The sequence below is a fragment of the Periplaneta americana genome, chromosome 15 (genome assembly GCF_040183065.1).
Source record: "Periplaneta americana isolate PAMFEO1 chromosome 15, P.americana_PAMFEO1_priV1, whole genome shotgun sequence".
NCBI classification, from domain to species: domain Eukaryota; kingdom Metazoa; phylum Arthropoda; class Insecta; order Blattodea; family Blattidae; genus Periplaneta; species Periplaneta americana.
In genome coordinates, this window is record NC_091131.1 from 66,934,329 (window position 1) to 67,078,507 (window position 144,179).

Sequence of the window (144,179 nt, forward strand, 5' to 3'; positions counted from 1 at the left end):
GGGTTTTCAGCTCTACGTGCTGATGCTTTATCCACTAAGCCACACCAGATACCACCCCGGCATCGGACAGAATCGTCTCAGATTAAGTTCAAACTCTTGGGTTCCCTCTAGTGCAGCCTGAGGCTTATTGTGCTTATCACTCCTATTCTGTGAATGATTGAGTAGTGGAATGGCCACACTCTTATACAAGTAGAGCACGCTGCACCATGAACGGAATCTGGACCAGGGTTGCCAGATGTCCCGATTTGATGGGACATATCCCGATTTTCACATAAAAATCCCGCTTCCCGCTTCAAATTGAGGCGGGACCCAAAAAGTCCTGGGTTTAGGAAATTAACATCACCTGTATAATTTTCTCAATATTTAGCAATTATTTTCGTCAAAATAATTAGATTACATTTAAATTAATTTACGCAACAATGCAGAAAGATAAGTTTTTAAAGTGTAATGCAAGTAAAGAAGCAGACGATATAATTAAGGTGGAACTAAACTTTCTAAATTACTGTGTCAAGCATTCTCATAATTTTCAGCTGATTGTATAGGATAATTATTTCAAGATTCTAAAATAGTAAATACAGTTGAGAGAACAAAGATGACAATAACAGTTAAAAATGTCTTACGAACATTTTCAGTAGTAATGGCAACATGCTTCAAGATGTCAAAAAAAAAAAAAAATTGTTTGGCATTCAAACAGATGTATCAAAAATGAAACATTAAAACGTTCCCATTACTGTTGAGATACTTCGCTATTAAGCAAGGAGTAGAAATTATTGTTTTTATAATTTAAATTCTGTAACTATAAATAACTGTCCATTATAAGTAATAAAAGATAACTTACAAGTACCGATAATGCTTCAGTGAATTTTGGAAAGAACAAAAACCCCCTCCACTGCTTTGAAGGAACATAATAAAAATATAGTTGCTATTCATTGCCCATAACATTTGATCAATAATTATTGTGTCAGACATGGTTGTAATGATTTTAAATACAAAATAAAGTGTTTTGTAATTAAACCATAATATAATGAGTTTAGGAGATCAAGTAACAAGAAAAATTGCTATTTGAAAAAATTTTTTGAGTGGCATGATATGGAATGGACTGAAATTATCCGCCATGTGCCTACAAGGTTGCTATTTTTGGTTTCATAAATTGGAAGACTGCTAAGAAATTTTGAAGCTGTAAAGTCTTATTTTCTGTCACAAGAGAATCCATCTAAAATACTGTAGACATTTTTTTAAGATAAACTTGCTTTATGCTACCTAGGGTTTCTTGTAAATGTTGGAAGTATTGCTTAAGCAAGGAAATTTAAAACTGTAGTCAGAAAACTGCCTAATTATAAGAGCTATTTTCTTTATTACGAGGAAGGATCGAAAAGTAATGCACAATTTTTTGTGAGAATGTATCTAATAAGTAAGCAAAACGAAATAATGCAGAAAAAAGCTACAGGTTTTACCTATTTTTCAACATAGGAACCAAGTCTCTTGACACATTTCCCCCATCATGACACCAGATTCAGTAGGCCTAAACCTCGTTCATAAAACTCCGTTTTCTGGGCGTATAACCACCTGTGCACGACTGATTTCACTTCTTCATCCGAACCAAAGCGTTGGCCTCCTAGGAATTTTTTCATTGGTCCGAAGAAGTGAAACTCAGATGGTGCGAGGTCTGGACTATAGGATGGATGACTGCTGCCTCAATGCCTCTGACATTGGATGGTGTTGCAGCAGTCACTGGTCGACTTAAACATGCTTCTTCGGTAAGAGTTACTCGGCTCTCTTTGAAGAATCTGCACCATCTGGAAATATTGCTATGGTCCAAACATTCAGCACCATACACCTCTAACATTTTGCTGTGGATTTCATTCGGACTTTTTTGTTTTGCTCAGAAAAAACGGATTACACCCCGCTGCTCTTCACAAGTAGACGATGCTAGCACACATTCTATCTTTACTCAGTAGTTATCGTTTGTTCCGCCACGGTGACATCTAATTGAGACATTGCTATCTGTAGCGCAAGATTCAACTTTGAACATCCTAACCAAAATAGTATACCATAAAGAAATTGTTGTGCATTACTTTCGGATCCTCCATAGTACGTATATGATTTGAGAAACAGCTTTATGCATCTTAGGAATGAGCAGTTTTATGGGTCTACTATTGCTGCCTGAATTATTCCAGATCTTGTAATCATCTGCTGCCAACAGTTCAAGGTGGAAGCAAATTCTAGAATGTTTTTATTAAAATGGCAATTTTGATAACCATATTAGTTTTTGAACTTCATATAACGGAATATTTTCTCTCTCTTTTTTTTTCAATCATAACGAGGTCCAACACCGAAAGTTACCCAGCAATTCTGCTTCAATTGGTTGAGACAAAACCCCGAATTTAACCCCAACCAGGTGCTTTCTTTGTAAAAAAAAAAGTGTCAGATTTTCAAGTCCCAAAATCGGAACACCTTGCAAAGTGGAGTTACTAAATGAATGGTGAACATTTATATAAGTGTACGTGAGAAATATAAATATGCTTAATGACGTATCAACAGTCCCAGTCTGTAGTTTGATTCAGTTCATCAAGCATATCAAACTACTGAACTGATAGGATATTATGACGTGAAGCACTCGGAAACCAGTGAAGAGCAGCAATAAGTTTTAAAAGTAATTTCCATTCTTTCTCAACATTTCTCTCACTTTGAACCCCCCCCCCCAAATTGCCACTTACCGGTACCAACTGTTGAAGATGTAAATGTCTATTTCGAAAAGATCTTTTCGAAGTTAGTATTTTTTTCTCACTTTAAAAGAAATATTGATTTCGAAATTTTTTTCTTTTTTCCTGTCATTGACCTATCAATCAAAAAAACCACAACACATACCATAGGAGCTACATGTTCGTAACCTCTAGACATACTAATCTGCCATATTGCCAGCAGTGCATAATGAGACTTGGGCATAGCTAATATAATTTAACGAAATTATTTTTTTTACAGGAACATTCTTTATGTAATGTCGTAATTAAAATTTATGCAGTTTCCTGAGAGAGGGAGGGGGGGGGGGGGAGAGAGAGAGAAATCAGTTGCTTTTATTTTTAGTGTTTTCTATGGTGATGTTTATGAAATATCGATATACTGTATTCAATTATGCCCCTGTTAAAAATTAATATGAAATATGATGCCTGTATAGTTATTTATTGTACTCTCACCTATAATATAAACTTTTGTTGGAATGTCTATCACAGGTCGTTTCAAGTTTATGCCCTTTGATACTGGCGATTTTTACTGAAATACGGTAAATTTAATGCATTAAAACAAGAAAACTAATGTACTTAAACGAGAACAGACTTCACAGAGTAAATCTCCTATCCATCTATACATATATTTTAGGAATTACACATTTCCAAAGTTTTCCAATGTCCAATTTCACATGGAATGTCCCATATATCGCTGTGCTCGTGCAGCAATAGGTCAAGTTGTGTTACACATATTCTAGACTTTTATCACCTCCTGACCACCACTAACTGCGGAAAATAATAAAAGATAAGACAGTCCTGTGACCATAATAGTAAATTATAGTATAAGTGTAAAATTAGATTTTTATCTGCAAGTGAAAAATTTCCACAGGCGCATAAAATCTGTTTATTCTCGTGTGCTATACAATATTTTTGGACGACCATGCCTTTTTTTCCCCTCTCCTTACAATTGTTATTTGCTATTTCTCAGTATCCCTAATATCGATTATGTACAATACTGCATGTGGAATATACAGGTTAGAAGTGAAATAACCCTGCTTTTAAAAGGGGCGATAGGCTACACTTAAAGGAATAGAAAACCTGTATCACATTTTGTAATTAAATCCATGGTTAGTTACAAAATTAAGTTGGAAGTTTCAGCAGTTCGGCAACATCGCTGTTAACACAGTAATCTTTGTTCTAGTAATTAAGATGTAAGAGGTCAACAAACTCAGCTTGTCTCTGTACAAGAGTCTTCCTGTCTCACTACGATGTTGAAATCTGTTCGCAACATTCAGTGGCTTGAAATGGGTGGTTTTTAAATTAAATTTACATGCTATTGAAATACGCAAGAGGAATAAATTATTCTTTATTAGATTTTCTATCGATATGGACAAAAGTCATGATCCTACTTGCAACAATTACAGAATAAGAGGGTGTTAATCATTTGAGAAAAAAACATTTTTTTTCTGAGAAAACTGTGAAGTTTTCACCAATACGATATTGCACTTTTTTATTACATACAACATTTGCTTTGAAAATCTACAGGATTATTTCACTTCCACCCTGTATAAAACCTTTTTCTCTTCTTTCAATGGTTGAATTTTGTTAATACTAACCTACTCTTGAATCAATTTGTCTCGATTATATGCAGATAAAATTTAGCACATGACAACATGGTGCAGCACCATAACTATGTTTATGTACTATGAAGATAAGTGTATTAAAGTATCCAATCAATAATTGTAGACCTATATCAAGCACTTTTTAATAAGAGAAATTAAATTTCCTTGAATTGTTACTCCATTTGTGTACTCAGAAAATGTCAGTTTCATGAATAATGAAGTGCATCTGGTGTTCTGTATAGCCTGCAAAACATAAGAGTTAACCAGTTGAAAATCGAATATTCAGTCGGATGTTCTCTAATCGGTCGAATCTAAACCAGTTGTAAGTGCTATTTTGCAGCTCTAGTAGTGACATTATCCATTGAGAAACTAGACTCAAGCTTTTAGGCCTTTACAGTTTAATAAAAGTTGAGAATTCTTTATTATGATAGTCCCCTATTCGTTTTTCGAGCACTCCAAGACACATGGAAGAAACAAAATGAATTCTGAAACATCATCCGAAATATCATTGGATTACATTCCAACTTTAATTATTGTTTTTCTTTGCTTTAATAATTAATAAAAATATACCTTATATGTAATTATTATTGTAACACAATATATCACAAATTTGGTGCCACGACAGTCTAGAGACTAGAACACTGGACTTAAAATTCTGTGGACCTCGGTTCAATCCCTGGCGTAATCCTGATTTACAGTATAACTTCTGTTAGCATGCCCATGGTCCAGGTAACATAGGGATTTTCTCCGGGAACTCTTGTTCCACTGTGGTATGCCAATATATCTCCATTATCATCTCATCTCATCACGGTTGTAGCACAGATCAGCCTCCTATGGTGCACCCTGGGCAATGACTCCATTGGTAAATTGGTCTACACAACTGGCTTCATATGGGTGAATGACGAACAATCCAGCAAATTATGCAAATAAAGGATGAGTCATCAACTAAACTTAACAAAACAGTAACAATAAGAAATCAAATGCTTTCAACTTTTATTTTACGAATTACCATCACATGAGCAAAATACCAGAAAATAAGATTCACTAAAATATAATCAGATATTTTAAAATTTAAATAATGAAGTACCATAACTAAATATTTGAGTGGGAAATAATTAGCAGATGTCTATTAAACATGTTAAACAATATTAAATGTTCAATATTGTTATTTCTTTTTTTTATTATTTACAAAAGTCCCCGTGAAACAATAAAAGTATACTAGGACATAAAAATTTACTGGTATTTCAAATTATCGCCAATTTACTCTTCTCATCAGGACTAGTTTTGTTGACATTTCATTTAATATCACTAAACTGAAGTACAACACTATTAACACAATTGAACTTACATTCATTGTGCACACCAATCTTTGAATGTAAGTTAAAGGATTTTATTGACATTCCTCCTATGTTTCCTGTATTATTCAGCCAACAAATTCATCATAAAATACTCTTCTATGCAATTTCTAAAATTACAACTTTGAGACTTATTTAAGCACCTCATTTTCTAAATTCATATTCTGTATGTTAAGAATAAGTAACTGAAGGCAAGGAACTATTTTCAGTTTGAAATGGACCCATACAAAATAAATACCCTAAAACTGTCATTGCCTATGATGCATTACAAAAAAAAAAATTTCAACTTCCAACATGAATCTGAAATCATTCTAATAAATTGTTTGCACTGGACTTTGGTTGAAAATACTTTAAGAGACACTGAGCCACCAACAATAAATGAAACTGAAAACTTGTATTAAGGAAGGAAGAGAAATAAATAGGAAGGAAGGTGGGTTATCACCAATATATTTTATTATCATTGTTATTAATAATTTTATAAAATTTTAAATTCTTTAATCAACCATTAATAAAGATTTCACAGATTGAGTTTGGCCTTATGCACTCACGACAACATGGAAAACTGCAAGAGCCACATTGAATACAGGTTTCCACAGCATTAATAAAATATGGTCCTTCACAAGTATTGTGTATAAATTAAGGAATAGAGGGCACAAAATCCCAGCATTGAAGAATTAGCCGCACATAACCATGCGCACGAACTCCTCATAGTTGATGTTACCCTGCGAGTCTTCCTGCCCCATCAGCAGTTGTTCTACCTCCTCATCTGTTAGCTTTTCTCCTGCACAAACAGATACACTGCATATCAAACTGCTGAATTTTAAATACTTTTTGTAAATTGTACCTGTTCAAGAGAGAGAGAGTAATCTTAAATCCATTATTGATATTCCAGGAGGAATTGTAGAAGAAATTATAAAAAAAGTGGGAGGGGGGAGTGTCTGAAAGTAAAACTTTCAATATCACTGATTCACAAGATATTCAATGGTTAGGCCTTAATGAAAGAATGGGCTCCCACTTCACACAGACAACTTCAGGAAAACCAAGGATCATAGGCGCCAACCTTTGATTGTAAGAATAAAAGTGTGCTATTGTGCTGGACAACTCCAGCAATCATTCACGTCTAAAATGAGAAAATTCCTATCATGCACTCTAACTAAGCATCGTTTCATTTATGAGAAATAATAAACTAAAAGTCTCAAATTCTCTTCCCTATAGCAGTGCTTATTCAAACTATAAAAGATGCATTAGTTAATAAATTGATATTTCACTTATTAAGTACAATTTATAATTAATAATAATTATATATAATAAACAGTAGGTCTACAATAATTATTATTAATATTTGAGGAGAAAAATTCGCTCCGGTGCCGGGGATCGAACCCGGGTCCTTGATTCTACATACCAAGCGCTCTGACCACTGAGCTATGCCGAATTCAATCCACAGCACCGGATCGAATTCTCCTCCTTCAGTGTTTCCCTTTGTGGCCTGACTCCAAGTTAGGCATATATGTTGACGTATATGTCTATTGTCAACTGTCATTATACTAGGAGCACACTCAGTTGAGTGACTCATTTGGCCGGGATACCGCAGTTATGATGCACTGCTAGCTATGAGAATATTATGGATTTATTAAAAAAAATATGCCTAACTTGGAGTCAGGCCACAAAGGGAAACACTGAAGGAGGAGAATTCGATCTGGTGCTGTAGATTGAATTCGGCATAGCTCAGTGGTCAGAGCGCTTGGTATGTAGAACCAAGGACCGGGGTTCGATCCCCGGCGCCGGAGCGAATTTTTCTCCTCAAATATTAATTGTCAACATTACAGAGATTATTCTGTAGGACAAATTAATAAATCCATAATAATTATTATGTTAAGCTATTAAGAGGGTCACTACTGAAGACTTGACAACAACACTTTTTCTATTACCAATTGAGTAACAATGAGATGGGGAATAATAAAGAGAGTAGAAATTTTTTGACTTGCTGATGTTAACCTATTCAATAGGTTGATAATATCCAGTGCAACGTCACGTCCACAGCCTCATAGCCAGTTATAGTACAATATACAGCAGTAAGTGAAACACATCTCAATAATGAATATCATGTCACATTGTTGCGTTTTCGGTTGTAATGGTCATAGTTAAAGACCAGGACACAAAAAAGAGAGACAGAGAGATGACTGAGAGAGAAAGAATAGTACATGAAACTGAGAGAGACAAAGATATCAAAGAGAGTGAAAGACCAAGATGAAGAAAAGGAGAGAAAGAACACAATAGAAAGACCAAACATGACACATAAAGAAAGAATATGACATGAAATTGAGAGAGACAAATACCAGAACACGTCAAAGAGAAAGACACACTTACAATACTAACTCGTATTCTATAGGGAGAAGTGTGCGGTAGAGGTGCTGGGTGTCATCAGCAGTACAGTAGCCAATAGTCTACAGTAACTTATAATTCAATTCCTAGAAGTCGCAGAAAGGTGCTTTTTTTTTATTGCTCATAGCAGACAGGAAACTATAATCTAACATGATAATACCGCCACGTGATTTTTGATTGGAGAGGGCCTTTAAGGCTCTCACCTTTAGTAGAAAATTGGCATTAAAGAATAACTGGGTAGGTACCGCACAACCCCAGTAACGTGAAAATTGTCACTTTCAACAATTACTCCATAAACTGAAACAAACAGCGTGAATGTGGACAAGCTCTCTTCAAGTAGAACTCTACCCTTAAATTTCTGGAGTTATGATTCCATACAAGATATAGTCAGAGTACAAAATTCTAATGCGAGTTATTTTTAGTAGGTTATTTTACGACGCTGTATCAACATCTTAGGTTATTTAGTATCTGAATGAGATGGTGATAATACCAGTGAAATGAGTCCAGGGTTCAGCACCATAGTTACCCAGCATTTGCTCATATTGGGTGAGGGAAAACCCTAGAAAAAAACCTCAACCAAGTAACTTGCCCCAACTGGAATTCGAACCCGGGCCACCTGGTTTCGCGGCCAGACGTGCTAACCATTACTCCACAGGTGTGGACAATGCAAGTTAAGATTAGGGTTGCCAGATGTCCCAATATGGCGGGACATTCTCGATTTTCAGGAAATTTTCCTGTGTCCCACTCATAACCGTCGCAGAAAGCAGAATGTCCTGCTTTTTATGATATTACCCATGTCTAACTAAGTGGAATTGAAATTCGCGCATGATGCGAAACATATCCCCTCTGCACCATGTTCAGGCTTTGAGTATATAAATTTAAGAGAATACTCTCCTACCAAGGGATAGTGATGTACATTCCATAACCTCTCCTACCCAACTCCCATCCTCACTGTGGTGTAACCTGTTTTTCCAAACAAGGCTCTGGGAACCATTTTTCATGGCGGTATAACCATTCTATTTAATACTGAGGAAATGCAGTATTTAAGCAGGTCCAGATGCTTTGAGGTAGCATCACTGGACTTTTGTCACTCTATACTCTCATGGCATGGATAAACGTTCCTTGAAGTGGCATTCGGAAAATGTCGATGGATCTACATATGTAGTCCTCCCGGCTAGGTCCGATGGACCCGCTGACCAAAGGCAGGTGCAGTCCTTCATGCATAATGAGGGTTGAGAGTGGATGATTTAACTGCCAATTTTCATAAAAATCAGGTGCACACGTAAAAAACAGTTATCTTATAGCCAAAATGATTATGAGAAAGTGCTCTAAAGTATATAAATATCCCGGAGATTACGATATGAGTGAAGAAATCTGAAAACCTGCAGCACACTGTCTGGAGAGTAAGACCTAATTCAAAAGTACTGGAGAGCAAGAGCGCTAATGGCTTCATTGCCAGTTGCCAGGCATTGAACAACAACAACTTTAAGTTAATATTTTGATATTTATATGTTAACCTAATGTTACTTAAAATGTTTTTTTTTATTTTTTATATTAAACTCTCACATTAAATTACAAAGTATTATAAACTGTAAAAAATATAATGTTTAATATTCATTAAAATGTTGAAAAAATAATTCTCTAATTATACACATAGAATATACTATTAACACATTAAGTCGCCTGTATATCAGCTGCAGTAAAATGTCCCAATTTGATATTTTTAAAATCTGACAACAACAGAACAACCCTAGTTAAAATCAATGAGGTATAAAATACTTGACAGTTACTCACCCAACGTGCTAAGCAGATGGCGCAACTCTGCAGACGAGATGAATCCATTGCCGTCCTTGTCAAAGTGGCGAAGACCCTCGATGAAATCGTCAGCTGTATCTGAACTTCTACTCTTCGAAATAGCCTGATAGATGGGCAAAAACACTTCAAAGCTAATCCGTTCATCTGCAACAAAAACATCGCTCATTACAAAACTTAAATCAACTTACTTGCACATACCTTGTACTGTGAATATTAACAAACCTGGTTTATGTTGGTGGGTGAATTTTTTTACGTCCGATTCTGTAGGATTCTGCCCTAGAGCACGGAGAGCATCACCAATTTGTGTCACATGAATCTTTCCATCACCACGAGAATCAAAAAGTTGGAATGCTTCTTGAAATTCTGTAAACACACACAAGGCATAGTAAGTTTGGGAATTTATATATTAATTGATACAAAATCGTAACACCACTTTAATATACCTTCCACTGACGTCATAATTTTGTTTGCCACTTCGTAACCATACATGACTGCGCCAAACTGTGCTTCCTTCGACTTAAAAGACGTAACAAACACCAGACGCTCAGCGACTTGATTAGACTTAAATCACAAATACATCTGTCTATGCCTCGGTAAATGTTACACAAAATAAAAAAAACTCGTTCTTTAACTTTCAATCTATCTCCAAATAAGGCAAAGAATGGTTCTGGGCGTGTCATTAGTGACTCATACCGTATAAGTTGACCTCCTTTCAAACCAACTTTACTTACCGGCCAGCTGGTCTTCAGAGTATGAAGCCTGAAATTAATAAAGAAGAAATGTTAACAAAGGCATATGGCTGGAATTTTTTAGATATAAAAGTTACAAACTCATTAATTTTCCACGAACATTTACCATGTTATAACTCCCTTTCCACACAGAGGAACACGAATAAGTCCACTACCATTGATCAACTCAATGCTATAACACCTACGTCCCCTTCTCTTCGCTCATACCAAGCTTCACAATTAATTTCATAAATCTATCCATAGATGGCGAAAAGTGCAGTTCGTATAAAGAAAGTTTATACAATTATAACACAAGAAATGATGTTTAAAGTTTATAGGAGCCTTGCTATAAAAAAACTTTTCTTGTTACGATGCTTCAGTGAAGTTGTAATTTATTTAAATAACTTAATAGTTTTTCAGTAATTGACAAGTCTTTGCAATTGAGTTCGTGAATTAATTTTTATAAACTCCGCCAAAGCGAGCATTTTTTAATACGAGTTATTTCTCCTGTACCAACGATATATACTGTTTTGGAGAAGTTTAGCTATATTATTTCATTACATCAATTCTACAAATGAAAGTCAAACAAAAAGTATTTGAAGAAGTCAATTAATTATTATGTGTATATAATCAAACTATAAAACGTCTTTGATATGATCTATGGAATAAGACAGAGAGCATAATGATTAACTTCATATCATCGAGAGCTCAACCTACACGAGCGATTCCACGTGTAATCGGACGGAAAATGTACCTATTTTTAGTTTTCATTATATTTTTATGCAATATAATTAGAAAATAAATATATGAATGTTTTTGCGAAATATGCCATTCCTAGGTTGTTTTCTTACAAAAATTCGCTAAATTTCCCGTATAAGAAAGAAAATTACGCTTTTTATGCAACCATAGCTGTCTAAAGCTTTAAAATGAAATTTCAACAATACAATACATACAATAAAGCTCCTATCTTCCCGAACATACTGATTTGTGTGTGTGTCACACGTCGCTAGTTTTGCAGCGCGCAGTACTTGCATGATTCGGGTTTCGCTTACTGAGGATAGATGACAGGACTGTAACCCATTTTTTTCAAGTTGCACACCACTTCGGTGGACCACGTTATGCATGATGTGTATCTGTGAAGAGTTATGTCGTATTCTACTGGGTGTTCATTTCAAAGTGTGTCATGACTTTACCAACTTATATTGCATCATTAACAGCACTTGATTCAGATCATTGTCCAGTGTTGATTACTTTCCAATTGTCTCCTAATGTAACACCTAAAGTGCAACGCCTTATTAATGGTTTTGTTGATTGGGATAAATTTCAGTTGACTCTAGACTCAATGTTAGTCACAGAATATCATCCACTAACAGCAACAGATATTGACAATGATGTTCAACATTTTACGGACACAATATGCTCATGTGTAAATTATTCTACAATGTGCTCCAAGCGGCCATCAACGCGCTACTACTTACCATCTTCCATACTCCAATTAATTAAGGAAAAACATCGTATTCGTAGACAATGGCAGCGGAAGAAGCTGAATTATCTCATATGATTAGTCAAGACAAATCTTGAACATCGCCTGCAGTCATATCAGTCTTACTTATCATCTCTATCTGAAGCTGATAATACTCTTTGGTACGCTACAAAGCGTATTCTACGCGAGCCAACAGTCATCCCGACACTTTGATTAGACTCTCAAATAGCCACAGACACAGAGTCGAAATGTAACTTGCTTGCATCTCATTATCATGTATTCACCCCAAACGAGAATAAAAATGAACAGACTACCTCTGAATTAGAAAAAGAACTTATAGAAAATATTAATAAACCGACTGTGCCAGAGAAAATTTCCTATACTACTCCACAAGAATTGTCTCACTTCATTCAAAGGCTTCCAAATAAAAAATCTCCAGGCCATGATCTTATACCCAACATTGTACTAAAGAAGCTCACCAACAAAGCTCTTACTTACTTGACGATAATTTTCAATGCTGCCCTTTTAATTGGGTACTTTCCTCGAGCCTGGAAGCTTGCTGAAATCATTGTTTTTCATAAGTCTAACAAACCTAAGCACTTGCCATCAAGTTATCGACCTATTAACTTACTGCCCACGCTATCGAAATTGTTTGAGAAGGTTATTCATCATCGCATTTGTAAATTTACGTTCCAAAACAAGATAATACCAGATTTTCAGTTTGGCTTTCGTCCAAAACATTCTACAACACACCAACTGCAAAGAGTCACTGAATCCATTATAAAAGGCTTTGAAGAAAAACAATATACTGCCACTGTGTTTCTGGATATTGCCCAAGCATTTGATACTGTTTGGCATGATGGTTTAATGCTAAAATTATATAGAAATGGTTTTCCTGACCATCTCACACGCATCGTGAAAAGTTTTTTATCTGAGCGTCAGTTCTCAGTACCTATAGATGGCATTAAATCAACGCTTCGTCCAGTTTTAGCCGGAGTACCACAAGGATCTATACTGTCACCACTTCTCTTCAATATCTTCACATATGACATTCCATGTTTACAACCGTCACACATAGCTATGTATGCTGACGATACAGTTCTCTTTTATTCTCATAGTAACCTAAATACTACAATCAGCACTCTCCAGACATCCTTACAGGAGCTGTCTAAATGGTTCTCTGACTGGAGATTACTACTCAACATTACCAAGACAGAAGCTAAAATCTTCTCTTTAAGGCCTATTCATAATCCACCTGCTTTGGTTCCTCTAAATGAACAAGTTACATGGCTCTCTAGTCAAGAAGCTGTCAAATATTTGGGAATATTATTAGACACGACACTTACATGGAATGCCCATATAACTCGCATTGTTACACTAACTTCTTCTAGAATTCGAAAATTATACCCTTTGGTTAATAGACGTTCACAAATTGGATTGGACTGTTCAATGCTACTCTACACCTCGCTTGTACGACCTCTTTTAACTTATGTAGTGCCAGTGTGGGGGACTGCAAATAAGACACACGTGCATTGCCTACAAGTTCTCCAGAACAAGTTCCTGCGTACTGCAACAAATGCCCCCTGGTTTGTAAGAAATCAACAACTGCATCAAGAATTGGGAATTCTTCCACTAGAACAGTACATCCATTCAATGTCAAAATCTTTCTTCAACAAACTTCCTAGTGTTCCTGGAGCTGTGACATATAACATTGGAGCAAGATCTTGTCAGCCATCTCGACTTAAAAGGAAACTCCCTCAAGACATCCTTCTTAGTGATACTGACGACTATTCATAAATTTAACACAGAAAATCATCATATTTTTGTTCACATAATTCACAAAAATGTTTAATTAATTAATTAAAATTAATTAGAGGAGCCTTTAGAGCCAACCTCAGCATGATATTCTGCATGTGATATTCCATAATTTAACAGTGGTCTGTATAGCAAGTTTGCTGGTCGACCAATATTAAACATAAAAAAAAAAGTGTCATGACGTCACTGTTGAGTCAGCGATTTGAAACGAGCTTCAGCTTTTATGTCAGAGAAGTTGCCTATTAATCAAGGCGTTCAATCTGAACTTGAAAACGTGTACGGTATGACTTGAACGTCGTAGCAACAGATGGCGGTCTGTACGGTCTGTGTGCTTCCATAACCTCTTTCGAACTGTGTTTTGCTCGGGCAAGTCATACGCAGGGTATTTATCATCGGTTGCATACGGCAACATTCCACAACACAAATCAAATGCTCCGTGACAGTCGAAGTATGTCAACAAATACTGTACGTAAGTAATCGTCTTAATCCTCTCCCCATATCCCGACAGTAAGAAAAAAACTCATCTCAGTACGTGTTTCCAAACAGTTCACATTCCTGCCACTACTGGCGTTACCGTACGTATCGGTAAGTACTCTTTAGAATGAACGGCGTACTTGCTAGGCAACTTCTCTGGCACATAGGTAATACACCTCTGTGGAAATGTAGGAAGATTGAATTGTCTAGGCTCATCGGCTAGCCACATGGCGGCATACAGCGAGCCATGACACACTTTGAACTGAACACGCAGTAGTTGCATACCACTTCGGTGGGTCAAGCTGTACATGATGTGTATCTGTGGAATGTTATGTCTTGTTCGAGAGTGAGTGTATGTGTAAGTGTAGTGTAGGCAATGAGTGAGGATGATAATGAAGGTGAGAAAGAGAGAAGGGGAAACCTGATGCTGGCACGTAGCACTAAGCGGGGCGTAAAACATACTCATTGTTGTATAAAATTAGGACACAGTGGATTTAATTAGTATGTATAGGTATTTGAATTATTTTCCCATAAATAAAATGGAAACTAAAAAGACAATATTGCAAAGTTTAAGGACTAATTAATGCAGGTTTCAGATTTTTTATTATTCAAGACATACAAGTATAGAAATAAAATATTTCATATCCGGAAATTAAGTTCCTTATATGTCTTAAACGCCAACAGCACACAAGTCAAGGATTATACAAGCTTGCAGCACAAGTCTCGGCTTGTTTCAGAGTGACGTTGGTGAGGTGATTGTGAATGTTCCGTGGACCAGATGTTAGTGATGACTTTCCTGATTAGGAGGAATGACTTTTATCAGTTATTTGTAACTTTACTTAAGTATTCGTACTTTTTAATTTTCAATAGTTTGTTTTATTTTAAACTATAAGCATTTGATTAAGTCTTCACTCTTAACTCTCTGTAACTCGGAAACCAGTAAAGATTTTGAGCAGCAATAACTTTTAGAAGTAATTTCCATTCTTTCTCAACATTTCTCTCTCTTTGAACCCCCCCCCCCCCTCCAAATTGCCACTTACCAACTTTTGAAGATGTAAATGTCTATTTTAAAAAGATCTTTTCGAAGTTAGTATTTTTTTCTCGCTTTAAAAGAAATACTGATTTCGAAATTTTTTTCTTTTTTCCTTACTCATTGACCTATCAATCAAAAAAACTACACCACATACCATAGGAGCTACATGCTCGTAACCCCTAGACATACTAATCTGCCTTATTGCCAGTGGGTGTACAGAAGCAAAGTGTGTATTCACCATCACCTGACCACAATATAAGTGACTTGAGACTTGGGCATAGCTAATATAATTTAACGAAATTATTTTTTTTTACAGGAACATTCTTTATGTAACGTCGTAATTAAAATTTATGCAGTTTCCTGAGAGAGGGAGGGGGGGGGAGAGAGAAATCAGTTGATGCTTTTATTTTTAGTGTGTTCTGTGGTAATGTTCATGAAATATCGATATACTGTATTCAGTTATGCCCCTGTTAAAAATGAATATGAAATATGGTGCCTGTATAGTTATTTATTGTACTCTCACCTATAATATAAACTTTTGTTGGAATGTCTATCATAGGTCGTTTCAAGTTTATGCTCTTTGATACTGGCGAATTTTACTGAAATACGATAAATTTAACGCATTAAAACAAGAAAACTAATGTACTTAAACGAGAACAGACTTCACAGAGTAAATCTCCTATCCATATATTTTAGGAATTACGTATTTCCAAGGTTTCTGAATGTCCAATTTCACATGGAATGCCCCATATATCGCTGCGCTCGTGCAGCAATAGGTCAAGTTGTGTTACACATATTCTAGACTTTTACCACCTCCTGACCACCACTAACTTCGGAAAATAATAAAAGATTGACAGTCCTGTGAACATAATAGTAATTTATAGTATGACAGAATGTAAAATTAGACTTTATCTGCAAGTGGAAAATTTCCACAGGTGCATAAAATCTGTTTACTCTCGTGTGCTATACAATTTTTTTCGGATGATCATGCCTTTTTTCCCCTCTGCTTACCATTGTTATTTGCATGCTTCGTAAGTTGACAATACTGCACATTCTCCGTTTGATAATTTAATTTACAAAACTTACAACCAAAGTGGCCCGCTAAAATGACAAAGTATACCTAACAAAATGTAATAATAATAATAATAATAATAATAATAATAATAATAATAATAATAATAAGTTAAATAATAGAAGAACGTAAACATGAATTTAGAGTACACATAATACAAGTATAAATCAGTGAAAAAGAAATCACAGTGCTGTTATGAGCAGAAACAAATGGAGCCTTCATTAAAAAAATTAAATGTGATGATAGGCCTATAATTCGTAAAATTATTAAAATATGTTACTGAAGTAGTATAATTCTGCATGCTTCTTCAATCTCTTCATCCACTAAATCCTCAACTAATATTGTTTGCCACAATCATTAAATGATTACAAAACTTCTAACTGAATTGTTTATTTTGAAAAGAGGATAAAAAAATAGAGCTAACCAACTTTATAAGATATACATCCTTGAATGCACCATTTAGTATGAAAGTGACACAAGTATCACATATTCTATCATTTTACTGCTTAGTTCAATTTCGTCTTTATTTTGATACAGATTTAAGACACTCACCTTTTCAAAATAAAGATAATATCACTTCCCTCTGGCAACAGCATTGGCGGCTCATGGTCAATTTTCTTGGGGGTTCAAATAATTCGGAAAATTGATATATTTTCATCATTAAACATACCTTAAATACAATCCACAACTGCAGTTTTGGAATGCATATCTATATGCCATAGGTAGGGCTGTGATTTCTGGGAATTAACGAAATACGCGAAATGTTTTTAACACTTTAATTGTATTTGGAAAAACAAATCTAACAAAGGTAATCTAGAAAATGAATGATATTTAATTGCGAAATCTTACAATTCCAACGAAAACTTGTCATGAAATTAGTAGTAGGCCTACTTGAAACTTTTTTTCTCACGAAATACTCGCGAAAACAAGCAGATAATCCTTTCAAATAAAATAAAAAATTGAACTTTGCTGTCTTCTGAAGCTTTGCATCAGCTGTAAATAATGATTCTACGTCTTTGCAGAGATTGAAGAATTTGCACATCAAATTTTCATTTTAACATGTCTTCGAGTGTTGTGGTTTTGTCTCAAAGATTGGTAGTGAGAGAGAATTTCCTACATACAAAGACATTTTATCTGATCGACGAGTTCGTTTCTCATGATCAAAATGTTGCAACTATTCTCAGTCCCACCCTGTTGAAAATGAGTTAAGAACAACAATGAGTTGCCAATACTTTTCGTATCATATTTACCACCAAATATGACGTTATTAATCCAACCTATGGGTTAAGGCACCATTGTATGGAAAGACATTACAGAAGAAAACTGTTACGTCTCCTATTTGTGGAAGATGTTCCAATACTTCAATTTTTGGAAGAAAATGAACAAAAAAAGAGGCTATCTTCTTAATACACAATGCATGGAACATGATTAAATGCGAGAGTATTCCACGATCATGGAGGAAGCTGTATTCCGACATTGAGGAACTTGCAGATGAATTTCAAGGGTTTGAAGTGAATGACAACAATGGAAGACTGACCAATTCTTTGATGTGAAGAAATATTAATCGGTGGCTGAATAGACTTGATGCTTTCCGGGCATGAAATAAAAGTGATGACAGCATTACTACTGGACCCTGTGTGAGTGACAATGACAATAGTGGAGGGGAAGAAGAACTAATGCCTGTTCTCCTACAAACTGCACTTGAATCAGTGGAGACCCCCATAAAGTTTTTGGAGCAAGAAGATGACACTTCATTCCCGGACACCGTTTTACTTTGGAGAATTAGAATGGAGATCAGAAAAAAAATTTCTGGTAGCAGTAACAGACGTCTTTAAAAGAATATAAAAATAAATGTTATCATATAGAACAGTTTAGCCAGGTTATACTGGATTAATAAAACCCAAGTTACAATACAATATGTATAGAGTGTTAAATGGCACAAATTAGCATGTACTTTATTTTACTGCACAAGCGAATCAGTAAAGATGCTAAGTGACATCCATTCACCAATTTCTCAGTGTTTCCTGCAAGTAACCAATTTCAGAATGCAACTTCACTCTGTAAATTTTAATGACATCAGACTTCTAATGTATCTCCTTTATGAGCTACTTAAAGATGCTGTATCAACAGCAAAGTTATGTAGCATCAGTGGAATTTTTGATAGCAAGATGGTATTTTAGTGAGATGAGACCGAAGATTAGCCATTAAGATAACCTGCCATTTCCCTTAGAACTGAGGAAAACTTCGGAAAAAATCCCAACCAGATAATAAGTCCAAGAGGGATTAGCACCCAAGTCTGACCATGCCCCGAATCATGAGCCAAGCTTGTTATTCAATGAAATAGTTTTAATGTGCAACTGTACAGATATAAGAATGGAAACGCCAACTAAAATATCTTACACCTGATTTGAGATGTCCAGCTAAAACTGAGTTCTAAGCAAAAGAATCATGAATCTGACGAGAAGTATGACCAACTAATGACAAGGCTTTCCCAAAACATGTCAGTTTTTCCTGCCATTTATATCCCACCATTGTTCCATTACTGCCACATCATAATTCCCGAATACTCTGTCTCATTTAAAATGGATGGATGGCTTTAAATTTTCTCAATCAATTAATTTTAACTTGTGACAGGAAAGCACTGGTAGGCCTATTTATAGGAATTACTGATTTTAATTATTTATTTTTTTAAGTACTAGCACTTTTGCATAAGAAACAAAGAAGTAATTCTCGGTAGTTCAGTGGTTATCATGCTTGCTGCTCACACTGCGAGTCAAACAATAAATCTCCTACAAGAGCTCTTTCTGGAGCACATCATCTCATATCACGGCGACATTCATTGGTCCGCACGTTCACCAGATCTCGCACCTTGCGACTTCTTTCTATGGGGCCATTTAAAGCAGAAGTTTATAAACATCGACCACATATACTGGATGAACTGAATATGACGATTCATGAAGAAATCGCGTCAATCCCTCCATCTATGACTGCGAGAGTGATGGCGAACTTCAGAAAATGCCTCAATGCCTATATCGAAAGCCAAGATTGTATGGATGATGTTGTATTCCATAAATAAACTGCATGTGCTGGTGAGTCTGTTGTTAACAATAAATTTTTGATTTGATGAATCCTTACAATTTTCTTGCCCTGTGAAATCCATTCATTCTTTTTGATGCACCCTGTATAATAACGTGATACCGGTATTACAATACAATTTATGCACCTGCACACTTTCCTTTTACTCTTGCTGTGACCATGACAATGTGACAACAAAACAATATCCGACTTCCACAAGATGTTCAAGAACAAACTTCAGAAAAGTTTTAAAGTGTTTTAAAAACAAATTTCACTGTAAAAAAGAGAGAAAATGCCCCCCCCCCCCCCTGGAAATTGGCGCCCTAAGTAGCTGCCTAGGTTGCCTAGGCCTAAATCCAGTACTGATCACATTAGGAAGCAAACATTTTCTTGTTGTTCTAATGCTAAAATAGGCTTCTTTGAATTGTCTGCTGCAGACACGTGATGCTTTGCTTTGCGAAAATGGCTAAACACTACTTCTTCCTTAGTCTACCATCTTGTGGAAAATAATGAAACAACAAATCACATTCTTTACTGTTGTTCGATTTACAAAGTGGCCTTTTCTAATCACATATATTACAGACTAACTTCCTAATTTAATTTAATTCTAATTTATAATTAAAGAAAAAAATCGCGCAATTGTACTTCTCATGTATCGTGACTGCAATTTCCTATCAATTAGTAAAAATCATAACACTTCAACGTCAATATCTTTTCTTTTTTTTAATGAGAGGGAAAAGTTATGCCTACTTAAAAATGCTTAAAATTATAAATTCAGGGAAATTGAAGATAATACAGTACCTTAATTGACTGGAACATCTTATAATAATAATAATAATAATAATAATAATAATAATAATAATAATAATAATAATAATAATAATAAATAGGTGAAAAGGGTAGGCTACAGTTCTCATGTAAAATGTATTAAGTTTCATTATTTCCGAAGAAATGTGGTGTATGAATTGAACAAGAGGAAGGTAGTAGTTTAGTTTATAATATGTAATATATTTCAATATAAAAAACGACAACCATTTATTTTAATATAATTGTGACACAGAAGTTCGGAAATGGTATCTATTATCCATAAAATACTGTACAACGCATTTAATAAGCAATGGTGAGTCCTTTAAATGCCCCAAATGTCAATGTAATTTAAGTGTTCTGCTATAAAACTCTAGAACTGAACAGTGCTCCTAGCAGCAAAATTGATGTTATGCTGGAACAATTTGAGAGTTGTATTTCAAGCGCTATGTGCCAACTTGTATATATTACAGCTAGGAAACTATTGCATCTTAAGCCCTATAAAACACCACAAGTTGAGCAACTTAGACAAGGTGACCCTGATCAACGGCATGTGTTTCAGAGGATGAACTGCATCATGATAATGCGAACTTCCTGCGAAGTGGCCAAGAATGCATGTGACATGGAGGAGGGCAGTTCATTTACATTTACTTATTTAGTAATAATGTTATTTTCGTTGTGCAATCTCTGTATTTCGTGTTTACGAATGAAGTCAAAGCTTATATGCTGACGGTGAGTCACTTTTCTCATTTCCAATAAGCAGAACTGTGCAGGGACATAGACTGCCTGAGCAAGGACCCTGCAGTCATTCTATTATGAAACATAAAGGAACTTTTCCTTTCAAGTACACCTACCTCAGATATTGAATTAAAAATTGCCAGACTAGTAAGGCCCAAGAAGATCTAAAGTAACTGTCTCTATTGACATTGGAAACAAACCAACATTCTGTAATATGTGTGTGTATTAATCTTGCAAACTCAAAAACAGAGCCTGCTGAACAGTTTCGATGATGAAGCTTATTACAGATAGAAAAGTAGCACGTTGTCAAAACCTGAGATCCTGACACATGTATTCCCACTAGAGATCTATTTTATATTTTATACAACTTGACTCATCTCTTTCATCACAAAGCATTGCAGCCATCAACCACTCGAAAGTGAAGTTCATTTATTGACGAGATTCTCCCAACAAGATCAAAATATCAACACATTTCATGCAAGAGACTACAGCAGACTTAGTGGTTCTACTTGCGCACTTTATTACAACTCCCTCTACAGGACATCTACACAGAGTTTGTGAAAGACAAAGAGTTGAATGCATGACGAAACGCACAGTTCACACACGCAGCCCTTCGATAAAAAAACTTGTGATGGAAATATAAACACTAAAAAAACTAGAGAAACAAGGCGCACATTAACTAGAAACAGTTCATGGAATTTGTGTTGATTCACTGGGGTCCAGAATGGCGCTCTCTTCCTCAGGTTCCTTAATAACTTCCTGCTGAGGGGAGGATTGCCTGTCATCTCCCTCTGGTATGGAAACTGTCTTCTCGGGTGTAGAAAGTGTATTCTCAGGTGTGGAAACTGTCTTCTCAGGTGTGGAAACAGTCTTCTCGGATGTGGAAATTGTCTCTTCAGGTGTGGGAATTGTCTCCTCAGGTGTGGGAATTGTCTCCTTGGGTGTGGGAATTGTCTCCTCAGGTGTGGGAATTGTCTCCTCAGGTGTGGGAATTGTCTCCTCAGGTGTGGAAATTGCATTCCCGGGTATGGAAACAATCTTTTCAGTTGATGAAATGGCCTTCTCAGGTGTGGAAACTGTTGATGAAATGGCCTTCTCAGGTGAGGAAACTGTCTTCTCAGGTGTGGAAGCTGCCTTCTCAGGTGTGGAAGCTGCCTCCTCAGGTGTGGGAACTGCCTCCTCAGATGTGGAAACTCCCTCCTCAGATGTGGGAACTGCCTCCTCAGATGTGAAAACTGCCTCCTCAGCCTCCTCAGGTGTGGAAACTGCCTTCTCAGGTGTGGAAACTGTCTCCTCAGGAGTGGAAACTCTCTCCTCAGGTGTGGAAACTGCCTTGTCTGGCGTGGAAACAGTCTCCTCCTCCTCCTCCTCCTGCACAGGGGTCACTCTGTTGTTCTCCATGACAGGAGGAAGAGGCGCGGTTTTGCTGTTGCCCTGTTCTTGAGTGTCCTGGGGCATCACTTCTTCATCTAGCTCCATGCTCTCAGCTCTCGTGGACTGATGCTGTGGCTCATCTTCACCTGGAATGGTGCAAACTGATCTATCATGTTAGGCAGTTATAGTGGGGAAAAATTAACAAATCAGATGATAGACAACATTAAGATATATGGATCACATGCAGAGACTAAGAGGAAGGCAGAAAACAGGAAAGATTGGAAAATGCTGGGTTTGCAGTGAAAGACCTGTCCTTGGGCAGAACACTATGTATGTATGTATGTAACCGGAGGTTATTATACTTGGAACAGAGCGCGTATGATAAGCTACCGGTGAATACCGCGCAAGCCGCTGAGTGGAGTCCCGCAGTACAATAATCTCCCTGTATGTATGTACATGTGTGTGAAAAGAACATCTCAAAAGTTAAATCTATCTTCAAAGCTGACTGACAAAGTCCATAGGAAGAGCTATTCAATCAGCATTAGTAGGCACCTGTACAATCTTCCAAACTTAAACATCATATTAGGACAGCTGGATAAAAACAATTTCAATGAGTAGGTTCCTTTCTCCATATTTCAGGAAAATTAGATCCAAGTTTCGAAAATCGTGTTTTTCACATATAGTTCACATGTAAACTGCTCCATAGCATAACAATAGACTGATATTCTATCCAAAATTATCATCTTTACTCACGTGCGGTTTCAGATGCAGGGTCTTCTTTCTTCTCTTCTTTGGAAGGATCCTGTTCAGTCTTGCTGTCAGGCAGGCCCTCACTATCAGAGAGGGCTCGATCAAGGCTTGACTCATCTGTTGAAGGCTTGCGTACCAAGCCCAGAATATTGAGCATGCTCGGAGGGTCTCTGCCTTCTGGAACAGTAGCAGCTTGCTTCTTGTCGGGAGCATCACGGCTGCCCTCGCCTGGTTCCTCTTTGCGGCTGGGAACAAATGCTTTGAGCCAACGGTCGCTGGGATCCTCTTCCGCATTTTCTGCATCGTCCAGAGTCACAAGGGGTGGAAATGATGCTGACTGAATAGTGGCTGCTTTTGCAGCAGAGGGTGATGGGTAAGCACTCTTACGCTCACACTTGGCCAGATGATTTGCTGTAAGAAAATCACTTTAGTCCACTATTTATTCCATACATAACATAACTTTCTCTTGCACATAAGCACGCAACATTCACAAACACTCAATACGGATCGAATTTCATACCTAAACGTGACACCCAGTTTCTCACTTGTAATACAAAGTATATTCTCCAACTGTGTGACATTCACTTACTTCACTGTCCACTTCTCCTATTACTCATTTGATTTTTTAATTCACATGGACAGTTTTTGAAGCTCTGATGTTGCTTTTACTGCTAGTACAGTCATGCACTGAAAAGTGATAGTATCATACTGAGTACAATTGCAACTATATTGTGTAGGTTCTTCTCACATATAGAGTATTTAATGGAGAATCAGTTGTGTTACACATGAGTCATTCCATGCCAAGTGAAACACTGATTTAATCGCAATCTTCAGATTCTATGGAAATATTTTTTTTTTTTTTTTTGGAGATTCTATGAGGAAATTCATTAGACCCGCATTTTTTATTTACGAAACTGCGACTATATTTTCTAAGTTATGGACTTTTGTAGTTCCATGTGAAAAGCCTAGATTGGAGCACACCATAAAATTTAAATGACCGTAACTTTGGTTCTATTGCAGAAAAACAAATGATAGCTCATTTCGAAGGAAATTAAACAATATTTTTTTCTGCTGCTATCACATTTTCATAGCAATATTTGTTTTTGTAATATTATCGTTTTTCAGAAAAAAGTTAAAGCACGATTTTCGTTATGTTTACAAGATTATTTTTTAAAGATGCCATAATAATATCCTCATAAGGAACTTCGTTTATGGCAAAACTTGAAGATGGAGAAGCAATGGAATATACGAGGGTTACTCCAAAAGTAATGCACAATATTTTTTTAAATTTATTTTTTATTCTACACCTTTGCAATTTATGGAGGTCATAGATAGGCCTACATCCTTCCCGCTTATATTCAAATTTAATTTAAGTCGTTCCCGTGAGTGGCGCCATGATAGAACTCTTTCAAAAGGGCTGCTGTATCTTGACATTCGTCAGAAGCAACGTGCTGTTATCAAGTTCCTGTGCTGTGAGAATGAGACAGTGGGAAACATTCACAAGAGGTTGAAAAAGGTGTATGGAGATGCAGCTGTCGATCACAGTACGGTTAGCTGGTGGGCAAGCAGATTATCTTATGAAGGAGGGCATGCCAATATTCGGGTTACTTCTTGCAGCAGCAGACCCTGCACTGGACGAAGTCCTGACAATGTGCAGCATGTTAACAACATGGCTGACAAACGCGTAACAGTGAAAGAATTGTCACTTCAAGTTGGAATAGAAGCAAGTGTATGCAGAATATTGAAAGAGTTGGGGTTAAAAAAGGTTTGTGTCAGGTGGGTTCCGAGGATGTTGACAGAAGCCCACAAAGAAACCTGAAAAAGTGTGAAGCAAACTTTTGGACCAATATGAGAATGGTGGAGATGACTTTCTTGCAAGAATTGTGATAGGGAATGAAACATGGCTCCAACATTTTTAACCGGAGACAAAGAGGTACACAATGGAGTGGCATCATGCAAATTCACCAAAGAAAAAGAAATTCAAAACTGTGCCTTTGGCAGGAAAAGGTATGGCTATTGTGTTTTCGATTCAGAAGGACTCCTGATTGTAGACATCATGCACACGGAACCACTATTAATTCTGATGCATATGTGGCAACTCTCAAGAAACTTCAAGCTCGACCACATCGGGAGAAGCAGGATGTTCTGCTATTGCATGACAATGCAAGGCCACATGTCAGTCACAAGACTACAGACCAGATCAGGAGACTTGGATGGACAACACTGAAGCATCCACCTTACAGTCCTGATCTGGAACCATGTGATTACCATCTCTTCGGTAAACTAAAGGAATCTCTTCGCGGAATGAGGTTTGAAGATGACAACTCCCTCGTGTACGCTGCTAAAAAGTGGCTCAGATGTGTTGGTCCAGACTTTTACTGTGCAGGTATACAGGCCCTCATTCCAAGGTGGCGTAAGACAGTTGAAAAGGATGGGGATTATGTGGAAAAGTGACATTTTGTTCCTAAAGGATGTACCTACATTCTGTGAAAATAGCAAAGCTGTAGGATAAAAATGTAATTTTTAAATAAATGTTGTGCATTACTTTTGGAGTGACCCTCATATATGAATTAACAATTATTACATTTAGTACTCACTGAAATATGGCTGGAAATGTGGAAGGTGTGCATCCTTAATAGACAGGTTACCACGTAACAAACGTCACTAAATTGTTTATAATACACTAGGATTATGTCTTAGTTCATAGGTATAAATACTTTTACACACGAGTAATCTTACACAATTATTGAGTATCTGAATTAGAGTACTCTTTCACTAATATATTTTGTTTTGAGACCAATAAGAATGCATGATACAACTGTGTGCCCTTCAAAACCAAGCTCTCAGACTCATTACTGGTGGAATCAAAACAACTCCAATAGATTCTATGAGATTCCTCACTAATATTAACAGCATCAAAATGACAATAGAAGAAAAAGCACTGATTCAATATCAAAAACTTATCAGATTACCAGGAAACAATTGGCATTCATACAGTCCTCTCTGTAGATTGAAAACTCAAAAGAAGTTTCATATCCATTGTTCAAGAATTAAAACAGAAAATCAATATCCCGAATTTAAAAGAAAACTTACAAATTAAACCAAACCCTTTAACTCTATTAAATATATAATATAATCTAAATTTAACAGAAGAAATACTCAAATCAGAAGTAAACACTGAAATACTGAAACAATTGTCTTTAGAGACAATTAATATTAGGTACCCTCCACAAAATTGGCTTCATTTATACACCGACGGATCCTTGATCTCCAGAGAACAAGATGCCGGTGCAGGTGTTACGTGCTGTCTCTTCTCACTTTATAGATCTCTTGGATATGGAACAACAAGTTTTGATGGTGAAATCATTGCAATAAGGGAAAGTCTCAGGAATCTTCTATGCCACATCAATAAATTTAGGAATGCAGTTATATTGTCAGACTCCAAAGCAGCTATTCTATCAATAGTCTCTAAACACACACCTTCATCTCAAACAGCAGAAATAACTAAAATGCTCTCTCAATTAATATCACTCAATAAAAGAATTGTATTCCAATGGATACCATCCCATTGTGGAATCCTGGGAAATGAGAATGCAGATGCTTTAGCAAAGAAGGGCAGCACTGCTACTTACAGACCTGTTACTACATCTACGTATTACTCTGTGAAAAGATTTATTAAATCTACATACTTAGACTTCAACAAACAAAATTTAAAACACAATCCCAAGGGAAAAAATGGAACTCTCTGCATCAAAATCCACAGTTAATTCTCGATTTACCACGAAAATCGTCTGTAGCTGCATTTAGATTGGCAACAGGCCATGATTGTTTGGCCAAACACCTGCATAGAATTGGAATATATCAGTCCCCTAACTGTCCATTGTGCAACTCAAACCAAGAAATGGATTCGGAACATCTCAAATTCTGTGCTTCAGTGGCTGGTCATGATAATATCTTTGAAAAATATTGGAGTGCAAGAGGTCAAATGACTTCATTTCAAATGCCTGGCATTAGAAAACAACAACAACAATTGTGTGCCTGGTATTGTTTTTGCACTAGATATTTTTTTTTAAATTCGTAAGTGACAAGAATCACGTAAGCTATTTTCAGATGTGGGGTCAGTTGAATAGGCCTGTCTGGTATGTTCAACTTTTCAAGCATACCTGGAAGCACTGGTCTTAAATTTTTCGCACATTTCTTTTCATGCTATCCTAAATTAATGGGGTTAAAACAGACATGCACTGAGGTTGCTTGGCACTCACTGTTCAGTTTTGAAGTTAGAACAGAATGATCTCATACAAACTAGCTCTATTCACGCACAAATCTCGCACTAAATCATACTATCTTTTTGAACTCCAAAATATCAGTCCTTCACTAGCAAGTGTGTAATTTTAACTTATCTTCATTTCATTTTGCATGCAAACAAATGCACGTGTGTGAATCCCATCCTATTGCCTGCAGGACAAAAACCTCTTTATGGAATGTAGAACGTAAATTAATTAGTTCCCAGTCTGAAAATACAATTTGTTACACATTTTCGAAGATTTATGAGAAAACGTGTTGTTTTCCTAAACACGAAAAGAAATACGGCATATGAACAGCTGAAAAAATTAGTAATTACTAAGTCTGTGAAGAAAGAATGCAATTTGTAGGTGAGATAAGGACGGAGCATTGTCAGATATGAAGTGTGATAAGATGACATGCAGCTGCATCACCATCACAACATAATCAGTGTTCGAAATGGACAAGATCCATGTTCTGGTTCGTGAATTTCAGGACCTCATTCTAGTGCCGAGGTCATGGAAAGCATGGGGCTCTACCCCCATGCCCCCCAAGTGCCTCCATGGCATGTGACGGGGATACCTTTACTTTTTTTTACCACAATATATTTTACGCTCTAGATATTAATGTAATAACTACTGTAAGGCAATTGTATTCAATTAGAATTTGAGTCTGGATGGGCAAAAGAGAAGGCTTACTGGCCTTAGCTCTGCCAGAATAAATAAATGAATCGGGAATTGCAGAAACAGCACGTCACTATGTGTGGTGTATTGACATGTGCTGTTTCTGCGATCCCCGATTCAAATAAATAAATTATTATTATTATTATTATTATTATTATTATTATTATACTGTGTTCCGTCTCACAAGAAATGGCTATTTGTCCATTTTGGATCATCTTAATTTCGTATTAATTATGATATTACGACGCATTTTTCAATTAAGTGTGAATTAAATTGTTTAAAATACTGACAGCAACACTGTCAGCATTGCTTTATTGTATTCGTATAAATTAATTTATAATACTTTTGGGGTGCTCCCATGATGGTCTAGTGGCTACACACTGAACTTATAATCCTGTGGATCTGGGTTAGATTATGGCATATCCCCAATAACACAGGAGTTTTCTCCTGGAGATCTGGCTCCATCACCTTCTCATCTCATTGCGGGTGTATCGTAGACTAGCCTCCTATGGCACACCCTGGGAAATGACTCTGTTGGTAAATTGATTTACACAACTGGCTTCATATGGGTGAATGATGAACAGTAAGTACCCGCCATTAGTAAAAAAAATTATAATTATAATATTCTTGTGGCATACCTTTTGATATGTTTGATTCTGCATTAAGTATTGTTGAGGTTCTGAATAATAATGAAATTGAAGGGACCAGGACTTAGCATACTTTATTACTTCATATCGAGCTAACGTCATAGGCCACTGCTAGACAAGGTCTAATCTTATTATTTAAACTGCGACATGAGTATCCTTTTCAAAGACTTGACGAAACAAAGTTTCCAGCCATAAACAATTTTCTTTCGCTAGTAATAATATACGCGTCAAAGTAAATAATTACTAAACATTTGTGCATTTTATTGAAAACATATATTTTTTTTTCAGCTGAATGAAGTGACTACAGGTGGTTTCCATCTGTATGAAAGGACGAACATTCTGAAGAAATGTCTGAAATTTTTATATTAATTGATGTGTGTATAGGCTATATTTCATGGTAATACTCAGCGCCATTAATTTCGTCGTCATCAACAGCACAGTGTCCACGAAAATAACAAGGTGTTGCGGTTCGTGAAAATGTCCATTTCGAACCCTGAACATAACCCAACGCAAGAGATGGGAATATAGGCACCAGTAAGTGGTCGGGGCAAGGAAGGTTTTGTGTTATTTTTTTATATGCAGAGTCATCTTGTATGGAATGAAATAGTGGTGTATAGTCACGTCACATTTAAGTAAGCGGCTCCTGTATCCATGCAACATCTGGACAGTAGTTAGACTACTACAGGCAGTTTCTTACCCAAAAGCGGTTCATGACACGCTACTGGAATGAAGATTAAATATTCAATGAAGGAGTATTTCTGAATTACCACATACAAACTAGCTCCATTCTCGCACTAAATTATTGGTAGAAACAGTTTTATCAAATACCACCCTCTGTCCTTCAGGGGTACTTGCTGATACTACACAACGAAATCAGATAAGCATGTGCAGGAACAGATAGAAATAGCCTACAGCCATATGCTAAGATGAAAGATAATTTAATTGGCTTACATTTGAGCCAAGATTCAATTTCCAGTGCTAAAACTTCTAGAATTATTTCAAAATAACTGAAAATATGCGTCCCAAATAGCCTCATTTTTATCAATACTTAAAAAATCGTGACGACTTTAAACATGACTCAATTAACAAAAGAAAAATTGTTTGCCTCATATTTTTCCCTGTAGAATGAACTAAAAAAATTACGAGAATAAAAATAGTGCATTCAATTTTCCCTAAAGTGTTCCATTTGACGTGGAATGCCTCACATAATATATTTCAAACTCAATATATCGATTAAATTGAAGTGTGTGTTAATAATACAAACATAGTCAAGCCAAAGGCGAACAAATTGATAATGCTAGCAAAACGAGTCTAGGGTCCAGCGCAGAAAGTTACTCAGCAATTACTCTTAATGGGCTGAAGAAAAATTTCAGAAAAACCTCAAGCAGGTAACTTGTTTCAACCAGGATCTGAATCTGGGCCCACTCTTTTCACGGTCAGACATGCTAAATGTTACTCCACAATGACACTTCATGTGAACAGGGATCTCAATCTATGATCAGTAGACTTTAACCCCAGAGAAGCTACTCAGTACTCATTTCATTCAGAAGATGACCGGATAATAATTGAATACCTGCCTGGAAGAATGTTTATGTGAAAAATTGTGTGATAGTAAATGAAGAGAAATTGTTGCCTTTCTGTTTGTAAAGTAAAATTTGTTCTCAAATATTGCTATTTCAGGCTTAAATTCTGTAACCAGTGACTATGTCTGGCAATAAAAGTAACATATTTGTCAAGTGTGAAATGTTTTATTTGTTACCTCAAAAGTTGGTACACTGCTATCTAAAACATTCTTCCAGGCAGAAGTCAAACTAGCAATCATTTGAGATTGTAAAACTCTTATAGTCCTAATTTTAAAGAAGGGAAGACTGATTTATAGTTAAATCCAACAGTCTGCTGAGAAACAATTTTCGTTTGTCCACACTAAACAATCGCAATCATAACACTGGCTTACCTGTTAATATTAATAACACACAACATGACATGTGCAAACATCTAACCCTGGCCCACAAAGCTGTGTTTGTTCACTTACAACAGCCACAGACTGGATACCTGTGTTGGACTTTTCAAAGTGATGAGATGTATGTTATGAGAGAATTAGGGAAGTGAGCACTGATTTATAAAATCAGTTTAATATTGTAAAATGCGTGTTCATTTAGAGTCGAAGGGAAATTACATCTGGTTCATAAAATAATAATTTGAAAACTCCAAAAGGAGGAAAACTTCCAGCATGGTACTCCATTATAAAGCGAAGCAATGTGCAATAATTAATGGAAGTTTTCACTAAGGTATGTGCTTCTTCTCTGTCTTCTTCACTTTCTACCTGTACAAACGGCAGATGTCAACAACACATGCTAACATTTCAGAAGAGAAGTGAAATGAGAAATCAAATGAGTAATATATTCACTTGCTATCCTGCTCTCTTATGCGACATGCATCCATCTAATGCCACCTGGATGGCATGATATACTCACCCAATCTATTTCCACTGGATGTCTTGTAGCCACATACACAGAACATGTCTGTTGGTAACTGCACCACACGTCCCAATGTGAACTCAGCGGTGTTTTTACCAGACTCATGGAACACTACAATATGTTCTGTCATGGCTTTGCTGCAGCAAGTTGCGAATCGGCACTTCGAGCACGTTAGGTAGCCTCTGTGAACACAACACAATTTTGCATTGCTCTTACACTTGTCTGTTGGTCTCTTAACAACTACATGCCTTCTGCCGCTCAGCAATGTGAAGAATTTCAATTCTAACATGCGGACAATTGCACAGTGAAATTCTTTACATCCAATATTAAGATACAAGCAAATTCTTCAGTGTATTATCACATCAATCAGGAAAAGTTTTTTTTTTTTTCTAAAATCTTACAATACGTGGCACTTGGTTTCAGTTTTACTTTCCTTTCAAAATAACCATGAAAAGAATACATGTTGCCTTTTGCTAGACCTTAACTCGTGAACGTGAACATCAGAAATAACAGCAATAATAGTAATCATTAAGTCCTAAGAATAATTACTTTTAACAATGTCATGTTTTCTGAATTGTGCCTAACATAATGATGAAATAATACTGATAGAATGATGCTTCTCTATGTCAGCTTTGTGAGATTAAGGACAATCTCACAGACTAAATCCTGGACTGTTTTCTGAATTGTGCATGTAATGATGGCAGTAACACTCATTAGAATGATACTTTTCCAGGTCAGCTCGATGAGATTAAGGACTAACTTACTTACTTATTTATGGCTTTTAAGGAATCCGGAGGTTCATTGCCGCCCACACATAAGCCCGCCATTGGTCCCTATCCTGAGCAATATTAATCCAGTCTCTATCATCATATTCCACCTCCCTCAAATCCATTTTAATATTATCCTCCCATCTTTTATTGTGTGGTTTCGTAACAAGCTGTTTTTTACGGTGATGGGTTGTTAGCCCTTTCCCAACTCCCAAGCTGGAGGACCACCTCTCATCGGCTGTCCGCAACTGCATATTCAATATATTCGCAGCTACCATCCATATCTGGAGGCCATCTCCTCTATTCACAACCTGAGGGACACGCCATGAAGGACTAACTCACAGACTAGATCCTGGACTGTTTTCTGAACTGTGGATGTGAGAATAGAAGTAATACTGATGGAATGATACTTTTCCAGGTCAACTTCATGAGATTAAGGATAATCTATAGTCTAAATCCTGAACTGTTTTCTGAATTGTGCATATAATGATGGAAGAATACTCAGTAGAATGATATTTTTCCAGGTCAGCGTGATGAGATTAAGGACTATCTCATAGACTAAATCCTGAACTGTTTTCTGAATTGTGCATGTGATGATGGAGTAATACTAATAGTGATACTTTTTCAGGACAGCTTGGTGAGATGAAAGACAATCACAGACTAACTCTTGAACAGTTTTCTGAATTGTGCATGTGATGATGGAAGTAATACTGATAGAATGAAACTTTTTCAGGTCAGCTTGATGAGATTATGGTCTATCTCACACACTAAAACCTAAACTATTTTCTGAATTGTGCATGTGACGATGCAAATAACATTGATGGAATGATACTTTTTCAGGACAATTTGGTGAGATTAAGGACAATCATACAAACTAAATTCTGGACTGTTTTCTTAATTGTGCATGTGATGATGGGAGTAATACTGATAGAATGATACTTTTTCAGGACAGCTTGAGGAGATTAAGGACTATCTCACAGACTAAATCCTGGACTGTTTTCTGAATTGTGCATGTGATGATGGAAGTAATACTCATTAGAATGACACTTTTCCAGGTCAGCTTGGTGTGACTGACAGACTAAATCCTGGACTGACATAATTAGTATGCTGCAATGCTAGCAAATTTTGTAACCTACCATGTCCATTCACAAGTCACATATAAAGTGTATTCTGCTTATACTTTCTCGTTGTGAATATACTCTCCCTATTTTAGACTATGAGACTTGAAACCCTACCATTATTTTCATGTACGTATTATGATCATCAGAACAATGGGTACATTATATTAACAGTGTGATTCACTTATCTGTATCATTTCATACATATAATGAATGCAGAAAATAAATGAACCGTGGTAGAGAAATGGAGTAATATAAGAAAAATCCCTACACAGTCTTTTTAAAAAATTCTACTGGACTTGTCAGGAAACAACAATAATGGAACAAACTGTAATAATGAAAATGAACCCAGACTGAAACATACGGGAAGTGGTCCTCTCCCAGAAATTCGCCCTCACACTCGCAGCAAGTGGCACCATTCAGAACACCATAGATGGCCAGTGGTGGTTCAAACACCTTGCTGGCATAATTGCTGCTGGCTTTCAACCTGTTGGGCTGCTTCTTTAGGGACAATGGGCCTCGAATAAGAGATGTAGGAGGTGGGGGCATCATCACGTCCACTCCTGTCGGATTTACATATGGTTTCACCCCTGTGGAAAAAAAAAATCAACCACAGTTAATATTCATTTCATAGTTTTCTGCCCACTGCAAACCCAGCATTCTCCAATATTCCCTCTTTTCTGCCTTCTTAGTCTCTGCATGCAATCCATACATCTTAATGTTATCTATCAACTGATATCTTCTTCTGTCCCAAACATAGTTAATAAGTATTTCTAAAGACTTGGTGGCCAGATGACAGGACCATCAGACTCACCTGGAATGCCCTTGAAGCTGCTATGGTCTTTGATCTGGTGTTCCTTCAGAATACCTTTGTGAACGAACCACATGGCGCACTTATTGCATTTGCGAGCAATTGACTTACGCTGGTGTTTCTGCAACAGAATAAATAAGACTTTTATTGTTATGTTATTTTTTATTGATTATTTTACGATGTTTTATCAACAGCTATGGTTATCTAGCATCTGAATAAGATGAAGGTTGTAATGCCAGTAAAACGAGCCCAGGGTCCAGTGCCGAAAGTTACCCAACATTTGTTCTTAATGGGTTGAGGGAAAACTCCGGGAAAAACCTTAACCAGACAACTTGTCCCAACCAGGATTTGAACCCAGGCCCGCTCATTTCATGGTCAGGCATGATAACGTTACTCCACAACATTCGACTGGTTTGTTCTTCCTTCTCCTACCATGTATCATGCCTTTGTGGACTGTTACAGTCTCCCTACTTCTTCTATTAGAACTTTCTAATTAGACCAAGAATTAAAAGAAAAAATAATACACCGATTGTAATTCAGAATATTATTTGGTATTCCAGAACTGTTCATCCAAAGCACATGCATTTTTTCCAGTCCATTCTTAGTTAGTTACTTTTTTTTTTAATTACTGAAGAATTTCTATATATCTTTATCCATCTAACCCAACACTCTTTATCATTTCCTTTAAAAATTACTCGCTTTCAAAAATATTTTCTAGCTCAATTTCTCGACTTTTTTTCTAACTAAGGGACATTCAATCCACCATATCTTTCTTTACATAACGAAACTTTTGAACTAATGAAACATCATGATGAGAACAGACAGCACCTCATTCTAAAATCCAACATTTATGACTAATCCAATAAGCAATATATAGTAATACTTACAGTGGTGATGAAATAAGTAACATACTGAATGTTGAATAACTAAGATTCATTGGACTTGATCTGTTCATAATATATTCAAGAAAAATCTCATTTACTGTCAGGTCTCATAAAGCAATAATAATAGCCGGTATAGAGTACTTCAACACGATCTGAGTATGTAGCATTCCACATACAGTATGGAATGGTCAGTACGTAATTTAGAGATTATATACAAAGAAAAATGTACAACAAATGTATGCGATTAAGATCCAGATACGCTAATATGTTTTCGCGGGATATCAGCCGAGTTAAGATTTTGGAATGCTCCAAGCTTTCGACTGCTATCTCTGCAGCCATCTTCAGGGAAGTGATGTCCGAACAGAAAGTCGAAAGGTTATATAGATGTGGCTGTCTCAGGTGAAACGGGATTGGTTGGCGGATCGGTCAATCCGGGGCCGGGAATTGTCATCGCTCGTAAGCTCCGCCCCTCCCGGGATTACTGCGTGAAGTTTGGCGGGCGGCGAGCCCTGTTCCGCCGGTTGGAATCGGTTGCCGTCCTCGGTCCGTGATCTTCATGACCATGATTGTAAGAGGGCCTGAGTTGGTCTAAGGCCGGTGTCCATGCCTGACTGAGCTGGAGTCCACTGTCTCTGTTAAAGTTGTTTTTCTCCAGCTTGATCTCTATGGCCTCCTTGATTGTACGATCCCAGTAGTGGCTTGATTTGTTAATGACCTTGGTGTGGTCAAACAGTATTTTATGCTCCTTTTCTATGCTGTGTTGCGCCACTGCAGATTTTTCGGGGTAATACAGCCTCAGGTTCCTCTTATGTTCTTTGATTCTGTCTTCTATTGTGCGGCCAGTCTGCCCTATGTATACTTCGCCACACTCGCATGGAATCTTGTAAATCCCTGGAGTCCTTAAGCCCTGACTGTCTTTAACCTGACGTAGATGACTCCGGATTTTGCTCTGTGGTTTATGGATGGTTTTGATATTAACCTTCTGGAGGATTCTGCTTATTTTGTGTGACACGCTCCCGCAGAATGGAATGAAAGCTTTCTTTGTCGGTTCTTGCTTGCTGTCTAAGTCTATTGTGTTACATCTCGTGGTAACTTGTTTGAGGGCTTTGCTGATGTCTCTCCGGCTGTAGTTGTTTTGTTGTAGTGTTCTACGAAGATGGTCCATTTCTGCAGGCAAGTTGTTGATATCGGAAATGACTATGGCGCGATGTAGTAGACTAGTCAGGACGGACTTCTTCTGCGAAGGGTGGTGGAGGCTGAGTGCATTCAGGTACAGATCTGTGTGCGTCGGCTTTCTATACACGCCATGTCCGAGAGTACCATCTGCTTTCCTGTGTATGTGGATATCCAGGAACGGCAGTGAGCCCTCTGACTTCACCTCCATGGTGAACTGGATATTCGCGTGGATGCTGTTGAGATGTTGTAGGAACTCTTGTAGCTTGTCTTGTCCGTGCGGCCAGACCACGAAGGTGTCGTCTACGTAGCTTGGAGCATTCCAAAATCTTAACTCGGCTGATATCCCGCGAAAACATATTAGCGAACCAACGCCGAGAAAGCCTCAAATCATACATACATCACCTCTACGGGGAGGAAGTATACCATGTCCTTCAGAGATTGGAACAAGGACACAAGAAGAGGGCAAGTCTACTATGTACACTTGCCTTCCTACGTAGATGTCGAGACAAGAAAGTCGTCCCTAAATTTGCTGTCGTTAAACATGAAATTCGAACAGTGAAGGCCCAGAGAATATGCAGACGAGCCAGCTTGGCCCTCATAAGGGAGAGAATTCATCACACATACCTGGAACTCAACAACATCTCACGGGAGCTACTACAGCTACGCTTACAATGCTATGGGAGGCTACAACCATCTGATCAAGAATGGATCGACAGGTCACTAACCGCCCAGGTGCAGATGCATATGAAGAAAGTCAGAGGGAGGCAAATGGAGAAATTCCACAGATTGGCCCCCTCACAGCCAGGCATCCAACCGCTGGACAAGAACAAACTTGTCATTAATGTATCAAGTAAAACATTGGACAAAGACACCATATCGATACTAGCCAAGGGCCTAAATTTCGTTCCAGCTCCAAGAAAATATCCAGTCAAGGACATTATCAGTGGAGTGGAGCAAGCTATCTCCTCTCTTCCTCCTGGAATATCTGAAGAAGTGAGAAGAGATGTCTGCCGAATAATCAACACAGCCAGACCACCCAAACCCAATATCACGAGGAATGAACGACTAGCGCTCCGGGAGCTACGTGAAGATGAGAGTATAGTCGTTCTCCAGGCCGACAAAGGAAACGCTACGGTGGTGTTGGACTCTTCAACGTACCACCAGAAAATTGTTGAACTACTAGCAGACACGACCTACAAGAAACTGACACGTGATCCCACTAACAGGATCATAAGAAGAACCACCACGCTGCTGAAATCTTCCTCGCTGCCTGCCGAGGTTATAAAAGTTCTACTACCACACTCGGCCACACCACCTCGGATTTACGGGCTCCCCAAGATCCACAAACAAGGGCTACCATTACGACCCATTGTTAGCACCATCGGGTCGCCCACATACCACCTGGCCAAGCATCTAACCAACATGCTCCAACCCCTGATTGGAACGTGTGAACATCATGTGAAAAACTCTACAGAATTTGTTAGAATTCTGGAGAACATCACAGTGGTCCCATCAGATCTACTAGTGAGCTTCGATGTAATTTCACTCTTCACAAAGGTTCCGATAAAAGAGGCTCTTGAACTGGTAGCGGAACAATTCCCGGATAATATTCTACAACTCTTCCGACTGGCCTTGACTACTACTTACTTCACGTACAACAGTGAGTTCTACGAACAAACCGACGGCGTGGCAATGGGCTCCCCGCTGTCACCTGCTATTGCTAACTTTTACATGCAGCACTTCGAACACCAGGCCCTAGACTCAGCCACACACAAGCCGAGCCACTTCTTCTGCTACGTAGACGACACCTTCGTGGTCTGGCCGCACGGACAAGACAAGCTACAAGAGTTCCTACAACATCTCAACAGCATCCACGCGAATATCCAGTTCACCATGGAGGTGGAGTCAGAGGGCTCACTGCCGTTCCTGGATATCCACATACACAGGAAAGCAGATGGTACTCTCGGACATGGCGTGTATAGAAAGCCGACGCACACAGATCTGTACCTGAATGCACTCAGCCTCCACCACCCTTCGCAGAAGAAGTCCGTCCTGACTAGTCTACTACATCGCGCCATAGTCATTTCCGATATCAACAACTTGCCTGCAGAAATGGACCATCTTCGTAGAACACTACAACAAAACAACTACAGCCGGAGAGACATCAGCAAAGCCCTCAAACAAGTTACCACGAGATGTAACACAATAGACTTAGACAGCAAGCAAGAACCGACAAAGAAAGCTTTCATTCCATTCTGCGGGAGCGTGTCACACAAAATAAGCAGAATCCTCCAGAAGGTTAATATCAAAACCATCCATAAACCACAGAGCAAAATCCGGAGTCATCTACGTCAGGTTAAAGACAGTCAGGGCTTAAGGACTCCAGGGATTTACAAGATTCCATGCGAGTGTGGCGAAGTATACATAGGGCAGACTGGCCGCACAATAGAAGACAGAATCAAAGAACATAAGAGGAACCTGAGGCTGTATTACCCGGAAAAATCTGCAGTGGCGCAACACAGCATAGAAAAGGAGCATAAAATACTGTTTGACCACACCAAGGTCATTAACAAATCAAGCCACTACTGGGATCGTACAATCAAGGAGGCCATAGAGATCAAGCTGGAGAAAAACAACTTTAACAGAGACAGTGGACTCCAGCTCAGTCAGGCATGGACACCGGCCTTAGACCAACTCAGGCCCTCTTACAATCAAGGTCATGAAGATCACGGACCGAGGACGGCAACCGATTCCAACCGGCGGAACAGGGCTTGCCGCCCGCCAAACTTCACGCAGTAATCCCGGGAGGGGCGGAGCTTACGAGCGATGACAATTCCCGGCCCCGGATTGACCGATCCGCCAACCAATCCCGTTTCACCTGAGACAGCCACATCTATATAACCTTTCGACTTTCTGTTCGGACATCACTTCCCTGAAGATGGTTGCAGAGATAGCAGTCGAAAGCTTGGAGCATTCCAAAATCTTAACTCGGCTGATATCCCGCGAAAACATATTAGCGAACCAACGCCGAGAAAGCCTCAAATCATACAAGATCCAGATATTTTTATTATGAGATACATTCTAAAAAAATTAAGAACATTGTAGCCTTAAAAAATAAACAAGATCTACTGAACAATTTTTCCCTTGAAATTATTCAAATCTGCTTTACAGGGAACTTTACCTGAAAGACTAGATTTGCAAGATCTACTGAAATATTGTTTGAGCATATCCTGTTAGTCTAGATTAGGGCAACAGTTTATATGATTTCTGGATTCATTCAGTCCCTTATAAAATCGAGCATTAAATCTTTTCCTAAGGTTAAAAGTCAGACAAAGCATGGCACTAATCAATCACATCTCCTCCTTCTAAAGAATATCTGGTAACTCTATGTCCCTTTATATACAAGGACACTTTATCTTTTCATCATACAGCATAATATCTATGTTTCTTATTTGAAAATTAATTCTGCTTACCTGGATGTGGTTGAGGAAAAAGTTGACATTGGCAGACATCCTCTTGCCATGGTTGGCAAAAGCCACAGTCTTAAGACAAAATGGACACTGCAGCTTCTCGCCACCACCATGCACTTCATAGAAGTGATCAATGAGGTCGCGATGCATGGAGGAGCGGAACTTGCAGATGCCGCATTCGTAGGGAAGCTCGACTGTCACATGCGTTCGGTGCATGTGCGCAATGAGCAGGGGACGATCACGAAATTTCTCCTCACAAATTCGGCACACAAGGCTTGTCGCTGTCTTCAAATGAATCTCTTCTAAATGTGTCTGCATCGAGAATGGCGTGGGGAATGACTTGAGGCAGTATTTGCATTGCGTCACATCACTCAGCTCCATTGAGAACTGGTTCTCTGACTGTGCGTGCGCAATCAGGTGCTTCATCAGTGTAATGTTGTTTGTGAACTTGCGGTGACAAACACAACACTGAATATTGGATAAAAAAAAATGTATTATGGCAATGCTACATTCTAGTGTAGTTCCAAAACAATAAACAATGTACAAGTACAATAAAACAAAAATTATACATGAACTTAAACAGCCTTCAGGCTAATGCAAATGTTCACAATTTCAACATGTAAATGTTTCCCTTGGATTCAACTGTACTTATACAGAATGAGGGAGGGGGGGAGGAACACACCCACACACAAAAAAAAAAGCTCTTCTTCCCTCCCCTTCTAGTTTCAGGCAATTATTATACTGTGAGAGATATATGGTTGTGATTGACACTGCGTGAGTGAACTCACATGTGTGGAGGCTTGGAGACTAATCTTGCCCAATAACATTTCATGACCCACTTATGTCATCACAAGTCATGAATTGTTGCTGGGCAAGATAATGCTGAGCCTCCTCACATGTGAGTTCGCCCATGCAGTGACAATCACAACCTTATTTATCTCCAGTACACTGAGCAGAAACAGATATGCAGTTTATAATATGATAATGAAGATAACACTTTTTAGTCACTACAAGGAAGACACCAATTTAATTCACCATCTTACAAATGAACTGGTAATGAGCACTTGTCGAAACTTCCCCTCAAACTGTTATATCTTCATAGCAGACAGACAAATACAAAAACATCAGTTACCTATACTGAATGTGAAGTTACGAAATTAAAGTCTGAATAAAATAATATCGAAAAATTGAGTACCCTCAGCTTTGAGTCAGGTAGTGCTCATTCAGATAATGTAATTGCAGAGTTCGTGAAATGGCCTAAAAGAACTAAGTACTCATATGCTGTTACTTTCGTTTTCTAGACTCCACATAAATGGCATTCTTTATCTTTAAAATTTCTACCTCAGGACTAGGAGAGATGATGGTGCACAACTTCTAATCACTAAATTGTACACCAATATGTCTGGGTTAAATCCCAAATCTCTCCGCAGTGCGTATGTCACTGTTGATAGTGATTAGTCTGTCGGATGGGGACGTTAAACCTGGCAGCCCCTTTGGTGTTATTTGACAGGAGTAGGCTATGTGCTGACATCGGGTTTTCCCTTCATCATCATACCTACCCATTCCCTACACTACACTTAGACATACACTCACTCTAGTACACGACAAAACTCTCCACCGAAACACATCATGCACAGCATGATCTGCTGAAGTGGTGTGCAACCTGAAAATGGGTAGGTCCTGCCAACTATCCGCAATATGCGGAAGCCAAATCACGCAAGTGAAGTGGGTAGGCATTAGATACACACATACTCATTCCAAAAAGTAAGATATTTTACTCTGATTATGTAAATAATATTGTCATTCAGAGAGACCTTTTGTTAACAGTAATTGTAATTACTCTGGAATATGAAACCGTACGGTCATTTTTTGAAGTACGAATTTTCAAATTACACTCTACATACCTTAAAGAGCATTGTCTAAACAGTATAAAACTGAAGTTTTAAGCAGATATTTTAATGCATAAACCTACAGCGTAAAATCAAAGCAGCACAAAAGTTTAGTACTAAGAAACCTTAAAACTGAGGTAATTAATAAGTCAGCAATAAATAATTCATAAACAACTAAATTTATGTTTCTTTAATTGAATTATGAACCTTATAATCTCTCTCAAACAGATTTAATACTGCATATCTCAAAAGTAAATATACTTGCAACTTCAAAATAACTTGATAAGCATGTACGGCAAGGCCCCGTGTGTCACATTTAACACACATTGTTTTATATTGTGACAAGTAAATGCAATATTTCTTTACTGATATTTACATTCAGGGGAAAAAAACTGTTCAAACTGGAAATGGAGCGGTGGAAAGAATGTGCAGATATGGTTGAAATGATATGGAAAGACCTTCAATAATCCCACCCTGTTACCATAACTTCAAAGAAAATGTGTTACAGTTCTTAGATTAACAATAGGACACAAATGCTTGGCAGCCTTCCTGTATAAAGCACGCTACATCAAACAATGGAGGCCAGACATGTGACACAAGCAACAGAAATCGGAACTATTTACGAAATAAATATGTCCTTCAAATATTTACGAAGTGCTGAGGCTTAAGACCAATGAGAAGGCTAAAATGGAGATCGAATGATCACATTACAGTATAAGGGCAGTAACTTGTGAAGGTGTGAACTAGATCGACTTTCTATAGAATTAGTTTCACTGACACAGGTAAATTATAATTTTTTCATACCAATCAGAAGAACATTTTTTTAAATCAAACAATTATGTCTCAGTGGCAATGAAATGAAACATGAGTTTTTTTACCTGCCACAATTAAGTAAAGACTTAGTTCGTGGTTATGGCCAGCAGAGGTAATTTTGACAAGAAATGAAAATGGAAATTCAGTAATTCTTATATTCCAGAAGAATTTTTATTTCAATTCCTCTTCTGAAGAAGTCATATTAAATATTTCAATCACTAACAAAAATCACAGCCCTTTGTTGGATTTTAAGCCATAAGCCATACAAATCTCATAATCTTTCACTGCAGTTAAAGTCATTGTTGTCACAGTCATCATCATCTAAATCAGGTGTACGCAGGGTTGTCTCAAGGGGTACGCATACCATTGATTACGTATGCAACAATGCTGACATATTTCCTTCATTATATTTGTTGATAATTATTGCATTATATTGTAGTTTCTTTTGCAATATTAACTCTTGCTTTTCCTTGTTTGAATAACATTTTACACAAATCATTACTATTATTATTGCAAAAGGTACTGTATAATAATAATAATAATAATTTAATTTTAGTACAACATCAATCATAGGCTTTTGTTAATTCTTATATAATTGCAATGCAGTTATGGTAGCAAAAAAGATTGAATACTAGTATTAGTATTTATTTATTTAACCTGGTAGAGATAAGGCCGTCAGGCCTTCTCTGCCCCTCTACCAGGGGATTACAACTATAATATGAACAATAAAATTACAATTAACATTAAATTTACTATTACAATTACAATAAAAATTAAAGTACGGCAAGATTACCTGATTAATGAAAGCTAGACATTTTATCATAGAAGTTAAGAACAAAGAATATTTTTGTATTTACTGAATTACAAATTAGCCTACAATAACAAAAATCTATAGTAATGAAATTACCGGATATTGAAATATTTTGTGATAGATTAAGAGAACTATTTACAAAAAACCATGTCTGAACGAGTCTCAATTACTGACCAAGTGCCTAGTAAGTTTGCGTTTGAATTCAATTTTATTTCGACAGTCCCTGATGCTAGCAGGTAACGAATTCCAGAGTCTTGGCAGGGCTATTGTAAAAGAGGATGAGTATGAGGAGGTGCGATCGGATGGTATTGTTAGTATTGTTTCATGGCGAGAGCGTGTGTACTGATCTAAATGACACGTGGAATCAACTGGTTGTTTCTCATCTATCAAAATATATTAATGTACCTTAATGGCCAGTGAGTTCTTGAACTCCTCCTTGATAAGCTCAGGATCGCCCTCTAATGTGCCATAGTAGTATGAGTCCAGGGGGATCTGCTCCTCAGGTGGCAGAGGTGGCACAGACTGCGGTGCCAGGGCAGCCCTTTTGGGTTCTGGAGTGTCTGTTTGTGGTACAAGTCGCTTGCGTCCCCGCTTGCCAGAAGGAGGAGGTGTGTCCACTGTGCGAATGCTCTGAGGCAGCATATCAATTGAGCTGACAGGTCCTGGTAGTGGTGGAGGGAGAGGCGCAGGAGGAGGCTGCAATGAGGAATCAATCATCAGCCACCGTTTCCCATTTTGACAAACTCACTACACCTGCACAAGCATACATACCACAGCAGTGCCATTTGCCATGATAGGTGTTTTGGGCGTGGGTGCTGTCTTCCATGCAGAGTACTGCCACAATTTGAATGGATTTGCTGCCACCCGGGATAGACGCGTTAATAAACTGTCCCCTGCAAGCACACAGATATATAGTATGATTTAATTACATTGTAAAACATTTTGAAGATTTAAATTTCAATTTTATATTCATACTATGGAGTCAGCTTGATGACCATTACCATGGGTCACCAATTGTTGCTGTCATTCCTGTCATCAACAATCAATTACCAAATATTACCACTGTTCCTACGAACTTAAATTGATTTATTATGAGATCATTTAAGTCACTTCAAACTGTATAGCTTTATAAAGTAATGTCAGTACCAAATATGCTATATGGAAGTGAGATATGGGTAATGACAGAAAGAGATAAGCAAATACTCCAAGCAAATGAAATGAAATGTTTAAGAGCAATATCAGGACATAGCAAAATAGAACAAAAAAATGAAGATATATATGTAACGAGTTGCAAATATTTAGTCTAAATGGCAATTAAAGGAATATAGAAGTGGATATCCACGTCCAGAGGATGGATCTTAACAGATTACAGTATAAAATGAAACCTACTTACCTATAAGGAGACGAAAAATCGTTGGACAGACCAAGATATGTAAATTGCTACAGGCAATAAACTGCCAAAGGTAAGAAGGATGATGATAATGAACTGTAAAACGTTATAAATATTATATTTGAGGTATGGGGGGGGGGGGAATCTAAGAGTCTCTGTCAAGATGTGAGAAAATTTAGAACACATAACAATTTAAGAGAAGGCTTATGTTCCATTCGTAATTACGGTACGAGAATTTAATGAGGTTTGAGAAAACTGGTTTTCGTTGCTGATAAGAAGAAATTTGGAAGATCAAAGGTAATCAATGATGCCATTGCTGAGGTGCTTCATACAAGTAATGAAGTAAATATAAATAATTATTATGGAATTAGTAAGGCATCTTCAATCTTCAAATGAGATATAGCAAGTCTGGAGAATTTTAAGAAAACATCTTAGTCTGAAAGAAAGTAACACTCATATGATTTTGCTTTATTTGTGCTTGCAAAGATTCAATTTAATAGGTAATCATTTGGTGGACAAAGTTTTCTGGACAGACAAAGCACACTTCCTTTTTAATGGTGGATTTAACACAAGTAATAGCAGAATTTGGTCTGAAAATGATCCCCAGGTTTCAATAAGACAATAATGGAATAATAGAGACTGTCACAGTAAACAGGGAGCAACCTTATACAACAGAACTTCGTTATCCTTAAACTGAGGAATCACGACCTGGGAAAAACAATTTTCATGCAAGATGAAGCACAGCCCCACATTTACACGGATTTTTGGCGACTGTGATATCAGTAGGCTCTTTCCAATAATAAGGGCTCTACATCTCCAGATTTCAATCCAGCTGACTTTTGATTGTGGAGTTGCCTCAAAGAATGAGCTTTCGTGGTACACCCAACAATCCTACAGCAACTGAATGATGCTACTTCCAAAGAAACTGGGACTATTCCAAGACATTATCTGCAAAATGTTTTGCATGGTGTCAGAGAAAGAATAGTGTTTGTTGACCAAGAGAACGGATGATAATATATTCCTAGTATTTTGTAAAAACCAAACTCCATCTTTTGCCCAACACAATGATGCTCCTGTTTCTTTCTAACTCAATATTATATTATGTTTAACACTTTGAAGTTTGAAGTGGTTTTTTAATGATCTTATACAGGGTATCTGATTCAAGTCATTCATAAACTGTTTTACGCATCACACACAACATGACTAGGGGTGGATACTTTTCGCCATTGAAATTCTCTAATTCACAGTGCTTGTATTTTAGTTTTAATAATGATTGAAAACATCTAAAATAATAAATAGATACAAGAGGGTTGACTGATTAATATATTGATTCATATGATGTGTTTGAGGAAAGGAACATCCATTTCTAATACGTGGATCTCTCAAGATAGTTCTTGGCTCTCAGCTATAGTAATGGGTTCTATGAATATTTCTACTGTCTGTGAGGGTTCAATTACCGGTTCTTCTTTTCTTACTCTTTAATTTCGAATTCTGATTCCAGGTGGTTCTAGAACGTTCTAGTTAAAACTACTTTAAAACGAAAATATGTAATCTATCGAAACATCGTATAAACCAGAATGTTCCACAGAAGTACCTGTAGAAGCTCGGATCCTGGATTCAGTAATCATTCACATTTCGAATCTCTGAAACTCGTGACAGCAAAAGTGAAAGATTAGCAACAGAAGAATTGAATGTAACATGTTCCAGTAAGCAGAATTCGTCAGTATGGTCCAACTCCATGTGGTTTTTCGTCAATCTGGTATATCGCAGACCATATGGTCTCTCATAGTCTGAAACCAACTTTTTCTGGTCTACTCATGTTGTGATGTTCACATGCTAGTGTCATTAGGAGTGACATATTCAAAATATCTTTAAATGAATGAACGGGTTGTGTTAAAATTCTATTCTTTAACGGTACTTTTTTTATTATGCCATTAGTTATTCTGAATGAAACAAAACAAATTAATCTGAGGGATCGAAAATAACTTACGAATTAAGAAACAATATCGGGACTATTAGAAGAGCAAATGACTCAATAAAACCCTGTTCAATGATAAACACGACTATAAGAAATGTTGGAGAGCCGAAAGAAAATAAATAATTAACAGACTAATTGCATATGGTTAACATAAAATTATAACACGAAGACATTCACATGGACGCTAATATACACTTCGGATTCCGCCTGTGAAACCATTAAATACCTCCCACATGTCTGGACTGATATTTGTGCTGCCTAAGAAAAAAATTAACAGCTTTAATCAGATATCCTGTACATTTATTAATATGCATTTAAGTCTCTTGAACTGTCTACAGAAATGTGATGACTCATTTTTGTAAATGGTATGTTGTTTCTATATAAATCTTGATCACACTTTATATTATGTGCATAGAAAGTTTTGTACAATTTGTCGCTCCCATATAGGAAAAATATGTGTATGATAATTAGAGAGCATGTTTGGGGTTTGTAAACCGCAAGGTTAACTGCAACATCGACTATAGGTATGACCAAGAGCAGCACGTAAGATAGTGCAGGGTACTGTCCTCTTCATACAGCAAGAACCACAACTAAACTTGGCGATACTGTTGTTTAAGCTACATATCTCTAGTGTTCTGTGAATGCACTTTAATAGTACATTATGCAACGAGCCTATAATGGTAGTAATTAAGACGCGAGTATGTTTGTTTATGAAACGATCGCAAGTGAGTTTCATAATTTTCATACGAGCGTCTTAATTACCATTATAGGCAAGTTTCATACGACTTTTTATGCTCGACCATATTTCTAACTTGAAATTATTCATAAGTATTCATGTTATGGTTATGTAAGTGAGGAGCGGAACTGACCTGAATTGTGAGATGTACGCAGACGCGAAAGTATTGATTTTTTCCGAATATCATTGACCTTGATATAATCTACATAATAACATGAACATTAGGCTTGTTATAACCTGGAAATTGATTTAGAATTGAAAAACGAGATGACAAATTGAATTTATTTGAATATTATTTACAATTAACACTAATTATTATAGTAACAGAACATAACCTTCTGCGACAGTATTGGATTTCCAGCCTCCATGACTTTTTGCTAATTGTCTTTTGATTGCATATCCGAGAATAATCGATACTTGCGGTTTTATAATGGTACAATGGTGATTTCTCATTGGCTGAACAACTGAATTATAATGAATAGGTGTACTTTAATGAGGTGCATTAAAGGGCTAATACCAGGTGTATAATTACTACATTTCGGCATGGTCGAGCATAAAATATTAAAGCACCTATTGCTTACATTTCACTTTAAGTTACTACATTTATTTACAATATGTACAATTCAGTGTGTTACAGCATTCATTGTATGTATGTATGTATGTATGTATGTATGTATGTATGTATGTATGTATGTATCCAGTGCCTACCCACTTCACTTTACGTGATTCGGGTTCCGCATATTGCGGATAGATGGCAGGACTGTGACCCATTTTTTAGTTGCACACCACTTCGGCAGGCCACACTGTATATGATGTGTATCTGTGGAGGTTATGTCTTGTTCTAGGGTGAGTGTAAGTGTTCGTGTAAGTGTAGTGTATGAAATGAGTGATGATGATGAAGATGAGGAAGGGAGAGGGGGAAACCTGGTGCCGGCACGTAGCCTAATCCTGCCGAATAGCACCAAGAGGGCTGCCAGGCTTAATATCCCCATCCGACAGGCAAATCACTATCAACAGTGATATATGTCTTCTCTTCATATGCACTGCGGAAAGATTTGGGATTTAACTCAGGCATATTGGTGCACAATCTAGTGATTAGAAGTTGTGCACCGCCATCTCTCCTAGTCCCGAGGTAGAAAGTTTACATGAAAATCTAAGAGAAGAAGTTAAAAAATATGCCAGCAAGTGTTTCAAGTATGGGAGTAAGCAAAGAACTGCCGAAGAATGGCAAATGCTACGAAATCACGTCTACTACCAGTGAGTTGTGAGCATAAAGTCAGTGTACTGAAGAGGCACAACTTCACCCACACTCATGACGTCATTAAAGCATTTTGTAGTAAACCTGCATTCTCTTAATACGCATCTCATTTGCGCTTTTTAATGATAACATGAGTACAATCTAAAAGATGAGGTGTGAACTAGAATTAGAGAATAAAATTATACAATAGTAATTGCATTTAGATATTTAGGAATCAAGCTGTCAAATTACATAAAACTAGTGGCTTGTGCAGCAAACGCTGCAAACTAAGTTCGTTAGACGTTCAAATAAAAATTTTTCAGATTTATTTTCAACGAAAAATACCAGACATTTTGAAAATTATTTGCTTCCATAATAATGAAACATATTACCTCTGAATGTTATTTTTATGCCAAATACTTTTTCTTGAACCTATCCACCATCAGTTTTTGAGTTTTAATGCGAAAACGTAAGTAAAAATGTCAGAACGATCAGTGGGGTTTTCATATGGGAGTAAAGCAATAGCTATTTCAGATCATTGTGGATTGTAGGTGAAAGTTAAAGAAAGTCAGGTTTGCTAAGCTTTCGAACAACAGACATAGCATCTTGGTGTACCTGCTGCATGTAGAGCTTGAAATGTAGAGGATAAAATCATTTTATCCTGCTAAGATATCTTGCTGAAATGATCGGGATACTACAAAATTTTCTAGGCCTCTTATTTCATCAGTAAGTAATACCGTCTTTCCTTAGGAACTGTAATTTTTGCGCTCTCTCGAGCCAATACTGAATCTACACCACACCGCCATTTAATATATGAAAAAGTCCCAAGCCACTTGATTAATAACTATAAAATATTTTATTTTTAATAATAATAATATTATTATCTTATGCAAGTTTTGTAGTTTATATATTAACATCATGGCATTAACTATAATAATAATAATTCATTTTAATGGTAATAATGTCATCAAACCACCTCTAGTTTCGTAGATTTTAATATCCAATACCAGCTGTACTCAGAAAATTACACACCGCAGAATCAGATCTGTAAATAATTTTTAGTAAGTCTTGAAGCTTTTCATAACCAATTGAATTTGAACTCCAAATTTAATATGTCAGCAATCCTGCAGGTCACGGCCTTCGTGTAAAAGCCTATTGTTTGTTGTTGTGTGTGTTTTGTTTTATTTTGAAATGCAATTAGTTCTCAGAACTGACGAAAGATGGATTTTGGAAAATAGGAAAATTATGTAGGAAAACTGACATTTCACTGAAAACTACTATTTTTCTGCAAAAGGGTATCTGTCAGATACAGGGGTGAGAGCCATTAATCCTTCCCATTGAAGGCTTTAATGAACCAACCTGGACAAATACCCAATGTCCCATCCCTACCTTCCCGTGGTGCAGCTGTTAGTAAGCATAATTTTACGAGCTGAACTAAAGGGAGGGGCTACTCATCCATTAGCACTGGTCAGCTTGATGAGTTATTGACTGAATTTGGTATAATTTTCCTCTATCCAATACCTAATTCCCTCTTTACCCTTTCCTATCCAGTCCTCTGACTGAACTCTTACTTTCTTCGACCCCGATGGCATTAGAGCATTCGAGGCCTAGGGGTTCATTTCCCTTTCCTTCCTTCTCTTTCTACTTTTCTGTTCCTAGTGCTGACCTGCTATGGCACTAAAATCGTCCTCCAGTGGCTTAAGGAGGGAAAGCTGGTAATCAACAAGATCTCCCAGCTAGGTCCAATGGACCCGTCGACCAACAGCAGGTGTGGTCCTCCAGACATTCTGGGGGTTGTGTGTGAATGAAGTAGCCACCAAAATGTTAAAATACGGTGTTCACTTAAATCGGCTACAACTTGCCATTTAACTCAACTCAAACCAAGAAATGGATTCGGAACACCTCAAAATCTGTGCTTCAGTGGCTGGTCATGATAATATCTTTGAAAAATATTGGAGTGCAAGAGGTCAAACGCCTGGCATTAGAAAACAACAACAACATTTTTGTAAATGGGAAAAGCTTTACAACCTAAGATGACGACGAACAAGTACTGTATTTCTATACAATATGCAATAAAATGTATCTGGTGCACACATTTCAATATCTGGGGGTAGAATAACACAGTTTCCTAAAACATACGAAAATTTATCATACAATAATTATAGCAATGCAGTATGTAGAACTTCATTCACTAATGGCATGCATTTTCTTTGAATAACAGTACTTTTCATGGAACACCATGAAAACAATGCCTATTCACCATTTCTCAACAACATAAGCTACAGTACAAGACAGAATATATCAGAAATTCACATGCTTTATCTTTTATTGTGTTCCCATAAAAGAATATAAAGTCATAATTTATAATAGTTTGTTCATGAATTTATATTAAATAACTCTACTTTGTGTTTATGAAACTTGATATTAAATGGTTTCATTAAAACCTATAAATAAGGTCCATGCTAGATAAAAAATTTTTAAGTTGAATAATTTCAAGGGAAAAATTGTTCCTTTACCAGAGGTACATTCAACCAGAGGTCCCGGGATCGATACCCGGCACCAGAACAATTTTTCCCTTGAAATTATTCAAATCTGCTTTACAGGGAGCTTCACCTGAAAGACTATATTTGCATAATTTTAAGTTAATCAGACTACTTGCAACGAAAAATACTGTGATTAATAACTGTGCTTGGACATCAAATGGGAAAGCAGAACTCGTAGATTATGCTCCTAGATTACATTATATTTGAAATGAGGAATAAGTCTCCACATGCAACAGACTGTTGACCCCAGTTCTGCTTTTTCAATAAGTTTTAATACAGATAATTACGTTATTTAACAAATCAATTTAAATATTAGGGTGCACTTTTATCATGTATTAATAATGAAAATGATCGTGAAATACAAAATACGGAAAAATGTATACAGGGTGATTCACGAGGATTTACCGTCACTTACGGAGCTCATTTCCAAAGACATTCTGAGCAAAAAAAGTCATATAAACATGTGTCCTAATCTCAATATTTTCAGAGCTACACTAATTTGAAATTGTTTGCAAAATACCACTATTTTTTAGTTTTAAGGGTAAAAGAATATTACAGATAAAGAATGAACTATTCAGGAGTATCATTTCTTTAATTAGCCAGTATTCTGAAGCTAAAAATGTGTTATGAATTCCAAAGTTGCTTCGTACAGATTCCCCCCCCCCACCCCCAATTTTTAACTGCGAAATTACATTTTCTTATGCATTTATCAATAATTTTTAGTTAAAAATTAAAACACAAAATCTGTACAAAGCAATTAACAACATATTTTTAGCTTCAGAACACTAGTCAAATAAAGAAATGATACTTCTGAATAGTTCATTCTCTATTTGTAATATATTTTTACCCTTAAAACTAAAGAAAAATACGTATTTTACTAACAAATTAAAATCAGTGTAATTCTGAAAATATTGAGATTGAGACACACGTTTATAGGACATTTCTTGCTTAGAATGTCTTCAGAAGTAAGCTCGGGAAGTGACGGTAAATCCTCATGAAACACCCTATATAAATAGTGACAGAAAATAAGACAGTGCCTACACCAAAATTACATGAAGGGGACCAAACAAGAGCAATAAATAAAGACAAAACTATTCTACACAAATCAAATAAATTTTAACAATTGTCGCAAAATTGAGTGGGGGAGAGGAAGAGGCATGAAACATACACTGAAGGAAGATAAAAACCTTAGAAAAATAATAGCTCATAGACAATATAGGCATACTGTTCTAATGTGCCAACGAAAACTTCAAGACTAGTTCAACAATAATTATAAACTTGCACAGCATGGCCTGCCAAAGTGGTGTGCAACTTGAAAAATGGGTCACAATCCTGCCATCTTTCTGCAATATGTAGAACCTGAATCACGCAAATAAAGTGGGTAGGCATTGGATACACATACATAATTTAAAAACCATAAGTCAATGCGAGAAAAGGGGAAAAACACCAAAGAAATGTTCGATTGAAGAAATATAGATTGCTTCAGGCAACATATGCATAATGTGTGGTGATAATGGTGAAGGCAGTAGTGATTGTGGTGGTGGTGGTGAAGGCAGTAGTGATTGTGGTGGTGGTGGTGATGATGATGATGATTATGATGATGATGATGATAATAATAATAATAATAATAATCGTCATCATCATCCTGCCAAGTGTCAGGCTTATTTATCACAAGAATAATAAAGAGAGAGAGAGACTCAAATGCTTATCTATTTATTAACATACTGATGAATAACACAATTAATTAAATCTCACCAGTCTCAAGCTTCGTTTGCTCAGCCATGTGGGCAACGATGTTGTCAAAGGCCTGTGATGCAACAGGTCCCCACCGTTCACGCCATACCAGCTCATCCAGAAACTGCTGAATGATCTGACGACTTAGTAGCGAAAGTGTATTCTGGAACATGCGAGGCACAATGCGACGCAGGTACTCCATCACATTCTGGTTGCTGTACTTGTTCTGGGGAGCAGGTGCATCACTGATGGACACCTGGTACACCGAGCTGAAGCCCATGTTATGTAGCGTGCCCTTGTCCACCGTGAAATCAGTCAGGATGATGCTGTCCTTATCCACCCACTGTTCCAAAGGCTCCAAGATCTTCACAAAGCGCCGCTTGTAGTTCCGCTCCCCCTCCTGCTTCAAGAGCACTACCAATCAACAACAATATTCGAGAAACAATGACCAGCACCATACAATCAGAAACACTCCCAAAATACAATACCCACCAAAAAATCAGTAGTACTTACTAAATGCTATGTCATCACCTGACAAGCAACAACAACATTCTCAAAATATGACTACCAATATCATATAATAAATAACTGAGATTTCAGTCACGCAATAGCAAGCACTAAATTAAACACTGAGGCCACCATCAAGAGGGCTGAAGAAGTACATCAGAAAAATAACCAAATGAAGAACAGAATTAAGTACAATGAAACCCTGATAAATACACGCCTGTTTGTTATGCTATCCCTCATTGTATGCTCTCTTCGTCCAGTCCCTTGACATCCCTATATAAAACCACATAAAATCCACCACTTAATAACTCATCATCCTGTTTAATACACTCGTTCATCTGCTGAAAATTCTAAAATATCATACTTCAAAGGATACCGAGAAAATTTTCCTGGACTTCTACATTTACTGCTAGCACCTGCATATTCAACAATTTATATTAAAGAAGTCTTTATTTGGTGAATACAATAGACTGGAATGCGACCCTTGAGTACCTGTACCTGCAAGACTACTGTGTTCAGAGCCTGTCCTTGCTGGCAGTTTTAAATCGCATTGTCAGTAATGACTAGATGAAGAGGAAGTGGTAGACATTCTAAATCTTTCTCACAACGAAGCCCTTGCCACAGTGTCTGTGTTTCGTAGATTCATTAATGTTTCTAGTAGTCAAATTACTGATGTCACTTCCGATTTAAATCGTGTGGAAAATGCAATTATTCATAGTAATGAATTACAATTTTTGACTTTTTAAATAAAGGGGCACTTTAACTGATAAGACAGTGTATTTGTTCTGTTATTTTCTGAAAGGAAAGAAAATAAAATAACCTTTTATCCACATAATTACATTATTTAATCCTTAAATTTCTTCAACAAATGTTTATGTTGATTTATACTTTTGTGTTAAAATTTTAAAAATCTAAAAATGATCTACTCTCGCTAATACAGTATGTTGCCCCGTTTAATACGTTATTTTTATGTGTTCCCTTGAAGAGCGTCTTACAGAGGTTTCACTGTATTTAGAACTTAACCAGATGATGATTTTTTTTTTAATTGTGGTTTATTTAACGAACCTCGCAACTGCTAAGGTTATATCAGCATCGCCGGTGAGTCGGAATTTTGTCCCATAGGAGTTCTTTTACATGTAAAACTACTGACATGAGCCTGTAGCATTTAAGCAAACTTAAATACCATCAACCTGGGACAGGAAAAAACCTGCAACCTCGGGCACAGAAGGCACTCTACCAACTGCGCCACCCAGGCCGACCAGATGAAGAATTTGATAATTTTCGGACTAAAAGAAGAGATAGTCGTGAACACAGAGTGAAACATATGATTCAGTTTACGTGTGTTGGAGCTACTTAATTTATATGTTAATGAAGGTCACACAGAGGCAGCATAGAGACTAGGTAAAGGCAGAAATCATCCAATTCTAGTAATATTCCTTAGCATTAGAACGAAGAAGTAATTATGAATAAAATGAAGAATCTGAAGGGAACAGGAATAAGAAATGAGCAAGGTTATAGTTACGAAACGAGAAGTAGAAAAAAATTACTATTACCATTCCTAAGAGAGGCAATGACTAAAGGGAATTTTGGTATAAGGAACAATGATATTGTTCAATAGAAGTCAATAGGAAGACATATGACTTGGAATACTGTCAAAAGAATTTTGAACATCTTGAGTTTTGGATAAGAAATCATTCGAGGAGAGGAAGGGAAATGTCATCAGAAGCATGGAATAAAGATGACTGACCAAAAATGAATGGAATGGCTAATTTTGGAGACATTGATCGTGAGACAACACAGCAAAACTGAGTTTAATGATCAGAGTGAAAGAATGTACAACAGATAGAAAGAGATAGGAGTCAGTAATTATGACAAGAAGACAGGAGAGAGGGTAAAGAACTTTCAAGGATACAGTAATATATGAGCAGAGGTAATGAGGGAAGAGATTAGCTGTGCACAGAACTTCAAAATCAAAGTTGTAGCCCTTCCTTCAGCACGTTAAACATTCCAGTGCTTCAGTTCTGGAAGAAAACGAACATAAAAGAGGATATCTTCTTCATAAACAATGCATGGAACATGATTAAATGCGAGGATATTATATAATCATGGAGGAAGCTTTACTTCATTGAGATATTTGAAGACGAATTTCAAGGGTTTGAAGAGAATTACAACAGTGGAATAATAAAAGAAGCTATTAAAACGTTGGTGGAGGAAAATGGCGAAATATTTCGATGTGGATGCAGAAAACATTAATCAGTGCTAGGATATAGACTTGATGCTTTCTGAACATGAAATTAAAAGTGATGATGACATTATTGCTGACTCTGCCTTTGTGACAATGACAATAGTGGCGAGAACAAAGAGATAGTGCCTGAATAGCATGTTCCACTACAAATTGCGCTTGAATCAGCTAAGACCCTCATGAGGTTTTTGAAGCAAGAAAATGACACTTGATTTCCGAACATTGTTTTACTTCAGAGAATTAGAATGGAGATCAGAAAAAAATTGCTAATAGTAAAGTTCACAAAAAAGGAAAGACTTAAAAAAAAAAAAAAAAAAAAAAAACACTAAAATAAGATAAGAGAAAGCAGAATGGATTACACAAACCTTTTTCAGTTAATATTTTTTTACACTTCTCTTCATTATGATAAATAAAATCGAGGTTCTACTGTACAGAAATGTGTGACATTAAATATCATATCTTATATCATAATAATAAAAAACATTGCGAAAATACAATGACTCACCACATAACTAATAATAACACTTCCAAAACAGTATGTGCACAATCATTTCCAAAACACAATTAGCACCATCAAAAATGCTTCCAAAACACAGTAAAATTACCACACACACTTCTGAAGCACTTCGACTACCACTGTACAATACGAACCCTGCTATACAATTAATAGCAGTACTGCCAAATTACAATGTCTCTCAAGACACAACATTCTCAAAATACAATAAAGACCATCATACAACCAAAAACCTTCCCAAAATATATTCAGCACCACTACATTATAAAGTATTGTATAATCCCCACAACAAAAAACAGCATTATTAAAACGTTTATGACAAAATTCCAAAAACACAACCAACATCACTACACAGTCAATAATATGCTCCACAAACGCTCAGCATCATTACAATCAATAATATTTCCCTGTAAAATTAATTCATAAAACATATCAGCATGAGTAAATAAATGAATAAATAAATAAAGTATACTAAGTATCCAAAAAATAATGTAAATAAACTAGTAAAGTTTGATGAAATGGCTTGTGTTAATACGTACTTCCTAACTTCCACTGCAATCAGTATTTGAGACACTAACTCAAGAAAGTAAATCACGCAAAAAAAAAAACCTTCACTTTTTTTTTTTTTGGCCATTCCTATTAGTCAGTCACTGCAACTTACCTGGAGTGGTTCCACAGCACGCAGACGTATCAACTTATTCTCTGGGTCCATAACCCCCAATACCTCCACCTTCACTTGACGCATGTTGCCATCCTGCGATGTTGTGCCTAGACTTATAACACCCACCTGAAAAAAAAAAGTTCAACGCTTTTAAAAATCATGGGTCTTCATCATGTACTAGAATTTATCAACTACCAGTTCAGTATAAATGAGAAGTCAACTTGGCAAAATCTACTACGTCATAACCAGCAATATAAGTATAGCAGACGCAACAGTTGTCTGCTTGATAATTTGCTTCATTTTCATTCTCCTCATCTTAACAGCATTTTATGGCAATTATTGAAACACACTCGTTCTGAAATAAGACATGTCTCCATTTAACTATGCACAGTGGCTATAAAATAATCAAAATGTCTCGTGTAAGTCTCTAATAAATGAAGTCGAATTGAAGTTATGATTTTTCAAAATTGGAGTTCTGTAAATTATATATTTTTTGTTTATTTCCAAGCACATTCACAAAGCAATATAACCGAAAAATACAGTTTACTATATCAATTGCGAATATTTCACCAATAAAAATTTAGGGGGGAAAACACGAGAGAAAAAAAAAAAGCATGCACGCGCACGCACGTACGCACACACAAAAAAGAAACTAGTACTTCATAGTTTGGAGACTGTTATGATTGTTTTGATGCACAACTGGAAAGAATGGGAATTGTCACAGGAAACAGATGGGCAGGTAACAGGTCTAGGGAAGTAGGACGAGGTGATTTAGTCAAATTATACTAGGAAACATGCGGACTAACGATGTACAGCTTTAGACCAAAAAAAGAAAAAAAGAAAGGCCTCCAAATTCTAAGTCCCCTTTAGACAGCTTCACTCAAATTCATGGATTCCATTTTGAAATGCTTAAGTTCCTTCTGTTTTCTTCTCTCTCTCTCTCTGAAGGCATTTGTGTTATAATATATTAAAAACTAATGACAATTTTTGTCAATATTAAGAGACAAATACATATTACAAATGGAACAGTTTTCCTTGTAATATAAACCATTTATGGTAACGAAATTCTTTTCCTTAAGAGTAGTAATGCAATAATTACATAAAAGCATAATGTCGCCGTGCCACCAAAATCTGTTATGTGTTTTTAAAATGATTTTGCAGAAGAAATAAAACAGCATTGTCACTTTTAAATCCCTTGATTTTCAAAGCTACTTTCTGTATAATTTCAATCAATAGGAGAAAAATGATGAAATTATACCGAATGCGGCTTTGAAAATCAAGGGAATTAAAAGTGACAATGCTTTTTTTCTTCCTCCAGCAAAATCATTTTAAAAACACATAGTAGATTTTAGAGGCGCAGTGACGATAAGTGCAATTGGCCATATAAATACTTTTCTCCTAAAATAAAAATAAATCTTTCTTGGAAAAAAACAAAAACCAAAGAATACATATAACCATTTAATATTAGGTATGCTGTCCCAGTGCTTCTATTACAGCCTGTAACCTTTGTGGTATAGGTTGTTGATGACGAAGTATTGTATACTATTACAGGCATTCTCAATATTTTCTAAGATGGCATCCTCTGTGGTTGGCTGACGATATTTCTGCGTAATTTTCATGATCCTCTTTACCTCTTTCCATATATTTTCTGTTGGGTTTATATGTGGCAAGTCTATCAGTCTGATATCTAGTTTCTCCGAAAACCAGTTCATCACCCCAGGAAAGGTGTACACATGATGATTATCATCCTGAAATAGAATCATTTCATCCTCAGGACAGGATACATCATCCTCATAGAGGCAATCACGACATGCTCCAACATACTATGCATAGCATGGCATTCAGACGCCTGTCAAGCCTCCACAGAACACCTAGACAGTCACTGGAATCCACCTTCAACATGCCACAGATACAAGGTCATTGCTGTAGAATGTTGCCCTGTATTTAGGATTGTATCGACGATAGACTATTTGTCACCATGCAGAGTCAAATGTAATCTTGTCTGAAAATATTGCTTTTTCCTGTCCCGATTAACATTTTCCTCTGCAAAAGCAAGGCAGAACAATCTATGAGTGTTAGTGACATAACTTTTACTGTTGCCAATCTAGGAAAGCAGCCTAACCCCACAAACGCCTTAAGGCTGTGCAGGACAATCCAGGAACCTGGGCATTTACTCTAATTGCTAATTGCAGATGCAGATGGGAACAGATTGCTTTCGCTTCTGCAGTCAAAGCAACGTCCTCTGCTGTGCAGGAATTGACATATATATCCTTCCAGAACTTGCTGTATGGTGTTCAATTCCTGCCCTGGATAATCTCATCGAATGTCATGCTGTGGAATCAGATACTCCAAGTAACCTACCTGCATCCTTCATGAGTGAAAGAAGAGCTGTTTACAAGCATTATACTATGTGCTTGGTCACCCAATACCCCTCAGAATGACGAGAACAGTTCATTTCTGTCTTTCCTTCTGTTGCAGTTAATGCATGTGCAACACTCCTTTATCACGTATTTATAATTAAAACAGTACTACCAAATTAAAATAGATGTGTTGTATGTAACAAAACGAAGCACTCAAGATAAAAATAGGAAGAAAAACACACTTGGGTTAGCTCTGACATTATCTTTAAAATGTCACACACACACACACACACACACAAACAGTTACATCTGTTACAGTTACAACCCAGTCTCTCGCATAAACATTACAAGCTAGTGAGCTATTAAGGTCAGTCTTATATCAGATACATCTGTTCGCACACCTCAGTCAATGCTTCCATTTAGTGTGTTTGGTATCATCAGTTGTTATGTTTTTATAATAAATGAAGTTATTTTTGATTTGTAAAACGACAATTTTATTGGCATAAGACATAAAAATGAGAATGCAGAGGTGCCAATCTTTGAAGTGGGTTATCCGTAATCCCATCTTATTCATTCTTCTTTCGAAAGTGAGATCTGAACCATATGATATTATCTGCGAAAAACATTCTTCGTTACATGTTTTGCATCTGACAGCTGCTTTTCTGCAAATTTCTTCTTAATGTCATAGAATTTCTGGATCAGAAGTGATATCAATGATGATGAGCTTAATTCTTTCTCGTAACACTGAAAACTTTCTGTAGGGAAGTTGCTGTGAATGCACACTCAGTATAGCAAATGTAGCTTTACATAATGTTTTATATTTTACTTGTCCATTTTCGTTTCTAAGATCAGCAATTTTGCCCCAATTTACATTTATTCTAGACCCATTTACAATATTTTCACGAAAATTATCACATTGGTAATTCGCACTCTCTTCAAGTTTGTCATATTCATTTTCCTTCACCAAATTTGTGTATCTTTGAATAAAATATTCACGAGATGAATATGAAACATTTTTTCTGTGTCAAATATCTACAATTTCTGCATCCTTAAGAAATTCATCCTTATTAACAAAGAATGACGAAATACACCTATTTTTCCTATTTCACTTGTCCATATGTTTATGCTTCTTTGAATCAATGTGTCTTCTAAAGTCATCTTGGCTACAAATGAGCTACAGAAAAGTCACATGAGAACACACTACAAAGCATATGGTTTTCACTAACATGCGAAGCAACTAAACATCGCCATTCCTTTGTGTAACTGTCTTTATATTTTTGCACTTTGTAGTTTTCCTACTAGTGGATGCAGTTTGAGAACTTACATGCTTAATTTCAGAAAACCAATCACTGGAAATTACAGTCACAGTATACATAACAAATGAAAGCATAACATAAAGTGCTGAATTCGCTCGTCATGTTCACAATTTCACAAACCATGCCACATGCCAATGATGTCAACACTACAGATTAACCTACTTCCTGGTTTAACACCAGAGATTGCATCAGACAGAAGTGACGATTTCACCCACATAGCTACCAAATGCTGTACACAGAACTAGTAGCAAGTGGTGTTGACACATTTCCTCTCGTTTTCTATCTACAGAATGAATTACTATTTTTCTTTTTTTTTTCTGGTCATACTTTTTTTTTTTCGTAATAATTTTCCCTTTGACCGCAATTCTGTAATAATGGAGTAAAACCGTAATAATTATGGACAGTCTGTAACAGTTGGCAGTGAAAATGGTGCTCAATTAGTTCTGGTGATTTCGCAAGTGAAAACCCACCATCACATTACCTTATTACAGACCAGTACTGACAACATCACAAAACAAAAAACCACCAGCCCTTGTCCAGCACTTGAAAATCCTGCACAGTTTCTTATATGCAGGGCGTAACAAAAGCCTAACCTAATCTAACCTAACCTTTCAGATTCGTATATGCAAGGCAAAACAAAAGCCTAAACTAACCTAACTTAGTATTGTGACGTACCGAAGTACATGATATTTCCCTGCAGGAATTCTGCATTATCATATGATGAAGGATGGGTGGAGCGGAGAAAAATTCTCTCTGGCACTGGGACCTGAACCCAGGTTTTTATCCCGGTGCCGGAGAGAATTTTTGTCTGCTCCACCCAATCCTTCATCATATGATAATGCAGAATTCCTGCACAGAAATATCATATGTACTCAGGTACATCACAATAATACGATATGCATAAATAATCACTTTGTGATTTAAGACGGAGATCATTCCGTCAGATCCTAGCCACTTAGTCACTCGTAATGAGTGCATCTGTGCACATAATGTGTTGGACATTGTGCCACTGTCACACATCTGTGACACAGTGCATGACGGTTGGCTACTAAAGGGAAACTTAAGAGGTGGAACTTAAACTGAGAGGATTCAATCTGGCATCGGAAGTGGAATCCGGTGTGGCTTAGTGGATAAAGCATCAGCATGTAGAGCTGAAAACCTGGGTTCGGGTCCCAGTGCCAGAGAGAATTTTTCTCTGCTCCACCCATCCTTCATCATAACCTATCCTAACCTCAGAGATTCGTATATGCAAGGCATAGCACGAGTGTATACTAGCATGAAACTCTTGTCGTCACCAAAGTTGGTATGACTGTCGAGAGAGTTCTAAACACTTGAAGGTGTATAAGTGAAGTACAAGAAACTAACTCGGTGCTAGTTTAGCCCGGTTGGCACCTCTGCTTAATGACAAAATGCTATTTCTGTAAACAGTTATCAAATGATTATCCAATATTTTCCACACAAAGAAAAGCGAAATATTCAAATAAGCAAAGGAAAGATAGAAATTACCTCCAATAAATTCACATGCAAGGAATACATATAAAAATACCAAAATAACGAAGTCAGACTGGAACTCTGGTCTTTTGCTTGAGCAGCACATAATTTACTGGTGAGCTGTAAGTGTCGCATCTTGGAGGAAGAAGTTTTGCAATATATAAGACTGCAGATGAATCACATTAGCTACATCCATATCACTCAACATTAAAATGTTTGTGAATCAGGCATTCATTTAGAGGGGACTTAGAAAAATTAATTCTTCAAGAGTTTAATCATTTTTTCGTCTAATGCTATACATCAAGCTGCAAACAAATTTGGATATTTGACATGCAGAACTCCTGGATGAACTGACTTGTACACTCACGGAAACAAAAAGTGGCTGTGTTTTTTTTTTAATTAACAACGAAATGGTACAGTTATTGGCATAAATTCAACATATATAAAAAGCAAAATAATACGATTAAAACTAATCTTGATGTTGTGGTATACGAGAACATGAATAGTAATCAAGATTTAGAATGTAGAAAACTTACATTTATATGTGTAAATGCTTGTTGAGATAATATTAGTATACGCCAATCAACTTCAACGTTATATGCAAGCATTCTGTATTTCCTTCACAGCTGAGGGGATAGTAAATCTGCCTGCTAAGTAAATGTTCCATGTTCGATCTCTGGCCATGACTTTTTTTTATTAGGGTCTATTATTACATCTTTGCAATCTGAACGTGAGTTACTCAGAATTATTGTAAGTTTCTTGAATATACTTTGGGGAAAATTATGTAGCCATGAAAAGAGTTGTTTCTGGGTGACCATTTAATATACACACCAATAATCTCTGTTATCACAGACTTTCTGTAGTGGAATGGGATGGGATACACCAATTTTCAATACTTATGGAAGCATATTATAAGTCTGAAACAATTTAACAGACCAGAACAATAATTTATAGTTATTGCCATCTAAATGACAAATGTTATCACTATATATTCCACTCTATAATGAATGAAGGACGAAAATATCGACAAAGTATTTAAAACGCTAGAGTTAAATGAAATCGTCATAAATGTATAATAATTTACAGAGTCTAGTTAATAATTTGTATTTCTTTAAACATAGTCTTTTTTTTCCATTTTTCATAACTGGAATTGTTGAATAACGTTAATACTGTATTATAGAAATGTAATGATGAAAAATTAAGTAAAAGAAATAAGAATAAAATGTGTATAAAAGAGTTACGTATATTTAATTACTGAATTTATAAAATAACTTTTGTAATTTTATGAGCGAAAGACAAAAAATAGCTAATTAACATTTTTGATCCCCACGAAGTTTAATATCAACAATGCATATCATAGCCAGTACACCATGAGGTGCAGGCAGAATCATATGATAAGGAAGGTTCTGTCAAACTTATTAGTTAAAATAAAACTGCCACTGTCACTTCGAAGTAATTTATAGTCTTTCTTTGATTATATTAATCATCAGTACCAGTTGCAGAAGACACAGCCCTGCAGTATATACTGACTACAAACCAACTCTGGCTACTAGCAACAGGCATCTATAATGAACACCGATCAAAATACCCCTCATTTCTCGTGAAAAACAACTGAATAGACTACAGTGGACTATATGTTGTCAGCAAACAGCTGGATACATTAAGAAGAATGATTATCATTTAAGTGTATATTACTGTTCTATGGCAATGGACTTTAACAGCACAAGCCCTTTCACCAAAGTTAAAATTTTGTCAAGCGTAAACACAAACTGCTGATTGCTAAACAAATGCATCATAAAAAAAGAGTCGCTGTTCTGGATAGATCTGTAAATTGCCATACTAATAAGACAAATATCAGCAAAATGTTATGACAGCGATAGTAGATTAAAATATCACGTGAAAACACCAACTTAAAAAAGATATTGAGCAATTAAGCAGGGACTAAAAATGGTAACTTTTGTTTCATAGAACAGAATTTCTTCTATTCCATAGGTAATCAAGCATTATACCAACGAGCTAATGTACACAAGGGAAAACAGTGAGTGGAATCATGAAAATAGTATGATGCAAAATTTTGGTACAGCTGTACTGCATGGCCACTTTGAAGACGTTTCTAAGTTGGCCAGTTTTTCTTTCCATGAGTGTAGATACTAAAAATGAATACAATCCAATAAATGAGAGGGAAGACTACACAGGCAAACAAAGAGCACAAAAAGATATAACAATAAGGGAGACAAAATCAGTATCGACAATGGTAAATACATGTATTTTCATCAAAATCACAATATTTTATATGACAAACAGAAAGTCTGACCTCGACCCTTTTCCTAAGTCCACCCATCTTCTCATACTTCTCGTGGATAGCTGCAGTGCAGATGCTGCGCATGTTGGTAAAGAAGTTCTTCACATAGAAGTTGTCCACCTTGACCCACTGCACTACATTCTGCACATTGGTCTGGCATGCCCAATGGTAGATCAGCTTGAGAAGCACAGTGGGAGGGTGTGGTGCTCCCTCAAATATAGAACCACTGAATACCGAAACAAATCTCTGGGGACAGCACTCACTGATCCACACATAGCCCCCACTGTACGGAAACTTGCTCACATCTGAGTACATTCCAAGTTTGAGTCGGATGGGTGTGACATTATCAGGCATCACATGGGTGCTGCAGTACTGCTCACTACGCACTAGCCCCTGCTGAATTAGCCACTCCGTGAACTTGGTAGGTGTGAACATCAGCACACTCTTCACCTTCGAGTCTGCAACAATCATGTGACTAAAGATCATTTCCTGAAAATGTAAGCAGTAAGGCAAATATATAAATCAGACCAAAATAATGGTATCCAACATAAGTGTTTCATATTGCAAGCATACATTTTCCGTGTTATTCGAAATGCATTGGGTACTATCACGTACTATAAAAATGTATATTTAGTCAAAGGTGGATTATGTATATGCTGCAATACTGGAAGCAAATTTGAACAAATTCTGAATAGGAACCAAAGTCCACTACTCCCAATCTGTGGTGCTAGTTAAATTGAACATATCAATTCAATCTAGATCATCTGCCAATGAAATTATAGACATATTACATACTAAAAGCATTTTTAAGACTGCCCTAAGAGCTGAAAGATAAGTGTAAAATTAATTGCATTGCACAAGTGAATGTAAATTTTCTGGTGATCAAGTGATTAAATTTGGTATTTTCTCCTCAAGTTTCTATGAGCAAAATTTTATATTACGGTAATCTACTACTGCAGATTAATATTGCTGGACATGGATTTCTAGTTACAAGTAATTCTCCTGGAAGTTATCTCTACAATTCTTAAGTTCTGATCAATCCTTCTGAATTACTTTGTAAATTAACATATGAAGTCAAAAAGTAGTGTGCAAAAAATTACAACAGCCTAGTAATCAATATGTACGTACTAACACAAAAATGTAAAATGTCAGCCAAATGTAGTAAGAAACAGTTTGATTTCCTCTTAGTCTAGATGCATGCACAATACAATACTGCCAGAATCACAAATAACAGATGAATGATACCCTACTTGCCTATTGGGATATAAGGAACTGACGGCCTTAACAGAAGACCAGCTGATGACAACTAAATTGGCAGTAATACTACTTTTCTATTGTCCCTCTATGAAACATTAAGAACAAAGTATCTGAATTAAATGTGAGTCTGATATAGCAAGGCAATGGATGAAAGACTATAAGAAAATCAGCATGCAGATCTTGAATTAAAAACAGTCAACTTCGAGACTACAATGGAGTTACTTAGTTATAAAATAACACACACTTAGGAAATGAAAATGCACCAACAGAATGGATATTCCAAGTGTAGGTTTGTCGGCTGAGAAGAGACTGCCTAAAATATATGAATAAGATTCAAGGCTTCAAGCTAAAACAGTGGTTGTCAGCACTCGCTGAAATGTGCAACGGGTACGCGGTGCTGTCCAGTGTGCACGGTCGTGCAACAGGGAGAGATAAAGAACATACCAGCTAGCAGCTACGAGAGCACTATAGTGCACTGCGTTTTCAGTGGGTAAGAGAGGCTAGCCCCACGTGCTCTGTGCTGACGACCCGTGCCTTAGAAGATAAAAAAATCCAGGGCAGGAGGTACCACCAAAAGGGATTGTAAATAACCTTCTGAAACTGTGAAGTTTCAGGATCATTCAATTAATCAGAATCATATATATATGAGCCGTTCAGAGCAGGAGTGGTGTAAGTCAACTTTGACTTACATCACTTTTGCTCTCAACGGCTCAAATAAATAATATACAAAATACAATTCCTACTTTCTCTGTTTTTTTTTCTCTCTCTCAATCTCTCTGTTCTTCGTATATACATTTACAGGCAAAATATATATTCATGTCATTTAAATTTGTATAACAACGACCGAATCATTAGCCTAGTTTATATGAGCCGTTAGAGCAAAAGTGGTGTAAGTCAAAATCGACTTATGACAAAATATGTAGGCCATTACTGTATTATTATTATTATTATTATTATTATTATTATTATTATTATTATTATTAACAGTTGAAATGAACTAGTACACAAGTTACATGCTTAAAAGTGATTGTTAAATTGTTAAAAGTCTTAAGTTGTTAAGTTTGGATACCGTAATTTCACAGTCCATAATACAACCATTCAAAGAACATTGTAGACGTATAATAGACCTTTCATAGATAGTAGCAGTAACTTGACTTCAAACTTCAGTATATAGCAAAAATGTGGATAACGAGGTACTAAGTTATAGAGTGCAAAATTTGAATGGTTGTATTGTGGACCATAATTGTGTTCCAGGATCACAGTCATGTGAAATTACTGTACGAACAGGATTAAGTGAAGTTGAATCAATAGGGTTATAATAGGCTATTATGGCCCTCTTGAGTTGAATATAGAAAACAATCAAAACTTAACATAATTAGTAAAGAAACAAGAAGTGCTTAGTAAGACACACAAAATCGAGTACTTTTCCCCCTATGTTGCTCAAAGTGAAACTGAAGTATTCTTTCAAAAACCGATTGAGTGCATTTTCAGTGTTCTGTGATACGACTTCTAACTAACTAACACACATGCACATTGATTATGCGAATCTGGCTTCCAGGTTTAGCTTCCTGTAAAGTTGGTTTGAATAATATTAAAGGGAAAAATTGTTCCAAGACTGAGGAGTTCAGATCCAACAAAAAGGGCAGTGATCACTGAATGTACTGTACTACAATACTGACATTTGAAGTTATATTCATTTCATTTCTTGAGTTTCATTCCTCTTTTTTACTAATTAATTTCAATTGCATAATTATTATTCAATTCTGTCTTCGTTTTGATTAAATTTTCGTAGAAAATTATGTAGGAGGGGTGGTATTCTTTAGTTGCTTGGGGTAGCAAAAATTATAAACACAGCCATGCAACAACTTCATTGAATTGCATCAAGACCAGAAATTTTTTTGGAAAGATCATGGAACTCAGCTTTTTCGAAACTTTGAATAAATACATTAAACTTGTGTACAAGTCTCTTGTTGTCAGATATCGAAGTGTTCGTGCTAGTCTTTCATGAACAGGTATTCCTTCTTGTCAATCTTTGTCATTCTTGCAAGTTTTTGGCCTATTTTGAACAATAACATTTCAAAGTCTGTTGCTGAAATTCGATAGAAGTTCTAAAACTATCCCACTGAATTTAACGTAAATCATTAAACAAGTCAATGTCTAGATATTCTATATCAATTGTGACATCTACCACCTAGCCTTCTATTTTTCAAGTTTATTTTTGTTAGACTGTCTATAGCAACTGCTGCACATGCTATAATAAATTTTCGTCTACCATTATTGTGAATAACCAGCGAACGCATATGTTCTCTGACCATTTGCTGGTTATTCGTATGTTGCTCCAAACAGCAAAGGTTCACTTTGTCATTCGCTCGTTGTTTGTCCACTATGTATGTACGCACCTTAACAGAAAATCAACTGGAAGCCTGTCAGTAAGTGAGGAAACAGATGTGTGTATCCATGAAGTTTCTCAAGCAGTCCGTGAAAATCTACCATCAGAGACAGCAGGGAGCTGCAAATACCGAAGTCAACTATGTCAGAGAAGAGCAGAACAACCGACTACCAGGTGGACTGGGCTGGTCGCAATGACCATGAACTTCTTGTTGGCCTCCATGTTCTGCAGACTTGACACCCTTTGGTTTTTTTCAAGAGGGAGTATGTTAAAAATAAAGTCTATGTGCAACCCTTACCACAGACCATTTGATCCACCAGCATACATTGCAGAAGCTATCACATCATTCGATTGTGATATGCCTAAATGTAGGTGGGAGGAACTCACCTACGGGCATGATGTGTGCCATGTTACCAGGTGGGCTTCACACTCAACGTATTTTAAGTAAGATACTAAAACGTTTTGAGTTTCTCTTTCTATTGGTACCAGTTTTCTGTATGAGTTTCATTAAATGTCAGTTATATGTATTTGAAACCGGAAAGGTCTCTTGTGGAAGCACTGTATATATTGCAGAATTACAACTAGTATGATGAGGTTCATGCACTGAACAACAGGCTATACCAAGTAGAACCACATAAGAAATGATGAAATCTTAGAAGAGCTGAAAATAATGCCCATAGTAGAGTGAGTCAGGCAGGGCTAACGGAAAGTCATATGCATAGTAAGTGCTGCGCTATCGCAGTGATCAGACATCTTGCTCGCATACGTTTCGTGTTTATTGAGGGTGCAGTTATATACCGTACATTTAGAATGCAGTAGTGTGTCCATTATGAAATATAGCCTTGAACAACGAGTGTTTATTTATGACAACTTTGTGAAATACGAATCTTGGAGAGCAGTTGTAACAAACTTCAATCAGTCATTCCTGATTCACCAGAGCCTTCTAATGCAATGATTTACAATTTAGTGAACAAATTTCGTACAACTGAATCAGTATTGATAAGAAACGAACATATGTGAAGTGTGTTCTCACTGAGGAGATGTTAGATGAAATTGGCCACCGACTAGAGAGAAGTCCTATGATGTCATCCCGCCGTGTAGCTCAGCAGTTAGGGGTGTCACAGTCTTCATAAGAGGTATGAAACAATTAAAATTAAAACTTTACAAAATTCGTGTAGTTCAGAGGTTAACAAAACCCGATTATCAGAGCAGACTTAGGGTGTGCATGTGGTTCCAACAGTCAGTGTATGATGGACTACTTGCCTCCACCTTAATTTTTTATAGTGACAAACCACGGTTCCACTTCAGTGGTTAAAAGTAAAGTTTACGCGAATAACCCATATTCACTTGAACTCAAAATATCCAGCACGAAGTTCAAACCATTTTGGAGAACGAACTGTGGCAAGTTGCTGGATATGTCTTCAGGAGACGTACAGCCTGCCAGATATCACAAGGAAGTTATTTCAAACATGAATTGTGGTTAGGAGTCTAGCCCTAGTTGGTTCACCCTATAGATTACATCCATCAATACTAACAAAATTGGCATCACATGTGAACCAAATATCCAGATCCAGAATCCTTAAGGCAATTTTAAATTACCGACCAAATGGTACAAAAAAATATCAATGGGTCGTTCCAGGAAGAAATGGATGACCGTAATGGTTCTTTCAGGATAACAACATGAAAGTTAATATATTTTGCAATATAGCCAACATATCACTGGCTACATGTAATGAAAGTTAAGTAGGTACCCTAATGTATGTAGCAGCACTTGAATGATTATTGTCCTGTTTATATGCACAGAACAGTTTACATACAAAATTTCGCTAAAGTTATAAATACCAGAACTTCGTACTGTAGCATAAGGAAGTGTCCACTATTTCATTGCCTCTTTAAGAAATACATACAGAAACAAATATTGAAGAACATGCAAATATGCATAAAAGTTACTGAATCATGCAATTGCAAGTATATCATTATAATAGCAGAGATATACCACTGAATTTACCTTATTCTCATGTGTTGCATTATTATGCATCATCATACTGAGACTTTCCTATTGAAACTTCTATGTCCATGAGGAAAAAATGTTCTATGGCACAATACATTACCAGTACTCAAACATTACAAATGGAAAGATTAGGATTGCCAAGTTTACATTAAGTGCGACAATTTTTCTTCTATGTAGTAGTCATTACCGCACAACAACATACTGCACCACCTTCTTCATAAAATCGAGCTTTAAAAAGGGAATATAACAGTAAAAGTATGCACTGCGTTGCAGGAATACAGAAATACAGATGTAAAATATTTTACATTGAAATATGTTGTTATATGAATATTCAAATGTAAGTGAAATTATCTTTTTCAAAATATTACTTTTGCGTGCACACATGCACGTACACTCACACACTAAAATTATTAAAAACATAGGTTCTAATCATTACTTCTAATTGATCAAAAGTTCAATTTCCATTGTCTGCAAAAGTTACAAAATTAGCACTAACATTGATAAAAAAAAAAATAAGTAATAGATAATATGCCTTCGGCATGCTCTTAATCTTCTGCCAATTGAAAATGAATTTACGAATATATCGAAAATTTGTATTTTTGCACTGCAGGCAACAATAATATAAGAGGAATAAGAGAAACACTTAGAATTTATAGTGTTTTATTTGTTACTCATGCTCGAAACATAACTATTCTATAGGAACATAATTTCATGGAAGTACCACACCATGACGTGGTACTTTCATTCCGTATTAAAAATTATGGTGGAAGCTTATTACAACACAAATGTTAAGGGGACAGAATGAAGAAAATTTCAATTTATTTTTAATGTCTAATTATGTTCTATTATCATTATCATATCATGAAGTTGGGTTGCTTATTGACCTGTCTCAATATCACAACAGAAGTGCATTTATCTCTTCCATGACCTTCCTTAATTTTTTCTGCCTTTTGGTTGATTACTTTTTAATATTTTTTGTGTTCTATTCCTCGATATTCATAATACGAGGGTGTGCTGAAAAGTAATGCCTATTTTTTTTCTTTTTTGCTGTGAATATAGTTAAAAAGATTAGTGATAGTACATTGAATTCAGTGAACTTTCTGCTTTCAGTGACGCAAGTTTCGTATCTCTGTCAGTAGAGAGCTCTGAGTTATAGCCTGAAACATGGTGGCATGTATCAGGACTACTGAAGGCTATATTTCGAGTTTTTAACAGCAGAAAATGTGCCCCTGATAGACATTCATCGGAGATTGAAGGCTGTTTATTGTGATTCATATGTCTATATCAGTACTGTCCGACATTAGTCTGCTTGTAATGAACCTGGTGCAACTCTCAACTTGTATGACAAAGGACGCAGTGGAAGACCACGTGCTGCAACTGATGACGCTCATCGGAATCGTGTCAATGAACTCATTACACCAAATCATCGCATAATGCATAAACACCTGTCAATCCAGTGTGGCATATCAAGGGAGCATGTCCATGCAATAACTGCAGAACTGGGTTTCTGAAAAATTTGCACATGATGAGTGCCTCGAATGCTCCTTCCTCACATGAAACAGAAGAGATTGGACATTTGCCAAGAATTTCTTCTGTTTTACTAACAAGAAGGCGATGAATTCTTAAAGAACATTGTCATAGGTGACGAAAGCTGGGTACACCACTTTGATCCCAAAAACATGAGGTCATCAATGCAGTTCTGCCACAAAGGATCACCTGAACCCAAAAAGTGCCATCACCAGGCAAACTCATGCTTAGTCTTTAGGGATATTCAAGGTGTGGTACATATAGAATTCATGCCTAAAGGCAGTCTCATTAATTCTGTAAGGTATTGTGAAACCCTAAAAAAACTGAAAGCACGAATTCAAAGGGTTCGTCCAGGTATGGAGCAGCATGACAATGCTCGTCAGCACACCAGCGCAATGACAACAGAACATTCAGTGTCTTGGTTTTGGTGTTGTTGATCATCCTCCATATAGTCCCAACCTGACACTATCAAATTTTCATCTGTTCCCAAAACTTAAAGAACACCTGACAGGGTATCTCTTTGATTCTGACAATGCAGTGCAGACAGAAGTGAGGCTGTGGTTCATTATGAGCACGGGCAGACCAATGTCAGACAGTACTAATGTCGACATATTGATCATGATAAACAGGATAAACAGCCTTCAATCTCCGATGAATATCTATTGAGGGCACATTTTCTGCCGTTAAAAACTCGATCACAGCACGCTGCTTCAGATGTACCAACATAGTGCTGGTACACACTGCCATATTTCAGGCTATAACCCAGAGCTCTTTACTGCCAGAGATACGAAACTTGCGTCAATGAAAGTCGAAAGTTCACTGAATACAATGTACTATCACTAATATTTTTAACTATATTCACAGCGACAAAAAAAATAGGAGGTATTACTTTTCAGCATACCCTCGTATAATGGAAATGTAGCAATAAATAGACATCGGATTTACATACACAAATGCATATTTAGTTTGCTTTTACATAAGATATGGAAACTATATGTGAAGTATGTTTTACGTCCTTTCGTTTCAGTATGTATGTGAAGTTTTATAGTGCATATATTTGCATATCTATGCTATTGTTGCAGATTTTATTTTTTGGCATATATTATGCATATACATACAAGATGTTCAGGAATAGAAATTTATTATTATATAACTTCATAAGCCATGAAGGTTCTTCACCATTGAATTAACAAATATTTGCTTCCATTGGTCTCTATTTCCGGAAACGATTGGATATCCAAAAAACTTTGCATCTTCTCATGAATACTGTCCAAATAATGCAATCATGGTTGACCCAATAGTCACTTTCCTTCTAGAATTTCAATTGTAGCTTAGAGCAAAACAATACCTAATTCATCAAGCTGTAATTGAAATAAAGTGATGCAACATTTTAGATGGGAGAAAAATGGGTTCAAGATTCTCTTTAAAGCAAGGTGACACCTATTCAGGACGGCTGCTCCTGAAATTTGCATATCACATGATCTTTGGTTGTTACAGTGATTCATAATCCAGGCATCCTCTTGGTGCTAGTGAGAATAATAATATCAACACTGAATTGAGGAATGAGTGATTCATAACAACTCTTTGGTTTGTTGCTAGTGTGCAGCTGGCCACACATTTTGTTAATGATGCTCTTATGAGTATTGTGGTCAGGAGGCAACAAAGACAAAATTTCGTCTTCTACTTCCAGATACTGTGGCCTATATGTGTTACTTCTTTTAAATATTGCACAATACTTGTACCTATAGACTATATAGATTTTGAGAGGTTATTCTCTAGATCAGGGGTGCATCCAGGATTTGGTTTTGAGAGGGGGGGGGGCTTCAGATAATATACAGTACTTGTAATGTTAGTTACCTTCAGAGATTATAATGTATAGCTAAATTTAATTTAAATATTAATTTCATTTGTTACAAATACTTTCAAAGAACGGATCTTGCATTTACAAACACAATAAATATACAAAGGACACTAAATTACAAAATATGAGCCTACTGAAAATTTTTAGTAGGTCTGTTCACCTGCTACTTGTTCTAAGTGCAGTAGCTAAATCTCATTTTCAGTATATGTCAGACTTTAAAAGATTGGGTCATACAGAAAGTCACATATATTTAAAGTACAAAATAAAGCCTTCTTGCACCCTCACAATCATAGTAACATATCACTTCCACATTGAAAGCAGGTAACTTTGCAGATGTAATGTCTGGAAATAAATTACCTACCGGTATTGATTTAAGTATTGATGGTGGAAAGCAAGCTCAAACTTTGGAAAATAGGGAAAAAAAACTCAAGCCAATAATCGAAATAGTCATATTATGTGGACAACAGAGTCTGTCATTACGTGGTCATAGAGACCATGGTGAGTTTGATATGACTAAATGAAGGAAATTTAATAGCTATCCTAACAGGTCGTGTAAATGCGGGAGATAGTGTGTTAAGGAATCATTTTTCGAGTTGTGATAGAAATGTTATCTATTCATTCATGCATAGTGTTCTGCTCAAGAGCAGGTCTTTCACTGCAAACCCAGCATTCTCCAGTCTTTCATATTTTTTTACCCTGTAACTTATAACATTCAAAACCAAATCATATAATCTCTTGGCTAGTAAACATATTGTCATTTGACACTATGTTGGAAATCATCATCATCATCATATTATTATTATTATTATTATTATTATTTCAAAGTAGTAATAGTTGTGTATGTATTCAGTTTTTGTAACTTAACAAAAATTGTCATTTGCATGAAATTCTCGTAAATTTGCACACAAGAAAAACTTTGTTTTCATAGCTCGTACAAACCATCGAACTGTGATTCTGTAACTAAATGAAAAACAGTTTGAGATGTGATCAGTGCAAGATGTTTCTCAGTTATTTCAGATGAGACTAGTAATGTGTCTTCTGTCGAATAATTTTCTCTTTTGCACTATGTAAAAGATAATGGCTTGAAAGGGTACAAATATATATATATATATATATATATATATATATATATGAGACATTTTTATATTTTATGCCTTTAGAGAAAGTGAAAGTTTAGCACAAACAATGGATGAGCTAAGATTGTAATATCAACATAGAATATTTAAGAGGTCAAAGGTATGATGGGGTCACTGCCATGAGTGGCCTAATTATTCACCTTGTGCATACACTGGCATGTTCTTACACTACCAACAGGAGCATTCCAAGTGCTTTCAGTCAGAATATATAGGGCTGCCAACACTCAAAGATTGCTGAATTATAAATATCACTAAGGCATCAATAAAACCGCCTGCAGAAGTGAAAGTATGGAAATTGAGCTTGAGGAAGAAAAATTCTTTCCATTACTGGAAATACACAATAAAAACCTGGTTGGAAGGGGGGGGGGGGGTTGAGCCCCTTAGCCTCCTCCTTCTCCCCTCCGCCATGGGTGCACCATTGCTCTAGATACCCAAATTTATATTAACGTCATATGCTTACTCCTGCACACTTGGAGAAAATCACTTGCACAGAGCAAATCAAATTACAGCCACCAGGAAGACATCTAAGGAGACTATTTAATGTGAGTAGATTTGACAACAAAGCAGATTTTATATCAGCATAAACATATGCATATTTTATCTTTTTTTTAGTATATATAAATCCGGCATCTACTGATTATTTACCAGCAAAGATTACCAATTAAGGGAGCAACAATTCCTCTAAACAAAAGTATTGCCAAATTCGGGTTTCAAGACATTAACCCATTTAAATGATTCTGCAAACTGATAATAGACGATATCTTACAAGTCATCAACATTCTCATGAAATACTCTTCACGTATTATTATTATTATTATTGTTATTATATTTCATCCATGAGCATCTCTTGGTTCAACCTCAGCCTACCATCTATCTCTTAACCATTTTTTTAGGAAAAAAAAAAGATATTTTCCTTCCATTAGAAACTTTTATAAAATGTACAATGGCAGCTGACAAATTTGGTACATCCATACACACAGTAAGTATGTAAGAACTGCGTCATAATGAGCTTCCACTATATACAATCCAAGCACTACCATCAAGCACGACAACTGTGTGGTCAGTACCTGTCTTTACTGACATGAATTCAGTTCACTTTATAAAACTAGCAAAAAAAGTTTTCACACATATTGTATAAAACTAATACATAACTAAAAAAAATCAAATATTTCAGTTCCTAAACATTTAATACACAAGTCTTGTCATTCACTTTCTTTTTATTAAATATTTATTCTGAACCAGCTGCCATTAACAGTACAGCCATGGTTTGAAATGAATTATAATTACAGACAATACATGTCACGCACTATTTCTCACTGTAAAGGTCATGGATCGTTTGTCTCTAAACTGACAGTATTCATCTTCAGAGATGTAGTGTACCAAGGCGAAAAGGCCCTTCTACATGTCTGGGATTAAAAAAAATAACTAAAACTAACACAATGCTAAACAATACGGTAAGTTAAAGCATTCAATAAAGCAATTAAAAACAATAACAAAAATTTATTTAAAAACTGAGTCCATTGCTTTTCATGCGGTAGAAACCATATACAACTCTACAAAATGTATGAAACGTCATGATGGACAGAATTTCCTCCATCAATTTCATTTCTCCATTATTCTTCTGCTAATGTTATGCTGAGTAGCCTCTTTAGTTAAAATGAAACCATTTCAAAGAGCTAATATGCAGTCTCATTTGTTCGTAATAGAAAGTGTTCTTTTGGTATAGTAATCTTTTTATATTAGTAACATTCCATTTGAAAACACCTTAAATCTGCTGGTACTTTAACTTCCACAACTGAGGCCTGGTAAACAGAAGTGATTTTTGTGGTTAACAAAAATATTATCAGGGCAGCTTTGCACGACTATTTCAATTTCCACTGTTGTAACTTCATAACTTCTCTCTTCTTCCTTTTCTCGTTCTTCCCTGTGTACATCTGGCCTTGGTCCAATGCACAATATCTCCAAAATATACAGGGTGTGGCTACTTAAAACATTTGTTTTTAAATTTTTATGACGTATTTTAGTTTCATGTGGAAGTTCTAGAATTTCTTCGTATTTACATAGTGTGCCAAGAAGAGTCTGAGTTCAAATTGATTGGGTCATAATGTGGCACATGTAACCTAATGTTCGCAGCTTTCTTGGTTTGTTCTCATAATTGATGTTTACACAATTTACCACAGCCTCAACTGTTTGCGTATGTCGCAGCATTTTTCCATTTTTGTACTGTGGTACTACAAACTGCAATGCTGTCCTTTAATATGAATGCGTGTTGTGAAGTTGACTGATACATTGCCACTAATCTGGCTATATATTCAACTCTTCATTGCCATTTTTACATAATCAGTCATAAAATGAAATATATGATCAAATCATACTGTGGTGTGTTCATAGATCTGATAATAAAATTGTAGGCACAATTCCCACAATAGGAAGACTCTCAAACTCAAGAGAATACATCAAATGAGAATATAAACAAATTTAAAAAAACAGATTCCAATAATGGGTTTTAAAAATAGCTTTGACACAAGAATATGGCAACATGAAGATTATGTAGCCTACTCATAACAAAGAATTCATAAAATCACAATTTGCTTTACACTACTTTCTTGCTAGACTTCTCCAGCAGACAACAATATAGTTCTGGTTTGTTACAAAACAAAAACTAGTTAGATAGGAAAAAAATAAAATAAATGTATGTAAAAAAAATTCTCTATAATGTGTATATATAAAATACTCTTAAATATATACATATATAAACAATCAAAATACGAATTCATTTTGCAATCTGTTTTCTATCACTGTGCTCATTTCAGCTTGCGCCTCTTGGTCTTGGTCTTGGCCTCGCCACCTGCTTGCTGCTTCTTTGCATGCCTGCTCTCCTCCAAGCCAACCACTTCAACTACGTATCTTGGGTGTTCCAACTCTGCCCTCTTTTGTGAGCGTGTTGTTCGACGATCAGCTGAATGTGTGGCAGAGTTCACCTGCTCCAATCGCAATCGTAGGGGTCTTGGTCCCTCTCTTTCAACAGCATTTTTCTTTCTTCTTTCTGAGGCCTTCGCCTCTTTGTGCCCACCTTTGCCCCTGGCACCACGCCTTCCTGCAAGCAAAACGGATATGTTCATGCACTCACCATGGAATGCTTGTCGAGATGTTAGCTGTCCACTTCTTGCAAGACATGCTGTAAGCTTGCAGCTCCTCATCTTCTTGTCTGCACCACAAGATACAATTACTACAGTTTCCATCACTTTTCGAAACAAATGTCCACTCCTTCTGGGTGACACATATTGCGTTTCTCTATGAGAGGCCAAGAAAGAAATCAAATTACGAAATTTGTCCCATTCACGATTTCTTGTATGCAAAAAGCCTGCATCAGGAATAGTTACGACGAATTTGCGCAAAATTTCAAGACTCTTCTCCAAAAGATACACACTCCATCCTGTGTGTCAACTTGTTACTTCGGCACTGTCAGATTCACATGCACTTCTTGCGTGTTAGCCCTCTTCTTGCAGTTCCAGCCTACTCCCCTAAATCCATGCACACTCCAGTAGCTTTGTGTACAGAACCCCACTTGATTAATTCATTCATTCATTCCCACTACCATGTCAACCAGATGTCACTCAATGACGTGGATAAACCATGGGTTGCCACACCATGTGGTGTTGATCCCTACATCTGCATTTCAGGGTCGCCAACTACACATTCTAAAGAGTTGCTTCTGCATACAGTGAAATCCAAGCTACTAATACAACGTTGCTTGCTCATAAAGATTTCTGAAACAAAGTCGTCACAGCTTTATTGTTGTTTGTCACCACAAACAAGTACTATGTCACTTGGACAATCAAAGCATAGCTGTATTTGTGTATTTTTCAAGACCCTATAAAATGTCTATATAATTGGCGAATATTATTATTACTTTCTTTTTACAAAACTGTAAAAATACGACACCTGATAAAACTGAAGTGAAAAGATCAATAATAAACACTGTCAATGACATTAATTGCATTAAGCAAATGGTTTGGCAAATTATCTGCAACCAAACTCTTCCAGTTCTTTTTAATTTGTAATTCCATTGAAAAAGTTATCTACTACTCTAACTTCTACCCTAGGGATCTACAAACATCACACATTCCTCCCCCACCAAACCATTCTATGAACAAGCTTGCCGATTTGGAAACTTAAAGGATTGTAGAACCTTGTATACTACACAGCCTATTGGTGCCAAGAGTAAACCAAACTGCACTACTTATGCCCCTTCATGCTCTATTTTGTAAAAGAATACTATTACTGTAATTCTTGCTTTTTGAGAGGCAAAATCCTAACTGAAGAAGTTTCATTTGCACGATAATTATTACCCAGGATTAAACATATCTGATAATACGTGGTGTATGTTTTATATGGAATTATTCCTTATATTATAAAGGTTGAAACACCAAGAAAACAATCCTTACAGTCAATTTTGAGTAAATCACTAATTGACACAGTTCCAACAATGTCATATTGCTTTTGGAATAAACATATTTCATGTATAACTCATAGATAAGTATAAAAAAAAGTCCGTCCAGCAGGCTGTACATACAGAGCGAGGCATATAAGAAGCATGAAAAAAATTATTCTATTTTCATGCAAATCTGAAAATCAATTTTGTAGGTATCTATTTTCATGCAAGTTTGAAAATCGATTTTGTAGCATCACAAACCTCCACTATACTTCGTGTAATTGGACAGTAAAAGAAATTTAATAATTCTGACAGGGAAGAAAGAAAATTATCTCCCAAATAGCGTGTATAAGTAAGTGGTAGGGGACAAGAAAGGTTTAGTTTTATTCAACATTTCAGTATTATAGCCATCCACAAGGCATGGACAAACACCAACCAAGAGATATGTCATGTGCTAACAAGCTTTAATCTATGGATACTAACCACAAAATATGTAAATAACTACACTTTCGTGAATAACAACCTAAATAAGTGTGCAAAGTTTGTGACCAGTATTGCGATGGACATCATACAGCAACATGCAAAAACGTAACAAAATCAGTAAGTGTACACTGTAAAGTACAAATGAAATTCTCTGTACATTCATGTCCAGTTGATTTTACACATTACTTAAAACCAGATTCACTGTAGCATCCATTATGCAATAAGATGAATTGTCAATCATATACAATGAAATGCCATTAAGCTAATGATTTTCACTAATTATCTTAATGCAATGCACAATGCACAGTTCATAGCAAGCGTAAATGGTTCCAAGGCATTAGAGCTCAACAGGGACGAAGCAATCATTCCTAGTCATTTGGAAGGGGTTCAACTAAGAAAGAACGAAACGTTTTCAACTTTTGAAATTCCTGTTTTCTCCCTACCATATAATTAAACCTACTTGACCTAACGATGTATCATTTTTAACTAGTTAAAACTGTTAAAGCTATCCTTTTCTTGGCCTGTCAATGTTTCTCTTTACAACAGGTATATAGATGATTATTAATTGAGTTTTGGTATTTAGAAAATTTTTCAACATGCTCTTTCCATTTGTTTCAGTTTTTTTGTCTGTTAATTTGGAAATGGTCAGTCCCTTTATGGATATCTTCATTTCTGTATGAGAATGATTATTATAGTTAAAGAGCATTTCAAAATGAGGAACATCAGTTGTTATTTAACCATAAGGCCAGATGTCATAAGAATGTTTTTAAAAATTATGAACTTTACAACAGGCAACTCACCAAGAGCCGCTCTCTCTTGACTGACAGTGCCCTGTGCCATGTCCTTGATACGGAGGTGTGGACGCGCCACCACCACTAGTGACGGGAATGTCTTTCCTGATAGCTTGTTGAACGTAACCTCTCTTGAGTCAGCAACATTTGTACTTGATGGCTTTCCATCATCATCAGTCAGATCCACCACAGGTGCATTCACTGTAGCATACAAGCCATACTGTCAGATACTGCTTACATAATGACTAAATATGCAAGACAGAAGTGTACATCCTAACCAACCTGTGCCTGTGGTAGTTGGTCTCCAGGGCTTGTTTGTTTGGCCTGCTGAAAGCCCACCAACACTATTGCTTTCTGTTGGTCTTGCATTGGAACCGGACGCCTTTGAGGATGCTGATGCTGATGCCGACACTGACGGAGGCATAGGTGCAGGCTTCAGATTGGTTGCTTTCTGATTTGGTGTTGGTTTTGGGGGCTTGATCCTCAAACTTGGCACTGTGGGAGTCGGGTTAGGCGTGGGGGGTGTGGTGGACACGAGGTTTAGCTTGGTGGGTGCCTGGGTAGGTGTCGTGGGCGTCTGCATTCTCGCACTGCTTGTGCGTGTATGAACAGTGGATCGTGTCTGGATGCTTGGGGCCTGCAACAACAGTCAACTTGTTAGACTCATTTGCAGTCAATAGACTTACTTGTTCACAGTGTAAATGCAAACACAAAGTGAAGACTATAACAAACTTCTAAATTCGCATTTGCATTACGTAGGCATTCTAAACTACAGGAATTCCCTGTTTAGCAGTTAACTTTTACAGAAAAATACTAACTGGAAGTGTAATTCCCAATATTTTAAGTGGGAAAAATTATAGTAAACAATTCAACAAAGTAAAATGCTCATATATAAATAAACTTTCACATTAGGGTTTAAAATGCTTATCACTTACTGAACATTAAACAAGGCAGTTGCTAAATAAACATTATTCTGTATGAACTACAACTTGCATACTGTTTCATAAAAAATTATATTTATGCTACATTATAGCAATAAAGACTGCTAGAAAAAAATTCAGACAAAATTCGCAATAAAATGTACGAAATGTAATTTAAGGCTTTTCTTGGACATTACTATACTGGATAATATTTATGTTCTACGAAGATTTATACATTTGGAACAGAGATATTCTACTGAGCATTCTACAAGGCATTACTATACAGCCTGCCAGGGACACCCAAAATGTGGAATATCTAGTATCCCCGACCACTTCACAGACATAATCAACAATTTAAATGTGACGTACACTACTCACTGACGGCGTCTTGGCGAGACTCGTGGTGTCCTGGATGACGGGCGTACCTGTAACAAGACCCATAAATTACTCCTGTAGCCTTGCTGCAGCCCCATCCCCCTGGTGAAAACATGCAACATACCTGGAGTCGGTTGCGATGATGTGACAGTGCCCACAATCAGACCAAGGCGCGGGTCCATCATCAGCTGGTACGTGCCTGCAGGGGGCTGCACCACAGCTGGGGGTTGCTGAAACCACGCACACGCTAAGCATCGCCTCTATGTGAAGTGGTCTTACTCAACTATCCCACATTTTGGACATCCCGGCGCTACACACAGCTACATCTAGCATGCACTACCTGGAGGATGACGGGTCCTGTTGCTGTCTGCAAAGCCTGCACCATAGCGTTTGTAGCAGGTGGAGGCTGGGCAATCAAAGCAGAAGACTGCCTTGTCACGGGTGATGTCACTGACTTTCCCATGGTGGGGGTGGTGGGCGTCAAGGCAGGAACAGGCGCAGGTGGACTGGTAACAATATACAATAGAAGACTTTGAGGCTCATAATTTTGAAGAGTTTTTATTTGGGCTATTTCAATTACTAGAAATATGCCTAAAATACGATATTTTTGGTAATTGGTTGATTAAACGACTCCAGACATGACCAACTTAACATTTCTGGACTCTGCTAGTCATACAAAATTGAATCCAGTTCTAAAGTGAGGATAGTGGAAGATGAAGTTCATCTCCTAAACATTAGAATGATAAGCAACATTGACTAATAAGAGCTCAATTTAGTCACGGGCAAGAGACAGTCAATAAACTTTATCCTGTCCAGAATAAGGGAATAGGGTTGTTTCATGTGCTGTAAATGTACAGTCCAAAGGAAGCAATGCTAAGGACTTTTAATGGCTGTAAAACTTCATCTTCCTCGGCTAGGTTTGAATCTGTAAACTTCGACTTACTAGTAAATATCATAAATATTCAACCATCAATGAACACCACATTTTCAATTATGCATTTACCTTCCGCTGCATTTACTTAACCAATACCAAGACAGAACCAATCTCCTAAATACTGTGATTTTCAGGCATGTTAACGGAAATGAAAATGGTTCAAAAGACTCCTTCTGAAGAACAAAGTAAGTTGTTCTTGAATTGATACAGGTTCAGCTTTGCAAAGCAAGCAAAAGTATGTAAAATATAATTATAAATGTTGTTGTTTTCTAATGCCAGACGTTTGACAATAAAGTCATTTGACTTCTTGCACTCCAATATTTTTCAAAGATATTCATCATGGTCAGCCACTGAGGCACAGATTTTGAGGTGTTCCGAATCCATTTCTTGGTTTGAGTTGCACAATGGGCAGTTAGGGGACTGATATATTCCAATTATATGCAGGTGTTTGGCCAAACAATCATGGCCTGTTGGCAATCTAAATGCAGCTACAGACAATTTTCGTGGTAAATCGGGAATCAACTGTGGATTATGATGCAGAGAGTTCCATTTTTTCCCTATAGCTTGTGTTATCAAATTTTGTTTGTTGAAGTCTAAGTATGTAGATTGAATAAATCTTTTCACAGAGTAATACGTAGATTTAGTAAGTAGCAGAGCTGCCCTTCTTTGCTAAAGCATCCACATTCTCGTTTCTCAGAATTCCACAATGGGATAGTATCCATTGGAGTACAATTCTTTTATTGAGTGTTATTAATTGAGAGAGCATTTTAGTTATTTCTGCTGTTTGAGATGAAGGTGTGTGTCTAGAGACTAATGATAGAATAGCTGCTTTGGAGTCTGACAATATAACTGCATTCTTAAATTTATTGATGTGGCATAGAAGATTCCCGAGACTTTCACTTATTGCAATCATTTCTCCATCAAAACTTGTTGTTCCATATCCAAGATATCTATAAAGTGAGAAGAGACAGCACGTAACACCTGCACTGACATCTTGTTCCCTGGAGATCAAGGATCCGTCGGTGTATAAATGAAGCCAGTTTTGTGGAGGATACCTAATATTAATTGATAATTATAAATATTGTTGTTGTTTTCTAATGCCAGGCGTTTGACAAAGTCATTTGACCTCTTGCACTCCAATATTTTTCAAAGATATTTCATATTGGAGTGGTTAAATTGCAAGTTGTAGCTGATTTAAGTGAACACCATATTTTTACGTTTTGGTGGCTACTTAATTATAAATGTATGACAGTCAGTAAAATAATGTACTAAGAAAAAACCATTGAATTTTTGATCAGGCTCTCAAGGTCCAAAGATATTTGTCACAATACAAACTTATAGTTATTCATGATGTTTCAATCTGAATTACAACATGCCGAAAAGAAAGTGTAGTTTCGGTAAGGCTTTAGAAACAAAAGTTTCTTCTTGAAAGATAACGCAACAGTAAAAGGAAGTTTTTTACAATCAAAAGTGGATATATAAAACAATATATGAAGATAAAGATACAGGAGAGTGACAGCTGCTGATAACAGTTCAAATTATAACTTAATTTTTCACAAAAAAGAGAGAGAGAGAGAGGAGGGAAGGGGGGGGGGGACAATTAACTTATAAAAGCATACATTCTACTGCTCAAGATCTGTATGCATTTCATGCAGTAAAACATAACCTTTGCTTGAGATCAATGGCCTCCTTTGCAATAATTAAAAACTAATTTCAAAAGAAATATATAAATATACAAAGTGCAAATGAATCTTAATACATGCCATAGGTTCTTCAACAGCTACAGTAGTGTAAGAAGTAAAACATAATTCTATGTCAGTTATGGTAGACATGTCAATCCATATGAACTTATGCTTGTATAGCCATAATTTTGATAGGCACTTTATCCCAAATGAATACTACATACTGGTTATTACATATTTCATTCTAATAATCTTCAGACTAATGCATTATTAATGACTTCGGAATCAGATGACTTATCTTCTCAGGTAACACTGAATTTTCGTGTGTTCATTTTATATTAATAAAATTGTACTACAAGTATCTCTTCCTATGAATATTGAGAAGTTGTTATTTTTCTAATATTATTAATGTACCATTAGTGAGAAGTGCACTGGCCTTCATCACAGAAGTTCAAAGCCGATTTTGTCTACAAACTTGATGAAGTCTTTCTCGTAAAGTTTTTGCCACAGCACTTTTTGGAACTAGCCATTTCCGCCTTTTATTGAAATTTTATTTTTGAACTTATTCTGTTTCTTATCTACCTTTTTACACTAAATCATATGGTCTACAGTTTGCTCTGCTGTATCACATTTATACTCTGGGCTATTCATAATCTTGAAGCAGTGATATTAAGATCTGAAGTGTTCTGTAACCAGTGACGAAGATTCTGAAATTTGATATTACAGAGATGTTGACTTGTAGCCTGTCTTTTACCGTAGGAAATAGTATCTTGATTATTATCCTTTGTAGTCATTTTTCATTCCCTTTCCCACTTGTTTTCGCTCATTTCTCTCCCTACCTCACTTTAGAAAATTCTCATATAACAGACTTCTAATGCTGTCTCCTGCTGTTTGCTTTGCCGGGAGAAAGGTACGTTGGAATGACATAGGCTTGTTATAGGTAGAGGGGTAAAGACCACGCAGCTCTGGTGAAGTGTTTATTTCTCACTAGCTATTTCACTTTGCCTATCTACGGCTATAAAATGGAGAAATCTAGAAGACAGAAAAGGCAAACTTAAAATTGCATGGGAAAATGTTTAATTTTTCTAGCAGCTGCAGTCAGTACTCAGTGCCTTATCTGCCATAAAATTTTGAAAGGTAGAAAAAACGTTATATAATACATTATTACAAGTCCACACACTTATAATGGGCTTGTTGGAAAAGATCGCAATAAAAAGGTTGAGTTAAAAAAGGATGCATAGTTGAGGTGGAGGAAATGTGTCCAACTGAAATACATCAGTTCAAAGCGATTCCACTCTCACGCACCACAGTTGCTTGCTGCATTAGAGAAATGGCACAGGATGTCCAACAGTAACTCATAAATAAAGCAACACAGTTTATGGTGCATTCGTTGGCACTCGATGAATCAAAAGACTTTTCTGATATGGCACAATTAGCCATATGTTTTCGTGGAGTTGACAACAATCTCTAAGTTAACAAAGGATTATTAAATTTTGTGTCATTAAAAGACAATATAAGGCTGGACATTTTTCACAGTGTTGAGGATTCAGTAAATACTATTGGACTACATTGAGATCGTCTGATGTCTGCATCTACTGATAGAGCCCCAGCAACGTGTGTCAATAATCAAGATTTATTGCCTTCATGAGGGAAAAAATTTAAAATTCTGGTGGCTGTGATCTGATTGTAATCCCCTGTCTCATTCATAAACATGTTCTGTGTTCGAAAATAGCAAAGGAAACAGTGGTAAAACATGCTATTATTCAAGATCACATGGGCTCACCAACAATTTCAAGAATATCTCCATGAGGTCGATTCGGAGTATGGGAATATTCTCTACCATTATGCAGTTCAGTGGCTGAGCTGAGGCAGGATGTTAAGAAGATTCTTCCATTTTCGAAACTCAATTTGTCCAATTTCTTGAAATGAACTCAATAATCGTACCTGGATAACCAGTCTTCTATTTCTCATAGATGTTACTAAACATTTGAAGAATTTAAATATTTCTCTTCAGGGAAAAGGCCAGCTCATTGTTAATATGACGAATAAATTGCAGGCTTTCAGTTGTAAAATTACACTTTTCATAAGTTAGTTACGGGAAGGAAATATGGCGCACTTCCTGACATCACAAAATGCTCATGATGGAGCGATGTTAAATGATTATGTGGAAGTATTAACTGAAATTCAAAATGAATTTTATTCTAGGTTCCAAGATCTTGACTCAATTCAGAAGGAGTTCAAAGTTCTCAATTTCTTTCTCAACACAAGTTGAAACAGTGTTACAGGATTTACAGCTTGAACTTGTAGATGTTCAATGTGACATAAGGGCTATAGATGGTTTCAATAATAGTACTAGCCTGGCTGAGCTTTACAAGTCTATAACTCAGCAACAAGATCCACAATTAAGCAGGCTGGCTGTGAAAATGATTGCTATCTCTGGCTCAATGTATATTTGTGATCAACTGTTTTCTATCTCTGGCTCAATGTATATTTGTGATCAACTGTTTTCTATCATGAACTTTAATAAAAGTAGGCATCGAACATCTCTAGCTGATGTTTCATTATTATCAGTATTTTTTTTTTTCAGCTGCCAACAACATAAAACTCTGTTTTGATGTATTGATAAATAAAAATCAAATATAATGACATTCCATAATTTCACACAACTATGGTCCTGGAACACAATTATGGTCTATGGTACAACCATTCAAATTTTGCACTCTATAACTTTGTACCTCGTTTTTACACATTTTTGCTAAACTGAAGTTTGAAGCCAATTTACTGCTAGTATCTATGAACGGTCTATAATACTTCTACAATGTTCTTTGAATGGTTGTATTGTGGACTACTGTTGTGTTTCTGGACCACAGTTGTGTGAAAGTACTATTGTAGATTTAAGTAGTTTATTTCTATAAAACAAATGTTTCTTTATTAATTAATTAATCCAAGATTGTTTTGTAAACACTGAATGGGAATTCAGTACCTCCTTTTGTGTACATTTTGTACGAGACAACCTCTTCTTCCAGTCCACACTTAAAACAGAGTGCAACCAATACCTGTTATCTGCTCGCAAACTGTGAGCCAACTCGGAGAGCACAAACTTAGTGCAGGCCTGTTATAAATGTAAATGACATATGCACAAATTCACACACAATTTCTTTTAATACTAATAATTTCACATTGACCTCCTGATTGAGGTTCTGGCTGATATATACATCTATTATCAGGCAGTACGTCTCACATGACAATATGTACCAGAGGAAGAACAACTGTTTATATACACCTGAAGTCTGACTAGTGTATTAAGTTAGTAGTCAGTGATGTTTGCAATGGGAGGTGAAAGGAACTGTCCACCCTACCCCATTATCTCCTGGCTTAGTTGTCTAATGAGTTATGTCTTATTGGTGTCACTTATGAGGTTCAAATCTGTCTTCAAACAGCTGACTGAACAACAAACAATTTCATATCACCCAAGTAAAATGTATAATGAGAAAGTATATGCAATTACAAAGCATTGTATATTTTAATAATTATGTAAGATTTATGATCAAGATCTCAATCACTTTACGTCAACATGAAGCTTCAGACCATCATAAAATACAAGAGATTGCTTTCAATGAATGTTTATAAAAATGGCTCCAATGATTACAGTATTTAAAGAGTTCCTAATATAATCCAGGGTACCTCAGGCATGCTTACTCGATCATCACTTGCCCAGTGCTTATCTAGCAAGAACAGGGATGCTCCTTCTCAGTCCTATCTAGGTGTTAACATCTTTGGCACCTCTACTCTGCTGCTGTTCTGTCGTCTTTGCGATATTTCTCCACCTCATTTGGTAGCTACTAGGTTACACATATTTTCGGTTTTTCCTCTTCCAAAATTATCTTAGATTCTTTCAACAGAACAGAGAAAATCAGAGTGAGGCAAGTGACTAACAAGCTTGGAGCTCACATACACTACCTCTCAGCCCCAAATTTCCTTTCAAGGACGCAAAAATCGCGTACCTTTTGCCGTAATTGTTCCTCCTCCCATTCTCCTTCTTTCATTGTCATTCATTGTATAATATGTAGCCTCTGTTTATAATCACTCTTTATCTTCTCTCTTATGTTTAAACATTGTAAAGTAAGAGTTTTTAAAGGTGTTCTATGTTCAGTTAGTCTGCAAAGACATATTATACATAATTAGAGGTGTGAAATAGCACTAATTTTGTGTATTTATAGCAAAAGTGCTTTTTAAAAATAATATTAACAGCATCTTCAAAGGTGTGATGAAATGCAAAGAAAATTGAAAAAAGGAACAAAAAGCATGCTTATTTCTATCGTGTTTATCATGATTGTGATATTTTCACACCTCTAGTTACAACTATTACTCGGTTAATTAACAATAACTGCTAGGCTATTTAGCACTGACGGAATTGATGATATTTGGCAAGATGAGGCTCAGGATTCAGCATGGGATTATCTGACATTCGTCTTACAGTTGGGGAAAATCAGGTAATAAGCCCAAGTGGGAATCGAACCCACACCTCTGGATCAGCAGGCAAATGCGCTACCTGGTCTGTGGAGAAACTTCCGTGCTTATGCCGCATTGTCTTGGTGTTAATGACTGACGTTTCAACCTGCTGTCTTGTGGTCATCCTCAAAGCATCCACTGCCACCAGCCACGGAAGCCTACACCAACACTTAAATGCACTACCTGCCTGAAGTATGCCAGTGACTGTAAAGACGTTTTTAGTTAAGGTACCTATACACATGTAAATTATACTGACTATCAAGAATGTTGTGGGATAAATTAATTAATAAAAAGTCTCTGTCTAAACACTAACCTTTTGTGTAATTATGTTAAGTTAATTTTCATCCCCTCCAAGATGTTTTAAATGTGAAAAATGTCTAGAACCTCAGAAACTGTTACATAACATGCATTTCATAACTTTAAAAATAAATCTATCTCTCAATAGTGTTTAAAATTTAATTAACTTCTAAGTGCCAGCCCTTTAATTTCCTGTTATTTACCACAAATCAGAGTTTTAAATGTGACCCATTTAATTTAATTAAATAACTGGACAATAACGTCCATTTCAGTCATTTCATCTCCATGATTTGTCTGTTTCGGAATGTGAGGGTTAAAGACTTTCTCTCTCTTTTCCAGTTTCATTAACTAGGGACTTCAATTTAAAAAAAAAATAATTATTTATTCATTAAGTTTTAATTTGATATATGAATCAATGTTATTATTTTAGTCCATATTTTTTGTTTTCAAAAATGGGAAAACTCATAAAAGCATACACTACAAAAATAAAAAATAAAAAAATGCAAAAAAAAAATAATGTTTGATAATATTATGAAGCATAGTATGCATCCAATTATAATTATTATAGATAGATCAAAAAATGTGAAAATACTAATAACTAGGGATCTGAAAATCAGCGAATTTTTAAATTGTGGGGTAGAAAGAATTTTTCTTCGTCTCTATTTTAGCATGATTTTCTAGCAGAATTGAAAGTGCGAAAAATGCGAATTTCCTATCAAATTATGAAATCACGAGAAAAATGCTATTTAATAACAATTTATCAGTAAAATGCTATTTTTCAACCGAAAAGCTCATTATATACATTCAAAAATTAAAGGAAATTTTTAAGTCTATTGGACGAAGTTACATGCAAAGATGTGTTTTCCAAAGCTGCTCAGTTAGCAAAGAATAAACTGTCAATTTTGAAGAAAAAGACTCTGGCCAAAGAACTTTGAGGCTATAGCGAAGACATATATTACCTGAAGAATGTAGTTCTATTGATCAATGTTGACAAATCAAATTGACATGTTTCTAGGATTTTCGAGTATACCAAAACAAGAAATTCGAACTGCACGCAATTCATTTAAGAAGTTTATTTGAACAGCAGGTGAAAAATTAAAAATGTGACATAATGGAAGTGTTTAATGTTTTAAGAAAGAAAATAAAGCGTTTTCAGAATGTTGTTTGCAAGTATTGTGGACACCAACAAACAACATTGACAGTGAACGTGTTTTATCACAGTATGGTGCTGTTGTTTCAGACATGATCTAATAATTTGGAGGAAAATGCTAAACTGTGCACAATGTTATCTTTTAAGAAATGAAAGGCAGAATGCATAAAGTTTCCTTTGGTGAAAGAATAAATTGGAAAAAGTAGATGCTAATTTCAGAAATTTGATTAAAATAGATGCTAAAAATTCAGGTCCCTGCCAATAACCAGTACCTCAAATTCCATGGCCAACCAAAATTGTCATTGTGATGACAGTCTTTTTTTACAGTTATTTTTATCTGTGAAAGTAAGTTCAGTTTATTGAACACACAGAGACACTGCAATCAATTATCCATTATATTAAATACTGGAGGAATTAATATAAGTAACCCACCTGCTGTTCATCTGCATGACGTACACATTGTCTGTTTTCTCCACGATCTCTCCACCCAGATTCTTCATCATTTGCTCCAGCTTAGCTGTCACCTCTTTGTACTCCTTCTCTCCCTTGTTGTATGCTGCTGCCTGCTCTGGAGTAAGTGCATCATCATGGCACTCCATCTGCAGACCAATGTCAGGAGGCTTCTTGCCATAGTTGCGACCTGACCGACTCATTCTGCCAATGGCGTCTCACAAAACTGTAAAGCACATCACTGTCAACATCACACACTTTCCAATATTATATGTTTAGATTTACATTATACTTGTGATAGGGGATGAACTTCTTGTCAACATCAACACATTATTAGCTCTTTGATTCCCCCAACACCTACTTTTATTACCCCAATTGTACTCATTCTGCAAACTGTTAATGACATTATGCACGTTGGAGTCTACAGTCTTCACATTAATGCTAGAATATTTTTAACCACAGAAGAGAATAATATACAATATAATAAACAAGAATATCCTTTCATTCATTCACTATTTTCTGCCCAAGAGCAGATCTTTCACTTCAACCCCATCATCCTCCAATCTGCTTTCCTCTTTATCTCTGCATATGATCCATATATCTAAATGTCATCCATCATCTGGTGATTTCTTCTGCCCGAACTTTTCTCCCATTTACTATTCCTTCTATTGCATTCGTAGCCAGTTTCTTCTTAGCCAGTAATTCAAACAATTTCTTTTGCTCTTCCTGATCAGTTTAAGCATCATTCTTTTCTCACCTGCTCTTTCCAACACAGCTTCATTTCTTATTCTATCTGTCCATTTCACATGCTCCACCCTTCCTCATGTTTGCTATTGCAAATTATGTATCTCTAGAGAGTAAAAATTTATTTCCCTAATTCAAATGCTTCTAGTCGCTTTCTTTCACTTCGTTGTAATGTCAATGTTTCTATTCCATACAATGCCACACTCCACACAAAGCACTTCACTAGTTTCATCCTTAGTTCTTTTTCTAGAAGTCTGCAGAATATGCTATCCTCCTTTTGACTTCCTGGCAGCAGCTCATGTTACTATTTATAGTACACCCCAAGTATTTGAAGCTGTCCACTTACTATACTGCTTCATTTAGAATTCGCACATTTACCATCTTTATTTTTCTTCAGATAACCATGGTCTTCGTCTTGTTTGCATTTATGTATCTTCATCCCATACTGCTCACAACTGTCATTTAGCATATTACTTAATATCGTTTCCTCTTTTGCTAACAACACCATATCATCAGCAAATCTTTATGCACTTATTCTTCTTCCTCCTATCATTACTCCTCCCATGTTCTGAAAACAGTCCTTCACTAAATTCTCCAAATACATGTTGCACGAGGTAGTTGATAAAGGGCATCCTTGTCATACTCCTCTCCCTGTTTTACTTCCTTGTGACATTTCTTCTCCTATCTTGATTTTGACTCATTTCATATAAAGATTGTTGAACGGCCTCCTCTCTTTCCAATCCACACCAATTTTCTTCAGGATCCCCATTAGTTTAGTCCAATTCACTCTGTCAAATGTCTTTTCTAGGTCCACAAAAAAATACTACATACACTTCTTTATTCTTCTCTAAATATCTTTCGCCAATTGTTCACAACAGTCCAATTGCATCCCTCATACCTCTCCCCTTCCTGAAGCCAAACTGCTCTTCTTCAACTCATTTTAGATATCAACGTCAATCACAGGAGAATTTTCGGTGAGTGTGATATGAGCTGATAGTCCTGAACTCGTTACATTTCATGGCATTATTTTTCTTCGGTATTGGAAGCTACACTGTCTCAGTAAAATCTTCAGGCCATTTGTTTTTCTCATATATTTCGTTGCATAATGACAGAATTTCCTTCTTGTCTTCACCCAAGTATTTCACTAATTCAACGAGGATTCATCAACTCCTGTTACTTTTCCATTCTTCATCTCTCTAAGCTAGAAAATCCTTTGTCTTCTACTTCATCGGCTACTTCATCTTCTATAATTAAGTCATCTGGACAATTCCTTGTCTCATATAATTCTTTTACATATTTCGTCCATCTGTTCAGTATTCCTTGTTTGTTATTTCATTTCCGATTTCGTATTCTATCAGCCACATTTATTTCCTGTTCTTATTTATGAAATCCAAACATTTTACTTTGCGTGGCTCAGTTGGTTAAGGTGTTTGCCTGCAGGTCTGAAGTTGCGCTCGGGCGCGGATTCGATCCCCGCTTGGGTTGATTACCTGGTTAGGTTTTTTCGAGGTTTTCCCCAACCATAAGGTGAATACCGGGTAATCTATGGCAAATCCTCGGCCTCATCTCGCCAAATACCATCTCGCTATCACCAATCTCATCGACGCTAAATAACCTCGTAGTTGATACAGCGTCGTTAAATAACCAACTAAAAAAATATTCCTTTTCTCTCTAGATTGTTGATGTTTTTTTTTTCCATTTTCTCCTTTCCTCCATCTTCGCCAACATTTTTCCTGTGACCCAATGTTTCTTAATTTTCACACCTTCTCTGTATCCATTGTTTCTTCTGCTGTTATCTGCTTTTTAGATGAGTCCAGTACTCATTACTATTCTCAGGTGTGGATTCTAATTTAGCGGCTTTCTCTTGATTAGTCATTATTTTTTAGTTTGTGATTTAAGTCATTTTCTCAACTACTCAATTGTACCAAATCTGGAGATAGTCCAAGAATAGCTATACTCATCCATTTCAAGACAAAAGGCCCTCACTACTTCGGGAAAGAAATGTAAGGGAAGTGCTGAATCAAGTATCTGTAAACTGAAATTCAGCAATGAAGTTATTATGACACTTGCAGGATGTAATTTTCTAATACAATTATGTACCTGTACAGAGTGAGAATTTATTTCTCTAATGCAAATTATGTATCTCTACAGAGTAAAAATTTATTTCCCTAATGCAAACTGGATATAGTTATGTTAAAGGGATCCAACCCACAGGAAGCAGGAATCGAGATTTTTAAATTCAAAGTTTTTCCTTTGTTTCAAAATTAATTTACTAGAATTATGAAGCAGATTTTTTTCTACAGCTGTATCAGAAAATGGGTTATGTGATTTTTGCATTATGTACAAAGATCCTTCCCTGCTTCCCGATAACATTATCTAAAAATACTGCAATTTTGCAGGTTTGTTCCCTTTTGCATAACAGCATCCAATTATGTATCTTAGCAGAATGAAAATTTTAATTCTCTAATGCAAATTATGTACACTCTTTGACACAGAAAATGGTCGCTCTCCTTTAGCGTGAATTTGTCTAAGTGTCGTTTGTATCAATGCACGATACACACGGGGAAATATTAAGCACCGAGGTCTGAGAATGAAGTTAAGTCGTAGCAATGACATATGTGACATGAAACGACATTATCCCTATGAAACGTTTATGGTTTAGTGATAGAGCATGTAAAACACACGTGTAAACACAATGTACACAATGATTTCCGAGCTAGTCCAAGATGGGACTTAGTCTCTGAACAGCAACCAGTTTCCTTGGCAAAGGGTGTACTTCTGCAGAGTGAAAAATTTAATTCCTTTACCCAAATTACAATGCCACCCAATGATATACTTCGAGGTTGATGGATATGTAGGTACCTACAGGTCACATGCCACAAAACTGAAATGAATCAATGTCATTCATGCAATAAACAATACAATTTTGAAATAAAAACACCAAAAGCATTTAAACAAATATCATCTTGTAGAATTATCATGTTTCATGATATTTGATGTTCGTGCCATTTAGCATTTACTTAGCAGTATTTTCACCTTGATAAGTAGATAAATGCCAGTAGTTGCTAGGTCAATTAAGAACTTAAAAACATACATTTCTGTTAAATTCCAGTACATTTAGTTACTTCTGTAACAATATTGTGCTTGTAATGCAGAAGTTATATTTAACGACAGAATTATAAGTTGAATTCCAATACGGATGAGAAATGTGGTAAGCTTCAAGGTTTTTATGTGTCGCAGATCTATGATAGGGGACCTCTGACTTTACTTTTCACTGGAATGAAACTTGCTAATATTTCTTATCTTTAAAAGCCATCATCCTCGCCTGAATATGAACCTACAAATCTCAGTTTTAATGGCGAGCATGATATGCACTCCACCACCAACGATAACTTGGAAGCAGATAGTTATGGTCTTCTCAACTTAGGATACTGTATAGACTATTCCCATTATATACATGTACAAGAAAACGAATTAAAAGTTAAATCTATCATCGTAACATTTTCGAGGTTAAAAGAATCAAGGTAAGCAAATTCAATTGGTGCAATGTTGACTAAACAGCGTTCCTACTCAATCCGATGATGACTTAAATATAAAATATGAGTACAATACCAATTAAATGTAATATTTTCAATAAATTAAATTCAATAATGTAACAAACTTAAGTAATGGTGGCAAAAATTTTCAAATTTATAACATACATGTATATTAGTGGTGGCTTGTTACTTGTGATGGGTTACATAATGGAAATTCCTTGTTTCTGTTTTCCTTTGGTTTCTTTGTACTCGTATGTTCTGCGCCCTCGGGAGCTCAAAAGATGCAACAGGTTTAAAGGGTAAGTCAATTCAATCAAGGACTGAAAAGGTCAACAGAATGGCAGTCTATATGCTGCGCCTCAGTTTACTTATAAGACTCTTGTCTTTATCATGAAGTAATTGTATTGCTGTATTTGTATTGCACTGCACACAAAGACTTTTTTTCAAAAGTAAGTCATTAACTTCATTTATGAATAGTAAGTTGCATGTAGATGTATCAAATTCATTCTTTAACAAATTCACAAGAAATAAATTATCTGTACAATTATGCCTCCAACTGAACTTCTCAACTATTTTAGTTCTTAAAGAAATCTATACTAAATATTTTCTGGAAATACTTAGAGCAAATTAAACCAAATTTTCAGTTTCATTTCACTTGATATATTTCACAGATCTTACATCAGCACTGTAGCTCTGATGTGAAACCAAAAATGACACAAAAAATATAATATATAATTATTACCGGTAATACAAAGTAAGCAGATTAATTTCATATACAAACATAAACATCAGTTGATAGCAGGTACGAATATGGAGAAAATTTAATTCTGTCCAAAACTTGAAATTCTTTTCTTGATCCTTCAAAGCTTGTAAATAATAACAGGCAGTGCACTGAAGACTACAATACATGAATAGTGATTTTCTTTTATCTAACAGCTAAGATTAGCAGAAGATAGAAGAAGATGAATACATCTAACTGGTTCAGATTATTTTATGTCGCCCTGAAGAAAAATTATTATACTGCAAAAAAAAAATTAATAAATTTCCTTTCATTATAACTTTTATATGTTTCACAACAATACAATTCTTTATCATTCTATGATATTCTCATTTATACTCTATTTTCTTGGATTAGGCTATTACTTACAATACATGTGGAAGTGAAGTCATACACTGTGACGAAAACTTTTTATGCAAAAATTTTTCTTCTAGTAAGCTCATTTATTTATTTTGCACAGAAATTCAGGACATACCTCTACATACTGTATTTGCATCTAATATAACTTCACTACTTACAAAACCAATATCCTGTATTTGAAATTCACAGGAACATAAAAAGGTATTTTGGTCATTTATATGGAAATTTTCACTGGAATATGTTACTTGTTAAGCAATCACCCTTGAGGAGAACTGTCAAAGTGGAGAAAAAAAAAATCTCATCACAAAAGTGATGTTTGTAACTAACTGTGAAAGTCGGGTAATTATTTACTACAAAGAACCCACGCCAACCTTGCCTTGCTTTTTAATGGCTGGCACTAGATAGAAGGAAGTGGGAAACTTTTACCAAGGCCCACTGAACGTTCTAAAGAGCATATGAAGATGAAGTTAAATCTCTCTATATCCATAATGGTCAGAATAACGTTAATCTTAAAATTATTTCGTATAGGCTAGATGTCTTTAAGCCTTAAGTTGTTTTCAATTGGAGGTATGATTATGTAGATATTCTTACTGTATTATAATTTAATCTTGGTTGCCAGTTCATACAGCAATGACATTTATTCCTGTCTCAAAAAGACGTTATAGTAATCTCATTTTTACATGCACTGCTATTTTCTTTCCACCCATCCCCTAATTTGGGAACTTTCAGTTGTCCTTGATAATCAAGTAGCTGCCAGTATGAGGTTCACAGGTTCAATCCTGGTCAAAGAAAATGGATTTTTATTCCACCACAGTGAATATTGATGGGTATCCCAATCAGACACCAAGAAAGATCATTCTAGAGGTTCTAAAACTAAGTGATGACTGAAATGATTGACAGACAGACAAATAGATGATATTCCAATTTGTTTTGTAGTACCAGAGATGCTGAAATACGTTTTTTAAAATATCTCAAAATCAGTTTTTGTAATGTGGCAATAATTTCTTCACATCTCGCAGAATAAAGTGTGTGCTATTTCCGTATTCATTCATAACAATGAACAAGACACTCATCTGTTTCACATGGACTAAACTGAAAAATTTAAATGCTGTGAGACAATTGATCACACTGATCATATCACACTGCAATTTTTCACAAAACACAATCCAGTCAAAATATATAAAAAAACTATTTCATCAAAAAACATCATCAAACGAACATGAATTACATATAACAAGTCACAGTATTCCCTCCAGACTCTCTGTAAGTGAATAGCAATGCACAAATTATATGTTCTAAAAATATTATTTTCGTCTATAGAAACAGATTTCACACAAGTTTTATATAATTCAAGAGAGACTAATGGACCACTGTCATGCAAATAACAACCAAATGGTAAAGAAAATAAGGAGTGTAGTCCAAAATTTAAGTTCTACAATAATTCTGAAAATTATTTCCAGAATGGAAGAGAAAATAATTTAAATACTGGGTGACAAAGTTTTGATTATCAATAGAAGAAAATATCTGTTACCAGTGTACTTTCATACAAGACATGCAACAAAAACTGCACCTGCTATTATTACTAGATCTTGTACACTGACCCATAAGCAAATGTCAAAATACAAAAACAGACATTATTTACAATTGGAAATAAAAGTTGGTCGACCTGTAACCATTATATGAGAATCTTAAATATCACTATAGTAATCAAACAGATTTCCTACATTGCAAACACAGTATGAAAACTGACATGATCGAGGATGTAACAGACTACCAACTAATTATTTTGCAATTATTAGAAACACATTAGAGAAGATATGAGAATATCAGTATACATATTTTATACATTTCTAGCATCTTAAAAGAATTCCAGTGTTAACTGCAATTTCTGAATAATAGAAGTTGTTATCTAACTGTAAATCTAGTTCACCATTTTTTTTTTCCCCTTTCAGGGCACGTACCTTAACTCTTCTTTAATTTCCGAGTCCAGTAGATTCTACATTTCCTCCGACCCCAAATTTGTCACAAGTCAAACAATTGAATCCATATCTTCTGTGCTTTGGATTTACTTAAAAGTTCATTGAATTCAGTTACCTACAAACCACGAAAAAGAAAAAAATAATGTTTTCATAGAGGAAAATTGAGATTACATAAGCTTACATCTGAGGAGCAGTAACTAACGCGAAATCATACCCACCATCCAAGCATTACTTCAAGGATTTTTAGCGTCAAAATTGTGAAGAAAATGTAGACCAAAGTTTAAGTACTTTCTTCAATATTGGAAATTATTGTTTGTTAATGCATTGACCGAGAACAATCCTATACATATGTCAATCAGGTTGCGATTGTCACAGATTGCAGTGGACCTTCACAGTAATAGTAGTACAATAATAGTGAACCCTGAGAATAGATTTCAAAATAGGTGCAGTATTCAACACAGACTTACTGAAATTTAAACTTTTATCTCACAATCTAAAACTGATGGTGCAGGTTTCTTATCTCTAGAATAACTTCTATATTGAAAGCTTCATTTGGGCATAAATTTTTATTCCTAATTTACAGAAAGTAGCCATAGACAAAAGTAGATTATATTTCTTCAATAAACATTAATATTCCTCAATTTTACGAACTCTTAAAAAATGCATGATTTCAAAAGATATATGAAAGGTTACTTATTTATTAGATATAGAAAACTAATACCTGGGTCATTCCATGTCAAATCAACCAATGAAGAATTTATTTTGGAATGACGTGGTAGCCTGGATTTTGTTAATTTTTTGTATATTTGTACCATACTATAAGATATTTAAAAATTATTTTTTAATTCCAATCATATTCTGTGACACAGTACATGAGGGTAGGTCATCAAAGGGGAACAGAGGTAGAACTTAAAATGAGAAGGATTAAATCCGGCATCAGAATTTGAATTCGGTGTGGCTTAGTGGATAAAACGTCAGCATGTAGAGCTGAAAACCAGGGTTCGAATCCTGGTGCCAGAGAGAATTTTTCTCTGTTCTACCCATTTTCATGATATAAGTGATACTCAAGTTATCAATTTTATTCTGTTATCATTCTTTAGCAATATAAATAATATTCAAGTTATCATTTATATTTTGTTATCATTCTTTAGCGATATAGGCCTAAATAATATTCAAGTTATCACTTATATTCTGTTATCGTTCTTTAGTGATATAAATAATATTCCAGTTATCATTTATATTCTGTTATCATTCTTTAGCAATATAAGTATTAAAGTTATCATTTATACTCTGTTATTGTTCTTTAGTGATATAAATAATATTCAAGTTATCACTTATATTCTGTTACAGTTCTTTAGCGATATAAATAATATTCAAGTTATCACTTATATTCTATTATCATTCTTCAGCGATATAAATAATATTCCAGTTATCATTTATATTCTGTTATCATTCTTTAGCAATATAAGTATTAAAGTTATCATTTATACTCTGTTATTGTTCTTTAGTGATATAAATAATATTCAAGTTATCATTTATATTGTTACAGTTCTTTAGCGATATAAATAATATTCAAGTTATCACTTATATTCAATTATCATTCTTCAGTGATATAAGTAATATTCCAGTTAGCACTTATATTCTGTTATCGTTCTTTAGCGATATAAATAACATAAATTTAATGTTAGGTTAGGAACAATACAGCTGCAAGACACTAGTGTTAGTTTTTTCTTCTTATATTATTACATTATACTATCCTGTAACACAATAAAATGATAAGGAATGGCCAGGATTCGAACCTGAGACGTTAACATCTAAATTCGTTCTTCCGACTGTGCTACAGGGCACAATTAAAGAAGCATATGCGGGAAAATTGGCCCAATCCCCCTCTGAAGATGTCCTGATGATTTGTGGAAGCTCATCCAAGATGCCTGGGATGACGTGATTGAGATCAGTTGCCATTTGAAAAGACTGGTTAATTCCATGCCCACTTGACTGCAAAATGTGATCGAGATGAAAGATATCATGGCTTTTTGTTTTGTTTTGTTTGTTTTTTTTTTTATTATTTTAATTGTTTAAATTTTCTAAGTAAGATGCCAGTAAATTTGTTTAGTTTATGCCACAAAATATATATATTTTTTGAGAATAAAATCTTTCTTTCTTTCTTTCCATTTGCAGCCATGATGTCATAATAAATAATGATAAAGGCATGGCATAATACATTCATAAACCTGATGTTAATTACTAAAACAGTCATAAAAAAAGACAGAAGCAATTATATTCTTTTTCTTAAAATAAAACAAACAAAAAAAAAACATAAAAAGCACCAGGTTGTGTTCAATGCATGTCCTCATGAATACCAGCCAGGAACACTATCACTACACTACAACAGTAACATGCAGAACACTTCAATTATAACTGTAGATATCAGGCCATGTGGTCCAACAACATGTAACATCACCTGTCTCCGAATTGAAGTGAAGATACATGAAGGGAACTTAGAGTCTAGAGAGTAGTCACTTTTTCTTTTGACAGCTGTATCTTTAAGTTATCCTCTGATTGAGTTTCTGGCTGATATGTACATCTATTATTTATCAGGCAGTACATTCACTTGACGATATGTGTCAAGAGGAAAAACAATTGTTTGTATTAATCTGAAGTCTGACTAGTGTAATATGTAGCTGTCGGCGATGTATGCAATGGAGAGGAAAAGGAACTGGCCACCCTACCCCATTATCTCCTGGCCTAGTTGCCTCACAAGTGGTGGCTTCTTGTTATCACTTGTGAGCTTCAGATCTATCATCAGACAGTTGACTAAACAACAACAACAACAACATTTAACTGCAAAATTAAAAAAATTAAAATAAAATAAAAATTCCATCTTTGTGAAAACTCAACATTGAAAAACTGAGGAGTGAATTTTGAAAAAAATGCACAATGTCATGTTATATACACACACACATATATATATATATATATATATATATATATATATATATATAAGCCCTATTCATAAGCTTTAAAATGATACTTTCCACAGGTCTGTAGCTCTCATAGTTCTCTAGTAAATATAATTTAAGTATATGGTGGTCAGCAAATTTTGAGGATTTTAGACATTTGAAAAGAATTCAGTATGTCAAAAAAAGAGAGAGTCCAAATGTTTTAAAAATAAAAACCTTAAAACATCTTATATGTAAATGTACAAATATACAGAAAATGTATCAAATCTGTGGCACTGAAATTTTATGCAATGGTTAATTTGACATGGACTGACCTGTCTACATTTCCAATGTATTTTGATTTAATTAAGTGGAATTAAGTTAAAAAAGAAAATAAATAATTGCATGTGCAAGAGACTAAGAAAAGTACGACGACATTGGACAAGCATTATTATGATCACCCACTGAAGACACGAATGTTTAGACCAGGGGTGACCAATTTTTGTTATTTGGAAGGCCAGTAACTACAAGGATGATCAGTCAAGGGCCATATGTTATACTAAAGACAATTTCTCGAAATACAAATACATTTATATATACAATTTTCAGTAAATACTTCGCTGATTGTTATCTGCTTTCTGCAGTAGTGCTGAGGAACAAACCATTTTAAATATCTATGTTACAGATCTCATATTATATCTCTGGCTCTGTGTAATGTCACATTTGCGGTAGGCAGGAAGAGGAAAAAAAAATAAGTTTGCAATGCTTTTTAATGTTCTGATGCCCACGAGTGAGATAGGCCATTTGAAATTTACTAGTTACTCACCGGCAGAGATATAATACAATATCTGTACTCAAGCTTGATCTCAGTTTTTATTTTTGAGTTTTATTTTTTTGAAAAAAAAAAAAAGTTTATTTACATACATACATACATCATCATCATCATCCTCCTCCTCCTCCTCCTCCTCCTCCTCTTATCGTGTCCTCCTTTCAGAAGGTCGATTCCAAATATGCCTCCATTCATCTCCGTCTTCCCAAGGTTTTTCCTTGTTTATTTCATCCCACTTACATCCCCATTCTTTTAAGTTATATACATACATATGTCGATAAAAACATTGATATTATACACAGGGCTTGAAAGCTGGATAATTTTCAACTGAAATCAACTTATAGAATTTTATCAGATCTTCAGAATCGAAGATTCCTTTCACTGCATTATTAATTCACCAAACTGCAAATCTAGCAGTTCTAATTGCAGTTTCGGTGTACTGTCAACATCACAGAAAAATTGAGATGAGAACAAAGACTTTTCACAATCCATTTTCATAAAATCTACAAATATTTTAATAAAATATTGAATACCCTTGATAACTTCCACACAAAAAGGATCGTTTTGAAAGATGTTTCAGGATATTGGATTTGTAGATCTTTGATTTTAGGAAAGTTCCCCAATTTTTTTTTACAGAAATTTGTTTCTTAAATAACATTAACTTTAACTGAAATGATTCCAATGTACTGTAAGCATCATTGATCTTTGTCTTGTAATAAGCTGTTCATTTCATTCAAATGTTATGTTAAATGTTCACAAGAAATGCTAAGCAGGATAACCAATTGGGGTCACTTAATTCACACAGGCGACCTTTATCTTCAAGAAATTTGCGAATTTTCTCAAGCAAAGCAAAGAACCTTGCCAATATGTAACAGCGGCTCAGCCCTGGTAAATCACATCACCATATTCACTAGGCCTAATATGAACTAATGATCCCGCATGCAACAGTTCAGGTTTCACTGTCGAGACATGCTGAAACAGTTGTGTTTAAGAAATAAAACTCTAAAATCGCTAGCAATTTAATACACAATTTTCAGTTTCTACAAAAAAAAAAAAAATGCAGGCCACATAAAAAGCCATGGAAGGCTGAGTGTGGCCTGCAGACTGTAGAGCCCTGACTTAGATGTATACAGTAATTGAATTACCTATTCTTTTAAGCTAAACAAAGTATTCAGTATTAGTGGAAGGACAATATTATGATGTTAATAAAACTATGTTGGAATGAAAATAGCAGAAGGATGCATGTACCCAACACTCAGACAAGCATCATTTCTACAAATCTCTACCATGAAATATATACAGTTTTTTTTTTTTAATTAACGAATAATGGTAGTTCTGTGTTCTAATATGGAGACATAGCTGCATAGGGAAAGAATAAAGCAATATTCTGCCCAGAATACTAAGCAAATGATGTCTAAAAATATCGGATGTTTCAAGAAGGGCCCCATTACCATAACAGGGTCATTTACTGATCTATATAAATTCAGAATACTTAACGAGTACAGTACCAAAATTTCGTTGGTTGGTATTATTGAAAAATTATTTAAATTATTAACTGTCAACAGTTGCTTGACTAACTTGTCTTCCATGTGTGCATTCAACTATTGCCACTTAAAATATACTGAAAATGTACACTTAATACTTGCAAAAAATAGGTCTACTACCCAGAGGTTTATCCCACATTTAGTAGATCTAACAAAGACACTAAGAATGCATTACTTTTAGAACTACATTAATGGCAACTTCATCTCTCTTTTGGTAGGCTCATGTCAGAACTAAAAGTTTTACTAGGTTAAATAGTGGGGATAAGGGGACATTGCAAAGAGATCTGGATTTGTACAAAGCAAAGACAATAGTTTTTTTTAAGAAAGTTAAAAGCAGGTGAAGACCAGACGAAATCAGATGAGACTACAAATATGCTTTGTTTTGATTTTAAGAAAATATGCTCTGCCCCCACTTACACACCAGTGTTGCATTTTACTCCAGAAAATTGTGGTTTTGATTTTAGGATTTACTCTGGGAAGACGAAAAGATATACTATGTAACCTATACATGGCCTGAGAGCACTGTGAAAAGGAGCTGTAATGAAGTAGTTTCAATGCTATATCATTAGCTATATAAAAATAACAAACCTCAAACTGTAAAACGACTGCTTGTTTTCAGTGATGACAGTTGAGGGAAAAATCAAAATATTATGATGTTCTGATTTTGGTTGTCAATGGTAATAAATGCGAGATTCACTTAAGTTCTTCACAATTTCCCTGAAAGGGGACATACTTATCAGTCTTCTGACAAGCACTTCGTTATGACTGAGAGAAAAAAAAAAACAACGAAAAATAGAAAGGGCTGAAACTTCTGAAGAGTGGAATAGTTTGATGTAAGAGATTATCTATTGTAAGAACTGGAAAATTAAAAAAAATTCAGTGGAGCACTTACATACTATTATAAACTGGTCAATCAATGACAGGTCAATGTAGATAAATAAGTAAAAAAAAAAAATGTATTAAACACCATTATTAATGCAACATAAAACAGGCAAAACATTGTAGTTTTGTAGCATAAAATAATTGAATACCTCCCTCGAAAAAGAGTGTAACATCAAGTTAATGAAATATGTGACTTAGGTGGAAAAAGTTAATTTTTAAGCATTGATTTATAACAATAAATGAATGCATCCAATAGCTGAATAAACTTGTATCCTTGATTAATCACATGGTTCTGCTAGTAAATATAGGTCTAACGAAATATGCCCCTGAAATTATTTTCTTTTCTTCTGAAACGTGTATTATAGATTTGTTGGTTATGCACTTATTCGAGGGAGGTCTTCAATTGGTTTTAGTATTTTATCATTTATTCATTTTTCATGTAATGCACAGATAAGAAAATTACTTGCTAGCAAAGGGCTCTGACAAATAAAACTGGCAATACTGTAATAATGTGATTTAAGAAAGTAAGGAGGAATTCCAGGTTATTGTTGGATGCAGACTGCTTTAAGGAATCTTATATACTTCAAAGCTTACATTGGTAAGTTTTTGTTTGTGTAATTCATGGGTAAATATAACACTGTTCTAATGCCACAACCATTACAAAAAAATAGTAAAAGTTCATTCCAGTAACATAGTCAACTATTTCAAGCTGAAATATGCCTTAATTCACGTTGATGTATTCGGCTTGCTTACAGGTGCTTGAGGGACTATATCAGCTTTTTTCGAAGAATTTCGACGGCAGTTTGCTCTGCCAACATTTCTGAGGGAAGACATTGTGATAACTATGTTGAAAAAATCCTGTCAAATTAGATTAATCACATGGTGCCACACTAATAGCAATTGTAATTTTTCATGCCCTTTTCTTTGTTTCTTTCTTTTTTTTTTTTTTTTAAATTTAATATCTATGTTCATATATATTTTAGATATACTGAGTCTGTAAGGGCTACCCTCAATGGGGAGGGGGGACAGTTTTTGTAATAAAAAGTGAATACCATACTTGTTTTTATATTTTTGGAGAGTGAGGTTAACAGTGTTCTCTATCTAACAATGTATTTTAAATGAGAGTGAGGTAAACAGTGTTCTCTATCTAACAATGTATTTTAAATGAACTTAACTATTATTTCCACTGAAAAAATATGTAACGGGTATGACAAGCAAAATAATGAGATTTAAATATTGTTTATAATCACTGACTACAAAAAATTAATTGATAAACTGTACATTCATTTGCAAAAATATGTAACAAAATAATGAGATTTAAATATTGTTTATAATCACCGACTACAAAAAATTAACTGATAAACCGTACATTCATTTGCAAAAATATGTAAGTACATACTGTATAATAATTATTGTTTTATATAAAATTTCATTAATTTTTAAGCACATAAATTATTTGTGATTGTCTCTTAAGAAAATGAAATTGATGTGTACAAATAGAATGCAAAGATCGAGAAAAAACTTAAGGAAGATCCAGAAAAATGTGAAACTCACTTGGAAAGAGAAAGAAAGAGGGATGCAAAAGAAGAGAAGGGAACTATTACTGAAAAAAACAAAATAGAATGAAGAAACACAAGAGTGATGCCCTTAGACAAAGAAGATGTAGAGCAAAAAGAAGCCAATACCAACCCAGAAAATATCATTGCATCCTGCTGGCTTCTTATAAAACTGTACTCAGTCATTAGGAATAGCCACAAACAGGGTGAAACATCATTTGCCAAACAGTCCCAGGAAGAAATTAGCTGTTACCCGTAAACTAGTTATGGATATAATTCCACCAAAAGAAGAAAGAAGACAACTTTTTAATAAAACAAACAAGGAACTGACAAAAAAAAAATGGTGTAGCAGAACATACAAATAAATTGGTAGAAGAATTGTACTACAAAGACAGCACTATTTGGCAAGCACCTGAATGTAAAGGCACTATATTATCACTTATATGACACGGCACTGGGAAATGCAAACATGTTCCTAAGTGTTATTTTCATCATGTTCATTGGTGAATTATTTCAACCTTTTCAATTACAGTACCCTGATATTAAAATTGAAAGATCATTTTTTAATTTGCACCCACCATTTGTTTTTTCACTTTCTGCATTGCCTCATAACATTTGTGCATGTATCATGAAGATGTCAAATACTTAACTAAACTTAATTCTCTTTCTAAGGTTTTGACTAATTTTCCATCCTTGCCCAAAGACATTTTTTCAAAGTTTCTTGTGACATTCATAGTGAAACATGGATGGGAAATACTTGTGAAAATGCATAAATATAGGCTACTTCAGACATGATGCCTTCAATGCAGAAACATCAATTTTTATTTATTTCTTCCTGTAACAACTACAGGTTGCAATGACAAAGAGTACCCTGATACAATAAATATAAAGTAAATGCCTTGAGGCTCAATGAAACATATTTTTGTTGTTACAGTGAAAAATAACAAACTGAAATAGATTGAAACACATAATAATATACGAAGTAACGTCAAGAAGATGCAAGTTAAAGTCATGGTCCATATGTATAGATGCTTGAAAATAGCTATTGATCCTTTGAGTGTTGCAATTGTTAGATCTCTTAAAATATCTTCATGAAGCCAAAAGCATAAAATTACTTAGTCACACGTTAAAAAGTGTTAAAATTTAAAAAAAAAAAGGTTATATACCTTGGACAGATGGCCCGTTTCGACGCGATGTTGCGTCTTCATCAGTGTCTCCTGAACTACTGGTCAAAAGATTTCCAGAAGTCGACTAGGAACCAGGGTATGGTCCCACAGGCTCTTATCATTAGTCCCGTAATGACGATGGATTCCAGATGATATTTGTCCTTATAAAAATTGATTGAAGGTTCATATATATTCCTTTTTTCCTCGTGTACATCTTCTGGCTGATGTTCATGCGATTCGAATCTCATAGTACGGTCTATGATGTAAACTTTAAGAGAGGGAGATTTATGTGCAATTATGTCGAGTCTTCGATTACTGCCCTCACTGGATATGCCGTGTACTTCTTCATTCAATGAATAACCTTTGTTCTTTAAGGCAGTTGCTATTATACATCTTACTGTAGGATGTCACATATTTCACAGAAGTTCACCATATGGACCGGCCCCCAGGACATGGGCAAGGGTTTCAACCTCCCTGTTGCAACGTCGACAGAGGTTACTGCCCAAAAACCTGCCAGGTACACTATGCACAGCTGATACGTTCGCAGTCATCTTGATCGCTACCTTCCACTCACTACAGGAAAGACCCTTGTGATTCCAGATCCACTTATTGGTAGGGGTATATTGTTGGTATAAGAGCACGCCTTTGCCTTTATGTTTTTTCTGGCTCCAATTCTCAAATCTTTTTCTCTTAATACTTGCTGTACCGTACCTTTCGCGTATCTACAGTGCCACATTTGTCTAAATATTTGCTGATTCGGTGATATTGAGTGTTGTTAGACTGGATGTAATTTCTTGGGATAATTGCCGTGTAGCATGTAGGAAGGAATTATTGGATTTAAGCAATATCTTACATGCATTTATATGTTGTAAGTATGCTGAACAAAATAAACCTAATCCCTTGTGTCTGTATACAAGATATCTGTAGAAAGGTCATTAGGCAGTTGCAATATTTCTTTCAGCACATCCCTTATCATAATATCTGCATCCATTATGAATTTATTAGAGATTTTTTTGGAGGCAATGTCTGAAATGGATATATTAGACTAGGACAGATTGAGGTGTTAATGATGTATTTTTGATTAGCTTGTAAGTGTGGTGAAGAAATAAGCAGTTCTACATTAGTTTGTTCTTAGTTTAGTCGATGTTGAAAGAGGATCAAAATTAATCTCGTCATAAAAGTTGACACCTAGATAGCGAATGAAGTCACCTCTTTGCAAACCAGCTACTTCATTTCCAGACGAGATGTGGAAATTTCCTACAAACAGTTGACCCTTTTTAATACACATGCCTTTACCTTGTTAATGTTAATATCTAGTCCGATTTCATGGAATTATTGAACTGCGTTATTGAAGAATGTTAAAGCGGATTTTTTGTCTTTATCAATGATAAATATCATCTGCAAAGTTCGTTACAGTTGACCTTCAGGTGGACTTAAGTTAAATCCATACTGAGTAGTCATGCTGTGTTCATTTAGTTCGTTCAAAATATGGTCAATGCATAGATTGAAAAGAGTAGGTGACAAGGTGACACATCTCTGAATATGGCGATGAATTTTTTTTTACCATTATTAGATTGAATTGTTGTGATATTGCCTATCTATAAGCTGAAGACAGTTTTGTGAGTTTAGTTGGAATAGGTAATGTGTTTAAGGTATTTCTTAAGTGGTCATTACCTATGTTATCAAAAGCTTTCCTTATATCAATGAAAATAACAGCCAGATCTTTTGCATTTGTTTTAGCTTCACGTAGCAGAGAATCTAGAACTGCAGTGTTGATGTGAGTACCGGTACCAGAGGAGTTGGTGAAACCTCTTTGGTTGGGGTTAAAACTCACGAATTCGCGGATGTCAGTCAAGTACACGTCCAATTACTTTTCTGATCACTGATCATTTATTGTGATAGGCTTCCAGTTTGTTAAATCCATTGTATCACTACCTTTATGGATTAATATGGTTTGGGCTTATTTAAACTTGAAGGGTATGAAGCCAGTTTTTAACATTCATATGGTGATAGAAGCTATTATTTCTGTTGCTGTTTTATTTTTAATTACTCTCACAATGATGTGATCAGGACCAGGCAATGTATCTACTGCTATACTCCTTCGAACTGTCTCAATTTCCTCAGTACAGTACTTATTGTTTCCATGAACATGTCCATTTCAATTCGTTCATCTACTTTTAGAGTGGAAGAATATTCTGTGTGAACCATATGGTTAGGCTGTCCATGTGTATCAGAAAAGTATTTAAATATAGCTTCAGTTAAGTTGAAACTTATATTTTTCTCTACGTTTCAGTCGATCTCTTTTAGTTGCACATTTCGGATTTGTAGTTTGTTTATATTTATTTTGGTTGTCTATGTTAATTTTGTTTTTCCGATATTGGTAGTACTTCTGAGCTGGGTGTTTTGGATCTGGAAGTAAATCGATCTCCATAGCCAAGAATTCAGTCCACAAGTTGACATTAAGATTGTAGTCTTCATCATTAATATCAAGAATAAATCTATCTCACCAGTCTGTCATTTTCTGGTTAAATTCTGTGCACACATTGCGATTTCCAATATTGTTATGTTAAGGGGATGATAGGTTACAAACCGTGTTGTCAGATATCCCAGAACTATGGTTTTGTTTTCCGTGATGTGATAGTAGTCTGACGTATTTCATGATGGACTTTGCTGATATGAATTTTTACCCCGTATTTATTTGAATAGAAAAGGCCACAGTGTGGACACTGAGATGGATCAGAGGCTTTACTCTCCTGTATACTTTGAGAATTATGAGAAGTCTCGCTTTCTCGCAAAGACTTTCCTTGCTAATCAGTATCATTAGTAATACAAACAATGTTGTTAACAGAGTCTTGAGATGACGAATTATGACTTCTAGCTATATGTATGTGAATATCTCTTTTTGTAAAATTTCTATTACAAATGGCACATTTTATTATGTCTGAGGAATTAACAAAAGTTGTGGATGTAAATGGATTAACATCAGTTTCATTAATGACAACATTATAACACTAGTTGCCAATGTAAACAATTTTCATGTGGTTATCAATATTCTATGATTTGAGGGAGGTGGGATATGATGATAGACACTGGATTAATCTTGCTCAGAATAGGGACCGATGGCGGGCTTATGTGAGGGTGGAAATGAACCTCCGGGTTCCTTAAAAGCCAGTAAGTAAGTATCAATATTCTATATTGGAGAAAGAAATAAATATATAATACTTAGATTCACGTGCCATTAACATCATCACACGTTCCCATCAACCTATAGCCTACTTCACATTCGAAATCATAACTAAATAAATTAATTAACTGTTGAAAACTATGAAACTATGAGATCACAAGAAAATAACGAACTAAATATAGCTAGGCCTTTGTATTTCTCGTCATGGCCAACTAGAAATCAGGTTATAGGTTACTTACTGTCAGTGGACATATGATGAATATGGTAAACTTAAATTAAGAGTTAAATGATTCAACTCCTGGGTCACTCAAAATAGTTTCAGGTAACCAAGCAAAGGTGTTCAAGCTGAATGCAGAAGACATTTTTTCATATGTAACTGTCCCCCTATTGGATCTCCGGGTGGGGACAACTTTAGACACATCTCATCGAGGAAACTCCAATACCTTGAAGACCTGCAATGCACTATCTGCAGAAGACACTGTAGCCCAGAAGTACTGGACAGCACGAATGCTAATGACTTCATTGCTAGATGCAAGGCATTGAAACAACAGTAGTTTCGATCAAATAAAAGCCATTTTTCCCAGAGAGACAACATAATGTATTACAAGTTTTAGAAAACTATAGATATATATGGGAAAAATAATATTCTCTATTCAGTGAAATCCATGTGTTCCATTCTTAATAGGTCACATCCGTTACAAAACGGTGTCACGCCCGTTACGCATTATTATTTTTTTACCTTCATATTCCTATTTATTTTATCATCTTTGTATTTTGAGAGTTTTTGCGAATATCTTGGATATATCGTCAATTACTTTCATTTGTTAAGGATTTGACAAATCACAGAGTTTTACAAAAGTCGAATGCTGTGTCCATATACTGTCACATCTGTTACAACACTTTAAGAGCATATACTTCTGTTATCAATCAATTTTCTAAATTTATTTTCTTGTGATTACACTTGAGACCTGGTCTATATTTTAATGACTTTTCTTCAGTTTTTCATGGGAATTGTAAATTTTACTTCTCTGTGTCCGTCACACCCGTTACAATGGATTCACCCAAACAGAATTTTCAATGTGAAGGGCTGAAGGCTTCAAGTTTATGATAAGTACAAACTTTCTGAGTTCAATGTAAACCACAAAACTACAATAAAACCACATACCACATTAAATTGTACTGTATTTGATCACTAGGCCTAGTGAGTTTAAGACGATAGCGCAAAATATATATTTCATAAATATGCCCACAGCACCTGTTTATGTAACTTAATCATCTGTGAAAACTCTAAAACTGAGGGATATTTTAAAACTTATACAGTATTTAAATGTTGAAAATAAACAATATTACTTATAGCTTAAATCTGGCAGAATACAAGCACGACCCACAACAATGAACCTGACAATGAATGTGATTCATTCTTAAAGAGTCTATGATTTCTACTGTTCAATTTCTGAAATCAAAACTTCAGCATTAAACAAACTATTGAAGCATTGTTATTTTGTATTATGTTTGAGAAAGTAGACGAATATATATTTTTTTCAGTATAAGATAGTTCAACAACGGCCCTACTACAACTTTCAATTGCCTGCAGAAAAAAAAATTAAGTTTCATTAAAGTGAATTTTTTGTGAAAATGTTTTAACAATAATGATAATAATATACCCTAATGATAATAATCAGGATGATGATGATGATAATAATAGGCCTAAAATTAATAATAATAATAATAATAATAATAATAATAATAATAATATCTGATAAAGATCACATATTCTATCTTATTTTTTTCATGGCTTTGTTTTTTCTTTCTTCATTCATCCGCCAGTATCCTTTTACAAAATATATTGTCCCTAAAAACAGAATCCAAAAGAACCAACACTATTGTAACCACATGGGTCTATCTAATATCTGTTTAAAATATCACTATTACCAAATATGAAATTTGAATAAAATGCATTTCAAAAATGTTCATAACAATATCCAGGTGAGTCTTAATTAAAGTTCGTGAAATAGCCTATCATAATGTAGATAAAACACGATCAATGTATTTTATTATCAATTAAATTTATAATGAAGTTTTACAAACAATGGTTCATGTGACAAAAAAACCAGGGGTGGCCAATCAACAACTGCTCAAATATCATATACCTACATCCGTTTTTTACGCGTGCGATTAATTTAAAATACCCGTAGTAATTATTTAGCATATGAAGAAAATCATAACTCATAATATCTCTCCTAAACCTAGATAGTAACAAATAATACAGTAAGCAGAGGTTAATGACTACTAAAGGTGTCAATATAATATAATGTAAACAGGTACCACATGTTAAAATATAAAAACAACTTTTAAAACAAATGGAATTTTTTAAATATCAAAATTTGCATATTGAGGTTATGTCCCCAAAACTGTAAACAATATTCAATTATTCACAAAATTTTACAGTAATTCATACACCCAACTATTTACAACTTATTAATATCACGCGGTCTAAATACGTGAACAAGTCCAATAACAAAAGTCAACTGCGTGCTATTAAATGCCAAAATTTCTATTAATCAAATGCATGTATCAAGTAATATTACTGTTTTTCCTAACCGTATAATTTTATTGTTATTATTTTTTCGAAAATAAAGATTGCACAACAACAACAAATAATACAATAATATTAAAACATTTTACAATTTGTAACTACTTACATCTATTTGGCGCAAAGACCGGGACGCCGTAATCAGCCAGCTACTGACGTTTCTACACCTCTATAGAAGATACCAATAAGTAATAAGAAATTCCTGCTGACGTTTATATTACAGCCGTTGTTGTTAAAGTTATATATTCGCAAATAATTCAACAATTTCACAAAAATTGCAGAGCTATTCCACACCAAATATAATTTTGACAAGATGGCTACTTTAGCATCACACATGACCCTCAAATGCACCAATAGCGACAGGTATTTTCACCCGGGAAAAGCACGTCACGACACAACGTTAGTAAATTACAAATAGTCCGACCGAAATAAACAAATTTATTCTACTGGGAGCTTCGGTTCTTATTCACATTTTTAAATCCACGAAGTTTATTTATCCTATACCTTATATTCGCTTGTAGACGCTTTTAAGACACAAGGAATAGAAATAATAAGATTCCCGCCGAAAATATTCATAATTTTAGATTTTTTAAATTATGTGCATTCCTAAAAGAGTTTCACACTTTATATGTGTAATTCTATAAATATAGTACGTTTCTTTACTTGTAAGACATAATGTATTTTTTTTTAAATAATGAACTACATGTTAGTATCGCAACTCAAGGCCAACGCGGATTAATACTTACACGTACCTATACATCTGGGCGGGGAGTACAGTAAACGTCATATCCGGTTATATATGACTATCGGGTGACGTCATTACCTGCACACTCATAATTTTAACTTACTGTACACACTTTGTTAATATTTTTTTAATGTTCATACTAACTTAACTACCATTTTTAAATATTGTTCCTGATATCAATAAACAAAAGTGAGTACCATGTCCTCGAAATTGACCTTATTTATAGCAGTAACATTGAAAATCAATATGGCCACTGTCCGAAATATACATATTGTATAATCAAACTTTTTAAATTAAAATACAGTGGTATGTATTGTAAATAGTGGTAAATATAAAACGGGCTTTACATACAAAAAAAAAATAGCACAACTTTGTGTACATTGCACCATTTCAGAGGGGATTTCATTTCAACGACGCATTTTCCTTCATTTGTTTTGTATGATATCTGAGTGATGTCGCCACTGTTGTTAATTTTTTCCTCCCTTTTGCTTGTTGCTTATTGTCTGCATCGGTAAAGATACCCTACGTGCTGTCTCAGGGTGTTTTTTTTTTTTTTTTTTTTTTTTGTTAAAAATTACTAGCTATCGTAGTCTACTTCATCGCTGTCACACAAGTGGCTTTCCAGTGAGAGTACGGTGTCCACTTGTCTTTCTGAGAGAGTTGGAAACAACAGAATCTCTATTGAACGAGACTGCCAAGCACTTCACATTTGGTTTGACAAAAACGGCAGAAGACATTCTGACCCGCTTGCAGCAGTCTCTCCAGATATCATTACGTCGTTTGTCTCAGGAACGGGGTATTCCTACTCCACAAATCAAATTGCGGCAAAGGTACCGAAACTGCAGCCGTACAGGATTATGCTGCTCAAGAGTTGCAGGGCTGGAGAAGCAGAAACGAATTCGTTACTGCACATGGTCTTGGATTCTTCGGCAATTACCTTACATCCTAAACAATGTTTGGTTGATAAACGAGACCTGGTTCCACCTCCACCTGTCTGGATATATGAACTCTCAAAACACTCACACACACATTTGAGTTTCACACAACTCATACGGTATTCATGAAACGCACGAACTGAATGATTTTTTTTTTTAATTTTTGGCCATCTAGATCATCAGACATAACATCATCAGATTACTTCTTGTGAGATTACCTCAGAGATCGAGTTTATCAAACACGAACAAATGACGATTTGAAGACCAACATTATCACCGAAATCAACGACAGTGGCCAGGCAATATTGAAGGGAACTAACAAAAATGTGGATTGACTCACACGGACATTTCTTCAGGAAGAAGGAGGTACTTTCGATATCTATTTCTAGGGTAAGCAATTCTCTCAGAGACATTGCACATTTAGAAAGTAGATGCATGTAGCCTAGATGGTATCAAACGGAAATGGGACAGTTTTAAAAACCACCCGTTTTATACGAGGGTGGACCCAAAAGTAACCGGAACCGAACTGTTGCGCGCGCATGCTTTGTAATTACGAGTTGTGCTGTTAGGTGGTGTTAGTTTGGGGTCTCCCGCGACCGTTAATGAGCTGTCGTCAGTCTGAGTTAAGTGGTTTGTTTGTGGTGCTGTGTTGTTTGCGTTCCTGTTTCATCCGTTTGGCGATTAGTGAAATGGCCGACCACAAGGAACAAAGAGTGTGTGTGAAATTTTGTTTTCTGTTAGGGAAAACTGCAACCGAGAACATTGGGATGCTTTGGCAAGCCCTTAATGATGATTCTTTGGGGGAAATCACAGGTCTACGACTGGTTTTCCCGTTTCAAATCTGGCAACATGTCAACTGAAGACATGCCACGCCCCGGGCGTCATTCAACAGGAAGAAATGCCAAAATCAAACGTGCAATTGATGAAAATCGTTGAAAGACCAATGACGACGTTTCTGAGCAAATGAACCTGTCATGGAGCACGGTCCAGCGAATTTTAAACGAAGATTTGCACATGAGACGGATGTCTGCAAAATTTGCTCCTCGCTTGCTCACAGATGATCAAAGAGAAAACCGCGTGAGAGTTTGACGCGACTTGAAGAGTGAAGTGCAGAACGATCCAAATTTTCTTAAAAGAATTGTGACTGGGGATGAGTCTTGGTGCTATGAGTACGATCCAGAATCAAAGCAAGCATCGAGCCAGTGGGAAACTCCAAATTCACCACGACCCAAGAAAGCACGTCAAGTGCGATCCAATGTGAAAACAATGTTGATTTGTTTTTTTAGTGTGAATGGCATTGTCCACAAAGAGTTCGTTCCGCCAGGACAAACAGTGAACCAACATTTCTATTTCGTTACGAAGATTACGAGAGAGTGTGCGACGAAAACGGCCCGAAATGTGGAGAAATGGGAACTGGTTGCTTCACCACGACAATGCTCCAGCCCACACAGCTCTGACGGTCCGACAGTTTTTGACAAACAACAACATGGTGCTTGTGCCTCATCCACCCTACTCACCCGATCTGGCTCCGTCGGACTTTTTTGTTTTGTTTCCACGGATGAAGAAACGTCTGAAAGGAAAGCGATTCAGTGATGTGGATGACGTCAAAGAAAACACGCTAACGGCTTTGAAAAGTATCCTGCCTCAAGAGTTCCAACACTGTTTTCAACAGTGGCAAAAGCGTTGGGACAAGTGCATTAATACACATGGGCAATACTTTGAAGGGGACTAAAGTACTGTGACTGTAGAGTTCAATAAAAATGCAAAAAAAAAAAAAAAAAAAAGAAAAGAAAAGAAGAAGAAGAAGAAGAAGAAGAAGAAGAAGAAAGAAAAAAACATTCCGGTTAATTTTGGGTCCCACTCGTACTTTTCTTCCCGTACTGCACCAATCTTGATTGCATGGAGGTAAAGGCTGATGTTTTTTTTTTTTTTTTTGGAATGCATATCATCACTCTTCGATTGTCAAACTACACTTCGAATTGATCTCCCCTCTTGCTGAAACTTGATAGGTTTGAAAATGGAGAGCTTCAAGAAATAACCGTGCCTACTAGAAGTGCAGTCATAAATAAAATAGTACTAAGGCGCTTCGCGAAAATATTATTATTATTATTATTATTATTATTATTATTATTATTATTATTATTAGTATTATTATTATTAAGGCTATGGTATCAAGAAAGAGCTTGTAGCCTAAACCGCGTATTTACAGGGACTGCATATTTGGCGGATATTTAAATTTTGATTTATACAGAGTGATTCACGAGGATTTACCGTCACTTATGGAGCTTATTTCCGAAGACATTCTGAGCAAAAAATGTCATATAAATATTTGTCCTAATCTCAATATTTTCAGAGCTACACTAATTTGAAATTATTTGTATATTCTTGAGTTTTTAGGTAAAAGAATATTATAGATAAAGAATAAACTATTCAGTAGCTAGTATTCTGAAGTAAAAAATGTGTTGTGAATTCCACAGTTGCTTCGTACAACTTTTTTTTTTTCTGATTTTTAACTACAAAATTACACTTTCTTACGAATTTATCAAACAATTGTTACAAATCACGCCGCTCTTGTAATTTTTTCAAGATTAGGATGCATAATTAAACTGTGAAGAATGAAGTTCCTAAAGTCGTATGATTTGTAACAATTTTTGTGATAAGTGCGAAAGAATGATGTAGGCCTAATTTTTAGTCAAAAATTGAAAAAAAAAAATCTGTACAAAGTAATTAACAACATATTTTTAGCTTCAGAACACTAGCCAATTAAAGAAATAATACTTCTGCATAGTTCATTCTCTATTTGTGATATTTTTTTCCCTTTAAAACCAAGGACAAAAGATATTTTACTAACAACTTCAAATTAGTGTAACTCTGAAAATATTGAGATTAGGACACATGTTTATATGACATTTCTTGCTCAGAATGTCTTCAGAAATAAGCTCCTTAAGTGACGGCAAGTTCTCGTGAATCATCCTGTATAGGCCTACAGTATATGTTATCATATTCTTATTAAATTACATCATTCATGAACAGTAATACAATATTACTCCATTATGCAATACGTTAAAAGCATTAACAGTCCGGTAATTATGCATAATTTCAGAACAAAAATGGTCTGCCTAATTTTACAGTACCGGTAATTAAGCATAATTTCAGAACAAAAAATGGTCTGCCTAATTTTACAGTACGGGTAATTATGCATAATTTCATAACAAAAAAATGGTCTGCCTAATTTTACAGTACCGGTAATTACTGTATGCATAATTTCAGAACAAAAAATGGTCTGCCTAATTTTACAGTCCCGGTAATTACTGTATGCATAATTTCAGAACAAAAAATGGTCTGCCTAATTTTAAAGTACGGGTAATTATGCATAATTTCATAACAAAAAAATGGTCTGCCTAATTTTACAGTACCGGTAATTACTGTATGTATAATTTCAAATTAAAAAATGGTCTGCCTAATTTTACAGTACCGGTAATTACTGTATGCATAATTTCAGAACAAAAAATGGTCTGCCTAATTTTACAGTACCGGTAATTACTGTATGCATAATTTCAGAACAAAAAATGGTCTGCCTAATTTTACAGTACGGGTAATTATGCATAATTTCATAACAAAAAAATGGTCTGCCTAATTTTACAGTACCGGTAATTACTGTATGTATAATTTCAGATTAAAAAAATGGTCTGCCTAATTTTACAGTACCGGTAATTACTGTATGCATAATTTCAGAACAAAAATGGTCTGCCTAATTTTACAGTACCGGTAATTACTGTATGCATAATTTCAGCACAAAAAATGGTCTGCCTAATTTTACTACTATATTCGGATCCAACTCACTGCACATGTGCAGTAAAGAAGAGTGCCTATACATATGATACCGGTACTTGTGGAAAGTCGCGAGAAACTTGTTGCCTACATAGAGGGGACTCCCATGAAGACTCCGGCGGCCATTTTTTTGTTCAAGAACTGTCCTTAATTATTTTGAAAAAAAAAAATAAGTACTTTGCCTGGTATGTGAACTGTTACAATGAATACATTTTTAAGACGATTCAAATACGAATTTACACTGAATTACTTATCATCAGGACAAGAGGTTTCCGTCTCTTATTGTAATCAGAACCACACTCGCAGAAACTTCACCAGACAACAAACTGACAAGCAAAAATTTCCAGAATTACGGCCGAATGAGGAAAGTTGCTTGAGAAAGAGGGTGTAACTGTATGCAGGCTTAGGCGTACTTAAGCGCGCAGATCAAGGGTCGAATAAGAGAATGGGATATTATATGTAGGCATAAGTGCGCAGATAAGTATTATTTTATAATAATAATAATAATAATAATAATAATAATAATAATTATTATTATTATTATTATTATTATTATTATTATTATTATTATTAGTAGTAGTAGTAGTAGTAGTAGTATAGTAGTAGACCTAGTAGTAGTAGTAGTAGTAGTAGTAGTAGTAGTAGTAGACCTAGTAGTAGTAGTAGTAGTAGTAGTAGTAGTAGTAGTAGTAGTAGTAGTAGTAGTAGTAGTAGTAGTAATGCTGCTACTATTATACTCTACAGATACGGAATTAAAACTTAGAGCGAGTCTTGATAAGAGTCTGCCTGTATATGGGCAACAATTTCGCATGACTGTCCACAAGTAGCATACGTACAGGGGCTCTTGTTTACTGCACTTGCGCATTGTATTGTAAGCGAAACTTATACGTACATAGAAATTACTACTGATCCGTACTTATAAAATAAAATGCGAAGTTGAGTACGACGCAACTAAGACATTATTTTAAGAAACAAAAATGAAGAAGCAGGGCGCTCCCAGGTTGCAGAAAAAAATACCAAGGCGGTGTCCTGGCGCGCACTGACACGACTACATCCCTGTGCTATACTCAACAATTTTTCAATCATTTTATACAGGCTTTATTATGACAACCTTTCGAGTTTAAATGATGGGTATCTAATTTTTTTATTCTATTTTCTGTGAAAAACTAACAATGTGCACAGTTTAGAGTGGAGGTAACGACATGATGTTTTTTAACAGTTCTCTTATGAGTTGACGCTTCTTTATTGATTAACAGCATTACAATCAGTGTCTTTTTCTGGCGAAACGCGCCGGAACGGCGTTCCGGCATCTTTTTGTTGTATTTTTCATCATGGAACCGAGACCGCTTAGATCACGAAAGTCATAAAAGGAGGTTAAAAACGACAAAATTCCCGTGCACTGGACAGCAATCATCTTCCCGTCCGCTATAATACATTCTACGGAGAGTTTCACCAACTTTGTCTCCAGAAAAAAAGTACTGATTACAATTTGATTACATTATTAATTAAATGGTTTAATAGGTTACGTGGATTGAAAAAAATCACAACTTCTCAGCCGGATGTCTGTTCCGAAAACGCTTCTGAAAAATTTACTTGTCCAGAAGGGAGCTTCATGAGTCTGTGATTAACTTCGTTATTTTCATATGAACTAAAATCATTAATGAAATGTAGCGGGTAGAATGCAGTTTAATATATTTTCTATGCATTTCTATTTATATTAGGTTACATAAATGGGTAACTTGATGTCACGTGAACTCCATGCTGAACGGCACTTCATTAGAAACAAAATGTACAATAATTCATTATGTGATAAGTCGAAGTATATGAGTTCGGATTCGAAGCCATATGTAGACAAGAAAATCTAATTACGGTAGGCCTAACTCTACACTATTTGCGGATCTATATTGGTTCATAGAGTTGAACACTCGTGCCTTTCTAGCACCGATGGTACGAAGATTGTTATATTATGATGATATAGAAACGGGAGTATAACGAGAATACCTAAAATGCACCGTATTTTCCGGTTCTTGTTCCGGTTGCAAACGCCAACCTTCATATCCTCAACAAACTGTGAGAGAAAATATCACGATATTTTATGTGTACTATATCAGAGAGTAGGCTGATGGAGTAGGTCATCATTCTACCATCGCGTTATTTCTTCACTATTACCCAAATAAACAAACAGATGAAAAAACGCATATTTCGATGCATCCACGCACAGATGAGAAAATCAATCATGGCGGTGAAACAGAGTTTCCGGTTCTGTTTTTCTGAGAAACAAACTATTCATCATGATTAGGGAACGGATGTCTAGTTCCCTACCTATTTTGTTTGCTATGTCCTAGACCAGTGGTCGTCAGCACTCGCTGAAATGGGTAACGGGTAAGAAGTGTATCTGAATATGCACCGTCATGCAGAAGGGAGAGGGAGAAAGCTTACCTGCCAGCAACCACGGATGCACGCTAGAGAATGTCTTATCCGCGGGTAAGAGACGCTAGCCCGAGGGTGCGCTGTGCTGATGACCGCTGTTCTAGACTATGTTATTCAGATATCTTTATGTTTCATGTACACAAAATCCCCCTATTAAAATTCTATAGGACCTAAAACGCCTAAATTAACCATAAATGCCTAAAAACTATGCTTGTGCCCGGAAATCGCCTTTGTAATATTTTTGCATATATTTAAAATAAATGTACCAGTATTGAAAATGTAAAAATACCCAAAAAATTATGAAAGTAGTATTTGAAGTGTTAAAAAAATGCTACAAACGCTGGTCTGGCAAGTTCGTTCCATATTGTTTTAGAAAGGGAGGAAAGAAGATTTCACCTAATTTCCTGGAGTCGAAGTTCATTCGGAAAAGTCCACCCTAGCGTAAAATGGATGGTGGGTTGTTCAGGTTAGGCGATTGCTTAAAAATCAGTTTTCGCGTCAGTGCACCCTCATTATGCAAAATGAAACTCACCAATCAGCAATCAGTCTCTATCACTGATAGCATTTGAGTCTTCAGTTCAGTAGCACTCATTGTCAGCACCAGTTCTTTGTGCATAAATTCCCTAAAATGGAATATTTACTGATATTATTAAAATTATTAATTGGTAATTTTATATAGACTCATAAATGCTCTAAATTGGATTTTATAAAGCCCTAAATCTCTCTTTTTTAGCACCTAGAAAGCCGCTCCCTAATCATGATATAAATAGTTCTACTCTTAATTGAAATGAAGCTAACTTTCGGAAATAGACCTATGTTCAGAATAAAAGTTTAGCTAGAGATTTCCATGCTAGTCATTAGAACCGAAATTTGCGAGTTCAAATCATGCCGAAGATGATGTAAGAGGGCAGTAAATATCATCAACATATTGTCCTCCAGAAAGAAAATAAAACTGCGGGTACTATCTACTATATTTATGGGGATTAGGGCACGTAAAATAATCCTGTTGTTAAATGAGAAGGTCGCAAACGAAATTTATCGGTCGCTCTTCTTCTAAGTTTTCAGCATCACTGACAAACTTGTCTGCGGGCAGAAAGATTACAAAAGTTTCTCTGATGTTAAATCAGAAAAAAGACATCAGATTCCAGCATCCAAAGTACCTGAAGACCTTATAACATCGTTTTTACAACTTGCGAAAGGGTCGGAAGTATGTTAATAAGTTAACAATAAGTCGTCTTGATAGCTAATTTGGCAAAGCGCTGGCTTATGGAGACCGCAGACTAGGGTTCAATACTCGACCATGGCAGACTTGTAGGGGAGACTCCGCTAATTCCGCAATATTAAACAGTAAATCTATCATATTTTTATCAAAATGTTTATTGAAAAATATTATCAAGGTATGTAGACATGGACGAAACCTTTCATTACCAAATGAGATAAAGAGACCTATTAAAATACAAATATATTTAGTTGTACATACATTAAAGTTGAAAAAGAACAACTCGAGTAATTCCGCAACAGTGCGGATAAATTCGCAATAGGACTTGGCTAATTCCGCAGTCGTAAATAATTATGAAATACATTATGAAAGTAACATAAAAGGAACAATTTATATGTAACAATGTTCACTTTCTTCATAGCTGTGTAGGAAAACACGAAAAACAGCCAACTTTCGATGTTTCACTGTACAGTATTGCCGACAGAGGTGTCGACCAATATCTTTGATTTTTTTCTATAGCACTGCAGAGGACATGCCTCTTGTTGACAGCCTCTCAGAACTTACGCTCACGCTATTGTAAAGCCGCAGTAAAATCATATATGCACTACTGCGGAATTAGCCGGGTTTCCCCTATTTGTGATTAAGAAAGCCAAGGCGGTAAGGATTTTTTTCGGGCTTCCACGTTTTTTCCTTGTCATTTCATCAACATTTTCCACAAAAATAAGATAAATTATTCCCTTTTAATTATTATCTCCGCCTCGAAAAATAGGACACCGCTTGTGTTTGCATGATGTCGAATCAACCCTCTCCCATGGTAGCTGTTCCTAGCGGTTTATCCAAAGACTGGTAGCTGGCAGTAATGATGGATTCTAGATGACTCATAGACCTGTATAACAGGCACCAAGCTCCCCAGGTTCTTTACTGCCGGGGACATGTTGACTCATCTACAGATACGGAAATAAAATTTGAAGCTCCCTGATTGTGTTCGTTTCGCTTACCACACACTGCGCATGTGCAGTAAACAAAAACCCCTGTATATATGCTACTTATGGACAGTTGTTAGAAATTGTTGCCTACACACAGGTGGACTCCCATCAAGACTCGCTCCAAATTTTAATTCCGTATCTGTACATCTGTGAGGTAAGGCAGATCACTAACAGAGGTATGACTATACAGATGGCAAAGAAAAATGCAGTGTGGCGAATGATGAAGCCGGCTTAGCCGGGCAGCACCATCGGCACACAAAGTCTACATGGGTTGAAGTGATTAGGGATGGTCCATGTCCTAGCCGATAAGCACCTCTATGTCGGTCTAGCTTAATGATGTTATATGCTCAGTGCCAACAGACTTACTCTTCACTTCAAATAAAATTTCAGTTTATTCAGTGGAAAAAAAACTGAGGTGTAAATATTAAGTAGGCTGAAAAAATCTGCTTACCTTGATTTTTCTTTATAGAGCAGATGTTTATCGGCTTTTCAATCAATTTTTTTTTTGTGGCATAGACCCCACAAGACGATGATGACCACTCATTTTCACTCCTAAACAGAATACAGGTAAAACAATATAACTTATTTGTCTCAGAGCACATGATTAGCCAAGGATATTTCTTATACCACGAAAATTGAAAATTTCTATTTTGTGTTCATCCATTCGTTATTTTAATATGAAAATGCGATGTCGGTCTACTATCTTTGTAAGCACATTTTGTTTCATACGTCTAACTTCAAAATGGTTTCTCCTCTAATTCTACAAATAATTACCTCAATGTTCTCTCAGTATGAGCCATTTTACGCAAAATTAATATGTAACACACACATGGACATGCACTTTTGATTAAACTAACTCAACAACGCAGCGCTTTCAGAGAACACCAATATAGCGCGACGTAATATTGTGACGGAGGGCTAGCCTCGTTTAGTACGGAGATGTAGCGAATCGATACCCGCTCCCCGGTCCCCCCTGAAGCTTGCGAGTCAAGGTCGTAGCCATGCCTTTAGAGGCTTTTGCTACAAGCCTCGCTGATCGCACTGTTCTCTCCATACTGGAATGACTGCGAACAGTGAGCTTAATATATGGAAGGATCGAAGTGCAATCAAGTGTTACGATATATTGTTATTACGAGCTTATAGGTCTACTGTTACTAGGAATAATAACTCATTTTTTTGGGTAGGCTAAGCTTCAGAATGTTCTTTTAAGAGCTTCGCCACTGTAGTTCTTAGTTCGCTCGCCTAGTCTGCAATAATGAATCGAATTCACTCGTTACTCGGGTGCGGGTTCGATTCCCGCTTGGACTGATTACCTAGTTGTGTTTTTTCCCCGAGGTTTTTCCCAACCGTAACCCGAATGTCATGTAATCTATGGCAAATTCTTGGCCTCATCTAGCCAAATATCATTTCGCTATCACCAATCCCATCAACGCTAAGTAACCGAGCAGTTGATAGCGTCGTCAAATGACAAAAAAATATCACTTGTTCGAAATATCCTGTCAATTTTTACAACCTTTACAATCGGCTGGCTCAGTCTAAAGATGGGATAGAATGAGCGATCCCAGATCACAGGCAGCCATTCTAGTTCCATTATTGATTACTGAGGACGATACTTCGAATTGCCGCAGGTTACACATTGGCTTGTACTCGTATGTGAAATCTTCATGGTATGATCATCGAGAGCATCTATTTTCCCGCAGTTTTACTCTGTATCTTCGGACAAATGCTGGATTAAATAACGAACTCTGTTGCAAATACAACATCATGCAAGGTTTCTTGGTACAGTATCACTTGTGAGGTTCAGACCTGTCTTCGGACAGTTGATTAAACAACAAGGTAAATCTTCAATAAGTACGAGTATTAAATGAGGAACCAAATAATGGAGTTGCGATTTCATTTTTAACTTCAAATTTTGTTTCCTCGCTTTCTGGTTGAGACAGTATTTCGAGTTTAATAACTACAGTGTATGATTGTGTTGTCGAGATTGTACGAAAAGAGTTGACAGCAAACAGAATTTTATTTATATATTTTTTTCCCAATATTGGATGGGGGATCATACAACCAAGTACGAAAATCGATCTTGGTCTAATTGTACTATTCCCCCAGCCACGAGTATTCCCATTCCACACCAACTGACTGCGCTTTCGGGCTGTGAGCTAGTACCCATGTCGTGCCCGAACCGCATCCTCCGCAGTCTGCGAACGGGGAATAATAAATAATCCGTGGCGCCACAGTCCGTGAAGGGCCTAGACCGACCAGCCGGCTGCTGGCCTCACGCCCACATGCCGAAGCAGAGGTGGACGATCATCCAACCAGAATGGAGGTATCGTGTGGTCAGCACGATGATCCCCCCAGCCGTTTAGCTGATTTGCGAAACCGGATTTTCGCTATCTATCGTAGCTACCCAAGTGCATCACGTTGCTAGGTGGGCACCGGTCCCATACCCTGGCCGAAATTTCATGAGCAAATTTCTTCCTTCGTGAGGACTCGAACCAGCTCGCATTCCGTAACGCGGGTCCTACGCAGGATGCCTTAGACCGCGACGCCACGGCAGTGTATCTGCTGAATAATAATGCCGAAGGTTAAAGGTTCTCAGGCGCATTTTTTGCAGCGGGATTTGGAGAATGTTTTGAAATGAATGACGGGAACATTACATATAAATTATGTAATACAGACATACGAGGTGACAAGCGATATTATATATAGAGACATTGTAGCACAAGGAAAGAAACGAGGAAACTCAAACCCATGAAAAATTCTATGGTAATTCTTCTGCACATAACGAAACGTACGTAAAAATATATCTTTGTAATGATATGTAGCGTATATTTACTTTTAGAGCTGTTCAGACTTGTTTATGTGCACCTTGTTATTCACGTAATCGATCCCAGAACCAAGTCATTGTCATTCTAGCTCACGTCCAATTCCTATGAATGTATGTATGCTGCAGTTAATTTGTGTAATCGGTCCCCAACATTACAACCTAGTAATCAAAAGAAATCTGACTTCTGTGTTTATGTTTACAGTAGCTTATACTGTACAAGGACATCATTTTATTTTTACTTCAATTTTTATTGTACCTGAGTTTTGGAATGTACTTCACTCCCACCCCTTCTACTAATGAAGTTCAACCGTCCTCCACACAGATCCAAGACCGCACATACAGTCATAGTAGCCTTACGGTCATAGTAAACAGTACGTTCCAAAAATATGTTCACGTTTTCCAGTGACGAAAAAACTTCAATATTGAATCATTTTCGCACAGGTACTGTCGTCCATTTGCCTACGTCGCATCCCGGTTTCCCCACCTGTTTCTATTCGCCTCTCTGTAAAGGCTAATGGCTGGGCTGTCTTAGCTCTTTTCTGAAAACATTAATTTCTGTTATGAATTGGACGTCTAAGTAATATTACATAACTGTTTAAAATAACTTAAATAAAAGGACCTCGTTAAGTAATTAACTGTCACGTGATTTCCTCCCTTTCTACGGCTCTGCGACATAACCACTTGGATGGACAGTAGATAGCATGTCAGTAATTTTATCTTTTCGGACCGGGCAGAAGTGAACATTGAATTTACAGTACATAAGGTCTCTTTTATAGAGTAGGTACAGAATTATTTCAACATGAGTTACTGATACGAGGTACGAACCTGGTAATTGGAATTACGTACAATAGTCTATAGTGCGATAATATTGCTGTCCTGGACCGTGTTCTTTGAAGATGTCTGCCCATCTTCTCCTTAGTCCGCCTCGAAGCCGCCTGCCTGCTCTGTAGTTGATGTCCTTTGAAGCAGTTCTTCGTTGGTGATTCTGTCTCTCAAGTATAAGCCTAGAATTTTGCATATCATCTTCCGTTGGCGGCATGTTTATATCGCTTTCGTCTATTTAGATGTTAATGATCACATATGACTTCCATAGAGCAATACTGGGTAAATGCAGGTTGTCTGTTTATGTTAAAGGTAAACAAAACAAACCTAAGATACAATCTTCCAAAATATTGCCGCGTATTGTGTAATAATGTTTTTCAATTTTGTTAAATATTTTATGAAAATGAAGTTTTGATAAAAGTATTTCAGATAAACATTGTTTGTTTTTATGCGTAAAATTTGAATCTGATGAAAACAGTCTGCGTTCCCATTTCATAAAAAACCAAGTTAACTTTAAAACGACCTTATTAATCTATATTAAATCAATCATAAATAATGCTACTCTTTTTTTTTTTTCCTTTAAACAAAGAAACGTTTATTCAAAATAAAATTGTATTCTCGAAAATCCATTGTTTTTCAGATAAACAGCTGGAAAGTTAAAAAGAAACACCCTGTGTATGGTTTATGGCGGAAAGCTCTAGTTTCATTTCTGCTGTATTTAATCTATTTCGGTATCTTGTTCTGCTGAACATATTACGCAGAATATCCAGTGACAAAAGTGATAATAATAATAATAATAATAATAATTATTATTATTATTATTATTCATAATTATCAGAGACCGGAACTTTGGTAGAATCCCTTTTTAAATGTGTTAAATCTATCTTTATTTTGAAAGTAAATCTGTACGAATTATACCTTTGTGATTGAAATGTCACAGTTTTATGTTGCCCTTTTCTGCCTTTTTTATTATAAATGCCTAATTTACAAAATAAATGCTTTTTTGCCTTTATTTGATTATTTATCTATTATTTATTCATTTATTATTAAAAATTGACTACAGATATATTTTAATTTATTTCTATAACCGCTACAATGAAAGTGACCACCAAATGTACAGAGTGTTCCGCTTATAAGTATAACAAAAGAAATAGCTATAACTTCTGAATTAATACAAATATATAGTTGAAACCAACTGCTACAGAGAATGAAAACTGGGAATTTTTGTTACCTTATGTTCCATAAACCTCAACATGGCTTCCATTGGTGGCACGGGAAATATCCAACCGGTATTCAACCTCGACCCAAGTGTTATGAAGCATCTGTGGTGTAACATTGTTGACAGCAGCATAAATTCTTTCTTGTAAGTCTGCCAAATCACGTACTGGTGTCCTGTAGACCTGGTCCTTAACAAACCCCCACAGGAAAAATCAGGTGGTGTTAGATCTGGTGATCTGGCAGGCCATGTGATGTACGGTGATCCTCTTCCGATCCATCTTGCAGGGAATTGTTCGTCTAAGAATGTGCGAACCATGTTGGCAAAGTGTGGTGGAGCCCCATCTTGCTGGAAAATTGCTCCATCTGGGAGTTGTGGCACAGCATACAGTTGCAACATATCCAGGTACGTGTTTGCAGTGACTGTCTTTTCAGCAAAGAAATAGGGACCAATGATTCTGTCACGCATGATCCCACACCAAACATTCCATTTAGGGGAATCCCGTTGGTGTTCAATTACGACACTTGGATTTTCCGACCCCCAGATGCGACAATTGTGTCGGTTTACTTTTCCACTGACGTGGAAGGTTGCCTCATCTGAGAAACAGACTCGAGTTAGAAATGTGTCGTCATCGTCCACTTTATCCAACATTGTTTCTGCAAAGCGTTTTCGTTCCAGTTTATCATTCGGCGTAATCATCTGATGAAGTTGCAGCTTGTACGCTCGCAAACGCAATCTTTTATGGAGCACTGTATGCACTGTTGTTGGTGGGATGTTCAACTGCACACTAGCCTGTCGAATGGTCCACATGCTGACTGACTAAAGATACGATACGAATTCTCTTATTTAATGATCTGCGCATGCGTGAGTCTTCTAAAAATAAGTAACAACAATGGATTAAAACTTCCCAATTTCCTCTTTACAATGGTACCAATCTTAACCCATTTGCATGCATTGTTATGAAATTATAACTATTTCTTTTATTATACTTATAAGCGGAACACGGTGTATATTATTGTCCTTCAGTCAGTTCATATTCTCTTTGCAACAATGAGTGCTGCCGTGCAAAAATGTATACGTTTTAATTATCGCTTCTGTTTATTTGACAAGGAAACAATGAGTGGGGGGGGGGGGACTAACGTTATTTTTAACAGTTAATTTTCTTTCAGTTTTCATTGCGACGTTGTAGCTAGCTAAATATTTCATTTCGCAACATATCAGTACAACCAAACAGAAAAATGCACTTTCCAAGGCTACTGGGAAGAACATTTCTTAGCTTCCAACAGTAATTGCAACATCGAGTCGAAAATCTCAATTTTCATTCGACTTATGTAAAGCTTTTCTTGCTGCCGAAATCCCTTTGTGGAAAGTGAAAGGTTTTTGTAATTGCCTTTTATTGCGTATTTTAGCTAATTATAGTAATGCCTTTTTGCCTGCCTATTTTAGCTATTTATGATGCCTTTTTGCCTGCCTATTTTAATGATTCATAATGCCTAAACTTCCGGTCTCTGATAATTATTATTAATTACTAATACTGTCTTACAAATGGCTTTTAAGGAACCCGGAAGTTCATTGCTACCCTCACATAAGCCCACTATCAGTCCCTATCCCGAGCAAGATTAATCCAGTCTCTACAAACATATCCCACTTCCCTCAAATCCATTTTATGAGTAATATTATCCTCCCATCTACGTCTTGGCCTCCCCAAAGATCTTTTTCCCTCCAGCTCCCAACTAACACTCTATATGCATTTCTGGATTCACCCATACATGCTACATGCCCTACCTATCTTAAACGTCTGGATTTAATGTTTCTAATTATGTCAGGTGATGAATACAATGCTTGCAGTTCTGCGTTGTGTAACTTTCTCCATTCTCCTGTAGCCTCATCCCTCTTAGACCCAAATATTTTCCTAACCACCTTATTCTCGAACACCTTTAACCTCTGTTTCTCTCTCAAAGTGAGAGTCCATGTTGTTATTATTATTATTATTATTATAATATTAACAATGTTTAATTTTATGCATTCATTCATAATGTTTTGCCCAAGGGCATGTCTTTCACTGCAAACCCAACATTCTCCAGTCTTTCCTATTTTCTGCCTTCCTCTGTCTCTCCTCATACTCTAGACCCACTAGCCTTCACAAAGGTGGCCAGCAGAAAAGGGTGGGGGGAACTAGGGTGCGACATAACCACTCGGACAGACAGTAATCATAATCAAATCTGAAATATACTGGTAAAATGAAATAGTATGATATACTACCTTTGTTGGTAACTCGCAGCCAATAACGTTAAGGATGTGTGGTACAGACATGCAACATGCATGGTGTTTTAACGTAAAAACTACGGAATATATCACAACAATGACCACGAGAAGGAGCAATTTCTGAACGAATAAAATGCAAGTGGCAGGCGTAAGTATTAATACTTGAGTATTAATACTTGCTTTTAATTCATTCAGAAATTGATCCTTCTCGTATATTCTCAACAGCTGACATATTTGAAGTACATACCTAACTTTTAATGTAACCATTAATGTGAAGAATTTAATGAATGATAATTAGTAATACTATGAACAATGGCAACAGAAAAGTGGTACAAATTTTGAACTTAATCCGAAACTATTTTATGATTTAATAAGCTCATAACTGTAAAGAATGTACTAAAAGCAATAGGACCTAAAATGTATTCTTTCTGCTGTGCTTTGCGTGAACTATATCTTATGCTGTCATTGGTTATCTGAAGCTTAAGTCTATCAATACTCGTTAATATGACTGGGTATTTTTCGTAACCTGATGCATTCTATCAAAAATGAGAATCGTGTTTTTACAGTTAATTTTAATTCTACATAAATCTTATTTTAGCTCCACATTTGGCCTAAACTTTACTCCCACTTAGTGTTAAAAAAAAAAAAAGTGACATGTGTTTCATTACTTGAATTTAGTGCAGTATGATGGTGATGTTACATTCTGAAATTAGTTTGCATTTTTAGTTAAAACTTTTTTCTGAGCTGTCTACAAAATCATGTTATTACTTTACACCTCTTTCTTGCTGTTAAAATTTAATGTCATTGACTGATATCGGTACCTGAATATTTCACAACATATTTTGCAAATTATTTAATTCGCAAATGCAAAATAAGTTATTAAAAGTCACGTAAAAATGAAATGGGTATTTCGAGAGTTGTAATGGTTTCTTACCCAGTCACTTCGTGAAACAGGTCTACTGTTGGCAAGTGATACTGAATTTATTATGATGTTTTTCCCCCTAGAAATAAAGTAGATATCCCATTAAATAAAAAGACATAAACGGATTTGAATTGAATTCTATTTCAAGAGGGAGGCACTATGATCCAGCACTGTCACCTCAGAAGATAGGCCTATATTGCCCAGACCCTCAAGCTAGACCATTCCTACCCTCACCATCTGACTACATTAAGGTTGCCTGCATACCCAGTATTCCATCTGTCGCCAGTCAGCATTCGGAGAATGCTAAGGAATTATGACAGAATGATATAGATTCCTAATAAGGGGAAATGGGAGAACCCCGAGAAAAACTCCAACTGCGACCATGTTTGCCACAAGTGTCAATACCCTTCTGAGTCCCGAGACATTTGTTGCTTTATTTTTAAAGTTCAATATAATTCTATACTTATTACTTGTGTTGTGTGATGTGTTTTAATAAGGAAAATCCACATAATTTCTATGTTTATTCAGTTATGAGCAAGTGACAGAGAAATAAGCTTCATATGGCTGCAGTTTCAACATTTGGCATCATGAAATACGAACTTTTTTTTTGTATATACTGATATTTATTCAATTATCCGGCAAAATCTCGTATGTGGAACTAGTATGGTCCCTTTGGTGCCGGTTAAGAGGGATTCTACTGTACTATACTTCGGGTCTCTGCACATACATCTTATATCATAATCATGTATGAAGTCCATACTCTCATGACTCAGAAGGTTATGGATTTTTCAATGAAAAATCCCAGACTGACCAGGACTCTAACCCAGGCTGCATGCACGACACACTGAAGTTCTGACCAGCTACCGCAGGGAACATCTTAAGGATTTTATTCTGTGATGTTATGTCAATGAACACCTTTCTTCCTATATGTGTGTGTGTATATTCAGGGTACACAAAATGTCTGAAAATAGTAATGCAACATAGCAGACAAGACTCATGCCCATAACTGTCTACCGGCAGGCTTGCGTTCTGGTGCAGCTACAGAGCAAGTTAAAAGTTAGGACTGGCGCATTCACCCTGAGTTTTACAAGCCCAGTCCAGGTGGGACCCTAGAAAGCCTGCCTGTATGCTCGCACTGTAGAGTGACTTGCAATCATGCAAGTCAGTCTACACTGGTTAAGATGAAACAGTAATATGAAATCTAAGTTCGTTGGCTATTTAGTCACTTAAATCTGCCTTCTCTGGGTAAAATATGGCAGACATTCTTGATTAAAGAAACATAGTTTCACAATTTATTGCATTACAGGATTTCATCTATACTAATAATAAATCTGTAACCAAAATTTTTCTGGTAAATTTTCGCTTTTCAAAAAGTAATTCATGTTAATATGTATAATTAACAATCCTGAGACCAAAAATCACATTTTTGAAATTTTTGTTTGTATGTATGTATGGATGTTTACCTTTTCACGCTATAATGGCTGAACCAATTTCTATGAAAATTGGTATATAAATTAAGTTAGTTCCAACTTAGATTTTAGGCTATATGGCATTCAAAATATTTTATTTAAAAGGGGATGTTGTAAGGGGAACTGAATTAAATAAATCTAAATATCTCGATTATTATTGATTTTTATGAAAAATGTTACATAACAAAAGTTTCTTCAAAAATGGTCTCTGATAAGTTTTATTCTATGAAAAATTATAGAACTGATATGTAACGATATAGAGTTTCAAAATAGCAATGTGTTTTATCAGTGCCACCTCAGACTAATAGGCTATAATGAAATAAAAAAAAAAACAAATGACTGTGCCTATTTAAGGTGGCCTTGCACAACAAAGGGAAGCTAAACATTTAACAATATTAATATATATGGATATAACAGTGTATTGTGATTGGAATATATAAATGTTTATCAAATTTAATTTAGAGAGAATATTTGTGTGTTTATATGAAATAATCTCAGAAGCTACTTGTACTTAACTGATTTGAATAATTCTTTTACCATTTGAAAGTGTAGTTTCTCTAGATGGCCGTAATGCTATATGTCACAGTAACTCCTGAGTGAATCGAGGACTGAGGTAGGATTCAAATAGATCCTTACGCAAAGGAAACTTGATATTCTGTCACAATATATTATTTGGTTATTTAAACTTTATCTGGCCTATATAAAATACTCTAATTTTATACATTTTAATTTATTTTTGTCCACAGAAGATAACAGTATTTTTAGGATTTTTGTTGTAAAGATGAGTATTTTTCCTGGACCAAAAGTACAACACATACAGAGCAAAAATTATCATTTTACCATTGAGCTCACTGGAGTCGATAGCCTTTTAGACTGGCATTCAGGAGGTCCTGGTTCAAACTCCGTGACTGACCAATCTGACTGGGGTTTTTCATGGTTTCCCTTAGTCACAACTTGCTTCCAACCCGATCCAACTATTTTTCGCAGTATAGTTCAGACAACTCACTAATAGAGATTAACAATATAAAATACCAGCAGAATTGACAAAATCATGTGGCCATTATTGGATCACACGAATTTAATTTCTGAACATATCTCTTACCATAGAACTTGTTAAGTGTTAACTTTCAGTGTTAGACAATTGGTACTTTTTCTTGGGTTCAGTTCCATCTTCATATCTGTATCCTTTAGTTGGTGTTACTACTTGAGGATGCTTCAGACATTTCTTCTTATCATCTTAGAAGTATTATAGTGGTCACAAGGAAAGAGGCAACTTCTGATCTCTATTAAAGCATATGAAATGTAGAGCAACGTTGCAACTAAACAGCATTCCACTTTCCCTCACACTGATGGCAGAAAGTCTGGAAAGTGGATGTGTAGATGGGCAGGCAGATAAGCACAGAAGAAAAGCTAGGGAATGTAACTATATGTCAACATCATGTGTGGTGCCAGAAAGGTGAGCAACATATCCAGTTCCCAATGGCTGAGGAATTCAGGGAGAGTATGAAAAAGGGAGTTCAAAAATATACATCAACGAGTTGTCAAAAGTTGCTTCTTTTCCTGCAGGAGCTATATTCTTTTACCAATTTAATTTCATTTGTCCTGATTCTACGGATACTAGACAGTCTTTTTAAGTGTATGAATGTTTGGGTGCTTGAGGAAAATATAAAGTCAAATTCATTTCACTTCATTTCCAGTTTATTCATTTAGTATTATTTTTTCTATTTAACTTTTAGTTTTGTTTACAGAACAAAAGTTATGGTGTAAGTTCTGGCTCAAGAGTTAAAGTTTTAGGTGTAACATGGATTACAACGAAAATCATAGTTTGTGTGTTAAGAGTTATGACTGGCCAACAGAGGCACAGAGGGAATGGAAGTCATTTCTTTGAATTAGTGCTGTGCCATTATAGAATAACAAAACTTTTCTCATAACCAAAAACACAGAATGAGTGAAAACCATACTTTCCTTCTTTATAAAAAGAAAGACTAGAAAGCTTCTGCTCCCAGTAGAAAAGTTTGGAATGCAATGTACTGCATTATTGTATTCAAATAAAAATATGTCACTAATACTGGTCGCATTTATGTATGAAAGTAGTTCATCAAATAGACGCCATTCAAGTCATTTGAAAACAATGACATTGATGAGTCTGCAATATTTCAAATTACTCAAAAATTGTGTCAGAACTTCAAGGACACCAGCTGAATGACTATTGTTCGGATTCAAATTTCGACCAATAACTGGCAGAGTTCATTTTCCATTGCTAACTCTCCACCATTTTCGCCACTATAGTCACAGCCAACAAATGTGTGTCTAGGACTATAGAGATGTTATAGTGATCCTATTAGATAATTCTGAATCTTGTGTGAGACATTAAAGCATTTTATTAACCGCATAAACGAAAAAGGTAACTTTTACAGAAGTAAAAAATTATATTACGTTATGTATAAAAAAAAACAGTAAGGAATAAAGCACAGAATTATAGGCTCATTCCATCATTAGGCGAGCGAATATCATCTATCTTGAGAATCATCTTCACCAGCTGTGTTGCTAGGATGATCTGCTGTTTCTTGCTGTGCAGTGACTCTATCACGTGCTGTTCTTTCATATCTGTAATAACAAACTGCATATGAGTGCTACAATAAAGACTTCACAGAAACAGAAGGAAACTAGAGAAGTATTGTATTAGATTTCTGCCTGAGTCTACTGTGCCTATTTCTAGCATGAAAACAACTGTGAAACCTTACGGCATTATTCTCTTTTTCAAATTTATGACAGCAAATAAATTGATTCCTTCTCAGAAAATGAATCATTCATAGAATATAATTATGCTGTGTGGTCTCTTCTTTTGCTCAACTGAGTCTACATTTCAGTTTTCGTTTTGTGCATGTATTCACTAAATATAGTCTCTCTCATGAGCCCATCAACCACATTTCACTCCAACACAATATTCAAACTTAGTACATATAACATATATGGTGGATGGTCCAATACATACCACTGGTCCCCTTGAGCATGCAGTCAATGCCTAGTGCTGGGTTGTTCTCCTTCACCTGACGTGCTTTCACCTCAGTCAACGTGTGGATAGGTGACAGTCCAGAGTTCTCTGCCAAGGCCAAAGGAACACTCTCCAGTGCATCAGAAAATGCACGAAATGCATACTGCTCCAGTGATGAGATCTGTTGATTACACATAACAATCAAGCTCATGTCAACAGCAAGCTTCACATTCCATATAAAGCCTGCTCGGTACTTACCTTGTCAGCTTCTTGGGATGTGGCAATAGCACAGGCAATTTCGGCAGCACCACCACCATACACCACTCTGTTATCTTGAACCAAATTGCGTACCACACACAGAGCATCATGGATACTGCGTTTTGCTTCCTCAATAATCTGCACAGCATAAGCATTACTAATAATTACAAACACAACAACAATTTTACTACAGAAGGGCCAGCCAGAGGTGGCGAATGGGCGGGCAGTGGGAAATAATTTGCTTGTATGCCTATGTATTCATTATTCTTCTCCTTGCAAACTGCTAATTAAGATTATTATCCTCTGATTATATGCTTCTCTGTACATTGTTGCTATGAAGTCATGTCTGACATGCAACATCCAAGAGGATTTCAGTTTTCTAGAGCTCATGCCAACATGGCAATATCTGAATAGACATGATCCATTATTCCTGTGTGGGAAGCAAGGAACTGATTTTGATGGGGTATAGAGCTGCTAGAAGGAATTGTGATAAAGAGATAACAGATAATCTGGTGTCCCCTGTTCATTTTGCCACTTATGGCTAGCCCTTACTAGTGTCTTTCATGAAGGATACTTGCTGCACAGTAGCCTAAGCTGGTTACTTATTTGTGGCATAGACAGATGAGTACCTCATTTACGACTAACACTTGATATCAGATTGACCTGCTCCTATTCCAATGCAATGCTTACACGACTCCTAAGCATTTTCCCACCTTTCCCAGCCATTAAAATGCAAACCAGTACATAATACACAAACCTTTTAGTGGACTAAAACAGAACAATGCAGTTCATTTCGCGAAACTGAGGTCAAAATTCAATCCTTCAATTCAAGTGTATGGGAATTACTCTCACACACTTTGATTTCGAGATTACTACAATAAATAAAAATCTGGGTATCTTACACATCATAGAAGGTGGCTAAATCTCCAAATATTTCACACAGAACATATACTGAATTTCTAGCAGAATGAGCAGTTATAACATTCTTCAACAGATTTAACGACGTTATATCAACTGTGTGGTTGTCTAACATTAATAAAATTCGTGATAGCAACATGGTGCTTTGGTAAGAAGAGACAGAGGATTAGCCTGGAGATCACTTGATATTTGCCATTCAGTTAGGAAAAATTTTGGTAAAAACTCAAAACAGGCAAAAGCCCAAACAAGATTTGAACCTACGCCCGAACACAGCCTTAGAGCCCAGAGTTGTCCTTTTTGTCCCTAGGTTATACTAGGGGCTATGTCATAGAGATCTGCACTGGCCGAAATTCTTAGGCCCAGTATGGCCTGGCCCAAATTCAACCAAAAACCTGAGTTAGCTTATCACCCAAGCCTGACCCGAAGACCAGCAGATAAAGCAGAGGTCAGAGGAATCAGGAACAGCTGCGAGAGAAATCACTCAGTAGGAGCACGAGAGAGTATCTCTCAGTCACTAGGTCACTGCAGCATGCCAAAAAGGCAGGAGAAATTCGGACTTTTGACATAAAAATCAGTAGAGCAGTAGATTCAATGGAAAAACAGGAAATCTCCTGTTAAATCAGTAGGTATGGCAACAGTGGATACCAGTAGTCTACTGTTCTGGATGGACACCTAATTACGCATGCATTAAAATCTTAGCATTAATTTTTAAATCAGTATATAATTCGCGGAAAAAAGATTTGCCTTTCTTTAAGGCTCGAGCCAAGCCCGAACTTGACAAACATAAATGAATTTCAAGCCAAGTCCGGCCCAGGTCTAAGCCTGAGCCTGTGCAGAGTTCTACTACATCGTGGTGGAAATAGCCGAAGTTCGTTCTTCTGAAAGCTTACCAAAAAATGTCATATATATGTTTGCATGTCTCTATCTGAAAGAATAGTATCTACCAAATATTGGTTGTTTATACATCTGAAGTTTGATTAGTGTAATATGTATCTATAGGTTGACAAATCGGACTGAAACCCTGACCGAGTTACTATGTGAGCGCTGGCTGTCTTGGGGTGAGCAAGTGAGAAAGCACGGGAGGAAGGGAGAGAGCACTATGAACTCAGCATTGCCACATTTAGTAACAGGGATACGTAACATTATTATTATTACTATTATTAATATTATTATTATTACGGTTATTAATATGATTATTGTTATTATTATTATTATTATTATTATTATTATTATCATTATAGAATTAGTATTTATTAGTATAGAATCCAATACTCGGCTGAGGTGCTCTCAACTACCCTTATAAACTATTTCATCTTGCAGTGTAGCATGGAGTTTCTTTAATGTAGGTACTTCATTTTAGTGTGCAGTACTCTTGTATTTTTCTCCTTATAATACACCTATCCATGTCATCCAATATGAATTTTTTTCTCACTTCTCGGTTTTTACCCGGTGTGGATAATTTGGTTTGGTTACCGTCGGCTACTTTCGTTTCTCTTCTAATTTTTTTAATGAATGATTCCGATTTTTCAGTTGCTGTTGCAGCTCGTTTTGTTGCTTGAGACAGTGGCAAATTAAATGAATTCATGTTCTTCTCAGCATCAAAAAACTCAATTACCTTGGCAACAATACTTCTTCCTTCACTATGTAAAACTTTATTCTTGCCTGTCTCCACTGATGTGAATTAAATATGAAGGGTACACGGGCATAACGATCAAGGTCCATTTTATAGTTTCAAGAAAAACGAATTTTAAAGTTTAAGCACTTAATACTTTGTTATGTGTGTATTTAAGAGAAATTGACGTATTGGAATGTCAAGAACGATTATTTCTTATTACTAGCTAGACCACATGATAGTACTTCCTTTCCACTATAAGATGGCATTCTAGACCACATGATAGTACTTCCTTTCCACTATAAGATGGCATTATTAACTCAAGTTCGATTTTTGATGGACCTAGATCGTTTTTCCCGTGTACCCTTCATATTTGATAATACTGTAGCTTAGGAACCTTTATACATGCACGCACAGACACAACACAACTCAAAATCAGCTAGACTGAAATTGACAACATTGTGATCACAGTTGTATTGTACTTGCAGGTCCACTCACAGTTTGTCAAACCTGCTAACAAAAGTATTAAAAGAATGACTAGTTGTCTCCAATGCTAGCATAATGGAACCTTCCTAGCCAACAGTTGAGGCGAAAATGAAGAATCCGTTGTTGTGGTAATATTGGAGAGTGGTTCTTCTATTGGTCGCGATGCCCACACCACCCTCTCAGATATGGGAGATTGGTAACTGAATGATTCGGGTCGAGGGGGAGAGAAAAAGAAAGAGAGAGATATTCCAGAAGTTGGCATGTTTTATGGGGTTTCACTTGAAGTTGTCAAGTTATAGTTAGCGATTCCATCCTATTCCATTATCTCCTGGCCTAGTTGCCTTATGAGTGATGCCTTATTGGTGTTACTTGTGGGGTCCAGACCTGTCTTCAGACAGTTGACTAAACAACCAAATATTGAGCTTGTGATCAATCATTCTTCGCACACTATACAATCATTTCTGATTATACAGTACTAGTTCATGTACTGATCAGGGTTGATGCAGCTCCAATATTTATACTTTTGTGAATTTGAATATAATATGCTAAGTGAAACCATGATTCACCCGAAATGAGGTACTTTGAGAATCAAGAATTCCAGGGTGTACTAAGTGCAAAAATCGAAAGGAACAGTCAATTCGTCATTGGAAATCTGTTGGAACTACTGTCTGGACAATCAAAAGTATTATACTGCTTCAGACATAGTACTTTTGTTGCCCTTCATGTGCCTGTTGCAAAAATTACTGCATGTTGCTTTAATTTAACCAACAATTTTGCATGTGAATGTTCAAGCTGTGGCCCAACAGTGTCCAATTTTTCTTATACTACTGAACATCCAAAAATGATTCAGTAGTCCGAACTTGATGTACCAATCTACAAATTGTTAAGTTCGCAAATATTGAATCATTGAGGCTACTATACCATCACTTTTCAACAGTAACTAATTTCTTTCTAATGAATATATTATACAAGAAAATATGTTCTAAAATACTCAAACAGCATGAGTCTGATCCTAAACATACAAAAAATTAAAATCATATAGAAAGAGACCGACCAGTTGGAGCATTGTGCTAGGCTTATACCAAAATATAATTAAAATAGGCAACAATCATCTGACTTCACTGCAAATGTGAGATCACTGGGCTAACTCAGATTGCCAACGACTGATCATGCTACCATTCAGTAAGCATCCTTTGTAAAAGACCATTTATACACAATTATTCACATCTTGTTGTGCAAGCACTTCTCATGAGACAATATTATGTCTATGATATGTACACTCATGCTGCACATTCTTTGCTGTTGCATGGTGTCTGACCAGAGGCCCAGTGCACGGGACTCTGGAATTCTCCATGCTTTTAAGGATGAAATTATCTTAGAATTGACACAACTTTGTAGAACTGGTGAGATGAAGTACAATAAATATTTAAATGGTGGGATGAAGCTGAGGAAGCAAGTAGCAGTTATTTGTAAGGTGATAGTGGAAGCAATACAAATGCTGCTACTCTTATTTGAATGCTATTCCTAGTCCTCAAGTGTTAATTCTGAAGTAATTTCCATTCCACTTTGCACTTACCATCTTATTTCCACCACGAATGAAAATGGTCACAGCACGTGAGTTCTTGCACTCTTCAATGACGAGCATGCGATCCTTGGTAGTTCCGAATTGCAGTTCCCGTACAAGACCAGCGTGTCCTAATTTGTCAGGGGACAGTTCTTCAAATCGGGGAACTATCCGACCTCCTGTGGCGATGGCAATTAGCTGAAAGACAACATTACTTCAGTCCTGCACTGCAAACCAAATGTACTCGTGTATCAGTGCTGTGCTGTACTCACCTCAATCTCAGGTCCACCCACCCAGCGCACAGCTGGTAGTTGACGCTGCAGCAGCAAATGGTTTGCCTCATCATCAAAGCCCCACTGGCAAATGGCGAGTGTTGCTCCTGCATCTTTCACCTGCTGCACCATCTCTGAGAACTTATCAGCCTCGTACTGACGCAGTGCCTTGTAGTCCTCCACAGATGTCACATCCAACTTGTGCTTTGTTTTTGGTTTGGGTGGTTCAAACGGACATGTCAAAATAGCCAACTTTACATCTTTCAAAACCTGGAACCACATCAATTACAACAAATTTTAAGCAAACAGAAAATTTCTTTGGTGTTAAGGCTCTTAGATTGTTATGTCTTAATTAAAATTACTTTGTACTGTAACTTGATAGTTCTTTGTTCAGAACAGGTCGTCATGGCAACCATACATATCAACCAATCCAAAGCCATAATGTTATGTACTGTTGCCAATTATTCATATCTACTTGCTAGCACCTTTGTTTTATATATATATATATATATACATATATATATATATATATATATATATATATATATATATACATACATATACACATATATATTTTTTTTTTTCGTTATTTTTGCATGGAGTTGTATGTTTATGAGTGTATTTCGAGGAACTGCGATGTTAGAAGCAGTGGAAAAATTAAGAAAGGGCGGGCAGCATAAAACACTACAAAGGTTAACAAAAAAAAAGGGATACTGGACAAAATACTCCCATGTATATGAAATGAGATCTGTATAAGAGATTAATTTGATGAAAAATGGGGAAACAAAAGTACATTAACATCCATTATTAAAGAAGTGAAAGAACAGTAGCCACATTTAATATGATGTTAGACGAACCTCAGTTGTTAAATTTGAGAAGGGCAGAAAGAAGAAGCTTGCACATTCAGTCCAGAAAATGAACAAATAAATATTGACTCTTTTCAGGGGATGCAATCTGCACTATGCCACAGTAACATTGGAAATTGCTGACTTGTAATGGTGAAGATAATATGGAAATGAGGCAATTCTTTCTTATTCATTTTTATTATAACAGCTGCATGAACTTTAGTTCATTCCCATATTTTATGCACAGTAATGAAATTAAATACAGCTTATTTCTATAAACTATAGTATGTAAAGGTTGATAGTGAATCAGTGCTGAATTCAAACAACTGTACTAATGTACTGCATTATTACAATTGAGGACCGTTTTTGCAAAACTTGCTAACTGTAAAAACTAAAATTTATAGAAAACACAAAAAAACTGAAATAACTGCACGTTTTGCTATAGCTCTCACATAGCAGAAAGCAAGTTTTGAAAAAACGATCACACTTTGACACACTATTGTGAAGGAAATAATAAGATTTTCCTAAGAAGCCTTTAGCCTGTCTTATGTTAACTAATCCACCAAAATCTCAATTTTGAAAATTTTGCAGTCAGCAAGTTTTGCAAAAACGGTCCTCAATTTGACAATGCTGTATTTTAACTATCATGTACAGAGTAAATTTAATAAGTTTATGTATCATTTCCTAAAATACACAGTTCAAGAAGTTTGCAAGTATCTGTTCTTTTATAACAATAAAATTATGTACTATGGGAACATCAGTTGAAGAAAATACGGACTTCCTAAAAAAAAAAAAAACATCACAAATACAGTAGAATCCCTCAGATATATTTCTTAAGGGACCAGGTAAAAAGTAGTGTAAATTGAAGGAAAGTGCACAAACAAGGGAAATGGTACAGAACTATAGTATATTCCCCCACAAAATAAAATTTCATTTTTTACCAGTTCCTTTTTATAAAGAAGTCTTGTGTTTCAGGTTTTTTCTTAAAATGCCTCGGTATATATTCCTTACTAGTTCACAGAGTTTCTCAAACATTGTGTCATTACCTTCTGCAGCAGAAGTATACTTTCACAATATTCCCAATGCTGCAACTACCTTTGCATTTGTGGGAATAGAATCACTTTCATTGTCACAATCGCCATTACTGTCATCAGATCACCACCTCATTGGCACTGACATCCTGAAAATGATCTTCAGCTATTTCTTGCAACAACTGTTCTTTCACAGCCAGATCAGCATTATCTACTTATATGAATTCTGGGTCTGGCTGAAGATTTTTCTAGTATGCATTCTGTGTTGGAAAGTCATGTAAATGAAATGAAACTTGAAATTACATTAATGTAAATGCAGGTTGTATATAATACTATGTAAATGATGGGAGAAACGTAAATTGTAGATGTAAAAGTGGATTCTACTGTATTATTATAAGCAGTAAAACAACTTACCAAACATTTTTTTATAGTGTTTCCACAAATTTTTCTATTTAGATCAGTATTTACTCCCTTGAGAGCTCTCTCTCATGAAAGGTGGTCTATGACCTTCGTTACGACCATATGTACAAACTCAGAAACAAAATTTGGGCCACCTGAGTTTTGTTTCTAGGTCTGTACAATAAATGTTGTCCTTGCAGTTTACTGCCTAATTATTTCGTTCCTTCTCATCTGTCACATAACATGCTCTTAAGAAGACAAAAACTCGATTTGGCAAAATATCGGCGAATTTGTGGTATGTTCTTTGGGTGCTTACTACGATTTGAATATCCAAAGAATATTCCAAAGGTTGTAGAGAACTTGACACTTTCTTTAGAAAGCCTAGAACAGGCCCCCGAAGAGAAATATTCATTAGGGACGATCACAATGCAAATAAACTTTGATAGAAATGGCATGTGACTATTCTAGAAGCCTAAAAATTGTCTCGAAAAGATAACAAAGAGTCTGGGTCAATGAGAGGACAATAAGGACAATGGAGGAGGTAGACTTAACACTACAACACCAGACAAAATTCCTTTGCTTATGTAACATTAACAGCATGTCTTCACTCATCAACATCATGTGTGAAGAAAGAAGCAATGGTGGAATGTTCTCTTCACACAAGGGGAATACCTATCTCCAGTCTTTCTTTAAACTTCTTTCCTTTTCATCAGGTGCTGTGACTCTCAATTTGTCAGTTAATATAGTATGCCGTCAATGCTTCTCTGTCTTTTTGTGGTTTTCTATATACACAATTCTCATTTTTCTTTTGCTATTATCTGTAATCACCGAATATAATTTAGAATATTTACTGTTTTTTAAGGAATACTGTATTGAACTTTCATTGTTTAGTTTCAAAATGTAAATTATATCAAAATATATGCATTTTGTACGTAGTTTTATTTCTTTTTTACTGCCCAAAATCAAAATTTTGTTTTCGAAAAACGTATAATGTGCCTTTCACGTGTTAAATTTTATTACTTGTTAACATGTTTCGGCCTGCTATTGGCCATCTTACTCAGAAGATGGCCAATAGCCGGCCAAAACATGTTAACAGGTAATAAAATTTAACATGTGAAAGACACATACGTTTTCCGAAGTGATATAGTGTTAAAAGTTGTGTAATCAAGATGTACAAAATTTTGTTTCTAGAAAATAAATAGTAAGTAGAATAGCCTCCATAACAAATAAATTGAAGTCACAATTACATCTCCTTAGTGTAAAAATAATAATGACTGAACAAGGCACTCAAAATACGAAGGAAGATTTTCACTCACAAGGATATTTGTTTTTAACAATGACAATGATACTGTACTCGATTCTTTTGGCAAAACTACTAATTCTACAATCTTCTTGGAGAACCAGATACATATAATAAAAATGGTTAAAACTGTTAAATTGAGATGACTAACATCGTTGTGACCTTAGGAGAAACATTCTTGTTAAACAAAAGGAACTCCCAAAATATTTTTGAATAGTAACAGCACCTTTGGCATCTGTGGATGTGAGAAGTCTTTGTCAATGACAACGCCCTTGACAAGCATGGTATCCTCCAGGCGTCCACCGACTTTTCCCTCCACCTTGATGAGCTCAAAATTTACGTCACGCTTCTCCATATCAGCAACAGCCAACACGGCCTGCACTGCAATCTCTGCCATCTGACGGTGGCACTTGTTGACACTGCCAGCAATCAGGTAAGTCTATGGTCAGGCTCT

The 144,179-nt window shown here is 35.9% G+C and overlaps 3 protein-coding genes across 10 annotated transcripts in view; all 3 read right to left on the bottom strand.

Moving 5' to 3' along the window:
* Window positions 1-6,131: 6,131 nt before the first annotated feature.
* On the bottom strand, window positions 6,132-10,876 carry Mlc-c (Myosin light chain cytoplasmic). 2 transcript variants are annotated; one of them, XM_069847568.1, is made up of 5 exons: window positions 10,753-10,876; window positions 10,629-10,656; window positions 10,120-10,260; window positions 9,877-10,041; window positions 6,132-6,481 (listed from the first exon to the last, which is right to left on the bottom strand). In XM_069847568.1, exons 1-5 carry the CDS (start codon window positions 10,753-10,755, stop codon window positions 6,375-6,377), a joined length of 444 nt encoding a protein of 147 aa, XP_069703669.1. In that variant the 5' UTR covers window positions 10,756-10,876; the 3' UTR covers window positions 6,132-6,374. The 2 variants fall into 2 exon arrangements, with proteins under 2 accessions (XP_069703669.1, XP_069703668.1); XM_069847567.1 differs by lacking the exons at window positions 10,629-10,656; window positions 10,753-10,876 and adding an exon at window positions 10,341-10,496.
* Window positions 10,877-21,525: 10,649 nt separating this feature from the next.
* On the bottom strand, window positions 21,526-112,724 carry LOC138715072 (uncharacterized). 7 transcript variants are annotated; one of them, XM_069847561.1, is made up of 19 exons: window positions 112,491-112,724; window positions 97,671-97,803; window positions 90,274-90,517; window positions 81,607-81,772; window positions 81,391-81,496; window positions 81,270-81,316; window positions 80,254-80,608; window positions 79,981-80,172; window positions 64,094-64,539; window positions 56,613-56,738; window positions 52,710-53,091; window positions 43,842-43,963; window positions 43,476-43,766; window positions 39,561-40,025; window positions 34,031-34,148; window positions 33,581-33,806; window positions 31,329-31,513; window positions 23,247-23,654; window positions 21,526-22,654 (listed from the first exon to the last, which is right to left on the bottom strand). In XM_069847561.1, exons 3-19 carry the CDS (start codon window positions 90,492-90,494, stop codon window positions 21,810-21,812), a joined length of 4,701 nt encoding a protein of 1,566 aa, XP_069703662.1. In that variant the 5' UTR covers window positions 90,495-90,517; window positions 97,671-97,803; window positions 112,491-112,724; the 3' UTR covers window positions 21,526-21,809. The 7 variants fall into 7 exon arrangements, with proteins under 7 accessions (XP_069703662.1, XP_069703661.1, XP_069703658.1 ...); XM_069847560.1 differs by having other exon boundaries at window positions 52,710-53,088; window positions 81,261-81,316; XM_069847557.1 differs by having other exon boundaries at window positions 81,261-81,316.
* A 21,001-nt stretch (window positions 112,725-133,725) lies between these two features.
* Window positions 133,726-144,179, bottom strand: part of CCT5 (chaperonin containing TCP1 subunit 5) — a 20,533-nt gene continuing 10,079 nt past the window's right edge. Inside the window, exons 4-9 of the mRNA XM_069847569.1 lie at window positions 143,952-144,144; window positions 140,151-140,420; window positions 139,891-140,076; window positions 135,299-135,436; window positions 135,041-135,221; window positions 133,726-134,652 (exon numbers count right to left, since the gene is read on the bottom strand). Coding sequence (XP_069703670.1) covers window positions 134,522-134,652; window positions 135,041-135,221; window positions 135,299-135,436; window positions 139,891-140,076; window positions 140,151-140,420; window positions 143,952-144,144 — 1,099 coding nt within the window. The 3' untranslated portion in view covers window positions 133,726-134,521. The remainder of the gene's footprint in view (window positions 134,653-135,040; window positions 135,222-135,298; window positions 135,437-139,890; window positions 140,077-140,150; window positions 140,421-143,951; window positions 144,145-144,179) is intronic.

Bases quoted from the DNA above. Each gene is read 5' to 3' on its own strand.
- Mlc-c (XM_069847567.1), bottom strand. From the start codon at position 10,386: ATGTATGGTTACGAAGTGGCAAACAAAATTATGACGTCAGTGGAAG. The intron at 10,261-10,340 runs GTATATTAAAGT...GTGTGTTTACAG, and splicing joins AATTATGACGTCAGTGGAAG to AATTTCAAGAAGCATTCCAA. The intron at 6,482-9,876 runs GTGAGTAACTGT...CTGTTTGTGCAG, and splicing joins CCATCTGCTTAGCACGTTGG to GAGAAAAGCTAACAGATGAG.
- LOC138715072 (XM_069847559.1), bottom strand. From the start codon at position 90,494: ATGAGTCGGTCAGGTCGCAACTATGGCAAGAAGCCTCCTGACATTGGT. The intron at 31,514-33,580 runs GTATGTTTCAGT...TTGTGTTCACAG, and splicing joins CTGGGAGAGGACCACTTCCC to AGGCTACCTAACGTGCTCGA. The intron at 23,655-31,328 runs GTGAGTATATCA...ATTTTCTTACAG, and splicing joins ATCCAGTGGAAATAGATTGG to CAAATCATCTGGCCAAGTGT.